Source organism: Electrophorus electricus, chromosome 1 (genome assembly GCF_013358815.1).
Source record: "Electrophorus electricus isolate fEleEle1 chromosome 1, fEleEle1.pri, whole genome shotgun sequence".
NCBI classification, from domain to species: domain Eukaryota; kingdom Metazoa; phylum Chordata; class Actinopteri; order Gymnotiformes; family Gymnotidae; genus Electrophorus; species Electrophorus electricus.
The window spans coordinates 20,102,627-20,246,805 of record NC_049535.1 but is presented as its reverse complement, the minus strand read 5'-3'; the positions used below and the strand labels follow the sequence as shown (position 1 = coordinate 20,246,805).

General features: G+C 41.2%; 1 protein-coding gene, 1 long non-coding RNA gene and 1 pseudogene across 4 annotated transcripts; 1 reads left to right on the top strand and 2 right to left on the bottom strand.

Moving 5' to 3' along the window:
* LOC113571412 overlaps positions 1-3,498 on the bottom strand; it is an 8,796-nt pseudogene extending 5,298 nt beyond the window's left edge.
* A 52,035-nt stretch (positions 3,499-55,533) lies between these two features.
* On the top strand, positions 55,534-121,531 carry LOC113571430 (alpha-1,6-mannosylglycoprotein 6-beta-N-acetylglucosaminyltransferase B-like). Of its 2 annotated transcripts, none has more exons than XM_035528609.1 (17): positions 55,534-55,908; positions 57,400-57,512; positions 83,130-83,274; positions 85,876-85,967; positions 87,291-87,364; positions 87,787-87,954; positions 89,056-89,220; positions 91,461-91,630; positions 105,202-105,333; positions 108,738-108,871; positions 109,401-109,531; positions 117,565-117,720; positions 117,913-118,059; positions 118,319-118,435; positions 120,319-120,393; positions 120,646-120,917; positions 121,183-121,531. In XM_035528609.1, the coding sequence occupies exons 1-17, from the start codon at positions 55,841-55,843 to the stop codon at positions 121,379-121,381; spliced, it is 2,358 nt and encodes a 785-aa protein (XP_035384502.1). In that variant the 5' UTR covers positions 55,534-55,840; the 3' UTR covers positions 121,382-121,531. The 2 variants fall into 2 exon arrangements, with proteins under 2 accessions (XP_035384502.1, XP_035384501.1); XM_035528608.1 differs by having other exon boundaries at positions 87,288-87,364.
* Positions 121,532-135,743: 14,212 nt separating this feature from the next.
* On the bottom strand, positions 135,744-143,154 carry LOC118242407. Of its 2 annotated transcripts, none has more exons than XR_004776841.1 (2): positions 142,884-143,154; positions 135,744-137,069 (listed from the first exon to the last, which is right to left on the bottom strand). It is a non-coding gene; the product is annotated as an uncharacterized LOC118242407 (long non-coding RNA). The 2 variants fall into 2 exon arrangements; XR_004776840.1 differs by having other exon boundaries at positions 135,744-137,066.
* Positions 143,155-144,179: the final 1,025 nt, after the last annotated feature.

Sequence of the window (144,179 nt, the reverse complement as noted above, 5' to 3'; positions counted from 1 at the left end):
GAGAAAGTCTCATTGTAGGCTTCAATATGCAGTGTTCTCTGTTCCAGTGTTTTCTTTTGCATGAAGTACAGATAGTCCACCCCTGCTGCACAAATCCTGGTCACAGCTGGTCACCATATATCCTGCCCTTAGTCTGAGAGCAAGGTACAAATCACTCCATCTCAACAAAAAGAGCTTCATTTAGAATTCCCTATAACTGACATTTTTGCAGAAAATTTCAAAACTGAGTCCTTCAAGCACCTCCTGTTGTACAAATGCATCAAATTGAGTGAACTAGTAAATGTGCACATTGTTCTGTCTGATTTGCAACAGTTTGGGGGGTGCGGGGAGGCTTGTGAAGGTGAATTGACTTTTTCAGTAGGCGAGGAGCATCCGCGTGTATGAAAATCAGGATGAGTGGACAAGTTGGGAAACTCCTCTCATAGGCATCTGAAGTGGAGCATATAAAGTCAAAATCAAAGTCAAATTTATAGTTGCTGTCACAAAGCAGCTTTACGCATGTCAGAGTCCAAGCCCCAAGTGAGCAAGCCAAGGGCGGCAGTGGTAAGGAAAAACTCCATAGAGCATGAGGAAGAAACCTTGAGAAGGGCCCTCAAACAGGGGGCATCCTCCTCTGGCTGACATAACATACACACAAATTGTGTTTAATGTCAGGCTGTTTGGCCTCCATTCAGCAAACTGAACCGTACAAAAATAAACCCATCAAGGTGTCTAAAGCAAAAACAGTCTGTCACCTCAATAAACCACTAGCTGTTTGACCTTGACTTTCTAGCACTGACCTTGCAGCTCATTTGAGCTAGGCAATTACACATACCATCGCTGTCAATATTTACCCAGAGTCCTCTACTAAACAGCAGTGTTTGCGTGGTGCTGGCTGGGTGCTGAAGAGTGTTGTGCATAATGATCAGTGCTTTCTGGCCTCCTAAGAAGCTCCAGTGGTGCAGAAGATTTCCTTTGATGATTGGTGGGCACAGACAGTTACAGGTCTCTGTTAGGGTGATGCAGCTCTGAGTGCCATAACAACGCAGCACCTAATGCTGGGCTATGGTAGCGAAACATATGTGTACCTCAGGATATATTTACAGTGATGTCATATTACAAGTCTGGGCCGTTCAACATTCAGAATTATTGACTCTGAGGAAGGCCAGCCCAGCATCAGTGAGTCAGTTTGGTAATGAGTGATTACAGAGAGATTGGCTTGTGTTTGGCTTAACGTTATTTATGCTGGATGTACATAAATGAATATGTAGGTCAGAAAAGTTGCTGTGTCTGTTTAAAAATGAACATAAGGACCAAGCAGCGATGCACTCCCCATTCACATCTGCTCTGGTCCTGCCTGAACTACTAACAAATGCTAAAATTGGAATGGAAGGACTCATTACTACTTGATGGAGATGCAAATATATGCACATTAGGACAGACTTCGCTCCTAAGCAATTCATTGCACAAGTCTGGGTTTTGCCTTTAGGTGCTGGTTTTATGTAGGTTATTTCTAATATATATCATATATATCTAATATCTATTATATCTTATGTAATTCTAAATATAATATGTATTATCACTGTTCTAATATTATATCTAGTATCTTATGAGGGGAAAGAGCAACCACACTTCACTGCAATCAAAACCCCACAGCTCCCAGACGGTCCACATCTTCATTCCTGCCAGCATGCCTGAAGCAGCTAATGGAGGGCATGTAAGCTACAAGTCTCTGGCTCACTTCTGTTGTGAGCAAGAAAAGAACAAAAACGTGACCTGGACCGAGGCTGCGGGACCTGACATCAGCTCAGACTGATAGTGAGGCAGTGAGGCGGCCAGAGTGATTCAGTCATAGTGACACTGCCATGTGTTGCTGATGGAGCACCTCAACACAGCCCCTCCTTCACCGTTCTAACTAACCCATGATGATAAAGACACTTTCAGAGAATCTGAAAAGCTAGATCACAATTTTCCAGCAGGAAAATCATTAGTGTTCTCCTGCCGAGGGAAATAATGTCATGTGCAGATCGATGAATGTACACTGTCACCTAATAGCGACGGGGATCAATTTAGCTGCAATGATGAGGCACAATGCCTGCTGCAAAGCAAGACAGACACCATCGTGTCAAAACACAGCTCTTCTTCATAAGACACATTATAAATTACAATAAGCAATAAACTTACCATTTGGCCAAGTCTGCTTTGGAGGAATCTAGAGGATTCATTTTAAGGTTAATGTTAAAAATCTTCTTTCAAATGTCAGCCTATAAGAATAATCACATGAACACAAACTAAAAAACAAACAACTCCACTTGAATTTGTGTTTATTAAAGTGCCCACTGCCTCTCAAGCATGAGTAAAGAAAAGAATGAAAAAGATATACTGTGCAAAAACTGATTCCATAACTCCACTAGATTCCAGAAAAACAAATAAGAGCACTGGTAAAAAATTCTAGGTGGTGTCAGTTTTGGTGTTATGAAACAATGTTATGAAACAGGCCTGTTCCATGGAAAAAGTCTGTGTAAAGGAATGGGTCAGTGTCGTGGAACGGGTTGGTGTAGTGAAACAGGCTGGTATTGTGGAACAGGTTGTGTTGCGAAATGGCCTGGTGTCATGGAATGGGCCAGGGTCTTGGAATGGGTTGGTGTCATGGAACAGGCCATTGTTCTGGAATGGGTCGGTGTAAGGGAAAGGGCTCGTGTTGTGGAACGGGTTGGTGTAGAGGAACTGGCCAGTCTCGTAGAAATTGTCTGTGTAGGGGAACGGGCTGATGTTGTGGTTACTGGTACTGTGGGAGCTATACCAAGTGGATGTGTTATTATCAATATTATCAGTATTATTGTTATAATCAGTTCCCACCAGCTGGTGTTCAGAAGAGCAGAATATACCACTCAACTCTGAATCACACCCAAAAGTGTTCTGTTGTTCTGTAAATCACATTTCATTGTGTGGCTCCATTTTCCCTGAAGAAAATTGCTTTATGGATCATGAAGCTGAAATCTGCTCTGCAGAACTGGACGCAGGCATAAATACCCAGTACAAGCTACCTTGGCATTTTATTTCATTTCCCTGTGTCTGTGGGTTAGTAGAACAATCTCACATGAGGGAATTGTGGTACATCATGAACCGGGTAAGAGTTTTGAATGTTGTCAATATGTCTAAACTACCATTCACATAAACATAAAATGCAGACAAGAGTCAAGCCAGACAAACCCTGACAGAATGTGACTTCTCAGATTGTGCAAAAATGCTGTTGATGTCCCTGTCTACAGTTAACCATTCACCATTTGCTGGGTTAAAAAAATGAGATCCATAAACAGGCCACTGGGTTCTCCTGAACACAGAGCAGAGCTAACAAATCCTATATAATAGCTATAAAGCCTAATAGGCATGTTTAGCACAGCCATGCATGACAGACACACACACACACACACACACACACACTTACTGACTTACTGCCATTATGAGTTCAAAGGAATATTTGTAGACCCTCATTGGTGACTGATATTTACGCACCATGGCTGTTGTTTCCACCCTGGTGAGCTCTACCTGGAGGGACAGGAAGAGTCAGAAATAGTTTCACTTCTCAGCTGGTCCCTGGCTTTCTGCTGGTCACCTAAGATGTGTTATGTGACATATCTTACAGGGGTTGAATGTGTCACGCGATATTTCACAGTGGTTGGATGTGTCATGTGCCATATCTCATAGTGGTTGGATGTGTCTTATGACATTTGTCAAAAGGGTTGGATGTGTCTTATGACATATCTCACAGGGGTTGGATTGGGTCTCAAATTCTGCTCAACATTCAATGGTTGCTGCTGGTACTCAGATTTGCACAACAAATATTTTTATTTTATACACTTGTAACTAATGTAGGAGAACCTAAAATCTGCATATTCAGTGAAACTAAATAAATAAATAAACAACAAAACATGAATACATGGTCAGTAAACTCCTACAGTGAAAACGCCTACAACAGATTATTCAAAACATTAATGTTGTGGAAAGCGTTTTAGGTCCCTATTTCTTTAGATCCCAAAACATTGGGACATGTATGCAGCAATCCGAGTATCATATAACAATCTAATATTGATTATCCCTCCTTGGAAAATTTGTGTTGTTAAAGCAGCAGACTTTACAGTAAATAGACAGATAATAAGAGCGAGCATTAGACAAAAAGGTGCAAAAGTGCAAAATATAAAACAAACTTTAAAAAATGCATTATCAAAAAGTAAAAATAGAACAAAATTATACACATTTACAAGTGTTATTGCACAATTTAAATCATTGTGCACATTTTTACTAGATCAAAAAATGAGTCAGCCTACAGTTTGTTACAGCTTGTAACTAAACAGCCTACAGCTTCTGCAAAAAAGTGGGTTGACAACAAAGCAGTCGTTTAAGCAACTGAATGAATTAAAGAAGGGAACCACGAAACAACAACACATTATGGCTTACCTTAATCAATGAGAAATATTGCAGTTTGATATCCTCCGTTCTGTTGGTGTTGCCACTGAAGTAAAAGTTTCCAGATACTCCCGGCTGGTGCTGACTAATCTTTCGCAACTATTCGAGGGTTAGTTATTGGTCTTTAGAGTTATTGGCCTTCAGAGTGCGCTAGCCTTGACATTCACTCTGCCTTGTTTCATGTTCCTTATCGGAAAGGTGCCAAGCAGTATAATTTATTAGAATATAAAAAAGAGCAATTACATTGCATTCAACTATTATTTACCTCTGCATTCATTCATTTCATTATTCAATAATTCATCCATGCATTCTTTCATTACGCTCATTTGCTTCTTCATACAACTATCGTTTCTTCATCCTGATATTTTCTCCGAAACACAAACTGCTGTTCACTGACTTAAAACTTTAAATAATGTCTCCATGTATTTATTTATCTATCGATCTGTCTTTTTGACTAACATCACAACTGCTTAATTCATAGCATTAACTATATTAAGTACGCAGGTTTCAGATAAGAAGAAAGGAAAACCCCGTAAGCTTTACTACAAACTAAAACTCATTCCACAAAATTCATTCTCAATCGACACACTACGATTTTCACTACAGGGATTGGTTAGTAGCCTGCCCTTCTCAGTGTTCAGAACAAGGTGCTACAGGATTATTAGTAAAACGTCACTGTCTACACACATACTACCTACCTTATTAAATAAAATGGTGACTATAAGGGAGACTTTTGGCATACTTAATTGAAAAGACTTTTTAACGCGACCCTTTAATGGATGTCTCGCAATAATTCATCAAGGTCAGCGAGCTCCATCTATAAATCTGAGCCAGAAGGGGGGAGGGAATTAAATATGTTAAAAGAACTATGAGAGCAATGTCTGGGGCAGTGTCAGTTCAGTCGTTAAGGTACTAGACTTTTAATCCCCAACTGCCCAGTTACCACTGTTGGGTCCTTGAGCAAGGCCCTTAACCCCCAATTGCTAAAGTTGTATAGAGTCATAATTGTAAGTCGCTTTGGATAAAAACATCAGCTAAGTGCCACAGATGTCTGGTTAAGGACTAGCCAATACAACACGCTTTTTTTTCAATTGAAACTGAATTTTGATGACTGCATTTTGAGTTTTATTATCCTGGCTATGGAACTAATAATTACTAAAATGGCAAGTATGTATAGGATGAGAATGAAAAGGATACATAGCTCTTCGTCCTGTGAAGTCGCCAGGCCTGATGGTGAAAGCTGAGAACTATTAAAAACACCTCCATTAGCAGACAGTTTAAACACCAGCAGACTACCAGTTCTGAATGGTTTGTGCACTAAACGCTCTCTAATTGCAGTCATGGCTGAAAGAGCAAATAAATATTCATGATCGGGGATAGGAGAAGAGGGCGGAGCAGCCAGTTTGACATGCAAACAGCTGTTGATGGAATCGCAGACTCTGATCCTCAATGCTGGGACTTGCTGGCGCCTGTAACCGCTGTAACAAGTGAGAAAACTGAAGACACGCACGCACGAACAAAGATTTGGAAATTTTTACAATGACGGTGGGACAATTTATAGGGATTATGGTACATACAATAACTTCAAATGACATTCTACAGATGAGACTGTAAGAAAATATGTAACCATTAAGCCACTATAGCTTTAACCTTAATTGGTCGTAGCTTTTTAATTTTTTTTCTTGCACAATTTTTTTTTTCACGTGTTTCTGATTTAACATCATCTTCATCTTCAGATCTCTTCATACTGTAGAAAGTGGCAGAAGTTGTGTAGAGATTTCTAAATGCTGTCATCACGAGCTACTGTCTGTTTCCCTTACTCATCACATTATATATTTATTGTGTCAGTCAGGGTGCATTTTTGCTGTAGCAGGACATCCGGTGGTTCATTCTTCACAGTTGTTCCTGTGTTTGTTCTCTTCATTAGCACCTGCTGTGACTGCAGTGGTGAGCCTTCCTGCATTTCCATTTCAGGTCGGCCAGGTAGGCCTCTGCTAGCAAAGCTGTTGCTTTCATTCTCGTTTCCCCCACTGGCATCCTTTCTGTTGTCCGTTTTGCAGAGTAAACAGGCTCGCATGAGGACAAAGATTTTTCTACTTGTCCTCTAGATGTCACTGCTGCATTTCCATGATTTTAATATTCCTTCAATGTTTAAGCTAAAGCCATCAAGCATGTTAGAGTGATATAGCTGACTGAAAACACATAACTAGGTTTCATTCTGATATCACTCATCTAGCTAACCCTGTATTGGTGTTGGGCAGGGCAAATTAGTGCATTATGTACTGAAAGCACTCATCTGTCCATCATCACTATCCTTTCATTAATCTCTCAAAGACAATAGCAGATCTCTGCCCTCCTTGAAATAGCAAGTTATATGTCATGCATTTTGTACACCTAACAAGAAGCAGGGCAACATGTGTGTTCTGTTACAGTGAAGAACGCCCAGTGCACTGGGTAATGCCTAATGCCCAGTGCATTGAGGAATGCACACACACTGGTACACTGTACACCAGGAACATAAAACAACTCTACTATAAGCATGAATGTCAACAAAAGATTCCTCTGGTCAAGATTTTCAATCTTGACCTCCATCTAATAGACAAAGTGCACTGGTTCAAGGCCAGTGCATGCATCTTATATAGAGAAGACATGAAGAAGATCATATCTACCAAGCTACATCAGACTGTGGGCAAACTGATCCACAGTATCACCTTGGTTTACTAAAAAAATCATCATGTTGGTGCAATTGCTCTGTCATTACCTTGGCTATGGTTTAGAGTTCAACCCGAGCTTAAACCTGAATGAGTCATGTGGGCTCTTATACTCCATTGCTGTGCCTTGAAAGATGCAGTTTTAGGTTCCGTTGTGGTTTAAACTAAATCCAATTGCCATGTCATTTAAAAATCATACATCTGCTTGTGGATGTCACTGTATATCAGGTTTGATGGAGGTTTATCTTAAACCTGCTAAAGATGTGGTATTACTGAGGTTCAGGGCATGATTTTTGTATTTAAAGTACATTTTCAGATCAGATATTTTAATCTTCCATTCCTAGGCCTATAAACTTTCCACCATAATGTTTTGTGGACTTCTTGGCATGTTTTAATTACATGCTATGTTGCTTAATTAAACACACTGAGGTACCATACTCAACTATAGGAAACATTAATCACTGCATTCTCTATTAGACTTTTCAGAATGTATTTTCTCAGACGATGAAGATGACTTGTATCTTAAGGATGACTCGTTGAAGAATCTCATCTCAAACATTTTATTCATCACCCCTTCCCCCAAACTCTCTCTCTCTCTCTCTCTCTCTCTCACACACACACACACACACACACACACACAAAAAGTGAAAGAGAGGAAGAAAAAAAAAGCCACTAGCCAGGCAGAGCAATGATCACTAAATGGAACCCATTGCCTGCAATGTCATCAGTACGGGGCTTGAATTAAAGTCAGCCAGCTGTGCAGCTCCTTTTGGGTGTGGGACATGGGGTTCATCCCAGTCGACTGCCAAATCATGGAGCACTGCACAAGTGACTCGCCCTCTGTGGGTCGGGTAGTGGTCCCGCAGTGAGGCAGGCAAAGTGGCTTTCTTAGACGCAAAAAGCCCCATACGGCACGGGAGCAGGCTTTCTTGCGGCTTCTTTTCGAATCGTAATTCTGTGGGTGAAGAGGGCTCTCGGAGAGACATCAGTGAGCACTGGCATGGAGGGCGACCTTGGTCACTGAGGAGCACTCCACTGTAAGCCCCTTCCTTCGCGCTGTAAGCTGTCAGCTGTCAAATGTGTGTGTGCCATGGGTTGTGTACCACCTCGCCTCCTCGCAGCAAACATTCCTCGCAGCAAACTGCTAAACATTTAAAACCCCCCATGGATACATCTTTGGCTACATGGTTTTGAGTAATGGAAATAAAAGACATTTTTAACATTTTCATCTTTGTATTTAAAAATCTGATTTTTAATTTAATATATGGGGTGAAATTTAAACATATTTTAAAAAGACAACATAATATATCAACTGATGCATTTGAAAGCTTTCATATAGTAAAATATGTCCTTATATGGGCTGATCATGATGTAACTTGACAGAACCTCTGGATTAGTGGAGGTTTAGTGCCAGATTAGGTATATTTATGCATGTTTTGATTTAATTTAATGCAGAATTTCAAAACCCCTCAAATTACCATTTTAGCCATACCCATGTTAGAACTAAACTGCTGCTAAACAATTGTCCCATTTAGTCTGGCAGTGTGCCAATTCACACATCACCTCTGGTTTACTCATAATGTCATCCTAACATGTTTAGTCTGGCAGTTTGCCAATTTACACATCACCTCTTATAGCAAAGGCTGAGGGCAGCAAGCACACCTAGTCTCAAACTTGGCCTTGCAAGCAATAAAGACCTTAAAAGGTTTTGTACTATCATATATGTGAAATGCCCCCATACGATTAAATGCAAGGACATTTTTTCAACACTTAGCTGACCTGATAAGGCCTCTTTCAAGAGTGGTAAAATGTCCTCAACTTGAATCACAACTCTTAGACATCATTCACAATCCAATTATCAAGCACAAGCACAGTTCCTTTATTACCTCAGGGTAGCATAGAGAATCACCCACTGAGAACATAAAAGTAGTTTTGTGTGTGTGTGTGTGTGTGTGTGTGTGTGTGTGTGTGTGTGTGTGTGTGTGTGTGTGTGTGTGTGTGTAAAGTAGTGCTACCAAGGATAAGCGCTACTGACACGAGAAAAGGAAGGAGCCCTGGTGCTTCACTAACTCACCATGTGGGCTTCCTGAACATGGGCAACAGCTCATTAAGACCACACATGCTTCTGCTCTTCTACCCTTGTGGTTATTTTAATGGCCATGGTTTGGCAGATTGACTAAAGAAAGCAAGGACCCAATAGGTGTAGGCACCTCCTCTTTTGATGTGATTAGAATTGGACTGACAACAAAAGGTTTTCTATGAGGTATAGTTTACATTTTGCATATATATATATATATATATATATATATATATATATATATATATATATGCAAAATGTGCATATATAGTGCATGACTTGACTTGACACTTTTTTTTCCTTGAGTGTGGTTGGTGAAGATGTACAGATTTTAAATTTTAACTCCTTACTATAGTACCCAAGAGTGACACACGTTGCTAACAATGAACAATAAGCTTCGTAAATTAGTGCAGATCGCTGCACTTAGTTCTCCCAAAAACATTTTAATGAAATAAATCCATAGAGTGTTGTTTGTGTACTTGCTGCATTTTGGATGACAGTTCATTTAAGTTTCGTTTAGTTCGGTATAATACCCCATTCCTGCAGAGTTGCTCTCTGTATTTGCTGTAATGTATGAAGATTCAGGAGAGGAAACCCCTAGGCTCCTTAGAAAAAAGAAAAAGTTTTAGAAAGTCTGAAAAGTTCTTTGCCTGTGGAGTTATTGTGTGAGTGTATCCCTGCTCTCCCTGTCTGCCCACCTCCACAGAGATGTGCGCTCATGCTACACGATTTCAGACGTGACTCTCATGAAATTTGCATGAAGCTGAGAGTCGGCCGCTTTATTCCTGTTTTTGTGCTCAAGGAAACAGTGGTGCGCTGTTCCAGAGACCCGACGCTGCCTCATGGTAGTCCCTGATAGGAGGCCACAGCATCACCGGGACACGTCAGATGTGTGTTGATGCCATTCATTAATTTGAAGTGAAAAAAAAGGAAGAAGTACAAAGGCGAATTGGGCTTTCTTCTTCACATTACATACAGGAATGCCTCCCTATTCATATATCAAAGAGGATAGCATTTGCTTAGATAAATGGATGAGTTTAGTCTTCCAGCACAACCAGCTGAGGTTAAAGTCATTACTCAAATTATGGTTATTTTGGGCTTTATATTTTTAAAGGTGTAAGTGCAATGTTCTGTTGATAGATATGTTCTATCTTAGTGTGGATAGGAGGTCAGAGCAGTTCTCTTCCACTCTCTGTCCTCTTCTCCACATCAGTGTCACACCAGTTTCAGCCCAGAGTCTGATCACACATGCTCTGCACTGGTCTGGGATCAGGTGTTCATGGAAAAGGCATTTTATTCTAGCATCAGTTTACATGACTCATCCCCTCATATGGAAACTTGCATTTGCAAAATGCTAGTTTGGACTGTTCATTTGAATACACTGCTGCACTTCTGTATAATATCAGATCACCTCATTTATTTTGGTTTGTTGAGCAATTCACTATAGAGCTTTAGTTGATAGTATTTATGAATCTTAAACAGTGGGGGATGTGTAGACTGTTTTGGCGGAACTTGGAGCTCTGGGAGCTTTATTCAACTGTGACAGGCATGGCATGTGGCTGTGAGGAGTGGGCAAGGCAACGTGTTGCCATGGTCAACCACACACTGTCTATCAGAGTTTCTGTCTAATTAGTGAGCATTGGGGCGCGATTCTGGCTGCCACCTTGCTGATCCTCATTAAATAGCCCACCATGGCAATTAGTGCAGACACAATTAGTACAGACACAGTTAGTGGTCACATGACATGCAATCCTCCTATTAGCCACCTGTGCTATATACTACATATATACAGCAAAAGGAACGCATATCTGTAAGATTTTTTAAACACGATCATAGTGAAATCAAGGCTTTGAGGCAGTTGTCTGTTGGTAGATGTCTCCTGTCATTTAAGGCTTAACAGATGGTGGAGATGACGTGCTCTTTATAGTTGCACTTTACTGAAACTGACAAGTTGAGAAGCAGAAAGCAACTTCTTTGGTAGGTGTGGGTTAATAAAAGATAATAATGAGATGCATCCACATTGGGTGCTAAAGCCTTTACATTTTTGTTCAATTGCACATTTGTATGCATTTATACATTTGTGTACATTTTACATTTGGTTTACATTTAATATGCACACATGCTGTCACCACTCCAAAGAAGAAGATACAAAATATATGGGCCCACGTCTACTACTTTAAGGTACCATTGGTGGTGGCCTTACAAGTATTTTCTTTTTTTGAAAAAAAAAAAGAAGAACTCAAACAGTTTTGTAAAGACCACTTCAAAACTTATGGAACTTCATTAACACTGAGTGTCAGAGTTAATTTACCAAGTGCCCTGGAAGAGGGATTTTCCATAACTGGAAAGCACTCGCTCCTAATCCAGGAAACAAGTCCAGCCTTAAAATCCTCCTCCCAGGCTGTAGCTCCAGTGTCACGTAAATGCTCACACTTTCTCAATCTTCACCAGGTGCTGAGAGAAACTGTATTTTCACACTGATTTGGAACCAGTTTTGCTGGCCATAATAATTTGCAATCATGAAATCTCAGTCATTCACCATGCTAAATTTTAATGCACTGATAAAAAGCACTTCACTGGAGTTTTTGTGAAGCTTGTTCCATGAGTTGGCCATGGACTATCAAATACATATTATTACCATCATTTTTATTTATGTATTGCCTTTTCAGAGCTCAAGGACACTATACAATTATAGAGCATATTAACATTATACAACAAGCATGTCATTTAGCAAGAGGAGACATGAGGTAGAAATTGTACTCAAAAACAAGAACAGCAATGATAACACCGTGAAAATAAATCTTTAACAGAGTATTTAAATGAAGACCCAGAGGCCTCTCAAATAGATTTGTGAAGAGAATGTCATAATTTGGGAGCTACTACACTAAATGACTCACCACCCACAGAAGTTCATCAAAATTTTTAGTGGACTGTATTTTATGAGATGGGATGTATGAATAGACAAGCTCAGATAGGTAACCAGTAGCCAGGCCATAAAGAGCCTTATATGTGAAGAAGACCTTATAATGGTGTGTAACAGGTAACAAGTGAAGAGCTTTATATATGGTGATGGCTTTGACAGGGTGTGTGTGTGTGGGGGGGGGGGGGGGGGGGGGGGGGGGGGTTGCAGACAGAAAGACAGAAAATGTTATCTACATTTAAACCATTTCGCAAACACCCTTGTCCAGAGCAATTTACAAAAGTGTTTTGTTGTAACTACTGAAACATATCCTCCTTCAAGCATAGATAGGTTAGTGTCAATGAAGCGATCAGGCACAAGAAGATACAAAAGGATTTTAAGTGAATATTTCATTGTTCAGTCACTCATTAAAGAGGTGAGTCTTCGATCTTCATTGGAAGACAGGATGTTAAAAATGCATGTACACGTTTCTACATCTGCTAGGCTAAGATGCTGGTGTAAAATATCATGGAGATGGATAAATGCTGTAGAAGTGATATGCCTATTAAAACTGATGCGCATTTACAAGTGTAATAATCAGGAATCAGAGATTACTCCAAGGCTGCAAACATTAGCAGAAAGCAATACTATAGTACCATCAATACCAGTACTAAGGCCAGATAAACCAGATTTTACACCTTGGGTGAGAATAAAAAGCTTCTGTTTCCTGTTTTGGAAATTCATACTCTTGCATGATTTTATATCTGTATATGTTCAGATGTGGTGTAGTTTGTGCAAGACTGGCCCTAACATAGATTAGATAAACAGTTGCATAAAAGTGAATCTTTACACTGTGATGATGTAATATTAGATTACCTTTGTGTTTGTTGTATGTGCACATGTTTGAAGCTATATAATGATGTCCAGGTACATCCATATGCTACATAGCATTATCACACTTAAAGCAACAAGTATTGAGTGTGATGGCATTTCCCGCGTGAAGATAAAAAGTGCCTCAGAATAGAAACGTGGGTGTTTTATCCTCAAGCTCAACATTGATTGATGCTAAATAACAGCTACAACAAAGCTGACAGCCTTTTTCACCCATAGAAAATGACTAGAAATAAGCTCACAGTGTCAGAGTCTGCATGTACGTACACATAAACTTCAGTTATGTGGAGATTTGCATAAATAGACACACACACACACACACACACACACACACACACACACACACACACACACACACACACACACACACACACACAAAGAATATGAGCCCATATGTGTGTGCTGTGTTTTGGGATGAGAATAGTTGACTCTGAGTTGATTCAGAGTCATGCAGTCTCCTGCTGTTCTCCATTCTTATCACTCTCGCAGCTCTGCCTGATGTTCTCTACTCTCCTCTTTCTCATCCATGGCCCTACCAAACCATATGAAGTTCATACAACACACATAAAATATAAAACATAAAAACAAAAATTATTTTAGTTAAAGAAACCATGACTTCTTTTCAGAAGTTATGTAAATTAATCAGTTTTTTTTTTTTTTTTTTAGATTTGCATTACATATGGGATGACACTCTCTTGTAGAAGTGCTACTGGTTATGAGAAAATCTTGGAGCATTTTAAAAGGCTCTCATAAGGAGCTAATTAAGCAGTGTGCTTTGACATTTTAACGGGCACAGAGCTTGTTTCCATATAAATGGGTGAGACTGAAGCTAAGAAGCTTTCAGCTGGAAGCTAGCCAAAGATCCCTTTACACTCCTCACAGGCTGGCTGCATTAAGGAGATATGATAACTCCCTATGTTTAAGTATCCTGACCTAGACAAAAATAGAAAGGTTTGGGGATTTGTTTTAAATTCAGATTTCATGTGTAGCTTTTGCCAAGTCTTCTAACATATGTTCAGGTGTATAATAGAGGATCCTTCTCAAAACCAGTCACTGGTTCAGAGGAAAGTGAGCTCAGTGCATACAGAGCCGCAGCCTGTTGCTCTGAGCCTTTGCCCCTTTACATCTTCCTCTTCCGCTTCATTCTTTTCTCATCCCCTCTCACCCGCCACCTTTTTCTGAAATGCTCTTTGCATTTTTCTAAAAAGCTCTCCGCTTCTATCTGAGAAGCTCCACCTCTTTCTGAAATGCTCCGCCTTTTGTCTCTCCATTTGGATTTTGGATTGATTTAGTAGCTGCAAAAAGGCTGTTGTCTTGGAGTGACATTATGTATGTGGTGGGTTTTCTACATGTTCTGTCTTTTCTGTTTTTTTGGTTTTTTTTGCAGCTCCAACTTAGAACTTAGTTTGTGTTTTGGCTTCTTGGGTCCATACAGAGATTGTATCATCATTCTAGATCTTACAGTATAATCCATACTGATGTGTGTTTGTCTTTCGCACAGGTTTGAATTATACCTATCCATTTGTTCAATTCTGTGTCTCTATTCATGTTTACTATTTGATTCATCCCTCAAAAACCATTTCCTATAGCTGTTTACACACACCCATCCATCATGTTCCCCCTTTTTGTCACAGCCTAACTTAGATTGGATCTTAACAGTGAAAATTCAGTCAGAGAGTAAGAATAAATACCGCTTTCCCCTCCCCAATAAACATCTAGCTCAGCTCAATTCAACTGTTAGGGCTGTCCCTCTCAGTTTATTCACACTGTATGAGTGTCTTACCTGTCAGAGAATCCAAAGTACTTGTAATCTTATATATAGTCCATTATGAGAAGATATGCATGTTTTGTTTCTTAGATACAGACTTCACCTTATTTCATTTATTATGGCTTCACTTAATGTATTGAATGTACACATGTGCAGGCATATATATAAACTTTGAGAAATATTAGCTAATTGAATTGATGATTTGATTATTTTTTTTAGTCATCCCCCAGAGGTGGGGGAGGGGTGATGACAAGGCTTCAAGATCCAGAAGTCAGGTGTATGAGACAGTGTGGGAATATATGTTTTAGTAGTATGAGCTATCGATACCTTGGACAACCAGGGAGCATCATATTTAAAACTAACTATGAATATAGTAGAATAAATAAACACCAGCACTGTCTGAAACTTTGTCGAAGTGGAAGGCAACAACACATTAGCATTTCATTCAGAATTCACCAGGCACTGGTTCAGTGTGACTCTACCTCAGCCTGGATTCTGAGTGGCACAATGCAGGGAAAATAATTATCTCATGAAAAATAAAAATTCAGTGGGTGGCAGGTCATTCTGTAGGTGGCAGGTCATTCTGTGGGTGGCAGGTCGTTCAGTGGGTAGCAGGTCATTCTATGGGTGGTAGGTTGTTCAGTGGGTGTCAAGTTACTCAGGTGGCAGGTCATTTAGTGGGAAGTATGTCATTCTGTGGGCGGCAGGTCATTTGCTGAAGGGCAGGTTGTTTGGTCGTTCAGTAGGTGATAGGTCATTCAGTGGGCAGCAGCCAGTAGGCAGCAGGTCATTTGGTAGATGACAGGTCACTCAGTAGGTGGCAGGTCGTTCAATGGAAATCAGATCATTCTGTGGGTGGCAGATCAATCTATGGGCAGCAGGTCATTCTGTAGGCGGCAGATTCTTCAGTGGACAGCAGGTTGCCAGTTTATTAGTGTCTGCTCTACCTTGACTTCCTTTAACAATCTTCATAAAACCTTCCTTCTTCTGCATTGTAAGATGTCACTGGGCTTGTGAAAGGTGCTATAAAAATAGAAATTTGAGTAGACATGCTATAATTTACATGTTGCATATAAAGTCAATAATATATAAATAACAAAAGCTAATTGTTGACTAAGATTCCAGGTGCTTAAATCAGAGCTACACTTTGGAGAGATTTAGAGCCTTTTAGGAATTCCTTTGTAGGGTATTGAAGGCTTTGCTTCTAGCCACTCTCCCTTATTGTGTTTTAGATCCAAAGTAGTAAATTGTGTGAACAATTTAATATCAGTTCACATGGTCAGACCTCATCTTGAGTACCATAGCATGCATAGTAGTATATAACCCATCAGAAAGGCCCCCATATTAAGACCTGCATTTGCCACAAAATTCAGTCATGTACTAGGAACAAGGCAGACTTACAGCAAAGGGCCAAGGCACGTTTTTGGGAAAAAGTAACAAATTTCATCGTCAGGTTTGTAAGTTTATATAAGCTCCTTGGAGAGCACCTGTCTGTAACTGAAATGGGCATCTAGCAAATGGTGGCCATTTTGAAGACAGAGCAACTTTGGAAAGCTTGAAATGTAACCAGCCAATTATTATTTTTATTCCTTACACAATTTCACTTTGCTGAAAGTGGCCTGGTCACCCTTCGCTGAGATAAACCAGTGAAAAGGCAATCTGCCAATTAGAGGACAGAAGCACAAACAGGTCTTCAATCTCTGTGTGTGTGTGTGTGTGTGTGTGTGTGTGTGTGTGTGTGTGTGTGTGTGTGTGTGTGCATGCGTGCACGCCTGTGTACCAATAGCTTTCAGTCAGAGATACTCAGGAACCAATGAAAGCTTGGGCTCGGGGGGAGTTATTTCACTCACTTCTGTATTTTCCAAATCCTGTGTCCTTCTCATGCTGCAGAGAATCTCTGTTAAAGCCTTTCATCTCAACCAGTAAACTGTAATCATTCCACCCAGTGTCACTGCTGTACAGTCATCTGAGCACAGTTGAGGCTGCTGACTGGTAAGGTCTTATACAGAGACATAAAATATCATCCATCTGATTTCACTATGTTTTTCTTTTTTTCTATAACTAAGGAACATGGTAAAGCTCTCCCATTTTTGGCCATTTAATTTTATTTTAATTTCCTTATTTGATGTCTTTTAGTAAGGGAAAACAGTTCAGTTTAATGCAATGAACTGCTACAAACTGCTAATCAGCTAATGCTATGACAGAAATGCACTGTGACACAAACCTGATGCTTTATTCATCTCTGTAATGCCCTGTTCACTCAGAGCTCTTTAGTCATTTACTTCATTACAGGGGAGCTGTGTGTGGTTTACCTCTGAGTGAGATTTCACCTGCAAGTAATGTAGTGGATCTCTGTCCTGGTCATTCTGCATTCTGTCATGAAGGCTTTTGATGTCATGTCTTTTGTGTCAGCTCTGACATCAAAGGCTTTGTAGCAGTCTGAGACTCGCTGACTGAGTTCATACTGTCCTGTGGGCTTTACCCCACAGCCTTTACCCATCTGCTGACACTGCGGTCTTTACCCCGCAGACGTTACCCACCTGCTGACGCTGCAGGCTTTAACCCCCAGCCTTTACCTAACTGCCAACGCTGTGGGCTTTATCCCACAGGCTTTACCCATCTGCCGACGCTGTGGGGTTTACCCTGCAGACTTTATCCACCTGCCAACACTAGAACTCTCATTTCTCACTATGAAAAGTGTACTTACTGGTAGATACATCATTACCTGCCATCAGCCTCAGATTAACTGCAAATACCATATGTTACCTGCACAGGGATAAAAAGATTTTCCCTTCTGAGAGAAGGCTGGGTTCATTATGAAACCCTTAACATGTCACCATTTCTACAATATATGTAGCCATAGAATAAACAGCAGTACAATAGGGAAGCATACTTTTTTGTTTTATTTATCAAATTAAAAACTAGTCAAATTTTAATTATGGCAGATTTCATAATGACACGAATGATAGTCAAGGAAGATCTAAAGGGTCAGTGACATATTGACCTTTACTTTGGCCTGCACTGCTAGTTTTATTCAAACGTACTCTAACAGCACATTTATGACATGAGCTTGTATTTAGATCTAAATATTCACTGACCCGCTGAAACACTACACTGTCCATCACTCTCTGGTGGAATTTTCGTCATCTAGAAGTTTTGTAAAGGGCATAGACATGGCTAGAAGTTATGAATGAAATTAACAAAGTAAAAAAGAATAGGCCTCGTAGGATGGAAGAGTAATCATATCTGCCTCTTGGGCCATTTCAGCTTACAAAAAAAGTGCTTTGAATGGACACCATTATCTAACACGACACAAAAATTAGATTCCTTTCTGCTGTCTTCTGAAAAAACAAATCAGCCTCATTTTGTTGAATCTTAGGCACTTAAACTCTCAAAGGTAATACTTACATAGACATTCATAAGAAATGTCCAAAAGATCCAAAGTGTACTAACAACACACTGACATCTGGGGATTTGTCAGCAAAATCAGTTTTCACACAGAGGACATTAATGAAAAATTCTATCAGAGCTAAAAGATTAAACCCTTCCTTTGGTAATCGTGTTTCCAACTTTAAAACCGTTTTCAGAAGTAATAACAAAATAAAAGTCCATGTTTAAGCCAACTGGGTTCTTATTTAATACAAGGCCATTAGTGTCTTTTTTAAATTTTCCAGACCATACCAGTAATATGTTCTTACATTTTTTCAATATGAAAATAGGGTCCAACAGGATTTTAATTGAACAACGAACCGTCAGCAATTTATGTACTATAAAAGATTATAATGGAAACCCGGAGGCAGCCTCCTATTTCCAAGAACACTCTACCCCACTGGGTAGATGAGCTGTGTACCTCCATGCTGCCCACTAAACCAACCACATTTGTGTCTCTGTAGTGTCTAGATTTCTAGCGGCTCAGTACTCTCCAGGTTACTTCTGGAATTACTATCAGTGACTGAGATGATCTCACTAATTATAACTAAATCCTCACTCTGGACTATGTCCCTAAGGGTTTTAAGCTAGCAGGTGTTAAGCCTTTCCTTTTGAAACCCCATGTTGACCCACAGATCTTTTCAATTATTATCTCATTATTTCCTTAACTGTCCAATTACCAGATTATTCCAACACACCTCTGCTGTCTAGGTTCATGGAGAAGGTCATTGCACTACACCTTTGCTCTTATTTTAGTAGAACTGTGTTAAAGTAGAGTTGTCTAGTAGTAGCAGCATCATAGCCTGCCAGGCACCTCGCTCTGGGGACATGCCCACTGCCACACACACACACACACACACACACACACACACACACACACACACACACACACACACACACACACACACACACACGCACCAACACACCCACACACGCACCCACACACACACCCACACACACTCACACACACTCACACACACACACACACACACACACACACACACACACACACACACACACACACACAGGCTGTGCTTTTCTGTTTCTCTTTTCTTGCCATCATGGAGAATAAAGAAACTCTATATTCACATTCGCATCTCACTCCATTCCAGCATCAGTGTTAATGACATGAGGGTGAACTAGTATGAAAAATTCCTTCTTCATCTGAACTTTGTAGAAGTACTGACATTAGGTACTAAATCTGCTCAAAGAAATGCTGTTGATTACATCCTTAACCTTCATGGTTATTCTGTAACAAGAAATGCTAAGAAACACAGGACAATCATTGAGTCATTATCATCACTAAAACCACATATGATAATTTAAGATACATCATCATTTAAGATTCACACTTTACCAGGACAAGAAAGCCAAAGCAGATCACCCTGATCATATATATATATATATATATATATATATATATATATATATATATATATATATATATATATATATATATATATATATATATATAATTATGTCTGTGATGTATGATCTCTCTCATATATGATGTCTCATATATGTTGTATCTTATGTTGCTCCTAAATTGCAAATCGTGTCCTGGAAAATACTTAGGAGTAGTGCAAGGATGTTTTTTAAAGCACAGACATCCTTGTTTGGCCTGCTCTATGCTGTATATGTAGTCTCTGTTATGTTTAATTTGATTTGATTTTCTATTTCATAATCTGTGGGGGTTGTATATTACATGGTCTGTATGAGTTTGATTTCATTGTTTTCTTTTTCAAGTAAGTTTTCTATTCTTTTCTTTGTAAAACAATATGAAAAAAAGATAAATAATCAAAATAATCAAGCTTATTATAATTATTATCTTCATATTTACTTGGGGAAAACTTAGTGTTACACTTCTCTGATAAAAGCATATCTCTAATACTGGTATCCTTTGCTACCAGCCCCCCACGAAAACAGCAACCCCACACAAACATAACTTTAACATTACAGTATTCGAATCATCTTACTTTTCTCTCTTGAGAAAAAAAAAACATTTGTACAGAAAAACCTACTTTCACTTTATTTCTTGATTTGCATTGATTTTCTTATTCAGTAGAGCCTGCTCACCTACTGTCATGTATTACAGTCTGGTACTGTCCTACTGTCATGTATTACAGTCTATGGTACTGTCCTACTGTCATGTATTACAGTCTATGGTACTGTTCTACTGTCATGTATTACAGTCTATGGTACTGTCCTACTGTCATGTATTACAGTCTATGGTACTGTTCTACTGTCATGTATTACAGTCTATGGTACTGTCCTACTGTCATGTATTACAGTCTATGGTACTGTTCTACTGTCATGTATTACAGTCTATGGTACCTTCCTACTGTCATGTATTACAGTCTGGTACTGTACTACTGTCATGTATTACAGTCTATGGTATGATATCCTCTCTGTAATCCCCAGTAAAAGAGCATCATATCATGTGTCAGTACCTAAACAGAATGACAACAGTGTGGTAAACAGAGCAACAGCAGTATGGTAAACAGAGTGGCAGCAGCATGGGCAAAGAGAGCAGTGGCAGCATGGATAAGCAGTGCATCAGCATGGGGAAACTAAGTGGCAGCAGTGTGGGTTATCAGAGCAGCAACAGCATGAGAAAACATCGTGGCAGCAAAGGTAAACTGAACAGTGGCATGGGTAAACAGATCAGTAGCAGCGTGGGTAAACAAACCGGAAGCAGCATGGGCAAATAGAGTGGCAGCAGTGTGAGTAAACAGAAGATGATAAACCCCCCCCAGCCAGCAACATTACCTTCTATTCACAGATATAGCTTCCTTACACATACAGATGGCTGATAGTGGTCTATAGCAGTTGATATTGGCATATTTACCATATGCTAACTATAAAAATGAAGAAAGAGTGGGAATTTAATAAGTATTCTAAGAGATCCACTTATATACTGGTATAGGAGCAACTGAGTCTCACAAAACAAAACAAAAATTAATCAATAATTGTTTCATTGCTGTTTCTTACAATCACCAAAACATTCAATACACAGTATCAGACTAACCAGAGAGACTGGCAATGAAAATCAATAGAACAGAAAAAAATAGCATGTTTTATTCATTTTCCACAACACTGTACTTGGTATAAACATTGTTTTGTGTATGAAAAATGTATGTTCCTGTAACAACATGACTTAAGGCTTAGTCTATAAATTATTCACATTTCCTTGCATCTCATCATAGACTACCAGATGTAGCAGGAGGCAGCAGGTAGATGTGAATAACTTATTCAGATGAAATGTGCAAGAATTAATTTCTAATTAATGAAATCGTGTGCAATGTATGGTAACTCCTAGGTGTATATGTGGGCTTATATGCATGATAACACCTAGGTGTGCATGGGGGCTGGTTTAGCCTTTTTTGGTTTGACCATGTCTACAACATGAAGCATGCACTGGGAGATACATCAACTTGTTTTCTCTCTCTCTCTCTCTCTCTCTCTCTCTCTCTCTCTCTCTCTCTCTCTCTCTCTCTCTCTCTCTCACACACACACACACACACACACACACACACACACACACAAACTTACACACAGGTTGACCAAAAGCTATATGTATAATTTGCATAAGTAACAGTATTCCTGCCAATCCATCATTGTGAACAGATGTAGTGATTAAATTAATTGGATATGTCACCATTATGATTGAATGTAAGCCTCCAAAGAGATGATAATAAATGGTATCATATAACTCACTAAATTACCTTCAGATAGATTCTGTTTTTTGGCTTTTATGAAATCATTATATTAAAACATTAGGTTACACTGACAGTCACCTACAAATCACATCTTAGGCCAAATATAATTTTATGAGAAATGAAAGGAGTTAAAACTGATTCATATTTAAAACCCCATATTTCTGTGCCCCCTTTCACTGGGGTCTCAATTATATTGATGACTGTCATTAAATGTATTTGGGTCTCCTCTGTCATTATACAGTAACACCCAAATTCTTTCTCTAGCTGCAGGAGAACTTTGGCTTTAAAAATGATTAATGATTCCTTGCATCATTCACTTATTAGTTTATTTCATCTAAATGTAAATGTCTCAGGAACCTCATCAGTTATTCTGCAGTGAAGGCTTGCTGCACCTCTCTTAAGCAAACTCACAGAGAAGTGGCTCTGATCTGGCTAGCTAACTTCTAGCTAGCTAAACTGCAAGACAAATGGAATTTGGACTACACGGTAAATGGGTTGAATCCTTAAATGCCACTTCATTGTCTTTGAGTATAGTTTGGAATACCCCCCCTCCCCCCAGTAATTCCTACTCACATTACTCATAAAATGTGTTATGGTGGGTGGTCTGTGCGGTGTCCCCCCCCCCCCCCAGTTTAAATGAAACCTACACCACTGCCATGGTCTATTGAATTCAACATGGCCTCAGTTCAACTCACTGAAATTCATTAACTTCATAACAAAAGATAATAGGCTGACTTGTGCCTGTTCCTATAAAGACAAACACACCTTTTGATTCTATTTGTAGTACTAAGGAACTACTTTAACCCTTCTGTGGGAGAATATTTTGGACAGTGTTTGTGTTTAGTTCTTTTAGATATAAATAAATGTTTTGTTTGAAGAAGATGAATTATTCACTTATTTCTGATTGTTTTCTGAATATTTCATACTGCTCTTTAAGCAAGTGTTTCACCTAATTTAACATCAAACATTGTATTTAGGATTTAGGATTATATCTTATACTATGCTCTTGGCCTTCCCCTGGGAATGCCAAAAGCCTCTTCTGGTCCTGCTCTCTGTTCTGATAGCAGCACATATAATAGTTTCTCTAAAAAGCACAAATACTTAAATGTCAGAAATGAATCAACCTTTATTCCAATATCACTATGTAATATTTAAAATATGTTGTTTTAAATCAGTTTCCTATATAAACTGTGTACATGCCGAAGACCAAGCTCTTCTGATATCATTCCTGAGATGTGTGGGATTTTCTACTCCAGCTCAGGAGTCAAGCGTCAAAAGTCAAAGCACCGAGTGCCCCTGGCTGATCTTGCAATGACACCTCCTCTGCTTCCATTGGAGCCATCCCCTTCCCCATTTTTCTTGGATAACTTTATGGATGTTTTATGTATCAGCCTAGTCAGTGGATCTTACACTGTGTAGGCCCTCTTTCTCCCTCCTTCTGGCTGATGTACAACCTTTGAATGTTGGATCTTGGGTGAATTGCGTATATATGTATGTGTAGTGTAATGCCAACAATAGAGAAGATGCAGAAGACATTTTCTGCTCTGACAAACAACACTTTTATTTGCAACAGATCTGTCTTTAAAAATGCACACATGGCAAAGAAACAGGCAGGGTATACGTAAATGTCACATAGATGGTAATAAATCTAAAACATGCTACTTCACTACAAAATGACCCAACTAAATAAACCAACAATAACACAATAGAGTTTAACAGTTTAAACATTACATTTAAACCCAAGAACCTCTGTGGGGAGGTGCTCGGCAACCTCAGAAGCCTAGCTGGGCACTCTTCGCCTTCTGTCTCGTTCTATGGCCAGTGGCGAACAACACAATATATACGATTATTCCAGAGAGTAGATAAATATGTATAAGTAGCAAACACATTTCCAGAGAAACTGAATGTTTCATACACAGGTCCTCCATCATCAAGTTACTTTTGAAGCTCTAGCAACAAGTTTATCAGGTTTGCACAGCTGATGAAGCTACTCTTGCCAAAAAGTGTAATACAATACAATTTTTACAACATATTTTGTTTGTGTTTCTTTGTGTTCATGTGTTTGTGCATATGTGTGATACACATAAGTGCATTTTTGAGAGAATAGTAAGCACTGCTCTCTGATTTTCAAAACAGTAGGTGTTACAAGCAAATGCAGAAATGAGGTATGTGTAGAGAACATATAAGTATATTGTTTGCTTTGGATGTAATGACTTTTCAAGTGATTAGTCTCAATGTCAGACATGTTGTCTACTCATATTTCTAATTGTTCCAGTGCCACATTTTAAATGGCAGCATTGTCATAATAAGCAGCTGGTTAATGTGGGTTTTCAGATGGACTAAAATGTCTGCCCATGAATTTCCATTTCATTTCACTCTTGAAGAATTGACGAACACTATAAGGCACTTTGGAATATCTGATAACCTTTTGACAGTTGTGTTTTTGGGAGAAAATAGCACATTAATAACTTACAATGAGGAAAATATTTTGACCTGGAATGAATTATTTGCTGTCTGAAAGCTGATTGCCTATCACATAGCTCCTGGCAAACTAACCACTGTGAAAAACACCACAAACTTCTCATCTTTGCCTCCATGAAAACACCCCAAACTCCTCATCTCTGCTTTATCTCTTTTTTAATGGACAAAATTCTACTGGTAGATTTCTGTAGAAACAGATCAAAGCAAACTCCTTGTTTAATGTTCACATGCGCTCTCTCTCTCTCTCTCTCTCTCTCTCTCTCTCTCTCTCTCTCTCTCTCTCTCTCTCTCTCTCTCTCTGTCATACAGTGACAGGGTTCCTGCTGGCCCAATGATACCTGCTGCCAGCCCAAAACTGGTGTGTACTCAACAAGCCATGATGAGAACTCTGTCTGTCTCAGAGTGTCTCAGCAAGTCTCAGCACATCTCAGCCCATCTCAGAATGGGTAAGAGGCACCATCAGAGCACCATTAGTGCAGAGAGACACAGCAGAATCACTCCATGTTCAATATGATAATTTCTCAAGTGCTCAAACACTCGTCTATCTGACAGTTTATTACCAAAGCTGTCTGAGACTTTAATCATATTCAAAAACAGGAGATGAGATGATGACGGTGCCCTGTTCTAAACATTTACACTGCATAAAAACCATTACACACACACCCACACACACTTCTAATACTATCAATTTATGGGGTTTCCTTGTTCACATGCTTTTTGTTACTACAGTCTACTTCAATTACTCCCATGGATTTTGGATTTGTAATTATATACAGTATAATATATATGTGCCAAACCATTAGTTTCACATAAAGCCCAGCCCACTCACTTCATACCATAAACCACAACATTCTTCACCGAGGTCATAAGGTTGGCACCTCCCCTCATTGGTGCTTCACTGAATTAAGCCCACAACACCCCCTGGAGGCTCAGCAGTGAGGTCTGACCCACCTCCCTCCAAGTTCACCTTTAAACCAACCACATTTATATGTAAATGCAGATTGGCCTCCCTAGTAACTAAGGCCATTCCCAGCCCCACTGTTGTCCTCAGCGTTGCTAGTTCCATATGGGTTTTACACACTAAAGTCCAATATACCAACAACGAACACAGTGTTATTCTCCCTTTATTTACCAACTCTGCTGACCTTGTGCAGCCAGTAACTTCCTAACCCATGAAATCCATATTGGCTTTCTCAGCGACTAAAGCTATACCCTTCTATACTTAGTATCCAATAAATATGCTAATGAGCTAAGCATCTGCTTATGTTTACATATCATCCCTGTGACAAACTAAATTATATGCCAATAGTATATGTTTCAGAATCCCAAACATAATTTACAAACATAATTTACAACTAAGATCTTCACCTGCATAGTCTCTAAGGTTTTGTGGAGTTGGAAAGACATTGTAAGATAAAAATTACGTCCATTGCCAAACTCTCACCAGGTGATTCTTAGCTTCTTCACTTAAGTTTGCCCAATGATGTCATTGGCCTTGTTTTTCTTGGAAAGCTACTGTTGCACGATGGTTCCTCATTCTGGAATATATGAGGATGATTGCTAGGAATAACTTCACATAGATTCAGATAAATATTTGTGTCTATTCCAAATAATTCACTAGTACACACAATAAAGTTAATGACCCCATTGTAATTGCCTGGATATCTGTGAATGGCACCTAAAAGACCAGGAATCATACCAGAAGTACTACAAATGATCCACTATTCACTCCAGCAGCTAAGCAGTTTAAGAAAACCCTGAATCATGACATGCCATACATGAGTATGTTGTATTTGCTGTGCTTTACAGCAAAGGCTCTAGCACTTGCTTAAATTATCTATTGGTCATCCGCCTAGAAATTCACAGCTCACAAATGGTTCACATACCTGGTCTGAGAAAGTTTCTGCACTGAGAAGAAGTGCTACAGTTGTGTGCTGCAGTTTTTCTCAAGTGCTATGCTGCACTGGCCACAAAATCAGTGCATGCTGACAATTCCAAATACATAGGAACAAAACAGCAATCATTTTTGCGCAGCAGTGACCACATTCTAATTGCTTGTACATCGGTCTCCGTTTCTAATGGACTTTGTACAAAATTATGCACACCGTGATCATTTGGTAACACAAAAATCATTACCAATTTCAAAACTCTGCCTCAAATTGGACCAAACCTGCAATTCCATAATTACTGCTTGCAAATCTAACGCTAAATCAGAGAACAGATGCTCACAGAATATAAAAGGGTTTGGTGGTTTTGTGTTCATACTCTAAACACACAATGGAACAAGACAGACAGGACTGAGGCCAGAGAGGACATGTCTGACATGGCCAACATCATGCAGTCATAGAGGACAGTGTTCCATTCCTTCGCACATCTGCAGTGAGGGACTTGTTTAGGGCTCATGCATGCCCAAGGAAAAAAATTAATTGCTTGTGCATGGATGAGCTTTAAATTTCTACCTCCATATTCCCCTATAATTACTTTCTACCCCCATATTCCCTATTACTCAATCCTATTGAGGAATTATTTTCTGCTTGCAAATGGGAAGTATACGATCACCATTCCTATGCCACTTTTAGATACCAAGGAAAATATTCTTTGCAATGTGGATGAACACGTGGCAATATCGGGGATAGGGTAGATCAGGCAAAGTAAAGCACATGGCAAACCTTTGTCTTGTATCTTCCTGTATCATATATTTTTTTGTCATATTGTTTTTGATTACTCAGTACTATATTGTATGAAACCCAATAAAATTACTGTACTTACAGTGAAGATGTGTTTTTGCATTCTTGCATTTCACTTTGTTGGACCATCTGTGTGTGTACTGTTGATTTTATTGTAATTACAGTGAGTCATGGTGGAAGACAGTAGGTGTCCTTTAGCATTTGTACATAGTCAGAAACAGCCATAGCACTTTAGAACTGATCACATTTTGTGATCTGCATCGTTAAAACATGTAGTTAGTGTTTTGTTTAGCCTGTGTATGGTTCATTATTGTGTGTATATGTTTACTGTTGAACTGATTTGCGTTACTGTAAGTTATACTGTCTTGCAGCACGTATTTATTGTTTTGACTAAAGTAGAGAGTTTCATAAAGAGGATGAGAAGTTTTGCAAGATGTGCTGTGTTGGCTGGTTAGAGAAGGTGGTTACTGTTTTAAGCACCTGAGAAAAACTATTTGTAGAATATTGTTTTTGTACATTTATGCGAAGTTGAAATTCAAACCCCCATTTTGTTTAGTTTTTTGAGTAATTACAGGTTGTTGTTTTTTTTTTTACAATTGCTAAGCATTAAGTTCAACATAGCAACACAACTGAATCATAGAATTAGCCAAGTAGTTCATTTTCTGCTCAAAACAACATTTTGTTCATTAAATACTAGCTATTTGTTTCAAAATGCAAACAAAACATTCTGTACATACTCTAGCTCTATCAAAACATGGCAAACCTGCCTCAATATCAATTAATTCTTTCAAAACACTAGCACGTATTTTCTATCCAAGAGGAACATATAATCAGTCAAAGCACACCGACTGTCAAAATCATTGATAGCATTACAGAAACAGCATTACTTTTCATGTGTCAGTTCTACTGGCAAACAATAGACATTATATCATTCATTGTTTTATTATTCACTGTTTTTTTTTACTGGAAACCACTACATTCTTTTTGCTTCAATGTCAAATGAGTGCATTTTGGTAACATACTATCTACAAGTGAATGAATGATATTTACTGTATGTTTACTGTAGATAAAAAAGAGTTCATGACAGACTTGGAGGAGTAAAACTGTTTTTACAGTATGGCCATGAAATTGCTGCCAGTGAGATATATATATATATTAAAAAAAAATTTAATTAATTAATTAATTTTTTTTAATGCAACATCCATGGCCTTTGGTTCCAAAGATGTAAAAATAAAAAACACAAATAAAGTTTAAAAAAGGCACAGAAAGGGGAAAAAACAAAACACAAAAGCACAGTCCTGTTTTACAGTCATCTCTGAAGTCCTGTTCTACAGTCATCTTTTTGTTTTACAATTTCCATCTCCAGGCTGAAAGAAATTCCTCAGTGGGGTTGAGCAAAGGCAGGTGCATGGGGAGAATGAGCTCCAGTCCAGTATGTGATGGCATGTGAATGATGGAATGCTACACCCATGTAATCACAAATGTCCTCCCACCTGTTCCCTTTATATTTTCACTTTTGCTGTTGGAGATGTTATACTGTATTTAAGGTTTTGAACATTAGGCTTTCATTTCAGACATGCTGTGTGCAAGGATTTGTAAATGAGACAAGAAAGATCCATTATTATGGTATTGGGAAAGCTTGCATGTAAAGAATATTGAAGTATTTTTGAAACATGTTAATTGCCTGCATATTCTGCAAAAACAGCATGAATTATATTGTAGTTCAAACAGACAGCTAGTTGTGCGCTAGTTGTGTTTAGAGTTTTGAAATTGTGACTATAGATTGGACAAAAGGAGGTTAGTGACTGTAAAAAAAATTGCAATGTGGAAGATCCAAAGAATCAAACTTTTTCTTGCAACTGTATGTTTATATCTTCCAGTGTACTGTATTTTAGAGTTCTGCTGCATTGGCTGTCTGTGCAAAAACAAAACCTGAATGCAAGAAGAAGAATCAAACATCCAGCCCCATAGCCCATGGGTCTTTAAGCATTCAGCATTTATCTTTTAATAAAATGTGATGACAATGTTGTTTAATAACTCATTTTTCACTGAGCATCTGCAAGTCACATTGATTTCAGTAAATGTTGCTTATGCAGAGCCTAAATAATCAGACATCACCAGTCTATTCTTGGCAAAACATCAACAGTCATTGTAGTAAATCCATTTTTACCTTCTTTCTGCTCAGCATAGGAAAAGTTTCAATTCTCCTGCATTACCATTATCGTACAGCACAATTCTTTCATTCCATCACACAATGGGAACAAACTGCTGGTGTGAAACATGTTGGTCTTTGAGAGGGTGTGCTCCTTTTCACGTCTTAGCCCTGCCTTTTGCTCATGCCCTCCTCATCATCATTTAATCCTAGTTATCATCCTTAGCTGTCTGTACTTACCCTGTCTCCCACCTGTGCATTTACACCCCTTTGTTCCTATTGTCTTTGTAAATCATGGCCTCAACTTTGCTTTAGCCTCTGAGGTTTTTTGGAGCATTACTTCCTCCATGCCCATGTTATGCTTGTAATGTTGGGAGGCAGGATGTTGAGGCTAGCCATCATCCCAAACTAAACTAAACCAAAATATGAGGAACAATAACATCACAAAACACTATGTGAGATAAACAGTTTTTAAAGTAGAGCAACAAGAAGAAGCAAAGCATGACAAATGAAAAACAGTTTTAAAACACAACTGACTAAAGACAAACACAAAACAGGACTCTAAATACATACACTAACAAGAACAATAATGAAGGACAGTTATGACACATAACCGACTAACAAAGGGGAGCATGGCCATGTAGACAGACACACACACACACACACACACACACACACACACACACACACACACACACACACAGATAGACAATGATAATGATACACAATGAGGTGGGGGACCGTGCCATGGCAATGATTTTCCTCACTGTTTGTATTCTACCTCTGGTTTTTGTCTTCTTTTTCCCTATGGATTATCTTTTGGTTGTGTCTGGGCACTGAATAAATTTAGCTGTTATAAACTGCTGAGCCATTTGTGGAATGCAGTCTTCTCCATGCCTTCAAATATCACAGATTGCTCTACCACAAAAGACTACAGTGTACATTAGCTGAACCTTGAGCTTAACTACCAGCTAACCAGACTCTGTTCCACCAGTGAGTGTCAATCAACTCTGGTGGGAAAACTGGAGGCCTATACTGGCACTTTATACTCTCCTTTGGGTTCATTCATGCTCCAGTAGGGGGGTAAAAGAAGGCAACATTTATGTTTTCATTCATTTTTACATTTATAATATTTATACATTTATTCATTTTTGGATGGCCCGACTAGAGTCTGGGCCAATAAATTAGCTGAACAAGGACACCCATTGATGTGGAAAGCAGAATCACTCAAGGCTTTGTTATTTTGTTATTACTATGATAACAAGCAATATGACTCTGTGTCCACCACCATTACCCCAGCTCCCTGATCAGATGTTTCCACAGCATCCAGCAGCCATGTTAATGCAGCTTCATCATCAGCCCACCCGCCTTCCGAGGTTGCCTCTGTGGCATCTTCAGAATCCTCAGCTGTGGTGGTGGCTACTGCCGCACTCGGCCACAAACAATGCCAACATCACAAGAAGGGGCATCAGATTTGCTTTTGGGTTCATACCCAAGGCTGACCCATAAACAGTATCTGAGCCAGTGCCAAGGCTTGAGTGACTGCCTGAGGGTCTGTTTCCATGTGCCAAGGAGAAGACACCCAGTATAGAAGACACTGCCCTGCCTCCTGTCCCTGGTGTGGAAGATGCCACCCTGCCCATAGAAGATGCCACCAGCTACCTCTCCTAGATGCCGACACAGTATCTGTCAAGAAAGGTCCAGAAAGCATGGTGGGGCCACAACCATGCTTCACTCCGACGAGTAGATCCTTCTGCCATGGCTGCTATTCCTCCAAACCAGTCCAATTTGCTCATCCCATCAGAGACAACCAGCACCTCTAGCCTTCTCAACCCTGATGCTAGAGGTGTCAGCCTGCCCTGTTTCATATCCTACTATGTTGATCTGTCCAATTACCCGATTAGCCATGTTAACCTGTTCTTCTGCTACATTCCTGGTCACAAATAGCTACGCTACTCATCCCACCAATCTAATCTGGTCTACCCTCCATGAATCCCATTCCTCAGCCTCCATAGTCCCAGTTCAGTACATAGTTGTGTTATCACTGCAACCCAACCAGCTTTGTGGTCCAATTTCTGTTAAACCTGTGACTCAATCAACCCCTTCATCTACTGATAACATATCCTCCAAAGCACTCACTCCTGTTAATCAGGCTCCCACCTTTGCCATCCCCATCCACATCTAGTCCAAATCCACCTGTTTTTTTCTGCTCTCAGTTAAAGGATGAGGTCTCCATCCAACCAACGCCCCAAAATTTCTGTCCAGCTACCTGTTGGCCCTGGGTTCCTAGCTATGATCACACCTGTCAGTGTACTTATCTGGCTATTTGCCTATGTCCATGGCATTCCCTGTGTGTAACGTTACCTGACCCTCTGCTTCTGCCCATGTCTATCCCTTTGTGTTTGCTTGTTCATTTGTCTATGCCTATAGCCTTTGTGACATCCACTCACCAGCTGACTCTGACGTCCGTGACTTCTCCTTCAAGGTTCACCTCATCTCCTCGTCAGCCTCGCCTGCATCCAACTCTTCACTAAACATGTCTGTTGTCCCCTTGCCTACATGGCCTGTTCACTTCTATTTAATATTTATATCTAACATTTAAATTTATATTTAACATTTTATTACTATTTATATTTGTAGTTTGTCAAATATTAATTTCTAAAACTCTACAGTGAATAGTAATTTTTTTGTGTAAATATATAGTTTGCCAAGCAAAAATCGGTCAGCTCTTTTTTTTTTTAATTGAATGCGATATATAAAACTGACAACATACAAATGTCCAACAGTTAAAGCTTCACGGTAAAGTGCCGCAGTCCTTTATCTCCAGCTGTGAAGCAACATCTCAAACATAATGTTTTCCCTTTCCAGAGCATTACTGCATCAACAGAGTTTAAGAAATGGTAGAGTTTCAATGCAGAAGTGGAAGAGACAGCCTGATTAACTATACACTACATGAAATTGGACTGGAATAAATTCCTTTGAAAAACAACAGAAACAAAGTCAGACTTGCATTTGAAATATTCTCCCATTTCAGTAATTCCTGTTTGTGTTTGTCCAGGTGTCACTTCAAAAGAAAGGCTGCTAACTTTTGAAAAGTTTTTCTTAAATCTTTCTAATGTTATTTTGCGTAATTTGTTTATGTGCTGTCCAAACACACCCAGTGTCTCTGTAGGATAATCAGTTCAATGGCTAAATTTACATTTCAAATTTAATTAGATGAGAGAAAGAAAAGTAAATGGCATTACCAGATAGGTACACAAATGCACTGTTTGCTCACTCATACAATAAAGAAAATTTTGGATATGTAAATTTTGATGTACTTTCCATTGTAGGAGCTGCTGAAGATGTTAGAATCAAATATAGGCATCCTCTGTCCTGCTCCTTCTGTGAAGAAAGGCACAAAATGTGCTGCAACTTACCTGTGCTCATTCATTTCACTCTTAAAAGCTTCTATCATGAGGCATCTATCCTCTTGCTCAACTGATTAACTAACATTTTAAGAAACACATCTTTTGACTTTTTTGGTCAAAACCAAAATCAAAATGTATTTATACAGCATTTCTTTACAACAGATGTTGTCACCAAGCAGCTTTACAAATGTACAAGTCCAAGCCCCCAGTCAGCAAGCCAAGCCAACAGTGGCAAGGAAAAACTCCCTAGAGCATGAGGAGGAAATCTTGAGAGGAACCAAGACTCAAAGGGGGGACCATCCTCCTCTGGTCCCTACCACTTCAGGTAAAGACTACTTTGCCAAATGCCAATGTAAGAATAAGATTTATCTGCGTTCTCTGTATGTTCCCTTGTAAGTGTAGCAACTGATGCTGACTTCTGTCCACACATACTACTACCGTGTATCTTCTTTATTTGAAACCTGTTTGGCCTACCACAGACCACTTTTGCCCTAATTATTCTAAACATCTTTCTGTTGTGGGATAGAAGAGCTATATTCTGTGTGTTTTTTGTCACGCATTAGCACACTTCCTGCTCTCTATGAATTACTCAAGCTGCTCCACTATACACTGACACAAACTAACTTTGTGTCTCCTTGCTGCTGCAGACACCTGAGGTTCACAAATTGGACTCAACCGGACACCACACTGAGAACTGACCAACCAAATATTTAACAGCCAATGTGTTTTTCTTCGATATCTGCTCTAGTGTTTTTCTAGACTAAAAATGAAAGACATAGACAAAGGTACACATTATTGTTTTCCATTTTTAAATATCTGTTGGTTTATTGTGCTAGATTAAATACATTTTTTAGTAAGTTGCTATCTATGCCTTACATGCAACAACTATATTAAGTCTTCACCCTGCTGACATCATATTCTTTGTAGATTATAAACTGCGAGATTGGCACTGTGGTATATTTTTCATTTTTGGCACTGTGGTATATTTTCCATTTTTAAGCACTGAAACGTCAGATGTTGGCACTTAAAATACATTAATAATTTAGTATGAATGTACCATGGAGCTGTTTCACCAGTTCCATGGCAGCATTAAGTGAATTTTTTCCACATAAAGTCTATAACGGCTGAGTAACGGCTGCAGGCACGGAGCAGGACGCACAGACTCCCTCGACAGAAACAGACATTTATTAAAAATACACGCATACAACAATGGCACTGACACATAACATACATGGTGGACATGAATACACATCTAACTAACATGAACAACGTTAACATTAACAACAGCAACATGAACAATGACCAACACTGATGCACACACACAGGGGTTTAGTTGCACACAGACACACAACAACATTAAACCAGGTGCAGGTGTGTGCTGTCATGGAGGGTGTGGTTACAAAGTAAAACAATGTGGCTCCCACTGCACACGGTGGGCCACACCACATGAACCAGTGGCAAGGGGAGCATTCCGTGACAAGTAATATGACAAATGGAAAAACCTCTTCAGTGATCAGTGAGTATACTGCAGTTTAAAAAGATACAATGTGCTCTGGACATATGTTTGTTCACAGGTAAACAGTTCTGCATTAATCATTATTTTGGTCTGTTGATCATCCTCAAGTTTCAAATACCCAGCAAGACCCAAATCCACAAGCTGTTGCATGCGGTATTATAATGCTCACCCCAGAAGTCCCAAAATTGCTGACGCGCTAGCTGTATTTGTTGCCATTATGTTTGTGTTATTAACTCACACATCTTCTTGCATCGTCTGATATTACAGGATGACCATTGTTCTTCCACTCACTAACTCCAGTTTGTATTATACTCGAGAAGTATAATACAAAACCCTGCAAGGAAGGAAGTGGCATGTTTGAAATGTTTAAACATAGACATATTCTCCTAAAAAACGTTGACATCAATAACCAGAACAGCTGGAGTAAGCACTTACAATAAAGTATTGAGTCAGTCTTTTATAACAATCACATATAAAGAAACTATCAAGCAGCTCTGCAAGGGTGCTGGCTACATATATAAGAATAATTTGTGCATTAGCAATGAAATATTTGATGTGTATGTTGTTAATACAAAATGTACAGGTATCCCTAAGCCTGAGAAAGCATATGTGGTTGTAGCCTGTGACAAAGCTAACAATGAATGTGTGCCTATACACTGTGAAATATGCACACAAAAAAATATCACATAGTACATACAAAACAAAGATCTATTCTTCTCTTCAAGTGTCTGAATAAAAACTTTTCTTGCAGAGCAAAATCTTGTGTATTGATTTAGAGTGTAATGACTCTGTGGTGTTTTTATGGTTCTTTGAGGACAGACATGGCAGACAGTATGCTCCCTAACACTAATCATGCTTACCCTTTGGCAGAAACTGCTTTTTCACATGAAGTTCCACCTGTGAATGCTTTGATAATATTCCTGAGTTTGGGTTACAGTTGCATGATAGCAGAGCTGAAATGCTGGTAAGGTTGATCTGTTCAAAGTAGGTTCAAATATGAATAAAAGCCAAAATATATCTAATGTAATTATACACAGGATGAGATGTCGAATATCCTGCACCAAACCATTAGGGTTTCACAAAGGAGTCAGCACACTCACTTCAGACTGTTTTCTAAGAATTCACAACCTCACAGACTCTTCACTGAGAACATCAGGTAAGTACCTCCCTTCATCATTACTAAGCCCATCAGATGATTTCAGTGTGGCATATTAAAAAGTGCTGGACACTATAAAGCACTTTGAAATGTTTTGAAATGCACCTTTTGACAACCTGGAGAGAAAATGACACTTTAATGCCTTACAGTGAGCAAAATATTTTCACATTTTACTGTCCGAAGGCTAATTCCCTGTCACACAGCTCCCGTCAAACTAACTCCTTTTAAAACCTCTCCAAACTCCTCACGTCTGCCTCCTGAAAAACACCTGGTTTAATCTTTCCAAGCTCTTTGTCACTTTGTCACTCTTTATTTCCCTCTCTTTATCTCTTTATCCCTCTCTCTGTCTCTCTCTCTCTCATTCTTTTTCTCTCCCCACTTCATCATACATTGACAAGCTTCCTGCTGGCCCAATGCTAACTGCTGCCAGCGCAAAACTGGTGTGTACCCAACAAGCCATGATGAGAACAAGGTCTCATTGCGTTTCAGTGAGTCTTAATGAGTCTTAGCCTGTCTCAGTATGTCTCACATCCTGCGAATGAGAGCTGCCATCAGAACACTCTGCATCTAGAGCATTGAGAATGCACTCTCACACCATGACTGATATGCATACACAGGCACACATACTTCTAATGCTATTGTCATAGTGGGTTTTAATGTAATTATTATTCAATGTAATGAAATATTGCTTTTGAAAACATTGATTTATTGCCTGTACCTAAGCTTTGCTTTACCTCTAGCTTTTCCAAATAAAACTGTAGGTTTGTATGAACATCTCATTTCTGGTAGTTACTGGTACTAAAATGAGCAAACAAGAAAATGACCAAAGCAAGCTCTGTGTTTAATGTATATATTTTCTGCTATATACCTCTATATTTTAGCTCAATACACTTAAGTGTTACTCACTGAAATCTGAAATATAGAGTATATATGAAGATGAATGCAAGGAGTAACTGTGCAAAGATGCAGAGATCATAAAAATTGCAGCGTGGTACATAAGGTTTCTCGAGAACAAATATTTTCTCACAACTGTATGTTCATCAAGTACTACCAGTGCATTTTAGAGACCCATGCCATTGACTGTGTGTGCAAAAACAAAACCTCAGGGTAAGAAAAATGAAACATCCAGCCCTGTAGCCCATGGGTCTTTAAGGATTCTGCATTTATCTTTTAATAAAATGTGAGGACAACGTTGTTTAATAACTCATTTTTCACTGAGCATCTGCAAGTCACATTGATTTCAGTAAAAATTGCTTATGCAAAGCCTAATTGATCAAACATCATCAGACACTCTTAAAGTGTCTGAATAAACATTTTTTCTTGCATAATAACATTTTCTGTATTGAGCACTGAGTCATTGTGTATTCACTGCTTGTGTATTGACACCATCTATACTGACTCTGAGAACAGACATGGCTGCCATTATGGTCCCTCACTCTTACCCTTTGGCAGACACTGCTTACAAACATGGAGTTGTGCATTTAAATGCTTTGAGAATACTCTGGGATCAGTTACGACTGCAAGAGAGCTGAGTTAAAATACTGCTAAAATCGATCTGTATGCCTGTCACGGCTGAAAAACGTGCAAAAAAAGGAGCAAGCAAACATGAGACTCCAACTGAAGACTAATGAAACAAACGAAAACGAACAAAAATGCACTATCGAGAACAACAAAAGCCAGTGTAGCATTCAATGACCGACAAACAGTCATATAAACACAAACGGCTTCTAAAGTAGACACAATAAGAACAAAACAACCCCCAGGTGGTGTGACGAATGAGGCACAAAACACACCACCTGAGGGAGACGCGGCATCAAATCGAAACAGGGAGAAATGTGCAACAAAAGATGAAAGCATAAACATAGCTACGTGCGAAGCTGCAGTCACATAACAGAGGCTACCGTTACAATGCCAAGACCTAGTGAAATTTTCAGCAATGTTCCAAGTAGGCTCAAATATAAATGAAGTGAAATATTGCCAGATATGACTGGTGTCCTTATGATGTTGCCTTTGTTCTAAGCAGCTTTTAGTCTGATAAAGTGACTCTATGCTGTCTCTGTGCTGACTCTATACTGACTATATGCTGTTTCTGTACTGACTTTTTATGCTGTCTCTATACAGTCTCTATGCTGTCTCAGATTCAGTATAGAGACTGACTCTATGCTTTCTCTATACTGACTATATACTGTCTCTGTACTGACTGCCTCTATGCTGTCTATATACTGACTCTGTGCTGTCTCTATGTTAACTCTATTCTGTCTCTGTAATGACTCTATGCTGCCTCTAGACTGACTCAATGCTGTCTCTATACTGGCTCTACAGAGTCAGTAGATATCCTGACTCTATAGAGTCTCTATGGAGTCAGTATAGATACTGAATCTATGCTGCCTCTTTACTGTCTCTGTGTGGTCTCCATACTGACTATATGCTGTCTCTATGCTGACTTTATAATGTTTCTATGCTGACTCTATGCTGTCTCTATACTAAATGTATGCTGTCTCTGTACTGACTGCTGTTAGCCTTGTTGAATCATATTATATTCTGCTGCTCTCCAGTTTCAGCTCATTTTGACCAGTACCTGCTACTTAAGGAAGAAGGCCCAGCAAGTATCACCACATGAACAGTCAGTGAGGGTGGGAGGGAGAGAGAGAGAGAAAGAGAGTTTCTAACAGTGATCAAGCAATGTAATCAGCCTATTTTTATATTTCTTTGGCCCACATTTAGGCAGACATTAGCTTTCTCCTGATTTTAAAACAAAACAAACACACACATACATACACACACACACACTCACACACACACACACACACACACACACACACACACACACACACACACACACACACACACACACACACAAACACACACTTGCTTTAAATGAAGAGCAGATGTGCTCCTCTCTTCTCATCATGCATCATCTGACATCTGACACACACACACACACAAACACACACACACACACACACACACTAGTAAAAGGATTCTCTAATTGCTTTTAGCTATATTACTTTTTTTTAATTCCACTGCAACTTCAGCATTTAAATCGAATACCAGAGTGTGCGTGAGTATATTTTAAGTTTTATTTTAAGGTACTGTGCACATATGTTTGTGCATCAGACAGTCTTCCTGACAGATTTTTTCAGTCCATTTTGAAGATGTCTGGAGTGCTTCTACCCTGCGTCACAAGGTTACGTACTCTCACCTTGAATACCCATTTCAGTACCATGGAGTTGTCATGGAATCACCCACGTTAGCACCATGGAGAGGTCCTTTGGCCACTGAAGTATTCTGAAGTCTGACTGAAATAAATGGATTCAACTAAATTAAATTGCTTCATTCAGCAGGTTATTCCATGTCTAGATGCTACTCCCAATTTACAGATGCCTCCCTCACACAGTATCGTTAGTGTTAAATAAATGAATCAACATATGCTTGAAGCTTTTATTTTGTCTTGATACATGCATGGCACATGAGCATTCTTTCTCAGTCCTAGAGAAAGCTCTGGGGACATCATTGTTTTTGATGTGAATCTCTCTCATTTAACACAACTGCATGATTGATTTCCATCACTAAGAAATCGGGTCCCTCTGAAAATGTCTTGAAGTCATAGGGTACCTTGTTGTATGGCTCACTCATCATCTCTAAGATTTTCATTGGGGATAACATAGTTATTGATTCCATAAGTGAATGAAGGCACAATATCCTTTAATATCTCTCCAGTATTTGCATTTGTATTGTAAAAAAAATGAATCTGGATAATTGTTACAAAATGTGTGATTTTGGACAAGCAGCTAGAGCTACAACAGTACACAGCAGACATATATCAGGTAATGTTTAAAATGTATTAATGATTATCTCATTAAAGGGAAAATAAGAAAACTGACATGTGTTATTGGTGCTTCTTTTCTCACTCTATAACTGCTTGCCCCTAAATAAACATATGAAAATGGCTGTAGTTTCTGTGTTGGTTCTTGTGATCTTTCTAGATAAAAAGAAAACAGGAAATTGATAGCTAAGATGACCTTCCCAACTCCAACTAATGGAAAAATATGAAATATACAGAAATGGATAACATAAGGAGTCATTTGCAATTATGTTGTTCATTACCAGAGATTCACAGTGCTCATATTTTTTAATGATGTCATGTCTTTAAATTAGCCACTTAAATAATGAAAATGAAAATAATGAAAATAGAAAAACCCTGAATCTTTTTCTCAATAACTCTCATTCTCAGACTGCCTTACTGTCTCATTCCTTCTTCATTTTTCCCTCCCACTCTCTCCCTTTCTCTCTCTCTCTCTGCCCATGCTCTCGCTTTCTCTCTGCACTTTGCCATAGTTTGTGCACTTTTTCTCTAATCTATTTTTCTGATATATTTAGACTAGAGGCTCTCTCTTACATGATAGTTAGGTGAAAGGCTTATGAGCGCTCATGCTGTTCTGATCCTGTGTAGATTGAGCACCATCAGTCCACTGGAAAGTCGTGTTAGCAATCTCTCTGCCTGCCTCTTATTCCTCCTCCCCAACCTCCCTGTTCACCCCCCCCCCCCACTACTCCTCCTTCCCTCGCACCTCTGTAGGGAGAATCCAGGTGTGTGTTCTGCAGCTGCTGGTTCATGCAGGGCTCTTCTTTTGCTCAAGTTCTTTCCTCCATGGGTTCCCATGGAGACTTGCAGCTGTGTCCTCACTCAGCCTCACTTCCAGATCTGCAGGCTGTACAGTAATGCGCTCCACTGGGCCAGAGACAGGGCTGATTCAGAGCTAACAGTGCTCGCTAAGACTGTGGCTTTACGGTGATTTAATGCCCGTCTGTGGGGAGTGGGCGGCATGTTTTTATAGTCTCGGCTTTGTTTATGAGGCGTATGATGGTGGCCAACAACATCCCACACAGCAAATATGTTCCGCATTATATGAAATGTCATTATCTGAAATGTCATTATCTGACATTCACCACAGCACAGTAGGCCTGCAGAGAAGCCAGAGCTCCAAGGCTAGAGGAATCTCTTACTTTGCTGTTGGAATATTTCTGAGTCTCCATTTGTTTCTTAATACATGAATTATGGATCTAACAGAACTGGAGACAAGTTGAATAACTGAAGAGAAAAGAAGAGAAAATATTACTTGGTCAGAGAGAGAGAGAGAAAGAGAACAGGGGGTTAGACAAGGTTGTGTCTCTGGCTCACACACTTAGGGTTTGGATGTTCTGACTGCCTAATAGGGGCCTGAAGTGAGAGAGGAATACAAACATAAATGCACACACACCCACAGATGCGTGCAAACACACCACTATAGCATTCCATTGGGGAGCACCCTTCCCAACCACACTTTCTCTCTCTCGCTCTCTCTCTCTCTCTCTCTCTCTCACACACACACACACACACACACACACACACTGCTGTAACCTTCCATCGGGGATCCCCACCTTCAACCAAGGTCTTTCACACAGCCAGCAGTACCAGAGCAGCAGAGAGCGAGAAAGGAAAAGAGAGAAAGTATGAGGAAAAGAAACAGACTAAATCCACAGTGCCACTGGCACTGATCTTCCTTCTGAGATGGTTTGTTTCCCGAGAGAGTGAGCAATAGAATCATCAAGACTGAGCTCATCTCAGAATGTGGCTTCAGCATTAGGAATTAAGCACATGAAACATGGGATCTAGTATCAGTAACAGGATATGCTAACACAGAACTACTACAATGGGAGAAAATGGGTTAAAACACAAAGTAAAAGGGGTATTTTTACAATATAGAGATAAGACTGCATCTGCTCACATAGTTATGCACAGCTGTTCAACTGCAGAACTGCCACCTGTCTACTAACAGCATGACTGAGCATAAACAAATGACTGTAATCTTGAGCTATGACCAACTTCCGATGTGTATACACATTATCCAACCATGTATATCCATATACACTGCAAAATTAGAGAACAACACACAATATACTAAATGTCAAGGTCACTGTGTAGTCTTATGTGAATTTATTCTAACAGGAGTAAAAGAGCAGTATTTTAAGCTTATTTCATGAGTTGTTTATATTCTAAAGTATTCTAAGTATAAAAACTTAAATGAGATAATTGAAAAAGAACAATGATCAAATTTAGAGACCACTTTCAGATACCTGCAAGTTATTGGTGTTAATCTGGCACCTGGTGCTAATTTCCTTAATTATCTGACAAACCCTATTTAACTGGCAGCATAAATTTCCGGTTTTCACTGACTTTGAAAGATGGTGAGCCGTTCCAAAGTGACTAAAACCCTCCAGCAGCAGGTTGTCCAGATGAAGGCCAAAGGGGTGACTATCAGTCATAGCAAGAGAAGTTGGTCATTCCAAGTCTGTAATTTCTAGAATATTGCATCTTTACACAAACTCATTCAAGTTACCCAAGAAGGCTGGTCACTCATGAAAGACAAATGCAAGAGAGGACAGGATAATGCGGAGAATCTCCATGGGTAATCGGTTCAACACTGCAGCTGGAATTGCTCTCCGGTTTAGCACTGAACAGGGTAAGGATTTGTCTCATCATACAGTGTCTCGATGTTTATGAGCATTTGGACTGAAAGTCCACTCTGCAGTGACAAAACCTCTCATTAGCAGAAAGAATCAAAAGGCTAGAGCGTGTTGTGTGGACAGAGAAGTGGTCCAGAGTTTACTTTAGTGATGAAAGCAAGTTTAATTTATTTGGGTCTGATGGGTAACGTTGTCAACAAATTGGGGAAAGACTGAACCCAAAGTGTGTGAAAGGTGGAGGAGGAAGTGTTATGGTTTAATGAATATTTTCTGCAGCAGAAGTTGGGTTTCTCATACAGCTAATTGTCATGTTTATAAGTCTCGTGTCTTATTGGTAAGTTGTCGGTCTTTGAAACATAGCATGTGTCCTACATCTAGGTGTTCTATGTTAATAAATGTCTGTTTCCATGTAACTCATCCCCGCATCATACTTAAGCCTCTGAGCATCACAGAAACACAGACCGAACAAGGATGCCTGGGAAAGGCAAAAGGAAGGGAAAGAAGGGAATTAAATGCCCTCCCACAGCCCACTCAGGGAACCCTCCTGTGCTCTTGGGCACCCTCCTGACACCCACAAGAGGTGAGCGTGGTCCAGTGGCAGAAGCAGAAGACTGGTATAACGATTTCCAAACCTCAGACTCTGTAGACTTCAACTATCCCGCAGAGAAACCTTTACTCATCCTGGCCTTGCTGGATGAAAGGGGGGACCCTGTATATGGTCCAGGATCAGACTCTGCTGAGTCCTACAGAGACCAGCGAGATTCCAGCCAGTCCTATGGCCCCTACCTGGAAGACTATAGGGGCTATGCTGGTTATGGAGAGAAAGGGGAGTGTAGCAGCTTTAATCTGCTGTCAGACATGGGGTCTAATTGAGAGGGGAACATTCCATTGGAGGTGGAAGAGGACCCTCATAGGGATCTTCCCTCCCACAGTGACGCTAAAGGCTCTGGGAACAATGAGCACTCAGCATCCATGGTGCCCCGTAAGGCTCCACCCAGAGTATGCTGCCCTGCAGCAAGCAAGCAACCCTGTGTGGCTAGCAGGGAGGCATCGTCAGAGGACGACACCCCTCTCCCTAAGACGAAAGGCCCCAGAGTGCCTGCGCCTACGTCTAAGCCTCATGGAGGCAAAAAGGTAGCGACACCAGTGCTTGCACCAGAACCAGGGAACACAGTTGGTGCACTTCCCGACATGCATGCACCAAAATCAGGATAGCAGCCGCTACCCAAGCTGGTGAAGGACAGTCCCCCTCCTGGCTGGTCAGTCTCCGAACTAGCCGATGACTGGTGGACTAGCTGGGGTACCTTCTCCCGTCCCCGGACTATTTAATGTGTGGTGGTGTTCATGTGCCTGTCCCCGTCACCCTACCTGTCCCTGCTGCGCTGAATGTACCAGTTACTTTGTCCCCCTTTGTATCTGTGCCCGTCCCTGTGTCTGTCGTCGTCCTGATCCCTGCCCTTCCCTCCGCTGTCCTGCTCATGCTGGCCCGTGGTGGGTTATCCGGCCCTTTTACATCACTGCTTGGTGTTGGTTTCGGGACTGCAGTCTGACAGGCTGGCATGCCAGGAGTCACGTCATGGTACAGCCCCTCCCCCCCGCAAACATTTCCGTGTGTAGATGTGTTTGTCACGCTCTCTCGTGTCGTTCACCTGATGCTTGTTGTGTGTTATTGTCATGCATATAAGTCTCATGTCTTATTGGTGAGTTCAGTGTTTGAAACATAGCATGTGTCCTACGTCTAGGTGTTCTATGTTAATAAACGTCTGTTTCAATGTGCCTCATCTCCGCATCCTGCTTATGCCTCTGAGCATCACACAGCAAAATGGGTAAAGCAGTTCCTTGAAACTGAAAACAATGAAATGGCCAGCCCAGAGTCCTTATCTAAACCCAATAGAAAACCTCTGGAAAATCCTTGGTGACAGTTATGGCAAAGAAACCCACAACAGTCACTAAACTGTGGAAGAGGCTGCAAGAAGAGTGGACCAAAATCACACCAGCAATGTGAGAGACTAGTGATGTCCTGTGGCTGCAGATGTGCTGAAGTCATTCAAAGTAACACTTCCTACTGATTAGTTGTAATCTTTCTCTGTACTACAGTTATTGCTGTTCTCTAATTGATCATTGTGTTTTCTGCAAACTAAAGGTTTTATGTTGAAATATCTTGGTTATTTTGTAAAACACTGTTCTATTGGCATGGTATACCCCTAACAAAATCCTTCAAATGTTGAGCAATGAAGATTATTTCTAAAAAAAAATCAAGTATTCATGAATTGTTCTCTAATTTTGATCTCCAGTGTATATATATCCAATGCCAACAATGAGTATAACTACCAACAAACTCATATATGCCACTGCAGTAGTCATGCTTGAGATCCTAAGCTACAAAACACAGGCCACTCCCACTGCCCCCCTTGGCAACAGAGGCTGGAAACCAAGATAAAGACAATACGGATGGAAGTCAGCAAATTGATAGAGCTCCAGAAAGGCAAAAAGATTAAAGATGGGGTCTGGCTGCTTAGGAAAAATAATGGGCAGCCCATAACTGAGGCTCTAGAGCCTGCTAAACAAAGATTAACAGCACTGACATCCAGACTGGAGAGGTGCACAAAAAAGCCAAAAGGGTAAATGCCTGCTCAGGAACTCAGACACAGTCCTCAATGTTTAAGGCTAGGCTGAAAACATGTTTCGTTGGGCATTTTCTTAAACACCTCTCATCTTGGATATAGATCTGTGCGGTTGTGGGCATTGAGAGTTATGGTAAACCGGGATGTTGTCACTTCGTTTTGTCACTCAAGTAGTGACAAAGTTCCGGGCTCCTTTTAGCTGTTCCGCCATAGCTCGAGCTGCTGGAGTTCACCCCTGCACATTATATAACCCTATTTTACCCACATTAGTATTTGACCATGCCTAATATTCTATTGTCCTGTCTGCTAAGGTACATCTACTGCTGGTGTCATGCTGGTGCTGGCCTTTGACCCCATCTCAGCCTTCACCCTCTCAGCATGTTCCACCCCCTGACTCCCACTGACCCTTGCTGTTTGTATTGCTTATTTTGTTCTTTTTCTGCCATTGTCATCTAGAGGATGATGGACTCGCCCTCCGAGTCATGCTTCCTTTCTTCCTAATGCTCTTAGGGAATTCTTTTTGTTGCTCTCACCTTTGGCTTTGTCACTGGGAAGGTTTGGATCTGGACATCTGCTGCTTTGTGACAACGGCTGTTCTGTAAAGCAGTGTATGAATATGAATATATTTGATTCCTCACCAGTGAACCAACCACAGTCCACTCTCAGTTACAGTACAACCCAACCGGAACTGTGAATCAACCCATAGCTGAAACAACAGTCATCCAAGAGCATATGGGAGAATTAATCATCACATAACACCAGTGCTCAGTGGCTAAAAGATATCAAAACAAAACCAAAACAAAAATCTCCCAGAGCAGGAGCCATTCAATTGTTATAACAGCAAATATCCAAGAGGAGCTCAGAAACATTAAGAACTGGGCAGCACTTGGCCCTCACATGATCCACACCTACACAAACCTTTATACTTTAATGCCTAGTCCTGTATAAAGACCACAAGGAGCACTGAACTCAATGGAGCACTGGAGGACAATAGTAGAAGCCTACTCGCTGTGCTACATTACTACATTTCAGTTTAGTTACTAGTTAGTTCACCTACTCGCTGTGCTACATTACTACATTTCAGTTTAGTTACTAGTTAGTTCACCTACTCACTGTGCTACATTACTTCATTTCAGTGTAGTTACTGGTTAGTTCACCTGCTCGCTGTGCTACATTAATACATTTCAGTGTAGTTACTGGTTAGTTCACCTGCTCGCTGTGCTACATTAATACATTTCAGTGTAGTTACTGGTTAGTTCACCTGCTCGCTGTGCTACATTAATACATTTCAGTGTAGTTACTGGTTAGTTCACCTGCTCGCTGTGCTACATTAATACATTTCAGTGTAGTTACTGGTTAGTTCACCTGCTCGCTGTGCTACATTAATACATTTCAGTGTAGTTACTGGTTAGTTCACCTGCTCGCTGTGCTACATTACTTCATTTCAGTGTAGTTACTGGTTAGTTCACCTGCTCGCTGTGCTACATTAATACATTTCAGTGTAGTTACTGGTTAGTTCACCTGCTCGCTGTGCTACATTAATACATTTCAGTGTAGTTACTGGTTAGTTCACCTGCTCGCTGTGCTACATTAATACATTTCAGTGTAGTTACTGGTTAGTTCACCTGCTCGCTGTGCTACATTAATACATTTCAGTGTAGTTACTGGTTAGTTCACCTGCTCGCTGTGCTACATTACTTCATTTCAGTGTAGTTACTGGTTAGTTCACCTGCTCGCTGTGCTACATTAATACATTTCAGTGTAGTTACTGGTTAGTTCACCTGCTCGCTGTGCTACATTAATACATTTCAGTTTAGTTACTGATTAGTTCATCTAGACAATGTGTTCACTGCTCAGGCCGCTTTTGTCACTTTGTGTAACTGCTATATAGTGGGGGTGGAGATGAATCTGAAATAAGTATTCGGCAAAGCACAAATAATTTTTACAAAGATTTGTTTTGAACAAACATTTTAAAAATTATATGTTGTCAGGAAGAAAAATAATGTGAAATAGCTGGTGATTTTCATAACTGGGAGCACGGTGGGTATTGGTGCTTCACCGGCTTGAGCTGATGTGACAGGAATTTAATTGGACAGTGAAGCAGAGATAGTACAGCCTGATTAAACTACAGGCAAAATATACATTGTTACATCACTTTTTTGTTTTGATTACAATTTTTTTTTGTATTTTATCTGGTTTGCTGAGGTAGTTTCACATCATTACTTTTGTTTTTCTGTTGGACCTGCAGTCTGTGAAGCAGAGTTTGTTTAGCCAGGAGGAGGAGATTAGTCTTCATTATTACATTTTAGTGTAGTTACTAGCTCATTCACCTACACGCTGTGCTCACTGCTTGGTCTGTCTTCGTGTCACTTTGGTGCAAATATCACACTGGAGAAACAGAGCACTATTTATAGCCATTTCAGCAAAGTTGCTGTGCTTCTATTGCAACTTTGAAGACACAATGGAGCTTGTTTGAGAGGGAGGTTATTAGGCTAACATACACCTGCTAGCCATGTAATTATATTGTTGGCAGTGTAGAAATATCTTTCGTGTGAGTGCTTCAAATTGTACCTAAACTAGAAAAAGATTGAGAGATTTGCATAGCCTGTTCAACTACTCTTCTTTTTGGAGACAGCAAGATTTGTAGCTTGTTAGCTCCAATGTTAGCTCTGTTGTCTATTGGTTAAGTTAACTTCATAGTTGGCAGATTTGACTGCTCATTTGTTGTCCCACCAACCCCTACCCAATTTTTTTTTTACCCCATTGTCCGTTTCTTGAAATACAGATGCAAATAATTTTGCTGCAAATATAGATACAAATGCTGATCTCTCTGCACATCCCTAAAATATATCAAGAAGATGTATTGTCATTACTGCTGTTCTGCATAGGCTTGAAGCCAGATCATCAATAAGAGTAGGTACAAGTACAGATTCAATGGAATGTCACTGGGGCTGGAGAAGTGTAGTCTGCTTCAGGAAAAAGGAAATTCCACAAGTCCAAATAAGAGACCTGGAAGACAGCTACAAATACTTGCCAGAGGAGGATTGGCCCCCCTTTGAGTCTGGGTTCTTTTCAAAGTTTCTTCTTCTTGCTCTAGGGAGTTTTCCTTGCCACTGTCACCCTTGGCTTGCTCACTGGGGGCTTGGGATCAAACATTCATAGACATTGTGATAAGGCTGTTGTAAAAACACTATACAAATACATTTTAATTTGATTTGGGGGTTCTCCAATCACATGGGATCCATGAGGTAGAAACAAGAAGGTTAGCAACATCCAAATACCTCCACAGGGTATGGCAGGTCCTCTAGATTCAGTGAACAAAAAGATCAAAGTTATGTGCCCCATCTATCATCAGAATACCAGCATGCCCAATAAGATGGCCAAAAGAAAAACTTGAACCTGCTGACTTCAAGACCAGGAAACTCCTCACAATCCATGGGGCAGACGAAAGAAGATCTCCTTCTATACAGCAGGTAGAAGGAGAGGGAAGGGGGCCTAAAAAGTGTTAGAACCTCTGTCCAGTGAGAGACATGAAACATTCATGAATACATCCAAGCAATGGCCCCCAAGGCATTTCATGTGGTCTAGATTGTAAGTGTTTTTTTTATATATATATATATATATATAAAATGTGTGTGTGTGTGTGTACGGTGGTACTTGAAAGTTTGCCCTTCAGAAGTTTAAATATTTCTGCATAAATTTGACTTAAAATGTCATGAGATGGAGGAAATTCAAGGCCATTATTATCCTCCCCAGGAGTGGTCAACCAACAAGGATCATGGCAAAAGTGTCTAATAGTCCACGAGGTCACAAAGTAACCCAGGTACTTTCTAAGCAACTAAAGGCTTTTCTCACATTGGATAAGGTTAATTTTCATGAGTCCACCATCAGGGGAACACTGAACAACAATCGTGTGCATGGCAGGGTTGGAAGGAGAAAGCTGCTGTTTTCCAAAAAGAACATAGCTGCCCATCTGCAGTTTGCCAAAGATCACATGGGCAAGCTATAAATCTATTGGAACAATGTTTTGTGGACAGGTGAGACCAAAATAGATATTTTTAAATAAGAAGCATTAAGTTTTAAAAAAGGAGAACACTGCATTCCAGCATAAATACTCCATCCCTTGTGTGAAACATGGTGGTAGCATCGTGCTTTGAGCCTGATTTGTTGCATCTGGGCAAGGATGGCTTGATATCATTGATGGAATAATGAATTCTGAATTATATCAGTAAGCTCTAAAAGAAAATCTCAGGCCATCTGTCTGTGAGCTGAATCTCAAGAGAACGTTGTTCATGCAGCACGACAATGACCGGAAGCACACACGTTGTTCTACCAAAGAATGGTTAAAGAAGAATAAAGTTAAAATTTTGGAATGGCCAAGTCAATGTGCTGACATTACTCCAATAGAAATGTTGTGGAAGGACCTGAAACAAGCACTTCATGGGAGGAAACCCACCAATATAACTGAGCTGAAGCTGTTTTGTATGGAGGAATGGGCTAAATTCCTCCAATATAATGTGCAGGACCAATTAATAATTACTGAAAATGTTGCAGTTATTACTGCACAAAGCAGTCACACCAGATACTGAAAACAAAGGTTCACATAATTTTGCCACTCACAGATATGTAATTTTGGATTGGTTACCTCAATAAATAAATTATATTTATAATATTGTAAACAATATTTTTGTCTAGTTTCTTTGATTTGGTTCTCTTTATCCAAGTTCAGGACTCGTGACAATCCGATGAAGGTTTAAGTCAAAAAATATAAACTTCTAAAGGGTTAACAGACTTTCGGGCACCACTATACACACAAAAGCATTAGTTATATGTGGATTACATTTTTGTGTCCCATTGTAAAAACAAATGCTGGGATGTGGAAGAGTGCAGCATCTTTTAAAAGAGCCCTGACCCGAGCCTGACTCTAATCCTGACTCTGACCCCAAACCTGACCCTAATCCTAACTCTAACCTTAGCAGAGACCCACACAGAATTTATAATCTAATTTAAAAGCTTTCTATAGCTTTAAACAGCCCACGTGAATTTATAATAGTTTAAATAGCCAACATGCATAATCAGCATATTAGGACCATACATACATAAGTACATACAAATATCATGTATTTCTGCAGACAGTTTAGAAGCTATGTGAAATTCATCTTATTGAAATAAGTGCCTTCTGTGAATATTCAATAGATATGCACTGGCTGGTGAGCAGTGGGACACCCTGCTACTGTGGAGCTCTGACAGAGAGTTTAGCTCAGGGGGATAGATTCACCACAGAAACAAAACTCAATGGTAAAATGAACTGAACCATATTCAATATAAATCCTTTAGAGACACAGAAAGCTTAGTCTGGTTAAGAAGGACTGTGGGTGTGTGTGTTTGTGAGGGAGACTCAGATTGAGCCCATGACACTTTAGGCTCTGCAGTTTTGCTCTGTAGTTTTATTCTGAAGTTTTGCTCTATAGTACTGCTCTGTAGTTCCTCTTCTTATGTTGTAATAGAAGAAAACACCTGTATTTTTGCTGGTTGCAAATTTGCAGCCAGATTTGGATGAAAGCCAGTTGATTACTGGATCCATTTGGTCTCTGATAGCCTTTGAAATCTCAGTATAAGCACAATTACTGCGAATGCTGGCTACCATAAAACCAAATCAGAGAAATGCTTCATCTGTTGGAACAAGCTGATCATTCCACACTCTGGCCACGTATTTCATGAATTAATCAGGAGTCTGAAGGCAACTGATCCACACTCCTGTGCTCTCTCTCTTACAGGCACAGGGAGTTTCTTCTCAAGCATATGAAGGAACATTTCTTCCAGATGAAGATGAAACTGAAAGGGAAAGTGTACAGATTTAAGACTTGAAACTTCATGCCACGGACAGAATGCTGTTGCCAAAAAAAGTGCATCTATGCATCCTGTGCCTCTGTGCTTCCACTCTTCTGTCTGGAAATATTACATGGAGCTCTGAGTGCGTGGCTCAGCTACACTTTAGGCTCTAGTGCTCCCAAGGAAGAGCATCCTTCTCTGAGTAGTCTGTTATTCAATCAGCTTCACTTCCTGCCTCACTACCACTGCTGATGGGGTAGATGAACATTTATTGGTGTGTACGGGATAATACAGCATTTTAAGCACACTTCCAAAATGTAGGCAGTGAAGACATGCAAGAGTTCGGTTACTGAATCTAACAGGATGGAAATACAGTTCAAAAAGTGGACTTTCTGACACCAAAACAGGTGAAATAGCTAGCTGCTGTCAATGAACTATCAATAGCTACCCAATAATAGCTGTAATTACTGAATAATTATTGTTGAATGGAAAACTTTCCCAAAGTTGGGGCAAAACTCCCACCCAAAACATTGTGATGAATAGAACCTCTGGTTTGTTGTTTTAATACTGTTTCATCATTTATTGTTTTCAAACTGAATCTATCTGAAAAGTGTTTATCATTCAGAACTACCTATCAGAGAGACCATATTGACAGAGCTGTGCAGTTTATAGTATCATTTTGCATTTGTGTATCTCTCTTTCTCTCTCTTTGGCTGAGAGTCGTGGGTGGTCTCTACCAGGCCAGAATGAGAGATCAGGAGTCGTTATAGCAACAGCTCAGTGTTGGCTTACATATTCACTTCAGTACCACCTGAACTAGCTCAGTGTTGGCTTACATATTCACTCCAGTAGCACCTGAACTAGCTTAGTGTTGACCTACATATTTACTCCAGTAGCACCTGAACTAGCTTAGTGTTGGCTTACTTATTCACTCCAATACCACCTGAACCAGCTCTGCGATAGCTTACGTATTTACTCCGCTACCATCTGAACCAGCTCAGAAATAAGAAAAGAATTCAGTCTTTCTATGCACAGAACTAGAGAAGAATCCATCTCTCTAGAGAGAGAGTAAGAGAGCGAGAGAGAGAGAGAGAGAGAGAGAACTCTTCTAAATTTAGTGTGTGTGTGTGTGTGTGTGTGTGTGTGCGCGTGCGTGTGTATGTGAAGCAGTGGAAAATCCTTCTACTGTTAGATTATCCATGATTACAAGCGAGATGACTATCCAGTCTTCTTTAAAGCCGGCATGGGATGTTTTTTAGCACGTAACTGTAAAGTAACTGTTTTAACTGTGATGTAACTATAATGTTGTAAATAATAATAATGCTGTTGGAACTATACTGTGGTAAATGTACTGTTATAACTGTGCTATTGGAACTGTATTGCTGTAGCTGTGCTTTGTAATGGTATTGTTTTAACTGTGTAGTTTTGACTCATACTTAAAACATCCATAAACAATTTAGTGTCATTTTATCAGATTATCTGATAGAATTTTTAAAAATCCTTCTTTATTTTTCCAATACACTATTTAGTATAAGCTGTGGGCCTGTATGTATTTGCTTTTGTCCAAGGAGTAACTTCCATAGGGCTCTGTGTAAGAAGGATGACATAAAAGAGTTTATTTCAAACCATACACATAATGGAATATGTCAAAACAAAACGTTGCTCACAAGAGAAAATCTATAGCTAAATTGTTCCTAATATGACAAAAGATGGTAAGAAAACCGTGTGGCTCCAAGGCCAAAAGGTCCCCACTAACTCTAAAGTGAGACTAGATCCCTGTCTAAGCACAAAGCCGATTTGTCTTAAAGTGACAGTATTCAAAAAATATTACAAACAGAAATCCATTTGTAAAGAAAGGCATCACTTGTATATTAACAATACCTTTTACCTTTGTCATCTATATGACTATTAAATATTCAACAGTAACTCATTGTTTATGTTACTGTACCCTATAAACTTTATAAATAATGTAAACAACAACACATACAATTATCACACACATGTCTAAAATTATTTGGCTTCCACATAGGCATTTGTAGTATTGGAAGAGGTTATTGTACTAAAGAGACAGTATATGTTCAATTAACTTTTAGAATTCAAAACTGCTTTGGATTGCATATGAACCAATGTAATGCATCCGTATGCCATCTCTGACCGTGGGGCCTAAAGATTGCACTGAAGGAAACACAGTTCAATGACCAATTAATTGTGACTTCAGAATCCTTTTCACTGAATCTCCCCTCCAAGACACTGTGGAGCACCAGTGCCTTTGTGATTAGAGCAGTGTAATCAGGAAATCCAAGCAATATGCTACTGATGATATTTGTGTCTCATAGCTCACACCAAGTCAGTCTTATGAATAATGCACTTTCTGGTGTCTCAGTTAGAAGCCAATTTTTCACATAATGGGACTGTACAATAAATCATGAAGCTTGAATATATTTCAGTCTTTCAATGTAGGAAGAAAAGAGGCTGATAAATCCATTTAGAGCATAGATCTTTAACTACAGAGAACGTCAGTTTCTGTTGTGACTTACAAATGATGAAAATGTATTGTACTCTTGAATGCCAAGGAAAGTCAACACTCACACACATGCAAGCACAAATACACACACACACACACACACACACTTTGATGGAAATTAATTGATATACATTCCTTTGCACACATAAGTCTTTACAGAAAAACATCTTTGAGCTCTATTTGTTAAGATAATTTGATGGATGTCTTCACACTTAGCATTTGATCAGCTGCACACTACAATAAAAATGAGATTATGTTTAGTTTAATGAGTTTAGTCAGCCTGAAGTGTTTACTGAGACTCATACACACACAATATAGTACATGTGACAGATCCACAAAATTTGATTCAGGAAAGAACAACTCTCTCTCTCTCAAACATCATATGATATGGGGAAGATGGTTGAATAAGCTAACTACAGTCAGCTACTTTTATAGGGTCCCCTGACTTAGTGTCAAGCCATCATCAGACAGTATGCTAGCAGATATGAAAGCAGAAATAAGCCCAATACCAACAACCACTTTAACTGAAATCAAAATACTGGTATACTCCACTGCAGTAGTCATGCTTGAATCCCTAGGCTGTAAAATGCAAGCCACATGCCACTCCTACAATCTCTCTTGGAAACACAGGCTGGAAACCAAGATAAACTCGGATGGAAGTGAACAAACTGACAGAGCTCCAGAAGTGCATAAATATCAAAGATGGTGTCTAGCCAAAGAAAAAATACAACAGACAGCCCATATTTGAGGCCGTTCTTAACAAAGGTTAACAGCACTGGCATCCAGACTGCAGAGACACACAAAATAAGTAGCAGCCAAAAAGTAAAAGCCCTTTTCTTCAAAGAACCAACCAAGTGTACATCCAAGTGTACTCTCAGTTACAGTGCAACATATCCAAAGGTGTGGATCCACCCAGAGCTGAAACAGTACAGAAGTGTACTAGAGGTCAGCGGTTAAGAGATCTCAAAGCAGAGCACGACAATCTTCCAGAGCAAGAACCATTCAGCATATGTCCAACAGCATATGTCCAAGAGTGGGTTACAAACATGAAGAACTTGGCAACACCTTGATCTATGCCTACTGGCTAAAAAAACTATCAGCTCTACAGGGCTGACTAGCAGATCAAATTAACAAGCTGCTAAATACTGGCTCCCATCAACACTGGCTAACAGAAGGCAGGACAGAAGTCATGAATGACCCCAACAAGGGCCAAACACCATCTTGCTACAGGCCAATAACCTGCCTGTCCACAACATGGAAGCTCCTGCTAGCCACCAAGCTGAAAGAGCATATATGCAAGTACATGAGCACCAGAGGCTCATAACACCACCTACCAACAGACAGAGCTGTCCACCAGGATTCCAAGGCCAGACAGAACAAACTAAGAGTTTTGTGGACAGAATACAAGCATGCATATGATACAATGTTACACACCTGGATATCTGAATGCATTACTCTGTATAAAGTCAATAAGACCTTAAGGGCCTTCATCCAGAACACATTGGAGCACTTGAAGACAGCACTAGAAGCTAAGTCATGACAATTGCTCATTGTAAAGTGTAGTATATATCAAAAAGATGCACTGTTCGCTCTGCTGTTCTGCATAAGCCTGAATCCTCTCAGCCAGATCATTAATAAGAATGGATTTGGGTACGGATTCAGGAGAAAAACTGCCATCAGCTTCCTCCTGTATATGGTGACATGTAGCTGTATGCCACTGACTCACTGATGCACATGACCAGGATCTACAGCAAGAATACTGGAATATCATTTGCATGGAGAATTGTAGTCTGCTAATATAATTAAGGAAATTAAACATCTACAAGGCCAAATAAGAGAGTTACAAAAACCTATTGATTCTCCAATCAAATGGGAACCGTTAGGCAAAAACAAAAACATTCAACTACCTCCACAGGGTAATGCAGGTTCTCAAGAGTCAGTTGAATCGGAATAATAAGATCAAAGCTATAAAAACCTATGTCCTGCCAGTCATCAGATATCCAGTAGACACAATAACATGGCCAAAGTAAGCTGCTGAAATCAAGACCAGAAAACTCCTCACAATGAATGGGGCACTGCAAAGGCTGTAGACCAGCCATAAGAGGATGGGCATACAAAGTGGAATATCCATTGTCCAAAGTGAGGCACTAAACATCCACCAAGGATGAGCTGATGAGAGTGCCTCAGTCAGATGGGAGACAGGTTCACATAATAATGTGTTAAGAGATTGTGTATTTTGGCTGTCAGAGTGAAGGTGAGGTCTTGACATTGGTTGGCCGTGAGAGTGAATAATAGAATAATAATAGAATACTGACCTGCATTTCCCTACACACACACACACACACACACACACACACACACACACACACACACACACACAACTGATTGTATTTGAATTAATATGTCTTCTTCTATGAAATCCTAACGTCCAATAGCTCGCCTTTTATTTCCTCATGCAACCCAGCGAAACGTGGAGCTGACCATGGTCCTGAAAAAGCGGGAAGCTTCTTTACACAGGCGCCTTTCACACCGCGCTGATAAAAATGTAGGCTACACGATGTTGATTGAATCCAAACGAACGATGGCGCTGTACAACTGACATTTTATTTGAACCACCCGATCTATGCGCAGTGGGCACACGAGAGATGCTTTTCTTTAAAGGGGAATCGCGGTTCGTTTGCTGTCGTCATGTGCGCGCCACAGCGATGGAACTTACTGTTTGTATTTTGGCTCTCCGAGAATTTCAACCGAATTTTGTGAAGAATTAATTTTACCGAAGAAATGACACCCAGCACACTTTTTGTGTCTCTCTATGGACTAGCAGCAGAATTTTCATTTTAACCGCCTGCCATTATTTACAGGTTCTCGAGAATTTATTTGCGCATCAGTGAACTCTTTCGAGAGCCAAACTTAGATATTCAACAATACGGCACCACACCAGACCCAGATAAAATCTTTAAATGAAATCATGCAATTCAAACACCGTTTAATGGGGTATTATCTGCTTGAAAATGCTTGCTTTTAACACCGACCGCATAACTATGGTGAGAAGATGTCTTCTGACGTTCAAGCCCTTCAGGTAAACAGAACTGATTTGTGTGTGTGTATCTATATCTATCTATCTATCTATCTATCTATCTATCTATCTATCTATCTATCTATCTATCTATCTATCTATCTATCTATATATATATATATATATATATATATATATATATATATATATATATATATATATATATATATATATCCCCCTAAGCCTTTTGAAAGCATTTTCTGAAGTTATAAAGTAAGTACTAAATGTGCTTAGTATTGTTTTCTAGCTCAGTAATCTACTTTTTCCGATGCTGCATGTCGCTATTTCTAAGCATGCCGTCATAAAAAGACAAACAGTCTATGGAACAAGGTGCGCGCAGAACACGAAAACATCCGCGACGCGGAGTTTTTATTTTTCTTCCTTCATGACCGATTGAGTGTTCTCAAAAACGTATGTTTACTAAAGGTTTCATAAGTCGTTTCACCTCGGCTAAAGCAACTTTTTAGGAAAAGCCTTAACCAAACTCCCTGAAAATGTTTTAACTACAGAGAACATATAAATTATGCCTTAGACGTAAGATTTGGACGTTTCCACGCAGGGACAGATAAAAAGAAAATGTAATGCCCAGGTTTAATGTGTTGCCTAAGTTCTGGCTAGAGCAGTAGAGTTGTGGTTTGCGGAACGTCACCGTACGCGCTTCTGCGCTCGATGAGAGAATGCTGGCGAGAGCGAGTCCGGTTTTATCGATATCACTTCGCTCACGCTCTGCCAGCAGCCGAAGGCGGTCCTCTAGCGGAGAGTGAATCTGAAGTAGCACGGCTAACGGGTACAGGGACAAAAACACCGGTAGCGTCGAAGTAACCGATGTCTTGGCACCTGTTCCTTATTTAGATGAGCTTAGCCCACCCATTTATGTTAAACCGTTTGCAGAGTGATACAAATATACGAATGTCACTTTACAGCACACCGTTATTGTTAGCTAAGCAGCATTTACAGATTCATGGCAAATACATTTAAAATGGCTATTTTAGAAATTAATACATAACCTCAGCTTGTTTTCGCCCGTAAATAGAGTTAATATTATTTCAGTCCCTCTGCATTCTTTGTTACGGAGTATTAATCAGTTTTACAATAATAGTAGGGAGTCCTTCGTTGAATGACCAGAAAACCAAAGAAAAATGGATTACGTTGAACAGATCGCAAGTTCACTTGAATTTTTGAAGCTTTAATAGTTGCTAGTTTTGTTAGCTATAGAAACCAGTCGACTTCAAACATCCTGCGGCAGTGCTGACAGTGGAATGTCGTATGTATCTGGACTGAGACAAAGTGCAGGAAATTTTTTGGACGGTGAATTGAAAGGAGGAATGTGTAACATTCTATGGGTTAATTTACTAGATCTGAAATGCATGAAATAACTATTAATTAATTATTATAATTATTATATTATTTAATATTTGGGCTGCCTTTTCTTACTTTTTGCATGTGCGCCACAAACATATTCACACTATTGTTTCTCTCTTTCCTTATGTGCAGGATTTTTGTGGCGGGGATTGGCTTTTTTAGCGTCTGCTTCTTGGTGACCTCTCTGGGGGGGCAGTTATCCCCGAAGCGACTCAGGGACTCTCCGTTCACCATCCACACAGAAGGTAGGCCAGGCTCTTACACAGCTAATATAACCAAAGGTGTCTTTCTATTTGGGCTCCAGCTGTGTTCAAATTCAGCATCAGGCTGATTATATAGAACAGAGTGGGTGGAGCAGGTTTGTGAAAGTGTGTGTGTGGTGTGGGGGTGTGGTCGGCTGTAGGGTGGTTCATGTTTGTGGCTGTGGGAGGGATTAATGTTTGTATCTGTGGGGAGGGGATCAGGTTTGTGGTAGTGTAGGGTTCATGTTTGTGATTGTGGAAGGGTTCAGGTTTTTGGTTGTGTTGAGATCAGTTTTGTGACTGTGGTGGGGATCATGTTTGTGGCTGTGGGCAGTTCAGGTTTGTGGCTGTGGGGGGTTCATGTTTGTGACTGTGGGCAGTTCAGGTTTGTGACTGAGGGGATCATGTTTATGTCTGTGGAAAATCATGTTTGTGGCTATGGGAAGGTTCTTGTTTGTGACTGTGGGTGGGGGATCAGGTTTGTTACTGTGGAGGGTTCAATGAGTTGCTACATTTTGTGTTGTTTAAATGGGGTCAGAACAATGTGAAATAAATCTATAACTGTAGAACATAAAATGCTCACACACACACACACACACACACACGCGCGTGCGCACACACGCACGCACATATACACATACAGACACACACATTCTTTAGCAGTGTGGTTTATACTGGGAAGACCGTTGTGCATGGTTAGTTTGTGAGCTCATGTCACTTTTATCACTGCTCTCTAAAGCACACTTCCTGCAAGAATAAATGATATCTTGTAGATATCTTGTAATAGTCTAGGGTGATATCTCGCAGCCTACAGTAATAGACTACAGGGATATCTTTAGATATATACATAATATTTCACAGACTATATAGATATCTTATATCTCGGAGTCTACATTAATGTCCTATAGACTACAGTAATATTGATTATAGTAATAGCTTGTAAACTACATTATTATCTCATAGATATCAATGATATATTGCAGCTGTGATGAGGAGGTTGAGCAGGATGCAGAGACGAGTTTGTAGGACAAACACATACGTTTATTTAGACATGTCAGCACAAGCATAGCATGCAGGCTATTGGGTTCAAACAACGACCCACACAGACTCAAACACAAGACTTAAACACGCACGCTAACGCAACACAATGAGGAGCAGGTGTGAAACAAGGAGGTCATAGCAATACAGACGAATGCACACACACACACACACACACACACACACACACACACACACACACACACACACACACACACACACAGGGAGATGTTTGGGAGCCCATCCCCAACAGGTGCGTCAGCCTATCAGGCCACGGCCCCTGAAAGCCCACCGAATGGTGAGGCTGGGGAACCAAGTGGCCTGACATGGGCCAGTGCGAGCAGGACAGACGGGAGGGAGACAGGGACCAGGACGAGAACAGACACAGGGACGGACACACTGACGGGCATGGTCACAGACATAAAGGGGGACAAAACAACCGGTGCAGTGACCGAGACAGGGATAAGTATGGTGATCGGGATGGGTACAAGAACATGACTACATAAAGCACTACTAAACAGTCCAGGGAAGGTAGCCGGAGTCCCAGCCAGTCTTCCACGTGATGGCTGGGTTGGAGTCCGCCCGGCTGGCTTGTTTGGCGACAGCTGCTCTGTCTTTGGCACGCATGCATCTGGAGGCGCTCCAGCTGATTGGGCCGTGTCAGGGGTGGGCACAGGTGACGCCACCTTCTTGTCCTTACGAGGCTTCGGAGTCGGTGCCTGAGTTCTGGGGCTGTGAGCCTTCATGGGGGGAGTGTCCTCATCGGAAGAAGACGCCTCCCTGCAAGCCCATTGGGCAGCCTACTTATTCTGGGTCGGCACCTCCTGGCCTAGCCTTAGGTGGTACCTTAGGCACCAGAGGCTCTTCGCTCTCAGAATTTGCCAATATGGTGTCCCTCTCCGAGAGAGAATCCCTATGGATGGCCTCCTCCACCTCCACCACTAGATTCTCCACCTGATGGATAGTGGAGTCTAATCGGAAGCTGACATTGGTACATTCCGATCAGAGTCTGATGTCCGTATAGCCCCCACTTTGTCAAACTCCCCATAGCTCTCCCGGTAGTCCTAGTAGAGACCTCATGGAGTCTGGACCTGGATACTGGTCCCCCTTTTCTACTTTTCCACTCTCACCTGTGGTCGCGGTATCGAGAGTGTCCAGGTATATGGAGGGTTTCCCCATAAGGGCTGGGGAGGAACGGTTTTGGGCCTTCTTCCCCTTCTTGCTTTTCTTGCTTCTCTTTCCTGGCATCCTTTGACAGTTGATGTTTCTGTGATGAGGAGGCTGAGCAGGATGCGGGGACGAGTTTATAGTACAAACACATACGTTTATTTAGACACATCAGCACAAGCTTAGCACGCAGGCTATTGGTTTCAAACATTGACCCACACAGACTCAAACACAAGACTTATATACATGCATGCTAACACAACACAATGAGGAGCAGGTGTGAAACAAGGAGGGTGTAGCCATACAGACGAACGCACACACATGTACACACACACACAGGGAGACGTTTGGGGGGAAGGGCTGTATCGTGACAGCAGCCTACACTGATATTCTATATCCTACAGGAATTAAAGGTTTTCTGGGCAGAAAGCTGACTCTAGGCCTGTGAGATAATGACATAAAATCTTGCAGCTTTTGCTTTCTTTGTGGCTTAGAGACCACAGCCAGCAGCAGTAAACGGTGACCTCATATGTAGGATACACACATCAGCTCTGTAGAATGGTAAAAATCCACAGCAAGCAGGATCCATCTGTGTATACTCCTGAGCCTGGCTTAGATCACTAAGTGATAAATAATCTTGGTTTAATATCACCAAATGCTGCAGACAAGGAGAAAGAGAGAGAGTAGCGAGAAAGAAAGGGAAGGAGAGAAAGGGGTGAGAGAGAGAAAGAAGCTGGCTAATTAAAGACTTGATCCCACCCCTCTTGGGAAAGCAGCTGGTTCTCGCTCATTAAATGCTGCCCAGCTGCCAGACACAGGAGTCTTCCTCCCCCTACTGCTCTACTACTCAGTGCCTCTATCCCTCCACCCCTCCATCATCCCTTCCCCCTATCCCTCTACCCTCACCACTCCATTTCTCCATTCCTCCACCCCTCTGTCTGTGCATCCCTCCACCCATCCATTTTATCCCTCCACCATCTCCATCTCTATATTTCTCTACCCTTCCATGCCTCTATCCATTCATTCCTCCACAGCTCCACTATGCAATCCCTCTAGCCCTCCACTCCAACCCTCCACCATTCCACCACTCCAACTCTCTATTCTTCTACCACTCTGTCCGTCCATCTCTCCACCACTCTGTCCCTCTATCCTCAACCCCTCCACCACTCCATCTCTTTCCCTCCACCCCTCCATCTCTCTATCCCTCAATTAATCCATAGCCCCACCACTCCATCCCTCTATCCCTCCACCCCTCCACCACTCCATTTCTCCATCCCTCCATCTCTCCACCCCACCCTCCATCCATCCTGCCCTCCAATCCACTACCCCTCCCTCCATCCCTGCATCTCTCCATCCCTCCCTCCAACTCTCCCCTCCATTCCTCCATCTCTCCAGCCCTCCAGCCCTCTTCCCCTCTTACTTCTCTTTTTCTTTGCTATACTGAACTGTGCAAATTCTTCCATTTCTCTCTCTAACTCTGTGCATTGAGAAGGAAGTAAGCAGTGATGTGTGTGTGTGTGTGTGTGTGTGTGTGTGTGTGTGTGTGTGTGTGTGTGTGTGTGTGTGTGTGTGTGGTAGTAGAGTATTAACCATCAGTAGTCTGACCTACATCTCTGAATGTGCAGTCTTCTGCCTCACTGCTGTGCTGACCTGGTAAGAACTTACCTTAGCTTTTACCCACCACTCTCAGGAGCTCCCAATTTCCCCTCATTTAAAACACCTTCACTAATAACAAACCTCTATCACAAGCTGGAGGTCAAAATCAAGGTTTTATATCTTCTGCTAGTGGCCAGTCAGGAAGGCTGTTAGTGGTGAGGTTAATTGATTCTGATGTGAAAGCAGTGAATGAGGTCCTCTGCTTCCCAGCTTTTAGATGACATGTTTGTGCATGTGAACATTTAAAGTCACAGCCAGACTCACAAGATGTTCCTCCAGCACAATGGCTTGGCCTGCCTTAATGGCGTCTCATTGATGTGTGATGTCTGGAAAGACAACGCTGTAGCAGTGTGAAAATGGATTTGTGGGACATCTGCATTTTCCAATCTGATGAGTAAGATTAGCAAGCAAATATTTCTCCTCAGGTCCTGCCAGAAATGCATGCTGATCTCCAAGCGGTAGACCTTCAGAGTGACATTTAGCTTGGATTCATGGCAATTACAGTTTTAGTTCTTGCAGCACATCATCATAATTACTTTCAAACATTAGTGATTGTCAGGTTTTGCCCATATGACAGTCTAATTGACGTTTTTGCAGTCCCAGATTTGTTGTCCACATGTCCGTATTCTCAGGCAACAGCATTTTAGATGTGCCTTAAATCTGATATGTTGGTAGCTGGATTAGTTCAGAAGGTTTGTGTTGCTCCAGCATATATGTAATAGCCACAGAAATCTTAATCAGACCCTAAAAGACTGTTATTCAGACCTCTCAGCTCTTGAGGGTAGTGTATCAACCCCCAAACTATGACCTTAATCAGATCAAGAAATTAATGGGATAGAGTAAAAATGAAACTGACCGTTGGAGATTACAGAGCATGTCACAGATTCTCTGCCCCTGTCTAATCCAGTCCTACCTGGAGCCTTCTGGCTCTGCCCTGGCTATGCCCCCGATCGACGCTTCCATTTGCACCTTGTATTATGTCCTTCCTGTTTGCCCTTGCTGTGTTATTGTTAGCAGTCTTCCCTGTTTCCTTGTGTTTCCTGTATCTTCTGAGTTCCTTATTAGTGTGGTTGTGTTGTTAACTGTTTGTGATCTTGACCTTAGGGTGGGCTTGACCTGTGATTAAGTGTGGGCCTCGAGCTCTGCTATGGGTTATGACCATATGTGCTGGAAATGCCACAAGTAATTGCACAACAGCCTAACAGTTTTGTGTCTGAAGCACTGAGAGATATTTATATTTCATAATATTGCCTCCAATATTCCACAATATTCCCTGCACAATATTCCCTCCAAACAAATGTTCTGCTTGCCCAGTTGCTCATCTACTTTCTTTACCAGTGAATCCAGTAAAGGCCAAGTGACTGAGCTGTGGGTGAACTGTTCAGACTGAGCTTAAATTTACATTTATGCATTTGGCAAACAGTCTTATCCAGAGCGACTTACAATTTCAGTCTTGTAATGGAGGTGGGCAAATGTAGCATGGTGCACTATACCAGCAAGAACTGCATTGGGCAAGACAGCTGTTGTAGCTGGGACTGAGCTGTGGGTGATTGTTGTTTTGGCACTGAGCTGTGGGTGACTGCTGCTGTTGGCACTGAGCTGTGGGTGACTGCTGCTGTTGGCACTGAGCTGTGGGCGACTGTTGCTGTTGGCACTGAGCTGTGGCTGACTGCTGCTGCTGTTGGCATTGAGCTGTGGCTGACTGCTGCTGTTGGCACTGAGTTGTGGTTGACTGCTGCTGTTGGCACTGAGCTGTATGGGACTGTTGCTTTTGAGACTGAGCTGTGGGTGACTTGTTGGCACTGAGCTGTGGGTGACTGTTGCTGTTGAGACTGAGCTGTGTGGGACTGTTGCTGTTAAGACGGAGCTGTGTGGGACTGTTGCTGTTGAGACTGAGCTGTGGGTGACTTGCTGGCACTGAGCTGTGGGTGACTTCTGCTTCATTTCATTAAAGTTGCATTAGTCTTTCTCCTGAGACTCCACTGGAGTTTCTTGGTGGTGACATTTCAGAATCAGGTTTCCTCAGGCTGAAACACAATTCAGCACTGGCATGGCCGTGTGGCAGATGAGCCACATGCTCATCAAAGGTGGATGTGCCATTATGACATTATACAGGCTCAAAATCTAATACGTGGGGACCTGGAGATACATTATCACCTGCACTGTGCAGTGGGCTATGACATAGTGCCTCATTCTTTAATGAGCAGGTGACAGCCCCAGCAGAGGTCTTTGTGTGTGTGTGTGTTGTGTGTGTGTGTGTGTGTGTGTGTGTGTGTGTGTGTGTGTGTGTGTGAGACAGAGCTTATTGGGGCAAATCATCAAAGCATCATCAGAACAAACATCATGCTCTGAGAAGCTGTGATATAAATGACAAAGTATCCCCTAAAAATGCCAGGATTCTCTTTTTGTACTGTGCATATCACATTTGTGCATGTTTGTACTGATTAGAGTTGTGCTGATTAGAGTGCAGCCTGAATGTGACTGAGCAGCAAAGAGCCTTGCTGAGCTGAACACCTGATGCTGGCCTTGGGGTGTTTGTGGATCTACAGGTCTGGTGGTTTCAATCTGTTTCATAACACTTTGTACTGATGCCTTAAAACCAAGAGATCTAAAAATTTTCATAGATCAAACAACATGATCTACAGGGCCAAACTCTCCTGTGACAGCACAGGGCAATAGTGAGGCTCTACAGGGAAAGCAGTGGTTACTATTGGTGGATGCTTTAAGGGTAAGGTCCCCTTCAGCATTATTTCAGCAACAGAACAGATTTTGCATAGAAAGCTGACCATGTAGATGTGTGTATATATATGTGCTGATGGTAAACTGCGCTAAACAAGAGGCAACATGTGGGTATTCAGCAGATCAGAGATACCGAGTGAGGCCCTCAAGCCTTAAATAGCTGCAGATTCACGGCTGAATGCCAGTGGAGTTTTGTACTGGGGTTCTTGTGTGTCTGTAGTCTGTGTTTCACTGCTTTTGGGAAACAGAGCAGTGATATTGTTGAATTGGAAACCAGGCGAGCAGACACAGCCTAGACACTCTGTGGTGCCAAAGTGATTTCCCCATTTTGTGAAAGCATTACTTTATCCTAGCCATTCACATAGGCATGACTCAAAAACAATGGACAATCATTAGAAAGCATAGGACTGGGTCAGCCATTTTCTGGAGAGACAGTTCCCCACAATCTGAATCCAATCCACTCAATTCGATTCCATGTGGCACCTACGATGTCCCATCTGTCTTTATGGAAAACATATTACCTGAAATATTCCATACACAACGGCTGTATTTTACTGCCTGTGTTGTGTGTGATTACAGCAACAGAAATGGCCTGGGCAGCTTGAAAATTAGCCATATAGAAACATTCACAGTGACGAGCTCCTCGCTGGTCTATAGTGGTGCACTGATTTCAGGGGATTTTCAGGGGTAGGGGCTCGCAGTCTTACATGGTTAAGATCATTTGTAAAATCTGGAGCACATCAAATGTTGGGATCAGACACCATCGATGCCGAGCAGATCAGTAACCGGTCCCCTCTATACCAGAAAACACCTCATCCTCAAATCACCTGAGGGAAACAGCAGAGGAATCTTCCATTCATCATCCATTCAATATGCACAGTAAGCCTCACATGGATGTAGATGATCTGGAGTTGATGTGGAGTTGGTTTGCAGCTATAGATGCTGGAGGACAATTAAAATGCCCATGACAGGACATTGAGTGGCACTGTGTGGGAGTTGTACCACACTGGTCTCTTAGGCCCGTGTAATATCTGTGTTGCGCTGGGGCACATTTAATTTGGTTTCATACTCCAAAGAGGGATTTGTTAAATACATATTTATGGATCAAACCATGGAGATTTCAGCAAACAGAGAGCAGAGGCACACAAATACACACTCTTCCTTTTGCCCCCACCCTCTCTCTCCTTCTTGCACCCTTCCTTCTCTCTCTCTCACATATACACACAATATTGATTGTTATTGTGCATTGTACTACTTTATATGTGTGTGCATGTGAGAGTGTGACAGTTTGAGTCATCTTCATCCATCCAGCCATCCATCCATTCATCCATCCATCTATCCATCCATCCATTCATCCATTCATCCATTCATCCATCCATCCATCCATCCATACATCCATCCATCCATACATCCATCCATCTGTCTATCCATCTATGCATCTCTCGATGAGATTGTACAGCTGTTGGAGGAGTGATGAAACATCTTTCGTTCACTCCTACCTCTCCCCAGCTCTGCTTCCCTTTGTCTTTACCATCATAGTGTACTCCATTGTCTCCCCCTGCGCTCCACTGCCTGTTTATTATTCATTCCGGTGTGGCTGAATTCCCTGTCCCCACATCCCTATCTGCGTTTTGTCCTCTGTGCTTGTGCACGCTAATCGTGGCAGGCTAGAAGCAGTCGCTCCGTTGCTCCGCTCTCTTCCCTGAGCCTCGGGAGCCGTGAGATGCAGAGGAGGCACAGAGGAGATGTGACGGACTTGCTGTGAGTGCAGAGGGGCAGCTTTGCCGCATGGCCCTGTATAACTCTGTGTTAATAGGTACCGGATAAGCCCAGAGAGCTGCCCAGGGGGCAGAGGTTGTGGTTAGGAGACAGTCACTACTGAACTATCAAAGTCAGCAGGGAGAGGCTCCCTGGAGTGGCTAAGGGCAGAAGTACTCATAAACAAAGTGGATGTGCTGTTTAATTTTACAGTAGCAAGAGGGAGAATGGAGGTTTAAGGTGCACTGAGGAGGTAGAAGAGAGATTTAAGGTGTACTGAGCAGGTAGAACAGAGATTTAAAGTGCATTAAGGAGATAGAAAGGAGACTAAACATGCGCTGATGAGGTAAGAGGGTGATTAAATGTGTACTAGTGAATGTGAATTAGTGAAGGTTTGGACTTCCTTTTACTTGTCTTCCCCATCTCACACTTACATCATCCTGTTCTCCACCATTACACACATTACATACTGCAACTATAACTTTACAGATTCATATTTATTCAATGCCCTTGTGCAGAGAAAGGAAATTGAACCTTTTTTTTATATACACACAGGAATTTTCTTTTAACAAAAGAAATGCTGAATTTGTGATGGTGTGTTCAGTATGCAACGCCCTTGCATAATCTGTTCAGCTTTATAGCATGTCAACATGTGCCACCTCAAACCATGTCGAGTACATCATTGGATACCTCTAAATGCTATTGTCACATGTAGCATTTAACATTTGAATGTTATAGACAATCACAATACAGCACTGTGGTGATTTGCTTGCCAGACCCCAAAAGACTAAATAGTGCACCATTACAAACCAGCTACTCAACTGCACCTCCCAGTTCCATAGAGGACTGTTATTGAACAATGATTTTGTTATGTGTTGGAATAGTGCCTGCACTGTTGACTGAAATGCAGAATACTGGATGCTATTTGAAAATATATAGTAAGGCATGGAACATTTCGTTTTATCACTTGTAAAGCAGAGTGGAATGCGGTACAGCTGAATGGATTACATTTCAAAGTGAAATGTATAGACTTTTGGTGTGTACACTTTCAGCATTTCATTCTTTAAAAGTACATTCACAAACGGTGCTTGTCAGCAACAAGATCAAGTGACATGAAACAAAATTATGAAGTTTATGTCACATGTGCATTGCATTTCTCACATTCTATCATAAAGACTGTATTTAAATGTGCCACAAATTTCCCTGCATTGCTAATCGCAGAATGCAGTCTCGCATATATTATTATAATTCTCATCATGCACTTCTCTGTTCATTTTATGCTAGTTGGGGCAGTGTTTCCTTATTTACACTACAGTAAAAACATGCCCAGTGCTCCTTTTTTTCCTGAGGTATAAATGAATATGAATGAATGACTCAGTACATGTTAATAAATATGAATGAATATGTATGAACATATTTCGGGCATACTTTTTGCACATGTCCCTGTATGTTTTCACTTTCTCACTGTCAGGTACCATCTTAGCAAAGCAAAGTTGTGGTGTGATTCTCATACTCAGCAACACAGTGTTTCAGATCAATCGTCTCCCTCAAGCATGCAAACACACACACACACACACACACACACACACACACACACACAAACAAACAAACAAACAAACAAACAAACAAACGCATACGCAAATACACAGCAGCCTTCTCAGCACTGCATACACTGAATAGAGTTGACTGGATCAAAGTGAAAACCCTTTGGGCAATGAATCATTGGATCTAAGCCAACCCAACACTGTTTGTCAGAGAGGTTCAACCAGTGTGACATTTCTGAAGAAAATGTTGGATTTTCTATTTATTACTTTTTTGCCGTTGGAAATGTCATACATTTTTGTGATGTCACATATGCTATATAACTGTGAACAGTTTTAGATTTTGAAAAAAAAAGGTGTACTTCAATTTCAAAATTTCCAGTTTCCAAGTTTGAGCAAATTTCTTTTTTACCTGTTAGGTGTACCTACCCAATAGAGTGATGTTTGTTAGGTGCACATATTCAGTAGTGTGTTGTGTTTAGGTGCACCTATTCAGTAGCATGATGTCATTTAGGTGCACCTATCCAGTAGTGTGTTGTCTTTTAGATGCACATATCCAATAGTGTGTTGTCTATGGCCTTCAGTAGAGCATGGCTACACCTGGGCCTGCACTCTACACACTCATCTATGCTGGATTAGTTGTGCAGTACTGGGGTACCATTCACTGACACGACATGCATTATCATGCTGCAAGCATCCAATGAATTGTGGACAAACTGCAGCTAAGGGGTGAACTTTGTCAGTAACAGTGTTCTAGCCAGCTTCTGTGCACAGAATGGTCGGTGTTTACCTTTTGTTCTGCTCTCAGTAAACCACAGGAACAGTTGTGAAGAGTGCAAGACGAGAGCCATGTGAGAGACACTTGAACTGATTGAACACATGCTGCAGTTATGTGACACATGATCTCTGTAACTTGCTTGAAGTTGGAGGGTATAGTAATAAATTGGCAAATCAGTGTAAATGGAATATAAGTGCCCTGCCTATGCAGAGGGCAGCAGTTATCTTTCATTCAGAACCTTTCTACTAAAGTAAATAAGACACAAAAACAAAACAGTCTTACATGTTTGCTGAATGAAATCAATGGCTAACACACACACACATGTACACACCCAGTTATAGTCAAACACTGTTGAAATGCATATCTGCATATTTCTTATTGACATTTGAATATGCATATTTAAGTGTCTTTCTGCATATTTATATAAAACTGCCTGGGCATTTTATCATTGACACACACACACACACACACACACACACACACACACACACACAAAATCACGTTCTCTGCCACATTTTCTATCAAATTTTCTACTCTACCCAGAAGCCGTACAGCTCTGAAAAGACATTTGAGTATGCACAGTCTATTATTAATGTGCCAGTCCACGTGTGTCAATCAGCAACAGAATTCTCTCTTACCATTCAGTAGCTTTCAGTCAGATGTGAAGTGTTTATCTCTCCAAGCTCACACCTTCTAGGACACAGTAAGCACAGAGCAGACCATTTGTTCTTGATGGACGAACGCAATTTGCATGAAGAGCTCAACTTTTTTAGCCCTCTTGGTTTTATTCCCGAGACCAAGATGGAGACAGGTACCAAGACAGTGGCTTTGTGCTCCTCTTACCAGGGTTTTTTTTTGTTATTAATACTGACTTTTATCATTACCAGTCAAGAAAACAGCGGGGGGATTTTCACTACAGCGGCCAAAAACTTTTACATATCGGTATGGACTGCACACAACACTATTTCAGTTCAAAAAGCAATCCTGCAGAAAATTAGACCACCGGGACTAACATGGATGTTGATTCCTGGTGGCGGGTGACACAGACGGCACAGTGTGAGGAAACGGAAATGGGGTAAGGGAGCTGGTAGGCAAGCCCAGCTAAGAGCTGCACCATACAAAAGCACTCTCTCTAGTGTTTCCTCAAGAATGCAAGATCACTCAACGACAAAATGGACGAGCTCAGACTGAGAATCGCCTCACAGAGAACTACAAAGGACTGCTGCCTTCTGATGTTGATGGAGACGTAGTTGTATCACAGCAAACAGGATGCAGCATCTGAGCTGGCAGGCCGCTCACTCCATTGTGTTGACAGAATATCAAACTCCAGTAGGAAATCAGGATTTTTTGTTTACATAAATGAAATGGTGCACGCTCGATACATTCTGCTCTCCAGACCTGGAATATGTAAGTCTTGAGTACAGACATTTTCATTAGTCCATGGAATATACTGTTTTTGTTGGCTGGGCAGCATACCTACGACCACAGATTAATGCTAAATTGGTGCTTGGACACATATATGACAACACTGCTAAACAACAGAACATAATGGATGCATACAAGGCCATACTCTGCACCCTGCTTTGGACAGTCAGATGACCTCTCTCTGTTTCTTGTTCCAACACAGAAATGCCTCTGTGGTTTCTATTCAGGAGTCCCTCAAATTCCTGGGCATTGCCATTTCTAGATTACTGAAGCAGGAAGGAAACACAGTCTCCATCTAGTCAAGTCAAACTGCAGTTCATAATCAGGGCAGTGGATAGGATCATTGGATGTAGTTTGCCAATACTTTGGGACATCTACAATAACAGGGTGATAAAGTGCACTTGCAAAATAACAGCTGACCCCTCTCATCCTGGAAATCACCTCTTCTAGCCACTCCCCTCTGGTGGAAGATTCAGGTCTATCAAAAAATAAACTACACATGTATCACTCTGTAAATGTTTTTTTTTTTTTTTTTTTTTTTTATAATAGCTTTTTTTAATACATATTCTTTGGCATGTATATGTATAGATATCCATATATGCAGATGCACATATATTCATACATCTCTTAACTCCCCAACTGTGGCTCTTTACTATTCTTATTATTTGACCTTTATTTGTTGCATTTTATATTCCCTGAGTTAAATACTTGTTATCTGTCTGTGTGCTTGTCAGGCCTGTTCAGTATGTTACATATATGTGTGCATTCACCAAGACATATTCCTTGTACAGGTAACATACTTGGCAAAATAAAAGTATGATTCTGATTCTGAAAGCTCTTGCTAACAGTGTTAAGCCAAGCAGCAGGACAGTTTAGTCAAAGGAGTCATCTCTCAACTCTGGGGCTCAACCAAGCAGAATGGAATATATTTGCCCAACAGACAGACCTGGAGGTGTGCACTTCATTTGTAGTCTCATACATTCAATGTTACTGTTGGCAAAAGGAGCCGAGCGTCCCCAAATGAGAAACCATGGATGAACCGTAAAGTCAAACAGCTGCTCAGGGCAACAGCTACAGCGTTTAAATCAAGAGTATTGTCTGTAGTGTCTGTAGCATCACCAGAGTGAACCTTAAGAGAGGTATCAGGTCTGCAAAAGACAACTATAAACTACTGATAGAGTGGGATTTCAACAATAACTCAAACTGATCACATGGAAAGCAGCTGGGCCTAATGTTGTACTGGGCATGTACTTCAGGCCTGTGCTGGGCCCGATCAAGATCAACACCAGTTGTCCTACCAGGCAAATAGATCAACTTAGGACACCAACTGTGTGGCTCTCAATACAACCCAAGATGTTGTCTACATCTTGCCATTTAATGCTGCCATACCAAACAAGCTGGCCAACAAACTACACACAAGGACTTCTTCCACACACAACTAGAGCCTGGTCTTCGGTATTCATGACTTAGAGACTGTCAAACTGGGCAAGCACACATCCTTCATCTCCGCCTTGATCACCGGTGTCCCGCAGGGCTTTGTATTGAGTCCCCTCTTTTATGCAATGTTCACACAATTGCCAACCCATCCACAACGCAAACAGTACTGTTAAGACTGTGGATGATACGACAGTCATCGGACTCATATAAGAACCACAACAAAGTCACATACAGGGAGTAGGTTCAGATCCCGCCAACATGGACCAACAATAACCTGGTCTTAAATACCAAAAACACCAAGATTATTGTGGACACACTTACACCCAGACTAGGATTTTTAAGGACACAGAATAGATTTCATTCCGTGCATGCACAAAGAGATTTGAAAACAGCCCTGTTGCCGCGTGTCATGCAACACTTCAGCAGCTAAGCTACTTCTCCCACTGACATGCAGCTCTTTCTGTCTATTTTTCTGTATGTTTCACACATTGTTTATCACAAATGAACAAGCCAAACACTGTCTATGACTGACAAACTTTAGTGGACATTGAAAAATTATGAAGGACTTAATATTCAGTCTATCATTCCCTCATCTCATACTGCCAGTGGTTACCACAGAGTGCTGAAATTGACCAAGGTCTCACCCCAGACAAGAAGATGCTGACAGGCATGATAACGTAGCAGAGATGGAGTAAGCAAGTGGTTGTTCAGGTTAGGCTAGCAAAGTTAATCAGGATTCCACTCCACAGCTTATTATTTACTAATGTCTGATCACTCAGCTTGGCGAACGGAGACTCAGCATCACAACAGGTCACCAAACCAGGAATAGTTGTATTTTTATTTTTTACTGAAAACTGACTTCATAGCAGCCTATCAGATTTGCTATTATGCTACAGGGGCTAACACTGCACCTCTTGGACCACATAGCTTCATAGCTCAAAACAAAAGGAGGTGTGTGTTGATGAACAACCAATGGTACCAACTTTGTTGTTGACCAGTTCAACTTTCCTGATTTGGATTTCATGATTGTAAGATGCCAGTCCTATTACCTTCCTCTGGAATTTACTGCGGTTATTGTCATGGCTATGTATATCCCTCCACAAAGCAATGCTAAGCTAGCACTAACAGTGCTAGCTAATACTATTAGCAAGCAACATCTTATCATGTGTAAGCAGCTTTCATCAACGTGGGGGAATTCAATCAATTTCTCAGATCAAGGTCCACCATCACATCTCCTGTCCGATAGGGGTCACATCTACAGAAATATCAAGGAGGCTATCGCCATTTGGTAAGAGTGACCATATAACTCTATTGATAAAGCCCACATACCAACATCTGCTGAAACATATTAAAGCCACAGTGAGAACTGTGAGTGTGTGACAACAGTGCTGCAAAAAAACTAAGAAACAAACACAGTACACAAATTGCAACCTACTTCAGCGCCAACTCGGATCCCTGAGTCATGTGGCAAGGATTCAAGCAATCACCGTCTACAAGAACAAAGTCAGTAACTTAACAACCATAGATTCCTCCCTACCTGCTGAACTGAACAGTTTCTACATTCACTTTGAGACCACTTCTCAGGCTTAGCTAAGCACTTTGCCCCCTCCACAGAGGATCCTGCACTAATACAGCCTACAAATGACATAAGGAGAGCACTGATGAGAGTCTCAATTCAGAAAGCAGTGAGTCCACATCGGGTCCCAAAAGCATGTCTCAAACAGCTGGCTGCCCCCTTTTTGGACATCTTCAACCTTTCATTGGCGCAGTCCACCATTACTGCCTGCTTGAACACACCAACCATCATCCCAGTCCCAAAGAAATCCATCTCACACATGAATGATTACCACTCCACTTCTCTTACACCCATAATGATGAATTGCTTCATGAGGATGATTTTATTTCATATTAAAAGCAATCTTCCTAGCACCTTGGATCCCTATCAGTTTGCCTACTATGCAAATAGGTATACCTATTTGCAAACTGCAAACTGCCACAACCACCTTGGTGAACAGCTGTGTTGTAATGTTGTTTGTTGACTTTAGTGGTTCCTTCAATACCATCATCCCCTCCAGATTGGTCTCCAAACTAAGCCTCTTGGAATAAGTGACACATTATGGAACTGGATTATATATTTTTGCACCAGCAGACCACAGTTTGTTAGGATGACTGATCACACTTCCCTCTCCCTCACACTCAGTACAGGATGCCCAGAAATACACACAAAAAAACCCAGCTCCAACACTATCATCAAGTCTGCCGACAACACAATAATAACTGGCAACATCAACAATGGTGATGAGGGACTGTATACGGAGGAAGTGAATCTCTTTACAGAGTGCTGCACCCCCAACAACCTCTCCCTCAATGTTAGTAAATCCAAGGTTTTCCTCAGCTGAGAATCACACATGACCACTCAACACTTTGTATATTGCCAGATGGCCAAACAACATCTCTGCTTCCTCTGAAGGCTGAGGAGAGTCATCCTGCCACAACAGCTCCTCTGCAACTTCTACAGATCCACTGTGGAGAAACTCCCAGCAGGTTGCATCACTGTCTGGTATGGCAGCACAACTGCTCCTGAATGCAAGGCCCTGCAGAAGTTGGTGAAAACTGCCCACGACATCACCTAAAAAGCTCTTCGACCAATACAGGAGAGTTACAACAAGAGATATCTGAGGAAAGCCAGCAACATCTCCTCTGACTCCACACACCCCAGCTACTTCCTGTTTCAACTTCTGCCATCCAGGAAGAGGTACCAGAACCACAACCACCAGATTCAAGAACAGTTTATATGAGCTGTTAATTGATCAGACCAGTAACATCAACAAGAACATGAATGTACTCACTATGACCATCACAGATCTAAACCCTTACCTTTACGCTCCCAGTTTACCCAGCACATCCAGCTCATTAGCTAATGGACCTCTATGCACCTTGCACTTTAACTCTCTATATGCGAATTTTCAAGCTTATCTGCACTGTGCACTGGTAAATATAACATCTGTGATGCCATTTACAACAGTACAATAATTAGCACCCTGACCTGGCTACCTCAACATACTGTACACCCAACTTAAATACACTGAACTGTAAACACTCAAGGTCTGAATATCTATTGCCAGTCATGGTCTGCCCTTTTATTGACATAGTCCATCTCTACATTCTACACATATTCTGCATATTTTAGCTACACACCTACTGTCTTTGTGTTTTTGTCTGTTGTCTTTGTTCTACTGTTTTTCTTATCTGCTTCGTATAACTGCACTAGAGAAATAGCCCAACAGTGTTTTGTTATACTGTACAACCCTGTATTGGTATAATGACAATAAAGTTGAATTGAATTATCTTATCCTTGTCTTTTTTATTTATTATTAACAGAACATATCCTTATTCACAATTCATTACATTTTATATACGCAGGTCAGGACTGCAGTTCAGGATAATTTATAAAGCTGCATCTCAGTCCATTTGCAGTGCATTTGTTGTGTAATTGCCAGCAGACTAACAGCATGTACCAATCACACCCTGGTGGACCTGTAAAACATGACAGCAATAGCAAGTCTGCTGTATTTCTTGTCATTTCCTCGATTTAGCTCTATTTAACAGTCTAGAAACAAACACACCCACTCACACACACACACACACACACACACACACAGCTGTTTGTGTTGGCATCCCCCCCCCCCCCCCCCCCATACATCCATGCCCAGTTGGCAGATATCGATTGTGTTGCATGGGTAGGTAATGAATTCACTTTATCAGTCAAAACACAACCCGCTGCTTAACAAATGAGATGTTTTCAGCTAATAAATACATCAGGATCCTCTGGCAGTACCCGCTAGCAGGATTAGCATAACCTCATTGCAGTGTTACAGTGGTGTGTCTTAGGTTCAAACCAACATTCAGCTGTTCTCTTGTGGCAAGAGTTGTATTAGACCTGTGACAGCCATCAAACTGCACAGAGGTGGACCTTTAGAGCCTGATGCTGGATATAAGGGGAACTGAAAGGGTACACCGGTTCATCCCTATAGAACAGACTATACTGGGTCATCTCTATGAAATAGATTACACTGGTTTATTCCTATGGAATATACTACACTGGTTCATCCCTGTGGAATAGCATTTAAAGGGTGATGAAACTCATCCGGACTGAGTTGGTCATTTTCTTTCAATAGTCCTACTGTAGCCAAGCATTTCAGTATGATTTTATGGTACAAGTGCTTAGCCAGGTAGAGTAACTGTGTATATCTAAATCCCATTACAAGAGAATGCAAATGTGCTACTTTATACACTTTATCTCACCACATTGTAGTGTGGTAAACACTGATGCACTGCTGCATTCATGAAACACTGAAAGTGAATTCAAGTGTAATCTATTGACATGATGTGTTCAAATGCAATATGCATTGATTGGCACTGAAGTGCCACACAAATCTTCCAAAAGAAGGTCTTTATTTTCTGTCATTTTCTAAACTGCCCCTCCTGCTTGTGGTCAAGGTGTAAAACGGGGGTGGAAAGTGGTGCAAGAATTAAAATGGCACATCTGCTCCCAGCGGGCAGTGGAGAGATATCAGCATGTATAGACATCAGTTGCTCCCCCACAGGGTACAATACAAAGAGCTGTTTAAAAGGAATGTGTTCATAAAATCGACTTTGTAGCAGTCCACATAAAAGTAAGTAGTTAAAGAAGATTAGCTATAGTACATTAAATGGCCTTTTCATTAAAGCTGTAGGAATGGTTATTTTACACAGAGATGCATGGTATACAAAAGAGACTGAATTATAATGGAAATGTCCTTTCTGATTAATATCTCACGTGAATCAGCAAGCCATGTAGAGGGGCATGTTTACTTGCATTGCCTGCTCTCCTCTTCCGTGGGATTGATTAGATAATGAATGAGGGAAAACCAGGAGCCTTGTTCCAGCACTAAAACACCATAGAGCTGCAATCTGGTCACTGACAAACATGCTGTTAATACAAAGAACATGCAAATGACTATGCCAAACCATGCTTATTGATTAGCTGGTGTTTCTTCACTCAGATTTGTTTCAGTTCATTTACAATGAGTTTACAACAGTACTTTTGTATGGATGCTTCAAGTAATCTTGACAGGTAAAATTTTGTATATGTTAATTTATAACAGGACTAGTCCTAAAACTGTAACGTGTGGCGGCCCGAGTGCCGTAGGGCGAGGGGCAGGACGCACAGACTCCACCGACGGGGATGAACATTTATTAACATAAACGACACAACGGCACTCACACTTATCACAAACAAGGAACATGAAATGGTTAACATTAAACAAACATGATACACAAGAATACATCTAACAAACACATTACATTCAGACATTACGCCAACAATAACCAACACTCTTTACACTTTGACACCGGTTTATATACATTTAAACAAACGAGGTGCAGGTGTGGTTACAGACAAAACAGCCCTCCCACTGCACATGGTGGGCCAAACCACGTGACTCAGGGGAGGTGAGCGTTCCATGACAAAAACACACAATAGGTTATGCCTTGGTGTAATTTCAAGTTCCCAAAACTTTGCTGATTAAAAATCATCATTAGTTCCCCTTTTCCCTCAATCTAAATAAGAAGAATATATAAAAGGACATATATATATATATATATATATATATATATATATATATATATATATATATATATATATATATATATATATATAATTTTATTACTGCCTGTGGTGTTCAGGGACCCTTGATGGCCTATATGCTGAGGCTGGTGTTGTTTAATTGGCCCCAAGAAACACCTTCTCCAGCCAGCTTCAACCTGCCTTTCCTTAGCCCACAACAAATTGGAGCCAAGAGAGTGTTTTGAAAAACTGAGACTGCCACCTAATTTGTGTCACTTCTGGTTTTATGCGCTTTATATCCTGATCACCTTATGAATATTTTTAATTGGTTTCAAATGTTTAAGAATAATTGAGCATCACTGTACTAATGGTACATCAGCTGGCCTAAATATATGGTTAGAAAGAGCAACAGTAGGACTCCAGATAGAACTGTACTGTATGAGCTCTTTAGTGACATGAATTTTGATGCAGATATTTGTGACTTGTACAACAATGATTTTGTTACATGTCACATGTTAAATAATTAACTTAGGTAACTGATAAGAAACATTCACTCAAAAGTCCATTTGTGAGATCACATATAAATATTGGACGTGAAATGCCTGGCTTTAAATTGATGTTTCGTTTGATCCCAAAAGTGTTCAGTTGGGTGGAGGTCAGGGTTCTATGCAGGCCACTGGAGATCCTCCATACCAGACTTATCTATCCAGCTCATCATGGACCTCACTTTCTACACAGGGGCACAATAATGCTAGAACAGGAAAGAACCTTCCCCAAATTGTTACCACCAAATTGGAAGCATATAAGTGTCTAAAATGTCTTTGTATGCTGTAGCATTTTTATTACCCTTCACTGGAACCTAGGTCAAACACTGAAAAACCTTATTACTCCCAAAACCTATTATTCCAAATTCATCCATTAGACTGACAGATAGGGATGCAGGATTCATCATTCCAGAAAACATCTTTCATTGCATCTGATAATTAGAATTGCACATAATGATCTTAGGCTTATGCAATGTTGCTCAGCCATAGATATCCTTTTTAATTAAGCTCCCCAAGAACAGTTATGCTGATATTGCTTCCAAAAGCTTTACTGAAACTCTGTATTGTCTGATGCAACAGACAATATGTAGTTTTAACATGCCACTGAGTTTGTGTGATCCAGCGCTTCATGCCTGAGCTGTTGTTTCTCCTAAATATCCCATTTCACAATAAACGCACTTGCAGTTCACCAGGGCAGAAATTTCAGACTGAACAGAATTGAACATTTCAGGATGCTTTTATGGTACAAGTGGTTAGCCAGGTAGAGTAACTGTGGATTTCTAAATCGCATTACAGGAGAATGTAAATGTGCCACTTTAAACACTTTATCTCACCACATTGTAGTGTTGTAAACACTGATGCACTGCTGCCTTCATGAAACACTGAAATTGAATTCAAAAGTAATATCTATTCACATGTATTCAAATGCATATTCAAATAAAATGTACATTGATTGGGAGCTTGAAGTGGCACACAAATCTTCAAAAAGAAGGTCTTTATTTTCTGATGTCCTCCTGCTTGTGGTCAGGGTGTAAAATGGGGGTGCTGAGTGGTGCGAGAATTAAAATGAATTAACATCCCTTCATGGCTGGGCTGTTGTTTCTCCTAAATATACCATTTTACAATAAAAGCACTTACAGTTGCCCAGGGCAGAAATTTCATAGACTGACTTGCAGCAAACCAGACACCATATGACAGTGCCACATTTAAATTCACAGTGGTCTTGATTATGACCCATTCTATTGCCAGAGTGTGTGGTGTCATTGAAGATTGCATGGCTATGTATCTAATTTTGTTATGCAATGGGTGTTAGTGTGACACATAAACCTCAATAATTAGGAGCGGTGTGCACCTACTTTATGCCAAGGCATTGGCAACACCTTACTTCCCTACTATGAAATTAAACAAATTGCACATGCAATGTGATGAGAAAGGTGACATAACTATAAGGATAGTTTATATGAAGCAGGGAATTTTGCACAGCTACCCAAAAATAAGTCACAGGATAATTATAAGGATTGCCTCAATCTCTATGAGGATGGTCCTAAACACTTCTTCTGAGATGGCCGTAGGTGCTCTTGAGCTCAGCATCCCCTATGTGGAAATTAGTTTCTTTGTGGCAGCGCAGCTCTGCTGGTTTCCTGTGGCACTATGAATCTTCTGAGCACCATGAGCAATGCATCACTGTCAATTGCAGTTAGCACTTCTATGTGGACTGCTCTTATGGCTAAAACATTTGAACAGGAGACCCCATCTCTTCTCATTCTGTTATCTGATATTGACTAGGAACAGTCCAAAACAGTCCACTCTGGTTGAGTATAAGGTAGGCTTAAATAGCCTGAGGCAAGGGGGAGGAAGGTCAGCCATTTTCTAATAGGCTGGCTTGGACTTCCATCTATGGCACTCTAGGCATGTTTGTTGATGCTTCTCACAGTGGCATCTCTCAAAGTAGTTCTTAGCCTCTGAGAACCCACAATTTGTGGCAGAGTTCCGCAAAAACTCTTTCGGGGTTGCAAATGTGCTCATCGTGGTCTCAGCGGAGCAATTGTGTCATCAGGTGGCTGGGATCCAGTACAAGTGCTTGATGCCAAGTCCACCTACTTATTTGAGCTTGATGATTCTGTCAAACTCTGGGGATAGGCTAAGTAGTTGGCTGTTGGATGACACTTGTTTGCCAGCTTTGAGAAGTCTGTAGTCAATTTCAAAGCTCATGATATGAGTCAGCTGTAGGGTTCCCTTGTCGGCCCACTGCTCCATGACACTCCTGTGCAACTATCTTTATTAACCCCTCCCCCAACTGCATGGCTTGCTTCCCTCTGTCTCCAATAACGACAATGTTGCCGTACCACAAAAGGCAGCTAACCTTAGCTCAGCAATATCTTCAGGCTCCAAAGTATTCCCAGGGACGTGAAGAGGCCATTCCAATGGTGAGTGAAGGAGGAATTCTGGACCTTGACTCCATCAATTAGGCATAGTTAGGTCCATGGGGCATTTGCTGCATGTGGTCGGTGTCAATATACTGCCATGCTCTATGGTCTGTCAATACTCGAATCTCTGCTACTCTAGTTCCCATGAACAATTTCTGACAGGATTGCAACCATTTAAGACTAGTGAAATCAGTTCACAAAGTGACTCCATGAATAGGTAAGGTGAGCTCTTTAGCCAGAAGCTTCACTTGCTGTGCACCAGTTAGGACAGCACAGAGTTCTATTGTTGGAATGGAGTGTTGCCTTTATGGAGCTGCATGTGACCTGATCAGTTGGAAAGTGAGGTGTATTTTCCCTCTCTTATCTTCTGAATGCAAGTACACATCCCTTCAATATCATCACTTATCACAACAGTGTGTGCTCTGAAGTGAAGGAGAACTCCTAAGAGTTTTCCTTGCTGTAGAGGTGTAGTTCTCCTTAGGAGTTCTTCCATGGGCAACACAGACTTCTTAGTGGTGTGAAAGAGGCGTGAGTCCTTCTTTTGTAACAGCAGAGTGGAGTTTCAAAGCACTCCATTCACACCTCTGGTAGTTTCTGCTTTAAGATGCTTCATCACTTCCTGCCCTGCCCAAGAACAGGTAGCTTGCTTCTTGCTGAGGTAAGGTAGGACATCAAGCTTCCAGAAACTCTCAACATCTCTCTTCAGTTCCATAAAGGGTGTCTAGGAGTCTGACTGGTCCTTCTAACACCCATCCTAGCTTGGTCTTTTTGGTAGCTAGACCTCCTGAGGACCCATACAGACTGGACATATTGGCTTGATAAGGTAAGTGTTATTGGCACTGATGCATAGTAAGGGGTGTATGTTCTCAAAGGCTTGAAGAAGTAGGCCTTTCAAGTTCTTGTACTGTACTGTACTTCTTCAGGAGGTCTGCAGGGTAAAAGTAGTTTATGAGGGCAAGGCATTTTGCTGTGAGGGCTACAGTGATCGGGTGGATCTTATCCTGGTCTCTAGGAGGCTCTGCTAGGTCACCTACAGTCTTATTTAGGTCAGATTCGACCTGATGACTGCTCTGACTTCAGCACTTGGCTGCCGATAGGTTGAGGTTGACCTGAGGAAGATCAGACATCACTATGGAGGTGTAGATCCACTGCTGTTGCTCACTACCTATAGCTCTGGCCAGTGGAAGGGTGCAGACTATGGGGTAGGAGTCACTGGTGTGACCTGGTGAGGAGTATTGTGAACTGAACTCTCGTGCAGTTCGTTAATGTGTATACTCTAACCTGATTGCATTCTCTCTGATGCAACTGGCCATTGATCCACAGTTTCCAGTGGGCCTTGGCTTATTGGGCTGAAACTCCATATAGTGGGGGGTCTTTACAGCAGCTTCTGGAGTGACTGAGCTTTCCTCTTCGAGCCCATATGTGTGTTGTGCTGTGTGTGGAGAAGTAGACTGGAAGCCTGTTATTAGGCTATGAGAGGTCATAATCATCGAGATATGTATAGAACATACATTCCAATAATCAATGCATTATTAACAATGCTAGGCATTCGTATACAGTCATACATCCACAGTGAATCTAGTATGCAATAGGAACATACAATAATTATATAGGTTGACCAACAGTGCCCTCTAGAAATGGGGAATGTGGTAGTTCACCTGTATTCTTAATCAACTTACATTAGGCAAGGATGCATACTTCACACACAGTGAATAAATAGTGAAAGGCTAAATGCTCTCTTCTGTCTCTTCTATCGTTGCTGCTCACTGATGTAGCATGTGCTGTCACTCCTTGATGAGGTATGCCTTAAGGAATGGTCTTTCCCACAATATGTGAATCAAGGGTGAATTTCCATTATAAATCTTAACAGGAATTACTTTCACCATCACTCTTCCTGAATGGCTGACTGTGTCCATACACAGTAGGCTGGACTGCCTAAGGAGGATAAGTTCCCTCTTCATCCTTGGTCCTCATAAGGTTTCTTACTTAAATTCCACCCAGGAAGATTCTGCTTGCCAATTTGTGATAACACGTGTTGTAAAAGCACTATATAAATAAATTTGACTTGACTTCAATAGGCAGTAACAATCAGGGTTTTCTGAAGCAGCAACCTCATGTAACAGAAGCAAATTCAGACTCTACAAATATGGCATGGTGTCTTAAGTATACAGCTGTAAGGCTTGTGACTGTGTCCACACTTAAAGTACTGTTTCTATTCTTCTACCCAGTTTTCCCTGTCGTTGTGGTGCAGCATACATAAAACTGCAAGCGCACGGAAATAATGTTCTTTATCATTACAGTAGGGACAACACAGCTTAAAGCATTCTGCCTTTTGCTGGTGAATGGAAATTTAAGGTGTGATGAAGTAATGGGTCTATTATGGGTTTATCATGAAGTTTCTATATCTTGGGATTTTCTGTGAAGCCATTGAGCCAAAATGGTTAGAGAGTAGGTTCTACCACTCATAATGATGCGGAAAACTGAAGAGTACATGACAAACGAGTCATGTAGTGTACCCATTACAACGCAAATGTGATGTTCTTGAGTATAGTATTGAGAATGCTCATGTGACATGAAAGACTCAGACATCTTGGAAGGATCCATGCGCAGGTTTACTGAGATGATAACAAAAACACAGCAGGGGTCAAACCTTAAAAAGCCAGCTCACAGCAAACAGAAAAGCAAGGGGGTTATACAGAAATCACAAGAAACCGGAAGACAGGCAAAGAGTCAAAAACCAGAAAAGCAGTAGCATTCAAACAGACTTGGCATGATGGTTCTAGGATCTGGCAATACTTTGCAACTACTTAGGGAGAAAATAGGAAGATGTATAGGGAGGTTCATGGGAATAGCAGCGAACAGGTGAGTGAGATTAGTAACCATGGAGACCATCAGTCCTCCAGGGACAAGAAACTCTGATGGCTAGAATGGCAAACAATCGGAGCATCCCTTACAGCCCACTAAAGTGTTATCGGCAGCAGCAAAGATGTCAGAGGCTTGGGAATCACCTGGTCTTACAGCAGGGGAATAGAGAACACATTTGAGTTCACTCTGAATTAACAGTGCAAGGAAATCTCTCTCCTTACTCAAAGAGAATGTGGCCAACTTTTGTTTCTGTATACCAAATGAAGAGGTGATGGCCGTTTCTAGCAAACGAGACTTGACAGGCCAGCTAGATTGTACCCTCGTGGAGGAGGCTGAATTGGGCACAAATAATGGGGAAAAGCTGTTGCCTAGTGCGGTCTATTAAAACACCACCTCCAGCTTCAAAAGTGAACCTTCCAAGGAACACAAACACATAGATCAAGGCAGTGATTGGGCCAAGCAATTATACATATAAATAATATACTTAGAAATATATAATTAAGTATACTTACCATTGTTTTGTTTTTGCTCTCATTCTCTTTTGATTCCTGTTTGTTTGTGTGTGTGTGTGTGTGTGTGTGTGTGTGTGTGTGTGTGTGTGTGTGTGTGTGTGTGTGTGTGTGTTTGTATGAGATAGTACAGGGAGGTCTGGAGTCCCGTGGAGTACTAAGAAAGATCAGTGACATGTTGGAAATCATTCTGAAGAGGATCGATACTCTTGCCAAACTCAGCAACACCAGTGAAAGCCACAGACTTGAGGAATTAAGCTCTGCTCTTGACAGGTATGACGTGTGTGTGTGGTTTTTTTTTCTTTTTTGGGGGGGTGGCGGGAGTCTGTGTGTATGGGGCAGAGAGTTACTTATGGTCTAGTGGACATTTAATGATATATCCCTTCTACTAGGGTTTGATAGGCTTCATGGTGACATCCCATCACTGTGTCATGCCATCACTGCACCTGTTAAGTGCCATCACATCCTTGCATGAGATAAACATCATAACAGCAAGATCTCCTGAGAGGTTTGAACTTTGTGCATAAAATCCCCTCAATTCAGACATAACTTGGTCACAATAGACACTTTTGTGTGTGCGTGTGTGTATGTGTGTGTGTGTGTGTGTGTGTGTGTGTGTGTGTGTGTGTGTGTTTACAATACGCACTTCTGCAGGTATCTCAAAGCAGAAGGCAATAAATAAGTCAAAATACACCAAGGCAAATAATTTTAATCATTCAGTTATTACTTTCAATTAATTATAGCATTTATTGCATAGTGATTCATTTCTCTATGTCTGGTGCCCTATTGATGATTAGATTATTTTTAATTATTTAATTTCAGAGCATTTAGTAGACACTACACTACATTTTTCAGTGTGCTACTCATTCCTTTTTCACTGACTTATATCACTTTATCTAAAACTTTACTTCAAAAGTTAAAAACTTAAAACAGATTATTTTTGCAAAAACACTTTTGCTCTCAATGCAATTAAAGAGGGAGTACTAAAATATGTGAGGATGTTGAGAATGTAGTGACAGAAACTCTAGAGAAGGGGGGGGGACGACTAATAAATTAATTGACATTTCTCCCCCATGAAAGTATTCTCTGTGGTTCTGAATGCAGCAAGAGAAGGTCAGTGTGTGTTGTGTGTGTGTGTGTGTGTGTGTGTGTGTGTGTGTGTGTGTGTGTGTGTTTGTTTGTTTGTTGTTTGGAGCTGATCTGGATTGGTAGAAACACTCTGGCCCCAGGAACAGAACAGAGCAGCTTACTGGAGCTGAGCACTGCATGTTGCTGATTGGCCTGTGTCTTCTATAGCCTGTTCATCTGAGCCACTTTTATGTCTGTTATTCCTTTCAACACTTTTAAACCTCTACAGGCACCTTTGGTTCCCAGAGGAGCTTACAAGCCAAACTGAATCTCACATGTATACTGCAGACGTGACCTATAGACCCTGAGAATTCTATAAAATTTACAGAGGTTTGTCTAAAGCTGGGTTGCTCAAGCATCTGGATGTAATGCCTCATTTCTTTGCCAACAATATAACCACATTTGGTTTTCCAAAAAATTCATCTGTATAGAGAGCTGTGTGTGTTAATATTTAGTTTAACTATAAAATTAGGGATATTAAGATATTAAAGCTTATATATTCAGTTTGGAAATATAATGTTGACAGGGTGAGATAAATATACTTCATAGTCAATATGCACAGATGCAAGTGGTCAGAAACACTTGCACCTCTGCTATTGTGGTGGTAGTGCCAAAAATAAATCACAAGTTCTGCTTTCCTAATAACTCTGTATTAGTGGTATACATCAGGAATATCTGCAAGTTAGCATCAAATGAGTTGAAAAGGGAACCAAATGTCTCCAAGATGAATTACTAATATTCAATCATTATTTTTAAACATTTTGTTTCAAAATGATGTAAACTAGAATCTCATATTCACTTTCCAGTTGGCTGTGTGAGAAAAGCTTTTGCAAATTAAAATGTTCTTGTTAATCCTGCATTTAACATTGTTTAGTCTGGAATTATTTACCACTGAATTATGTACAGAGCGATTTTAAAAACTACCCCAATTTGGTACTCTAGGCAGATTAATCTTTTAAGTTCCAGTACATTGTGACCATGAAAGCATGATTTTAGGATTTCAAGTCAACCTCACAAAGTGCACATTCACCAGACTCTTTGTAAGTGTATAGTTATAAAGTCTTTAGACCATCTTCGCTATACAAAGTCTATGTTAGCCATTGTCAAACTCGTCCTTGGTTAGTTTCTCATCATGTGATTACTGTTGGTTGGATATTTTTGGGTAGTATACCATTATTGACCTAGAAGTAACAGTAACAGATGTAAATACTACAGCAAAACTGGTGTACTTGGTACTCCATCCAGAACATTGCCACTATATATCCTATTAATTATATCTAATCAGAAATGGTTTATGGTCAGAAACTGATTAGTGATTAACTATATCCACACACACACACACACACACACACACACACACACACACTCACAGGTCGAGAGTGAATATTACAATCTTTAATTATACACTTAAAATACACCTATAATATAGGGTTAAAAGATAAGATTTGTGTGCCAAATAAAGTATCTAGGTTTTAATAAATGTTTCTTTCCCATCTTCTTTTCAGTGTTTTATTGCCATTAACCTCACATTTATATCTATGTAATCAACTCTAAGTAGTTTTCAGTTTTCAGTTAATACACTGTATGAAGGGGGAGGATTTTAGGAAATGTTTATACAAATATTTGGTAGGCTGATTGTGTGTGTGTGTGTGTGTGTGTGTGTGTGTGTGTGTGTGTGTGTGTGTGTGTGTGTGTGTGTGTGTGTGTGTGTGTGTGTGTGTGTGTGTGTGTGCGTTGTATTCTCAGATTCCAGCCAGTGGGACTCATGGAGCGAATTCAGGCTATTGCTCAGAATGTGTCTGATATAGCCGTGCGCATGGATCAGATCCTGCAGAAGAGTAAGAGCACAGGCAAATTATGCTAAGATAACTCACTCAACAGAGCACTGGCAAATTATGCTAAGATAACTCACTCAACAGAGCACAGGCAAAGGTGTGTACAGTAAGCTCACTCACTGATCATGGCACAGGTGATGGTGTCTACGCTAAGCTAACTCACTCACTGGAACAAAGGCAGATCTGTCTATTCAAAAATAACTAACAAAGAGGTGTCTGTGTTAAAATAATTTGCCTCACTCAACAGAGAGGTGTGCTGAGTACTCTGTGCTTACTTGAATTGTCTGTTTACTCTCACATCACTTAGCAAATCCCAATTTACAATTAATTTGATACCACTAAAATAATATATGAAAACCTTCTATACAGTTTCATTGTATAGAAAAGTAACTCAGTGACACATATTTCTATGTTTCATTAGCTAAATTAAGACATTTGCTTTGGCTCAATATCTGGTTTCAATTTGAAATTATTACAGGAATTACAAACTTCTTTATACATCTATTGGTAGCTCCTGAATACTGAGCAGTTTTGGTGACCAGATTGGATTAGTAGTTGTTTACTAGTACTGATCCTTCTTGGCGTAGTCAACTAAACCTTACCAAAGATTTCCATTAAAAAAATGTTTTAATGAAAATAAATACATTTTAAAAAGCTTGGCTAGGAAAAGATTTGCTATTTTTTCATTAATGTTTTGTTGGCATACCCTGCTTTATGATTATAGGTTTATCTACCAATATCTACCAATAAACATATCCTACTATGGTCCTACTATGATACTATGATCCTAAAAATGATGAAAGGTAGTCTGGTTTTGAATTGACTTAAAGTTAGTTTACTTGAATCTGTTGGCCAGTGACATCACTGCCGCCATCATTGCTGTGATCAATCCATAATCCCTTTGGGTGATCCCACTTTGAAGACTTTGGTAGTTTTCTGAAAGAAGCCTCACTGGCTCCTTTAATTGGGCTAACAGGAACACACTGCTATGTCAAGCAGAGAATTTTATTAAACGAGGTGAAAGAATTATGGCGATTTCCTGCTTATCCCCACTGCCTCAGAGGATAGTGGGGAGAATCCCATTCATCAGATGTGCATTTCCAGTCCACAGACATTTCAGTTCAGAGCATTGTCACCAAAAGGGCAAGAATGTGCCTTTTACAATCCAAGTAAAAGAATCCGTGGAGACAGAGAAGCATGAGGTTTGCCCTCCCACAGATTCATTAAAGCTGTCAGAATTTTGACCCTTCTGGCCTTCCATATTCAGACTTTTCTCTCATGCAGGCGTGCTGTCATGTTCTGAATGTCTGTTCTTGTCATCAGCAGGGAAAGATGGAATCGTGGGTCAGTGTGAAGTCCCAAAAGATCCTCGGTACCCAGACTGTGCCAGTAAAGTTGATGTGAGTTGTCATGTTGCATCCCAGGACCTTTTATAGGTCTCTCTCATTGCTCTGCAGTGCTGTTGATACAGTTAAGTAGCAGCAGGGGAGCTGAACAGCACAGAGGCAACAAATAACAATTCATAACTCTCAACACATCATGCTGTCATTTCTCTTAGGACTCCGTTTGTTTTAGACTGCTTCAGCGAAAAAGTTTATAAACAACACAAAAGAACAAAGTTAACTTTGATTCATATAAATAATTTTAACTGGCTTCAAGGCAATGTGAGTTTATTTATATATTTCATAGGTGCTTTAAATGAAATAAAAATATAATCATCATCATTTAAATCATGATTAGCATCAATAACAGGACATTAGCTTCAGCGCTTTAGCGCAACACGTTGAGAAGATGAAGCTGAGTCTCCCTCTCTCTGTGGTAGTGGATGAGAGCCAGATGGACATCAGACCCCTGTTATGCCTTCTACGGAGTGGATGGCTCTGACTGCTCCTTCCTTATCTACCTGAGTGAGGTAGAATGGTTCTGCCCCCCGTTGCCATGGAGGAACCATAGCAGCCAATCCACAGTCAGTAGTGCCCCAGAGAGACAGGTGAGAGACGATTGTCCCTATCTGATAGTCCCAAGTCATATGTTAGGAAGTGCTTGAGCATTTTTCAGATATGTTGGTTGCTTGTTTTGTTTTTTCACATGTAATCAGCTGACAATTTTTAAAAATATTTTCCTTTGTGAAATTTCAACACAGACTTGACCTTTAGAGAAATTAACCGATTAGATTCAGTAAATAGTAAATAGTCTGGCATGTTTTACCCTTGAATATGCAATACATGCATATGCTGTTTCTCTCTCATTGCTCTACACATAAAGCCCTTGGTGTAGATTTAAATTATATGAATATATACTTTCAGAGTGATACAGTCCGTAAGGAATAAGAAGTCATAATTTTCAGAAGTCATACTTTAAACAGCAAGTTATCTCCAATTTTAATAGGGCATTTGAATGAAGTCCATCAGAACATTACAGAAGTGAAGAGCTGCAGTTGCAGTGTTGGGGAGATCTGAGCCCTGTACGGGAGTCCATTCTGCTCTGCTTGACATTGGACAATAGGAACAAAATAAGCAATAAAATATGTAATAAGCAACAAACTACATAATACAAACAAATAAGTGATAAGAACAAATTGCACTACAGTGTAGTTATTATTGCACTCTACTGTATTCACACTGAATGGCAGTTCAGTTGGCTTCCACTGTATTTACATTGAACTACAATCCACTGTAGTTACAATCCATTGCAGGTACACTCCTCTGTAGCTACTAAACTGCACTGTAGTTGAACTTCATGCCTCTGTTATACTTCACACTCCACTGTAGATACACTCCATTGTAGTTTACCCTGCACTGCAGTTACACAAACACAGGGCTGGCTTCAACAAAGTGAATTTCTTATTTATGAGTATAATCAGTAACTGAGTATTGCATTGCACTGTTCTTGATGTTGGTGAATGGGGACCTTTCAGCATTTATGGGACATAAAATTACTTTTCCACCAACCATGTGAAACTTTAAATCCAAACCACCTGGAAAGCTGCATATTTCTAAGCCTAGACCCAAAACCCATTATTCACATCTCATTAGGTGGTGTTCTCTCTCTCCCTCTGTCTATCTCTCTCTCTCTCTCTCTCTCTCTCTAGGCCATGGTGCGTTCTGATCTGGGTCCCCTGCTGGAGCAGCTGGGCTCAGGGAAGGAGTCTCTGAGCTTCATGAGGAGGAGAATGCGCAGGCTGACTACACAGTGGGCTGTGGCTGCACGCCGACTGCATGAGCATCTGCTCACCTTCCAGAGGCCACAGAAGAGGGTGAGTTTGCATCCGCTCTCACACCACCAAGAGTCTGGTGCGACAGCAGCCTTGGTCTTGATCCACTCTCTTCCTTAGATCCTAAACAGGAAGAGCAGTCTAATTATATCTTCCTGTGTATGACATTTTGTTCTGTTCAACTATGATGCAAATGTTCTATGATTGATTACTTGAGCTGATTAATAACTCAGATTCCCAGATCAAAAAGCCAAACGTTTCCAGTGTGGTTTCCATGTCCATGCACTGCTGTTCAAGCACTATGTCAGACCCAGTGGATCCACTGAAACCACCACTCCACTCTTAGTGAGGTTCCAGTGTGCGAGACAGACAGCCCATTCCTCACTCTTTGCTCCACACACTCCATATGCTGGGTGGTGCATTCAGGAGTCTGAGCATTGCACTCCAGCTCATTACAACAAATTAAATTTTGCTCCCTCTGTTTGCTGTAGACCAAAGAGAGACTCAGAATGCCGTGATTCCGAGGACAAATGATGCATTTACCTTACGCATTTCAAAGGAGGCATTTCTGTCTTTTTGTGTCTCTCTCATATTTCTCTCTTTGTTTTTTGTCTCACAGACATACATTTGTGCAAGGGTGTGAATGAATATGCATTTATTTCTCAAATGTAATTCTCACACAAGGAGCCAAAATCCCTGAGCTGAATTGACACTTACAAAGTAGTCCACACAGTGCATGCCAGCATTATCCATACCCCCCCCCCCCCCCAGCTCCAGTGCATACTACCCCCTTTGCAATCTTCACATGCCATTCACTCTCAGTCTAGACCCAAATCAAAAGGTTTAATCTCTACAACCAGATAGAACTATGGAAGCACAGCGTTTAAGTTTCTGATTTCAACCAACCCAGGGAGCATGAGAGTGATGAAATTCCAGACTTTTGCGGCTCGGCCTTTGTGCCTTTTGAATCGAGTGCCTGCTGTTTTGCTCTATCTGTCACAGGGAGCCACGGCATGGGCTATTGTTGCTCACTAAAGCCTGACTCCAGATCAGGGAGATGCAGCCTGCTCCTACCGCCACGTGTGATCCAGCCTCTGCCTGCTTTAGCAGAGTCTGACAATAATAACTGCAAATGTCTATTAGAGAGCCTTAGGGGCCAGACCCCAGCAGAGATCAGTGATTGAGGATCGTGATAAAGGAGTAATGAGAGAGAGATGGACAAACCATAGGGAATGAGGGGGACACACTGAAACTGCTATTTCGTGTCACGGTAAATGATGATCTAACCACAAAGTGTAATCATCTCTACCAGTCTGTTCTTACTGTACACTTTAACAATTTGCTTCCATTTTAACCTCATTCAAATACTTTGATTTCTGGTATCTGTATTGAGTGAACCACATATGAATGACAAACGTTTTATACATGATTTGTGAGTTTTATGAGATAGACAAGTTTAAATGCTTGGATCTCACATTGTCACGTTTGTCTTCCTAGTCCTTTTCTACAAATGCCTCTTCAGAATTTCTAGTGTTATTTCCATGCAGATATTCAGTAAATATAAATGAATCAGTTCCACTGTCATTCAGTGCTGCCATTGTTTAGAGATGGCTTGTTTTGGTTCATCAAATTTTCTTCTACAATCACCTCATTCCATTATTTTAATACAGTTTATTCTTAATCTGGCCTTTTCATAGGACCTGGATACAGGTGAGTCTTTGTCTGGTCTTTCAGTAAGACTTGGATAGAGGTGAATCTTTAACCTGGACACTGGTTTGACCTTTTCTGGTTCATGCTGGGGAGCAGCATGCAAATGTCACTTCTAGAATCTATTCTAGAATCAACTTTAGACCTTTTGTTAGCTCTTTTGCATAATAATGATGATATAATGATGCAAGACACAACTTAGCATCCATCTAGCCAATTATCACATGAAATAGAATACTGTGTATAGAAATGCATGTGAATCCTATGTGACTCATCTAAACAATATAAACACTGCAGACAATGTAAACACTGCTAATTAAAGCAAGTATTTTTGAATAATTTGAATAATCTCATTTTAAATCTGGCAGGTAGCAGAGGCAAAGTAACTTATAAACTGCAAGTAACTTATGGACTATACTGTTTAAATTATAAAATCATTGCTGCATAAGACTGGACTTTAGCACAAACGGTTCCTGAATGTTCTTTCAGAAGGTTCTCTCTCTCTCTCTCTCTCTCTCTCTCTCTCTCTCTCTCTCTCTCTCTCTCTCTCTCTCTCTCTCTCCCCCCTGTTGCAGGTACTGGTGCATGTGGGTTTTCTGACAGAAGAGTCTGGTGATGTGTTCAGTCCTAAAGTGCTAAAGGGAGGACCCCTGGGGGAGATGGTGCAGTGGGCTGACATCCTAGCTGCCCTTCATGTGCTGGGGCACAACCTCAAGATCTCAGTATCGGTTAAGGAGCTGCAGGGGTGAGTCCTTTCAATGGGTTGTTTTTGTATTACTGTATATTTCAGTACCATGGATAGTGCCAGTGCTAAAGTGGAGAACTCCATTTCAAGAAAAGCATTATGACTTGGATTTGAGTCAGAGATATCAACTGTGTCTAGTTTTTAGTTTACAAATGCCTCCCTCACATATTGTTATTGTAGTACTGCATATGCATCTTACAAAAGAGTAATCTCTAAATACATATGGGACATCAAGATATCAACTCCACATCAAACCCAATGCTTTTATTAGATATTTTGGTCAAAATGTGCATAAGAGAACTCTGGGTCCCTTTCTCTGTGATGCCTATATTTTAGACATCTCTCTTATCTGTCCTGACCACAAAGAATGCAATCCTGAAAATGGCTTTCTTCTCTATAAAACCCAGGAATGGTAAGGCACAGTTTGTCATTACAACACCTTTACTGAGAGAACCTTAAATTTCTAGCACTCTACCCCTAGTGAGCTTTGGTGAGATGAGATATTGCTGTGTAGATGGATAAAATGAAGAATGGTTCTCAGTGTTCTTTTTCATTATGAGAAAAATGATATGTTTGTCTTTTTTATGAGCTCATCTTTTTGAATTGGGCTGGAAAATAGACACCGGATACCCATTAATCCCTTTGTAAAGGCTGTTAAAGGAGAAAAGATTTTCACAAGCCCTCTGCTGCCTCCCCCCTCCCCTTCCTCCACTTCCCAACCTCCACCCGCACCCAAACCCACATCTCTTAACATCTGCAGCTCAGCATGTGATGAGTGTGTAGGTTATTCCTCCACACACTAGGGACACGATCTGAACCTACCATTTCTCTCAGCTCCAAATGAGCAAAGAATGTCCTGATTGCTCCTGCCTGTCCCTACAGGTTCCTCCATACAAGCTCTCATTTCTCCCAGAGCTGCGCACTCTGTTGGCCCTCTGGAGAGTCGTGTCAGTAATCTCCCGCTCTCTGCCTACCTCTGACTCCTCCCTGGTCCCCCCCCCCCACACACACACACACACTTCTCTTTCCCCTGCTCCTCCGTAGGGAGAATCCAGGTGTGTGTTCTGCAGCTGCTGGTTCATGCAGGGCTGTTCTGTTGCTCAAGTTCTCTCCTTCATTGGCTCCCATGGAGATTTGCAGCTGTGTCCTCACTCAGCCTCACTTCCAGATCAACACTGTCACTTTACATGCAGGGCCCGGAGAGATCTGAGAGCTCAAACAGCTCTGAAAAACAGCTTGAACATACTGATGTCATGCCTCCAATCTAAATGCCTTCAAATTATTAAATGGTCACCTGCTGGGAGTGGTTGGTGTGGGTATTTTTAGGATGTTTTTTGTTTGTTTGTTTAGGGTTTTTTACAGTTTCTTATGCAGTCAGCATAATAACAGTGAACATAACAATCATGCAAAGGAAAGTGATAATTTTATATACATCTTTATGTATAAAATCTTTAACTTTTTATTTTCCTTAACCCTGCACTGCAAGGAATTGAATACTGAAACGTAGCCTTTAAGTCAGCCAGTTATAAGGCTCACTTATTCTGTAACAGCTATTAAAACAGACAGTCTCAAACTAGCACTGCCTTAGAGCTAAAAATAAAAACAGCTTAGGTTTAGAGCTCAACATTATTAAAGAAAGGGCAAATGATTATTTGTAACACTGGGATTATGATACTAAAGCTCAAAATGAATTGGAGTGTGAATAAGCCCTAAAAAGAGGCTACGGATTGAAAGAGCCTAATGTGATAGCAAACCTGCTTAAAGCTCCCTGACCCCAGTGGACAGGAACATGTAAAATGAAAGAACTCAAAAAACAAAACTAAGGAAGCTGTAACCTTGAGCGGTAAGGAGGTGGACACGTGCGGAGAAGACCGAGATTTATTCAGGGCAAATCCAGAATCAGAGACGTTAAGGCAGTCCAGGGTCAAAGAGCCAACACGTAGAGCAAAGGGATACATGAGTAAACAAAATAAACACACTCAAAGGCAAACGGGGAAGCAGGCTATAACTAAGGCTAGGGAAAACTCAGGGCTAGGAAACACAGAATACAAACCAACGCAACCATACAAAAGAAACATGCAACCATTCAATGAACTAAACACATTCCAACACATTCAACCATCAATGACGAGGGTTAAGCAGGATGCGGGGACGAGGCACGTCAAACATAAACATACATTTTATTTACACATGAAACATACACGTATTAACTCTACTTGGATCAAACACCGACAACTTTGACGATATGAAACGAGACTTATATACACTCATGACGATTACACACAAGGATAAGGTGCACAACACAAGAGGGCGTGGCAATACGAACACAGACACGCACACACGCAGACTTGAGGGGGGAGGGGCCGTACCGTGACAGAAATTGCCTAATGAATACTTAAATAGGGGCGCACCCCACTCATTTTTGTGTAAGATGGTGGCAGGAATGGGAGCGTGAAAGGCAAAAAGCTACTAGTGACAGAGGCTGAACATAAAAAAGTTGTCTGGTGGCCTCAGCAGTGGCATCGCCAATAAACACAAGTTTGCTTGGCAGAATGTGGCTGCAGCAGTTGATGGTGTTCATTCCACAAGCACACTATTGCAGAGGTGGAAAAGACATGCTCAGATGTAAAGAAGCAACTTGCTTTGTAAAGACAGAGTGTAACTGTGACAAGTTGGGAAAAGCCTCCATGCCTGTTGGCTAGTGCATACAGACAATTCAATCTGCCTTTTACAACCCAGTGGTTTGCTCCACAAAAGAACATTCCAGAGCATTATTGTATCATTCCTCCCCTGTGCTATCTGGCTTATGGGATAAGAGCCAGCATTTAAGGGGGTAGCCATGGTCACCCGCAGGTGTTACCGCAATACGGATGCTGTTGATTGCTCCGATTACATTAGGAAATCCAGGCATTGCTGCAAATTGTACTTTGATGTTGGCCTGTTCACTCACCATGTAAAATTGGATGTAATGATGCCCACCGGCTGGCATGATGGCATGTTAGGATACCTAGGATATCCCTGACTATCAGATAATTCCTTCTGGATGCAATCAGTTGCCAGGAATCTGAGGGTCATTAAGATTGTAAATTGATAGGCATTGCCCAGTTTCACAAGGTTGATCTCTAAAACTGGGCCTAACTCAGTACAAAGTTCCAACAGAATGGCTTTTCTAAATCGAAAATCGACTCATTAACCAGTTATTGTGGGAAAGAAAATCTTTGTTGCCTCTATAAACAATGTGCTTTGTCAGAGGTTCATTTTCAGCTAGCCTATTTACGAATTTACATTTCATAATGCTGACTTTAAGGTAACACAGGGTTTGTTAACATAATACAAGCCAATTACATGCACAGCACATTTGATGAACTATTATAAATAACAGGAATGCCGCATAGAAAATATTAATTGAATGTTATCTAATAGATGGATAGAGAGAGGGAGTGAGAGAGATAGTGAGGGAGAGCAGGAAAGGGAAACAGAGAAAGTGAGAGAGAAGTAGAGTTTAGTAGTAAAAAGACACAAAAGCCCCTTGGCAGCTGCAAGATAAAGAAAGGCAGTGTGGTGGGACAGACATTCTCTCATTTACTCTACCTTTACTAAGTGGCTTCATGCTCTTTATTTATTCATCTTCTAAACCACTTAATCCAGTTCAGGGTCATGGGGGGGCTGAGTCCTAAACCCAACCATGGACAAGGCAGCAAACCATGAAGCTGTATTACCGCAAGCTGTGTTCCACATTTCAATAAAATAACAGTATGAAAAACTGTGAATCATATCTACAGAGGAACATACAGTAACCCTTGTTGCAAAGTATGTCATTATATTAATATCGTACCTCCAGAGAGATGCAAACTGGTGCAGAATTTTACCCTCTTCACCCCTCCCCCAGCACACACAGACATGAGACAGCTTTGAAAATCACTGAAAAAATTATTAGTCACTAGTGAGTTTTACTTCTGTAGCTAATGTGACGACATCTTTATCTTCAGTATGACATGCTTACCGAGCATGTATCTAATGTGCTAATGCCATTAAAGAAGTCTGGAACTGAAATCAGAGAGGAAGTAGAGGAAGAGATAGAGAAAGAAAGAGAAAGAGGTAGAGAGAGAATGGAGGGTTAATCCAGGTTGTTTCTCTGCCTGTGACAATTGATGTATCAGGTTCAGGTGTTCTGATGTACTAAAAGAGGCCTGAAGTAAAAGAAGACACACACACACACACACACACACAAACACACTCACACACACACACACACTCACACACACACACACACACACACACACACACACACACACACACACACACACACACACACATTCACTGTGGTAAAGTTCCATCAGGGAGCTCTCTGCTTGAGCACACACAGATGCACACACACACACACACACACACACACACGTTTACATTTACATTTATGGAATTTAGCAGACGCTCTTATCCAGAGCGACTTACAAAAGTGCTTTGTCATTTACTCATAGAATATCCTACTACACAGTACAGTAGTAGGTATCAAACATAACAATGAACTAGAATACTGTAGAATACAGGGATGAATGCTGATACCTAGAAGTACAAAATACATAAGGTCTATCTTACACAATGATAAGCGCTATAAGCAATAAGTGCTAGAGTTTGTTAATCAACATAAACAATACCCTACAAAAAGTATTAAATTAGTCAGTCAATATGGGAGCAGTGTCGGTTGTCCTTTAAATATTTTCCAAATAGATGGGTCTTCAGTCTTGCGTTTGAAAACTGCAAGGGATTCTGCTGTCCAGACAGCAAGTGGGAGTTCATTCCACCATCTTTGAGCCAGGACAGAAAATAGTCTCGCTGCTTGTCGTCCATGATTCCTGAAGCAAGGCATTTCAAGCCGAGCCATACCTGAGGTTTGAAGTACTGGAGGTACGGATCAGACTTTAAGCATTGACCTCATCTATGAAGGGGCTGGTCCATTTTTAGCTTTGTAGGCAAGCATTAAGAGCTAATGAAGGGAGCGCAGCAGTGGAGTAACGTGTAAACTTTGGAAGACTGAAGACCAGTTGTGCTGCTGCATTCTGGACAAGTTGTAGAGGTTTGATGGCTCTTAGAGGAAGTCCAGCAAGTAGCGAGTTGCAGTAGTCTAGCTTTGAGATCACAAGAGACTGCACAAGCACCTGGGTAGCTTCCTGCGAGAGAAAGGGCCGAATCCCTCATATGTTACAAAGGAGAAATCTGCAAGACCGGGTTAGATTAGAAACATGAGTTGAGAACGACAACTGGTTGTCCAAAGCTATGCCCAGGCTATGGGTAGCTTCAGATGGTGATACCAGGGAGTTCTCAAAGGAAACTGTGAGGTCATGGTAAGGGTTGGGAGTACCTGGGATGAACAGAAGCTCTGTTTTACTGGGGTTGAGCTTCAAGTGGTGGGCTGTCATCCATTACGTGATGTCTCTCTCACACACACACACACACACACACACACACACATACATGCACGCACACACGCATGCACACACACACACATGCACACACACACACACACACACACACACACACACACACACACACACACACACACACTACTGTAACCTTCTAAAAGGGAGCTCCCTCCATGACTACACACACACATGCATAATGAACACACTGCTGCAACCTACTAAAAGGAAGCTCCTTTTATGGCCACACACACACCGCTGTAACCTTCCATCAGGGATCTCCCACCACATACCCACACACACTCACACACACAGCTACGTTCCATCAGGGAGTCCCCTCCCAGACTAAGCTCTCCCATGCTAATGATTAAACAGCAGCCACAAAGTGTCAGCTGCCACTCCAGGCTCTTTGAGAGAGAGTGCCCATATGCCAGCTGTCTGTCTATCTAGTCTGTCTGTCTGTCGGATTGTTTATCTGCCAGCTGTCTGTCTGTCTGACTCCTTTCTTCATTGTGCTCTCATCATCCTCCTGCACCTATGAAACAGAGACTAAGGCAAGGAGAGATGATCACCCCTAAAACTTCTGCTGTCAAGGTTGTTCCCACTAGTGTCGGTCAAAGTTTGTGCCTCTGGACTTCATTCTCAGTGCATTCATACTCCGACCTTCCTTACAAAACTTTTCATGCTGATACAGAATACTGTATACAGAAGTTGAAAGTTGAAAACAAAACAACATATATTACTGTTTAACAATTAACAAAAATTAATACAAATTGTAAGCTATGTTTAGATCCAAGATATTAGTTTATAAGGGCAGTAAGTATATGTAAAAACGCTCTAAAGCAAGTTGATATACAATATTAGAATACAAAATAAATCCAAATATAAAATAATTTAAGTAACAATCTTCTTTCATTTTACAAAGGTATTAATACCTTTAATCTGATATATATTCACATCTTCTCTCCTTCCTGCCTGCATGACCCTGCCGTTGAATACGAACTTTCTGCTATTTCCACTCTTATTGTGCATCTCTTTAATTCAGCACTTCTCTTCAAGCTCTGCCCTTTCTTCCTTTGCCGTAGCTAAAGTGATGGGAAGAGTTGTAGCCTCACATCTTATATTAGTGTATTACTACTAATCTATATGTGCCATTCTATCTGAGTCTGCTGCCCTGAGAGGTGCCAGTGATTCTGCCTTCTAGTGATAAAGGTTTTCATTACATCTTCATCATCCCGGACCTCACTGCGACTTTTAACATTTTAAATCATGATATACTTATTACAAGCCTCTCATCTGTAGGTATTAGTGGCTTAGCACTTACGGGCCAATCTTACTAACAGGCATCTGTTTATTTGTCGGGATAAGTTATTGTCCCGGTTGCTCATGGATTATCACTGGGTTCTGTTTTTAGACCACTGATCTCATGTAATACATCTAATCCCTAGGCCAGATCATTCCTATTCATTGGTTTAAGGTTTCACTGTTATGTCAATGATATTCAGATCTACTGTAATCCCGTTTCTCCCACAGTTTCATTGGCATCACAGTTTTATAACACTGATTATATAATAACCTCCACCCTCTGCTCAGCAATACTGATGCCAGACTGTTGGTAAACACCTTCATTTTATTAAATATTGATCATTGCAGTTTCCTAATGGTATTCCTGCTGAATTGCTTAACTGGCTTCACACAGACAAAAATCTCTGCTTGTATTATTCTGGTCTATATCAGTTCCTCAGCTTACACTGAGCTTTATTAACTTAAACTTTATCAGTTTGAGTTGGGCACTAACTTCTGTCTTGCATTTCATGCAAATCAAGCAATGTAAACTAAATTTCGTTGGAGGGGAGACAGGTCTCTAAGTCAGCTTGCCAACCCTTAAAATGACTCAGCATGTTAAAATGTGCTGGTCCACAAGTCATCTTAAGCATGTCGTGCCATCCAGAATCACTCCAAGCACGGTTCTCCATGGCCAGGCACACTGCAGGATTACCTCCCCAAGTTACTGCAGCTTGGTTCCGCACACTGCTGAGGAACTGTGGGGAACAGGTGAGTGTAACTAGTGCTGACCTTCATGTAGTTCAGGACAAGTAAAACCAGATCTCTTCCATATGACACTGGAATCACTAGTCAGGACAAATGCCTCGTGGAGTATATCGTGAAGTATTTTAAACCACATGCATTTTTGCTGATTCACAATTTTCTATAGTATTTTTATCTTTCCTGAAGTTAGATGAAAGATCCACACTTTCTTAACATTGAGGTAGTTAAGGTTGCTGATGGGGTTACATTGTGTGATATGGTGAGAGGTTGAGAGGTTTTGGTTGTGGTTTTGGTAACAACGGGTAACTTAAATGCATCTCAGACCACCTCCTCACATGCTTTGTGTAATCAAATTCAAATCTGCTTTAAATCTATTTTGGTGAATTTACATTTGTATTTTATGTAGATATATTCTGTATGGATTTAATCACGATACTCAAGATGCATGAAACAACCAAGCATATACATGTGGTGTGTGTGTGTGTGTGTGTGTGTGTGTGTGTGTGTGTGTGTGTGTGTGTGTGTGTGTGTGTGTGTGAGAGAGAGAGTAAATGCTGTATGTGCTTTTCTATATCAAGCTTGGCCAATTCTCGCAGCACGAGGTCCAGCCAATATTATCTAATAATAGCAAGAGGGTTTGGCATTGAACCCTGCATCACCCACTAACAGCTACTCCCAGAGTCTGAGTACCAAGTGCTAGCAACCTCACACACACATGCACATGTGCACGCACATACACGTTTGCTCATATTGCTTCCTTTACACTCAAAGCCTCAGATGTTTTTCTATAGTCCATGACTTTCCAAATGTTCAACCATGTGCTGCTAATACATGTGTGTACATTTGTGTGAGACAGGGCTTGTGCTAGGGCAATGCAGCCACCTAGCACTACATTTTACTAATTTTGCAGAGCACACACTCACTAATTACCATTTGTTAATTTGGTGCAAATAAATATCCCTGTGACAAGGTTAGTTGAGTGGTGCAACAGAGGGTGTTGCATTTAAAGTTTCTCTCAATGGGATTTTTACCACGAACATTACCCCACTAAAAAAAATCCCCCCAATTACTGACGAAATATAACGGATTTAACCATTTTTATAAGGAAAAACAATTGCATTATGATTATTAAATGTGAATCACACAGTGGTGTTATTATATGTGAAAAATTATATCGTTTAACTAAGGTAAATATTCATATCACAGTTATATAAATATTAATTTTATTCTCATCACAGTGGACAACAAAAATGATTATGATAATAATAATATGTATTATCATAAATTTGTTGGCTTTAGTGCCCCAGTGCAGTCATCTCTTTTCAGGCCAGTTTAGTCTCAGTAGACCTGAGAAGTCTGCTTCAAGTACCATATCAGCTTCAAGTTCCACATCTGCTTCAAGTTTTATATTTACTTCAAGTGCCATATATTGTGGCCTAGCAACTCTGTACCTCCCGGACAAGTATGTCTGTTTCCTTATCTGTGAATGTTTTTGGCACTGCTATTCCAGCAAGCTTGCTGCCATGACCACATTGTCACTACACTGTCAACTGCTCTGGCTCGTCTTTAAAAAGGAATGAGAGGAGTTAATTAGAGATTGTGGCACTGCACCTAATCCCACCTTCTGATCATGTGATCAGTCTAATCCCACCTTCTGATCAAGTGATCAGTCTAATCGCACCTGTTTATCATGTGATCAGTCTAATCCCACCTTCTGATCATGTGATCAGTCTAATCCCACCTTCTGATCATGTGATCAATCTAACCACACCTGCTGATCATGTGATCAGTCTAATCCCACCTTCTGATCATGTGATCAATCTAACCACACCTGCTGATCATGTGATCAGTCTAAGACCACCTTCTGATCATGTGATCAGTCTAAGCCCACCTTCTGATCATGTGATCAGTCTATCCACACCTGCTGATCATGTGATCAGTCTAACCACACCTCAGATTAGTGCCTCTGCACTAATAGCAAGCAAAATGTCTACCATGCCAGTACGTGTCTGTGCATGAGCTGTGTGTGTGTGTGTGTGTGTTCAGTTTCATTATTGTTCTTGTTTTCAATAGCATCTCACTCTGTGCAAATTAATTTTTTCCCAAATGAACCCTGGGATTAGTATACATCTAATTAAAGCCTCCTACCAGACACAGCAGTTTTCCTGAATGTGTAAACGGCTGTGTAGTGTGCTTCTCATTATGACACATTCACTCTCTCTGGGTGTCATGGCACTGTTACAATCATAACTCCACTTGTCACAAATGACTCGTAGTCTCCATTCAGTCTCATGCAACCTATTATACAGCATATCATAAATTTATCTGCATATGAGAGAGCATGCAGAATGCGAAGCTTCGCAGGAAGAACTTACACACTCATGCACCTAACCACACAAACACAGTAGGTGTGCTAAATCAATCGAAGTTAAATAAAATATGCATCTAATATATCTTCAACTGCCAAAATATTAAGATTTTCAAAATATTTTTCACGTTTTAATCCATTTGAATAATAAGAAAAGTAAAGTTTCATTTGAGTGCATGTGACTACAGTACATCTTCCTTTAGGTGCATGTTGCGATTTTATGTTTCACTCCATTCTTATATGTCTCTGCCCCAGTTACTATTAAAGGCACATTTTATTGCACCTTTCATGCACTGAGGTCATTCAAAGCATGCAGGAGTGCTGTCCAGTCTTCCCACACCAGCTTCATGACCTGGTTTATGGTGAGAGTGTGTGCTGGTTCCTGTAAGGTGTTTTTTTTTTTTTTTTCAAGGACTACATTATTCAAGAGAGTCTTTCCAACTGAGTTCAGTGAGTACCAACCTGCAGTTTTAGTGCAGTCCTGTTGGAAATTAATGAACAGTTCCAGATCCAGTTTTGACCCAGTTTTGATTTAGCATGTGTCTGTACAACCTGTGTTTCTAGCTTTATCAAGGACAGAAAGGAAAGCAGAGATTTAGACACTGTCTTAGCAACTGTAGGATTCACCATGGGCTCACACTGTGTGAAATAAAATCTTCAGTCTTTACTGAGGCATGTGTTCCAGCCACTTCAGGGTACAATGTCTTGTTAGTGGTACAACTAAGCTTGCTAGTGTAGTAATTTCTGTTACATATGCTAAAGTTTTCTTCAGGGTAATTTTGTATGGAGGAAAGATAAAGAGCTAAAATGTGTCACATTTAATCTTACGCAGGTAATATTATGTATGTATTTCCTTTCCTCTGCAATTTTCTTCAGGATCAAGAATGTGTTATCTTTTTTTCTCTTATGTATATTTGTATGGAAAAGTAATTAAAGCAGGACACATGCAAACCCGATACTTTTTTGGGTGCTTCTGAAGCCTCTCTACCCCCTCCACCCCTGCATCCTCCTCCACCCCTGCATCCTCCTCCACCCCTGCATCCTCCTCCACCCCTGCACCCTCCTCCACCCCTGCATCCTCCTCCACCCCTGCATCCTCCTCCACCCCTGCACCCTCTCCTCCCCCTCCACCCTCCACCCTCTCCTCCCTCATCCACCCCTCCACCCCTCACACAATAAAGATCCACATAGTATTGGATTTATTTCTTTGTTTCTTTTGAAATAAAGAAACTATAAGAAAGGGAGATAAAAATGACTCCCCACCCCAAAATACAGTATATATTGGGAGTTTATAGACACTTTCAAGTTTTCCCTATTTTGGTATGTTTGCTAGATTCATTAAAAAAATGGATTCAGCTCCTTTTGTCCAAACACAATACTCCGCGATGACAAGCAAAAGCTGTTTATTGAAATGTCTTGTAAATATAATAAAAACAATATTATAGCATTTCCATAAATTTTCTAATATTTTGTTACGATACTCACTACTGAGCTCTGGTGCATCTTATTTACAGAAACACAACAATCAGTGCAGATCTCTATCAATCAGACCTTTATGGTAAAGTGCCCAGGGGAAAGCCATTTATGGTAAAAAGACCCAGTAGAGTCTGGGCCAAAAGACCCGGTAGAGCCTTCTTGGAGTTTCCCAAAAGGCAATTGAACAATTCTCATACCATGAGAAGCAAGATCCTCTGGGAAGCTAAATCCAGTAGTATGTATGGAGGAATCCAGTCACTGAGTATCATCTGATTAATACTGTCCCTACAGTCAAGTGGTAGCAGCAGCATGCAGTGCTTTTCTCAACAGGGACTGGGAGACAGGACAGAGGGAAAGACAGATGCAGACAAATATAGAGCACTCCTGATGAAATTGTTTTCCAGAGTGCCCAAGAACTGAGACTCCAGTGAAGGTTTACATTTCAACAAGACAGTGACCCAAAGCACACTGTCAAGACGACACAGGAGTGGCTTCATGAAGACTGTGAATGTTCTTGGAGTGGCCCAGCCAGATTTCGAATATGAAAACCTGGAGAAATCGGGAAATGGCTGTACTCCTCATATAAAGCATGCATGTATGTGCATACATACTTGCTTTATGTGTGTGTGTGTGTGTGTCTGTGTGTGTGTGTGTGTGTGTGTGTGTGTGTGTGTGTGTGTGTGTGTGTGTGTGTGTGTGTGTGTGTGTGTGTGTGCATGACCATGTGTGTGTGAAGATAAAAGGATTCTTATCACACACAATCAGGTTGCTTCCTAGTAGATTTAGTATCTGGAAGAGGATATGTCCTTTTTCCTGTGAGTGGTGTGCTCTTTATGTGTGAGTGTGTGCCTGGGTTCTGCAACAGGACAAACTTGTTTTGTCACTCTGCATAAAGTCCTGTAGATGGTGTATTTCAGTGATTTTAGTAGTCCATGTGTGAGTTTTAGCTCGTTCATAATCCACATGTGCATTTCAGTGCATCCATTGAGTCCATACATGCATTTCAGTGTTTTCATTAGTCAAACACATGCATTTCAGTATTTTCAGTAGTCCATATGTGTATTTGTGTGTTCAGTACTCACATGTACATTTCTATATGTTCAGCAGTATACATTTGTATTGAAATACATTCAGTAGTCTACACATCCCTAGCTGTGTTTCAAACGTGCAGTAACTCATTCCCTCTCTGAGGCTGGAAAGTGTCCTGTGCCGAGCACCTTGGTAGAGATTGATTAATGCGGGATGCTAGAGAAGTGATCCAGGAGAGCACAGGGTTCAGTGTGAATTATCTTGTTTTTGATTATAAGGTACACAGTACTTTAGCAGCTATACAAGAAAACTAGCCATTTACAGATGGTCCACCAAACTTGACTAGCTTTATAGATGGGTGAAGTAGTCTGATTTGCCAAAGGGCTATTGGCAAGTCCCATTTTGTAAGTGAGTGAGTGAAATTTCTGCCTTCATGACACCAGCAGAATTATATTCTATAAAGTTATGAGCTTCATTATGTAATGCTATGGCTACATTTCAGCGGTTAGTGAATAGAGTTGTGGCAGCCTAGAAGGATATGTGGCATATTCAGAGGATGATTTAACAACATACGGGAGCAATATCTCCAGCGTATCCGTGATTTGTTTAATCATTTAGCTCCCTCCCCTCATATGATCAACATCAGACTGTGACTTATCTGGTGATGGACTAAGGCTGATTGTGGCCTGTGCAAGGTCCGAGCTATTAACCAGTACCCCACCAGCTCAGTAGTGGCGAGCTTGCTCTTTCATTTTACCTCGCTTGTTGTCTCTCTCTGTTTCTTTTACAGGGCTTGGATGGACCCTCTAATGTTGGCTGGGATGCTGTCTATAGGGCTTTCAGGGTTGCTTTTATAGAATTTGATATGAAGTTAAAAAAAGAAAAAGAAATCAAAGAATGATAGAGAATTTCTGCTACACTTTCTGCCTGTTCCTTAGCTTGTTATGAACAGGCTAAAAGCTGCTCCGTAACTCCTTGCTCCGGACCCGCTTTTAGCCGTTTCCTTAGCTTGCTATGAAAGGGATAAAAGCTGCTCCATAACACTTCGCTCCTCAAAGAGCATTGCGGCTTTGCACTCTGCTAATAGAGGCCATTCCTCCCACCACACACAGGACGATGCATCTTGGCTGTTTCTCTGTGCTACTGAACTTGGTTGGCTCACTAGCTTCTGTACACACACGATTAACTAAGGCTTGTTTTTTCCATTTAGATGAGTGGTTTGTTTTTGTCAGGTTCCTCGGCGTGCCCCCAGGAAGAGGAAGCTGCCCACTGCGTGGTCCTTTGCCCTTTGATCTAATCTACACTGACTACCATGGACTGCAGCAGATGAAACAGCATATGGGCCTCTCCCTCAAAAAGCACAAGTTAGTGTGTCTGTGTGTGCATGGGTGTATGTGTGTTTGCATGCATTGTGTCTGTGTGTATGTATAGGATCTGTCAATAAGAGATTGGTCTTGCACTCTGTTAGTATACTGTTTCTGTGTGCTCTACATCCTGCACTCAGTGTTGTGCATGCACTGGTGATTGCTTTGGCCTGTGCTGTAAGACTTCTGATCAGACCATCACTGTTCATACATCTGAAACAAAATCAGCACTGATAAGTGGAACCTAAGATGGAAAGACATCAAACACTGCAATGACTATAATTATTGGGAGCGCAATTAGGCAATGTGTGTTAGATTATAAACATTTTAATAAGACTTATGGAGTGAAATAGGACTGATTCATCTGCTATAATAAATCCATTTAGTTCTTTCGATTTCACTGTGTTTCACCTTGTATAATGAATCAATTTATTTCTTTAGCTTTAACTGTGTTTTGTCTGATGTAATAAAATCCATTTAGTCTTTTAGATTTCACTGAATTTGGAGAATTAATCCATTTAGTCCTTTAGATTTCACTGAGATTTGTCTGGTGTAATGAATCAGTTCAGTCCTTTAGATTTGAGTGGGATTCGTCTGCTGCAATGAATCAGTTCAGTCCTTTAGATTTGAGTGAGATTTGTCTGGTGTAATAAATCAATTCGGTCCATTAGATTTGAGTGCATTTCGTCTGGTGTAATTAATCTATTCAGTCCTTTAGATTTCTCTGCCTTTTGCCTTAATACTGGTCTGTTTTCTCTTGAGCTGCATTTTTAATTTAGTCCTGAATGTGCTGGAGCAGGAGCCTGAGTGGGACTTTGTCTTAATTAGGATTAGGATTAGGATCATACACACACACACACACACAAAGACACACATAAAACATACACGCACAAACAAACAAACCCAGAGCTGTACTTAGACCTATACAAACACACACACACACACACACACACACACACAAATGCACACATGCATACACAAACTCATATAAACAAAATCCACCCAGACACACTTACACCCACAGGCATGCGCGCGTGCGCGCGCACACACACACACACACACACACACACACACACACACACACACACACACACACACACACAGAGTTCAGGTCATGGATTTGAAGTTTGAAGTTTGTCCCTGGCGAGAGAGCGCTGAACAGCTTGTGTAATGCTGTCACTTGTGTCTCTTGTTTTATATTATTTAATATCATATCATTGGCAATGCTGATTGTGTGTGTGTGTGTGTCTGTGTGTGTGATTTTCATTTCCTGGATGCTGGCCTCAAATGGTTTCTTGATGTTCTTTTCTGATAGATTAGATGTGCTCTACTATTGATTTGTTCAGACTGAGGATTGATGTTTTTTTTAATCAGACAGACTCCTGTAGACACACACTACTACAACAGTTACAAACAGACTCCTGTAGATGACACACTACTACAACAGTTACAAACAGACTCCTGTAAACACACACTACAGCAATTACAGACTTCTGTAGATTACACACTACAGCAGTTACAGACTTCTATAGATTACACACTACAGCAGTTACGGACGTCTGTTAGATGATACTGCAAAAGTTACAGAAAAATAAAGTGAAAAAAAGTTTCATAATTGTATTCACGTCAGTTGCATAAATTCCACCCAGAATGATGATTTTTCTTTATCATGTTTTCTCTAAATATCAGTGGAATGTATGAACTTATGATTTGATGTGGATACAATGATGGAAAATTCTTAATTTTCTTAATTTTTTATTTGATTCTTTTTTTTTCCTTAGACTCTGTATACATGTATCTCAGCTTTTACTATACTGTAGTTATCAGTTTGTTATATGAATGCTGACATCAAACACCTGCGACATTTTGATGACCTGTCCAAGGGACTGAACCTTTTCTTTCTGTATGTAAGTGGCTTGAGGTTTCAAATTTTCCAAACATGCGGACGAAGACCTAATGTTTGTGTCTTGTTAATCGTGTCCTGAGTCGAATAAACTTTACGTCCAAGTGCTTCCCAGCTACCTCGACTTATTATTTCTTCCACGGATCCAGCTCATCAAAAGTACACACTTTAAAGAGAAAGAAAAGTAACCTTTTTTATTTAATTTTTCTAATTGATTGCACTAACCTGAGCCATATGGTGCTATTGATGTAACCAGCCCTGATGCAGCTCCTTTCAAACTCATTCAAAACACCACATACCAAGAATATACACATTTCCAACTAATTTTCTTTTTATTTATACCTGCTATCTTTCTTCCAGATGACACAGAGCTCCACAGCTGTCACAGTCTCTCTTTTGGCAGTTTTCTTTTCAACACTTTTTTGAGACATGATGCTGTAACAGACAGTATTCAGACAGGGCTATATCTCAGAGTGAACAAGAGAGAGAAACAAAGATATGAGACCAGTGTAGCCCGTAGTCTGATTACTTTAAGCATATAGCACTAAACAGGTCTGATCCTCCAGTGTGGGATGTTGTCTGATCTCATTACAGCCTACAACTCTAAACATGTTTGATCCTCCAGTGTGGGATGTAGTCTGATTTCTTTAAAGTTTACAGCTCTAAAGAGGTCTGATCCTCCAGTGTGGGATGCAATCTAATTTCCTTTAGAGCCTACTGCTCTAAACAGGACTGATACTACTGTAGATACACTGCTGATCTCGGAAAATAAGAGAAAAAGAGAGAGAGGCAAACTGACAGACTATGCCTGCAGGCCTGATATTCCTGCAGAGCTGCTGCTGGTCTTGTCTCGGTTGGCCATTTCACTCATTTCACTTATGGACTGATGTGAGCAAGCACATGGCTCAGTGACATCTGTCTTGTTAGAAAAAGAGAACAAGGAGCAAACTATCTCTCTCATGTTGCGCTTTTGTGGCCCTGTGAGAAAGGATGGCACACCCCCTTCCCCCAACCCCTCACGCCTTTTATGTCAGGTGTGAAATTTAGGTTTGATCTTTTTTGATCTTTGTCATGCAAAACCAGGCAATTCAGGGCACTCTTATAGAGCTGCTGGTGCTAAATGAAAGATCAGATGGCTTTAGTGTTTAAAGCCAGCAGCCTTGGACACTCAGTTCTAATGGAGTACTGGTGTCTTAGTCAGCATCAGAGCAAAGCAAAACCATAAAACCAAACTGCTCCTGCTGTCTGCACTTAGACCCTGGAAGAGCTGTAAGTCATCACTTGTTTGTGCAAACACACTGTGGCTCTCATTAGGACTAGCTGCTTTGTCAACAAATATGGATCATTTGTTTTAACTGTCACTAAAATGAAAAGCTGTTTACAGAAAAGCAATGTAAAATTTGGTGCAGTTTGATTACAGCTTTGTGTCGGTGACACAGAGGACAATGGTGTTGTCTGAGCTTCATTTCCATGACAGTGTGGCTGCTTTGCTCTCTGACAGGTGTCACATCCGAGTGATCGACACATTTGGCACAGAGCCAGCATATAACCATGAGGAGTATGCCACTTTACACGGATACAGGACCAACTGGGGTTACTGGAACCTCAACGGACGCCAGTACATGACTATGTTCCGTAAGCAGGACCTTAATTTTCACTCAGTGCTGTAATTTCAAATAAACAAGCAGAACTGAGATAAGTCTGAAGCCACTTTCTCTCTGTGTTTGTGTGTGATGCCACTGTGTGTGTGTGTGTGTGTGTGTGTGTGTGTGTGTGTTTTCACACCTAGCCAGGTCACAGCTGCTACTTGGTCATGCCCACTGTGTGTTATGAGTTGAGCAGAACTTGTTTATGTGAGAAATATAGCAGATATTAATAGTCACCTCATCACAATATTACATATGTTAATAGTCACAACTGTTTTCTGTGTTTATATTTCCGTCTGGGTCACACCATAACTGAAGGTGAAAATGCTCACTCTAGAATTCCACTGATTTGAATACTGCATGGAGATTAAAAGGGGATAGACCTCTAGATTTAACATGAAAAAGTGAGCAGTGAGTAGCTGGGAAAGCTGTGACTGATCTGTGCACTGAAATGTGGCAACAAAGGAGTAGATCACAGTTGTGTGAGTGACCATGCTCTGATTGGTTCCCTCACACAGCACACACTCCTGACAACTCCTTCATGGGGTTTGTGGCTGAGGAACTCAACCAGACAGAGAGGATCAGCATTCAAAATGACAAAGTCAACAACATGGCTGTGGTCTATGGTAAAGAGACCAGCATGTGGAAGGTAGGCCTGAACACACATTTATACACGTGCATGCAAACACACACAAATGTATGTGTACATAAATGCACACATAGAAACACGTACATCCACACACGCATATGCCCATGCACACATGCACACATTTATGTTACATCAGGCATCCGTCATGAATGTTATCAGCGTCTTCATTTCTCACGGACGCTCACCGCAGCACAACTGTATGATGGGGTTTACACTGCAGAGAGCCTCAGTGTACTAGTCAAGTCTTGTAAAGCTTCATGGCTCGCGAGAACATAATGAGCTCTTTTTACACTGACTAATGGCGCTCCAGAGAGGCAGGCATCCTCGTGAGTCCCATCTGTTTATGAGCATTATAAATCTGAAGTCTGCAGCCACTGTGGTAATAACTCTCTGATGAATTGTCAAATGCCTTGAACTAGTACATTGTGGAGGGTTTGCCTTGTAATGCAAGAAGGCTTTGGTCCCTGTAGAGTGATTGAAAGAGTCAGAGCTTTCAGGCAGCAGTGGGAGTGAAATGTTCAGAGACAAATCGTGTTGTTCTTTATCATTGGTTTTTGTCCATATTAATAGCCATGCACAGTGTTGCATGGGAACAACAGTACCATGAGAACAGTTGTGGAATGGGAACAGGTGGTGTTAAGAAGAGTGGTATTTGGGATAGCTTGAATTTAGGAAGAATGTGGTGTTTGGGACAATGTAGAGTTAGGAAGAGTGTGGAGATTGGGACAGTATGGCGTTAGGAAGAGTGCAGTGTTTGGAAGAGTGTGGCGTTATGAAGAGTGTGGTATTTGGGACAGCTTGGAGTTAGGAAACGTTTTCTATTAAGGACAACATGGAGTAAGAAAGAGTGTAATGTTTGAGACAATGTGGAGTTTGGAACAGTGTGGCCTTACGAAGAGTGTGGTGTTTGAGACAGTATGGAGTTAGGAAGAGTGTGGTGTATGGGACAAAGTGGAGTTAGGGACGGTATGGTGTTTGGTACAGTGTGTTGTTTGGGACAGCACTGCTTATCAACAGCTAGTGGAGAGAGTAGAACATGAAGATATTGGAGGAAAGAGATAGAGAACAGCATGTAAACATTGCCTAAGGAAGCAGCCTTCTTCTGTTTCTATCAAAAGCTGACAAGCAGCAGACTCCAGTGAAAAAAGTGCCCCAACCATCAGGCATCTGCAGGGAGCCTCTTCTGGTGCCTCTATTTACCGCAACGCTGTTGACCAGCAGCTGGTGTAGCTGCCTCAGGCGTGGAACAGAGGAGCTGCTTCTCTCCAGGCTCCCTGGGTCATGTCCTTGCCCCATGCCCCCCTCATGCACACGCCGTCACACACAGTGCAGGTGCTACTTAGCTGCATACTGTGTCATGCTCGGAGGCTAAAAAAGCCCTAAATCTCCTTTTTCCCTTTCACTCTCTTTTCTGCACATTTGCATCTGCTCTCACACTGTCCGCGGCTCCACATGAGTGACTCATTATATAAAAGAAAGCCTGCAGAATATGGCTGTGCATGGAGAATTTCTGCTTCTCCCCTATAGGTACCAAGTGTACCCGCAGGAGATGGAGGCTAGGTTGTAATATTAGGGTGCCGAGTGTACCCGCAGGAGGTGGAGGCTAGGTTGTAATATTAGGGTGCCGAGTGTACCCGCAGGAGGTGGAGGCTAGGTTGTAATATCAGGGTGCCAGAGGCTTTGGCCTTTAATCTCAGAGTAATTTTATTGGGTTTGATCCAAGAACCTCGCAGCATTATTACACGCAAATCCATAATCATGGTGCTGAAAGCAGAAGGCAAGGCCATGAGTTGAGAACACCAGATCACATTACATGGAGAAGTACCACAAGAGGCTAGAAATAAAAATGAAAAAGTAAGCAGTGCTAAGCAATGCAGTTATCACCTGCACGACTTCACAAAGACACAGTATCTACATGCACAGGCACTGCTGAGACAGTTAATAAAGGTGACAGTGGTGAGTTAAAACTTTCCTAGAGCATGAGGAACATTGAAAGGAACCAAGACTCAAAGAGCCCATCCTCTTCTGGTCAATAACAGACACCACAACAGGAACAATGTAAATGATAAGGAGCAAAATAGGTAATACGGACAAGCAATGTAAGTTTGTTCTGGGCTCCTAGAAATCCTAGACTGGATTTGATGATCTTAAGTGTGTCTGAAATCCATCTGATTCAGGAATGAACAGCTGTGCAGTCAACATGGGGCCTTCTAATTGTAGGCTCTAGCAACCACAGTAGGGGAAGTGGTGGGAGGAGCAACAGCAGCTGAGACTGGTTGAGGATCAGCAACATCATGGCACCAGGAGTAGGTGTACCTTAGTAGAAAGAGCGGACAGATTAGGCATAGTGAAGTACTAAAGTGTGTAAAATAGGAGCATATTCTGTGTAAGGGTGGACTCCCACAGGTCTAGCTATGACAGCACAGCTAAGTGGATAGAGCCAGAAGGTAACACAAGCATGAGGGAACATTAGAAGTCCACTGATCCTAGGCAACAAACGTGAGTAACAAAAAGAGGTGAAGTAACAGCATCACAACATCCCAGGTTACCATAACTTTAAATGAGTCTTGACCCTTGACAGGAAGCTTATTTCATAGCTTGGATGTTTTATGTTGAAAAGCTCTGCCCTTGTGGTAGATTTACTTATTCTACATAATTCTTATTCTACATAATTTTATAATATTATAATAAACAACCTGCACCTATTGATCTAAGCAGATGTGGCAGACCATAATGCAATAAGAGTTCACTAACGTACTGAGGGGCAAGTGCTTTGTAGATCATTAGAAGTATTTTATAATAAATCTAAAAAATTTTCACATTTCCACATTGCTCAATAATATTACGCTGATATTTGTCATCTGGTTTGGTATATAACTGAGTGTCATTAGTGTCATTTGGCATATAATTGAGTGTCATCAGTTGTAGCAGTAGAAACTAGAACAGTGTACATGAATAATTTCAACCAGAGGTAGCATAAATAAAGAACAAGGGCCGTAGAACAGATCCTTGTGGGACACCAAAACTAACCTTGGCATATGCTGAAAAGTCACCATTTATATTTACAAATTTTCATGATCAGCTAGGTTGATCAGCTAAGTTCAAAACCAGGAAAAGGCTATTTCCCTAATCTGAATAATATTTTTGAATCTATCAAGTAAAATGTGATCTATCGTATGAAATGCTTCACTGACATGAAGCAATATAAGCAGAGAGAGACAACCTGGGTCGGAAGCCATCAACAGGTCATTACCTACTTTAATCACACTGTCTTGGCACTATCATGAGGCCTAAACTCTGACTGAAAGATTTCATGTATTTGGTTCTGATTCAAGTATGAGCTTAGCTGCTGAGCTACAGCTTTTTTTAGGGTCTTAGAAGTAAAGGGAAGATTTGAAATCAGCCTGTAGTTTTACAACTGACAAGTTGACAAGAGTCAAGTTTGGATTCCTTGGTCACTGGTTTGATAACTGCTAATTTGAATGATATAGGTGCTTAGCCACTGTTCAGAGGAAGCTTATTATATTTTATAGAGGTTTAATTAGTTCAGGTAGTATTTCTTTTAGAAAGTATATGGATAGTAACTCTATTATCAGTTTATTAAGTAGAAAAACGTAATTGAGAGTGCAGTTAAATGCTGACTCTAAGTGTTAAGTCCTTTGGTCATGTTCAGCACTGTTTGAGGGTATCCCAGTCAGAATTGCTGAATTGCAGTAGCTGACATGCTCATGTGTTTGGTGTGGTAGCAAGTCGGGGTGACTATATTGTGACTGATGAATGAAATGAATGAAATGAAATGGTCTGAGATGACGACAAACTGGGGGACAGCTATATTTTCTATTTATTTCTGTTTTGGCAGCATGTGTCCAACAGATGTGTGTTCTTTTATACACTGAGTGAAACTAACTCATTCTAATTTCCAACAATGATAGCGCTTTCTAGCAAAATAACTAGATTAGAAAGGAACTCTGTAAACTCTAAGAAATTCAAAATTATTCAGTGGTAAATACTAGCAAAACACAGTACACTTATTTTTGCTGGCTATATCATTTATGTTAATAAAAGGAATTTCAAGATGTGAAATCATAATCAGATTACTTGTTTACATCTAATGTGTCATTATAAATGAATAACTGCACTATCAACTCCTCAGACAGATGGACTTGCTCTATACTAATTTGGCCTGATCTAAATTTCTGTTAGATAGAGCAAATTAAATTCAGTATCACTGATTCTTTTTCATAAGAATTATTCATCTCAGCTAGCAGTGTGCAAGCAGCATTCTGTTCATCATTTACTGCAATATTACTCTTAGTAATCTCCAACAAGCAAAGGCATATATCAGAGATGTTCATGGGTCACTTTATACAAGGTAGAGTCCATTCTCGAGTCTTTGGGGTGCTAGGCTGCATCTTTATGGTCCATTATGCATCCATGAGTCCGAGTGAGATCCCAAGCTTCTGGATATAAATCTGAGTTGAATCTCAAGTGCCCCTCAGAAAATTTTTGTTTAGTCCAAACTACTAGCTAGGTAGTGTGGTTGCTGTCCATACAAACCTTTCAGTGTCTGTTTTAAGATGTCTTATAAAATTCAACATAGTTTTACCAGTGGCCTTCATTTTAATGCCGCCTGTATTGCATGTAGCACTTTGTCCATGTGACTCAACAGTTTTTGTACCCGAAGGTGATGACTAAAGGCTTGTTATGTGCAGCCATGCTGGACCAGTGTGAATCAGCCATCAGTGTGAGCCACACAAGTAGGAATGAAAATACTGTGCCATCTGAACTGACAGGATGCTTGAGATTAGATAGAAAAGTTTTTATTCAAATGATTCTTGTTTTTTTCCCCACGCAAATGTCAAAATGTCACAGGTCGAGCTGTGAGTCAATTGAGCAAAAGTCCAAATCAAGTCGCAAGTCTTGCAAAATTTGTCAGATGTGAGACTTTATTTTGAGTTGTATCTCTGGCATACATCATCAGATCATGCATGAATGACTAACTTATGCTTGCCTAAGCCCTTAATATTACTAAGTAAGATTTCAAACTAAGGTTTTGCAAATAATATTTTTTAATTGTGTGCAAGCTCTTTTGTGTATCAAACTCAGTTTAATTTTCTTTAGTCTAAGCGCCTACTAAATTAACTGTTTGGAGAGTTTTTGCTTAGCTTCTGTGGGTTTACTCTATGGTGTAAGAGTACAGAAGCAAAAAACATTACATTTTACCTGTTTATAATCCACATGGATAGTCTATTTATCTAGATAATCCATCCATCCCCTTAATAATGTCAACACACTCATATTCTGTCAGCCAAGTACTGTTCTAAGATGTTTCCAGCATACCAGAGCACATTTCTGTACCCGAAAATTACCATCAAATAAAGTGATTCTGAATATGATCAACACATAGGCAGTGTGTGTGTGTGTGTGTGTGTGTGTGTGTGTGTGTGTGTGTGTGTGTGTGTGTTTGTGTGTGTGTGTGTGTGTGTGTGTGTGCGTGCGTGCGAGTGTGCATGTATGTGTGTGCGTGCATGCGTGTGTGCGTGTGTGTGTGTGTGAGGGAGAATGCGTGAGTGAGAGAGAAGCATTCAAAGCTGTAATGCTATTAGGTTCAGTTTGAACTGATTCTCTCTCTCTCTCCAACAGAAAGTCTCAACCATAAAACATTCTGATGGGGTAAATGAGGTGCAGCACTCACTTTATCTTTTCTGTGACGTTTATGCTGTTTTGGCTGCATGTATAATATTCCTCAGGGTCATTATGATTCTTCACAGCATACTGAGCCTCAGTACCACCCACACTATACCTCACAATTACACCATCAAGACCACCACACACCTCACCTCACTTCACAGTTATGCCATCACGACTATGACTTCAGCAACAGCACAATGTAAGGGTTATAAATAATGGTGCGTTTCCCTGTCACAGGCTTCTGAATGTTATGAAATAAAGGGCAATTATTGTAGATATGGGTCCTATTATAACAGAATTACTGTAATACTAAGTGCCATCATCATGTTTAATAATGCAACAAAACATTTACCCCAAAGCAAATATTTCAGAAGTGGGCTCCATACTCACGATCTATAGCTGTGAAACAATCTTGGCCTTGGTCGTTCTAATGAATTTAGAATTCAGTGCGTTTGTTTATATTAGCTGGGTCATGTTAGCTGTTTAATCTCTTTAATCAAAGGGTAATGGCTGTTCACACACAAGGTGAACTTCAGAAACCCGATACACACTGGCACACTGCACAGGAGTGGACATTAATCACCAGAGTCCACGTTAAAAGGTCAATAGCGGATGTTTCATTCCTACGAGTTCCTATTATGGGAGCACTCTCTTCTTTACTTTAGTACGGCGACTGGGAAGACCCATCGTGCTGCAACTCATCACACAACAAATTCACAAACCATACTCATCAAAATGACAACACATGTGTTACATTTTACAAATCATGTTATGTTAAATGGGACTTTTGTCAGCGTTCTTTAAAGGCTATGTTCTGTATGACCAAGCAACATTACACATGCAAGAAAGCGGAGCACGGACAGGTCAATTGTTCACACTGTACCATACAGCCTACCAATGATAAAACCATGGTAATTGCAAATATAACTTTCACTAGCTCGGTTGACACTGGTGTCATGAGAGTCTGTCCATGTGTTGTGAATGGTTTTGCAGAGTTTGTCAAATATATTACACGTCATTTTGATGAATATGATTTGTGTATTTGTAGCACGATGACTAACTTGCATCATAATGGGTCTTCTCAGGCACCTCAGCTGCACTTGAAGACATGAAGATAAAACATGAAGACACAACAATAAAAATGAAATTTTCTCAATACACAAAGGGGAAAAAGATACAAAAACATGACCATCTTTTTCACTTATTTAGTCTATTTCTGAGTCTGATCTCAGTTGTATTTTCCTAAAGAAAGACTTGATGCTGAAAAATTGTTGTTTCCGTTCTTTTGCTAACCAACTCATTATCAATATTGCTCTTTATGCTGGTTTCCTAAAGTTTATAGATAGATTACAGCTGGTACCCAACATCACAAATAAAGTCCTGACCTGAAACAAAACAACACAGCTCACATAATAAAAGCACCCATTAAATTAAATTGGCTGCCTATTACTTTTAGAAATGTTTTTTAAAGATTATCTTACTAGTTTCTAAAGCTTTTCAAAAATTAGTGCCAGATTGCTGTACAGACATGTATAGTATTTAAAGTATCTCAAACTGTACTCTCAGATAATTACAGTGTGTTCCAAGGATTAAACTTGGAGAGTATCTTATGTGATTTATTTTTTATATTTAATATTTTACTAACTTATTTTTATACATATGTTCTTGAGCTTTGTTACTATGATTAATTATTTGGGATGTGTAGGAAGTCAAGGCAGGATGTAAGCGGAGTGGCTATTAGATAACATCCAGTTATCATAATCAAAATACATATCAGTGGTGATATATCAGTAAGGTACACCCATGCAGTGAAATGCAATCCATATTAACAAAAAGCAAAGTGACTAATGAGTCATAAAGCAATACAGAGCAAACAAGAACAGACTCAAACTTCACACACAAACAAAAGACACAAGGCTTTGAAAAATAAACTGGCATACAAAAGGTAGAGGGACACAAACACACACACACACACACACACACACACACACACACACACACACACACACTATACACCAAAGCAACCCCACAAGTTATATTAATTAATGACTTTTCAGATAGGAACCTAATCTTACAGGTTATTTCTGGGATTTTATTATAAGGATACATTTTTTTAATTCATTGCTAGTCATCTTGTATGAGAACACTGTGGCTACCATGCAAGTTATCTTGCTTTAACACATCATAAGTTTTCATACTTTTATTAGTTTCATTTGCAACTTAGATATCCAATTCCATACAGAGATTTGTTTTCAATTTTCACACTTGGCAGCTTTGTACAATAACGTTTCCCACCAAAGGCTTTTGAAGCCTATTACATAAGCCTGTCTTCCTTCCTGCAGGGTAAAGACAAGTTCCTAACCATCTTACACCGTTACATGGACATCCATGGAACAGTCTACTATGAAACCCAACGCCCTCCGGAAGTTCCTGCCTTTGTCAGGAACCACGGCTTGTTGCCCCAGCATGAGTTCCAGCAGCTCCTGCGGAAAGCCAAGGTACTGCTAGCTCACACAGGATTTCAGTTTTGTGCTTCAACACTGATCTAGGCACTGGTATGACAGTGCACTCCTGTAGTTCTCTATACAGAGAACTGATCTAGGGACTGGTCTTACAGTGCACCTCTTATAGCACACCTTATAGCAGTTTATGCCTTCTTGGCTTTTTTTCATTCTGAAATGTGTTCTCAGCTTTTTGTAGGCTTTGGTTTTCCTTACGAAGGCCCTGCCCCTTTGGAGGCCATAGCCAATGGTTGCATTTTCCTGCAGCCCAGGTTTCAACCCCCACGCAGCTCGTTCAACAATGAGTTCTTCAGAGGGAAGCCCACATCCAGAGAGGTGAGGGCTGACTGTAACACTCTCTGTATAATCCAGCAACCAAGGGTGCTAAAATTATCAGACACTTGCAAGGATAAGAATGCAATCTGCTGAGACTGGCAGAACATTCGGATCTGTTTGTTATGCTAAGTGGGAGGGAGGAGTCATGGGAAACAGTGTTCTGGTCAAGGAGAGACAGCGACAGCTTGTGGCAAAGACGCCTACTCTATGTTCCTGAGCAAGGCGGATAATACCAATCTCCATTCCTCTCATTGATCAGGTATCGTCTCAACATCCCTATGCGGAGCAGTACATTGGCAAGCCTCACGTCATCACTGTGGACTACAACAGCTCGGAGGAGGTCGAGGCAGCCATTTGGGAAATCCTGAAAGCCAAGGTGTCCTTGAATTCACTGCCCTCTCAATAATGCGAGTCATACAGTTGGTGGAAATCTCACCTCAGCTCTGCCTCTGCCTACCCCCAGTGAGATGCTGCACACTGCGGTCCATAGGTGGTGACACTGCAAGCCCCTGGGGCTCTGCCACCTGCACGGTTAGCACGGTCTGGCTCCGGCCCACCCAGAACCGAGGCTCACTCTGTCTCCTGCACTCCACACATTTTCCTGCCTGCGGGAGGCCGGTGACATTAATCGCTCACAGAGTGCTCATTCTGTCTCTTCTGCAACCAGCAGGCCTGATCAATCAATCTGTCCCTCTGAGGACTGATGGATGCTGCAGCTCCCAGGTTTATGAGCTCTAGGCACACAAACAGTGGCCTGCTGGGACTGAGCAGAGAATGAGGGGCATGGCAGAAAGAAACAGGCTGAGCTGGCTTCTAACGTGTGAGCAAGTGCTGCCTGGTAAACAGTACATGCTGCAGTACTAATGAGAGAGTCATTACTCTAAATCTGAATATGACTGAAATGATTTGCATCATTATAGCATTTATGGTTTGTTACATTGCTTAACACATGGCTGGGTGTTTTATTCAAAGCATATCCTTAGCTAATTATTCAAATTGTATCCTTCAGTGAGCTGAGATTAACACTTGTGTTACTTGAAGAGCAACAAATTATTCAGTTGCTTTAATGTAATTATGCTGGACCATACAAAACTTGAAATAAAAATACATTTATCATAGCTTTTTAGACATGTCATATTAACCAAAGAATTTGATCAAATACTTATGTACATTTTAATATGGAAACAATACTTCAGCATAAGTTACTGACACGTTCTATATTCTGAAATCCTTTTAAAAGTGCATGATTTTAGTGCAGAAATTCTCATTATATTTCAGGGCCATAGATTGATTGGTAACCGGGTGACTCATGGAAAACAGGCAATACAGTGTAATTCTCTCTGGAGTAATCAGTGCAGCCATAATTGCACATAAAAACTCAATGCTGTTTCACAGAACTGGTCAATATGTTCAGAACAGGCCCAGCATGAAACATGAGAAAGGACACACTGCATCACCGTCAAGGTAATTTTTTACACACGTGTTTTTTTGGGGTTTTTTTGTGAGGAGGGACAAAACCATTCGCTATCTCTCCATGAGATTTGGTTGCAAATGTGCCTGAAACCAGTTGTGGGAATTGGGGCCATGTGGTGGTGTCCATCAGCCACCCTGTGGCCACTGCCACCAGCTGCCAGAAAATCACCCAAGCTGCCACCCTGCTGATTCACCCCTTCAATTCACTGATAAGGCACCTGATACATGTCATTACACTTGTGAAAATAAGAAGCATTTGCAAGAGTCAGTCCCAGAATGCTTTTCTTAGTGGACAGTATTTTACAGCGTGGAAATCATATGAGCTGAAGAAAACATCCAAGTCAGTGCTTACCAGTCAGTATATGCCAGTACAGAGCACTAAAAATATGGACTTGTGGGACTTTGCCCTGGACCCACTTTCTTTTCTTTTAATTTAACGTATAATTACACTCAGTGCTACTTCTCAGCCTAATCCATTGCTGGCCATATCGATTTCAATCAAAGCCTGAACGAGTGCAATTACTGTGAAAGTAATTTAGAGAGATACTTTATATTGGGCTATCAGTCATCATCTGAGGCCAAGCAGTCTGTTTACTGGTGCTCCATTACAGTGAAAAGTGATGATTCACAATTACATCAGAGGTTTTACTTCATTAATGACATCCAAAATTGCCATTTTGTTCGTGATTATGACTGTGTGTGTATGTGTGTGTGTGTGTGTGTGTGTGTGTGTGTGTGTGTGTGTGTGTATGTGTGTGTGTGTGTGTGGTGCATGTGTGTGTACAGGTAGAACCTTTCTTGCCCTATGAGTACACCTGCGAAGGAATGCTAGAGAGAGTCAATGGTTACATCCAGCATCAGGTACTCCTATATTCAAACATTATGAAGTCATGCCTATCCAATATAAATATTGATTAGGTTGGCGTTTCTGAGGGAAGTAGTCCTTTAGTTTCTGTCATGCTGTCACGGTGTGCCAGGCACCCAACCCAAGGGACATGCCTGCTGCTACACACACACACGCACACACCCCTATATACTATCCATGAGTTTCAGCTTCTTGATTTCACCATGATGGAAGTGCCCCTCCTCACTGGGTTTGCCCTACACCCCCAGGACTTCTGCCACCTGGACAGGCCCTTTCCCTCAACCAACGAGTCCAGGTTGTGGCTGGGGAATCCACCCAGCCCTTTCATGCCATTGCCAAACTCCACGGTGCTGGCCTGGGCTTCTAATGCCACGTCTGTGCCCTGCTGGCCCCCAGTCAGTGCCCTGCGGCTGTTGCTGGCTCCAAAGGTTTGCTCCTGTGTGAAGGCATGCCAGGATGTGGGCCTCGTCTGTGAGCCTGTGTTCTTCCCTTTCATCAACATCATGGAGACCTTCAGTGGGTGAGCACTTTAAACCACACATGACCCACAATACATCAGAGCACAGTCCACCCATCTATTATATTTTCGCTAGAGTATGTTGAGCTGTTTGCTAATAACCACTAATAAGATTTATTAAACTGCTTTGGACATAATCAAATTGCCAGTCTCTGTTTAGATTTGGATTAAACAATTACAAAAGCTCAGCTCTTGTTGTTTTAGAAAGATAAAGATGCTAGTGTGTGTATGTGTGTGTGTGTGTGTGTGTGTGTGTGTGTGTGTGTAGGTTGGGTGTGCAGTGTCAGGCTCTCGAAGTGGAGATGAAGCATGTGTTCCCCGCTGTGGCTGTGGAAAGGAGTGAGTGCTTCCTGCAAAAGGAGCCGCTCCTTTTCAGCTGTGCCGGGGAGAGTTCCAAGCACCGGCGTGTCTGTCCCTGCAGGGACTACCTCCGCGGTCAGGTGGCACTGTGCAGAGACTGCCTCTGACCTTGCTGTGCATGCCTGTGGATATCCATGGTATACCAAGGCCAGGCCTGAGGCGGGGCAGGAGACAGCCCGCCCAGTGTGAGACTGGGTGCACGAGGATGGACAGGCTAATTAATGGACTGAGGCCGGCTGCATCAGAGGCGCTTTGAAGGCCGTGGACCCAGACCCCCCCCCCCCCTCCCCATTTTGTGGATCTCTGCATTACAGACAGAGGAAGCACGGCAGACCTGAGATCAGATGGCAGCCTATTACTGATCTATACACTACAGACAGAGGAAGCACGGCAGACCTGAGATCAGATGGCAGCCTATTACTGATCTATACACTACAGACAGAGGAAGCACGGCAGACCTGAGATCAGAGGGCAGCCTATCACTGATCTATACACTACAGACAGAGGAAGCACGGCAGACCTGAGATCAGATGGCAGCCTATCACTGATCTATACACTACAGACAGAGGAAGCACGGCAGACCTGAGATCAGATGGCAGCCTATCACTGATCTATACACTACAGACAGGAAGCAAAGCAGACTGGAGATCAGATGGCAGCCTACAAATGCTGGGCTCCAGGAACCTCAGTATGGACCAGCCTCTGGAGGTGAACTGCTATAGAGAGTTTGAAAGTTCTCTAATGCTTTAATGTAGAGGGCAAAAATGGCTATTTTTCACAACTGTTCTTTGACTATTGTTATATCAAAATGTTATGAATGCTTTCATTTTGAAATGAAAATAAATCATCAAACAATAATCAACATTAATGGATGTTTTAGTGGTCTACTGTTACATTGTTCTCTGTTTTAGTCTATCATTAATTAAAGCTGTTTTCTCAACTGTGAAAACCTAATTATAAATGTCATCTCGATTCCAAGCCTGTTTGAGTAAATCAGACATGTCAAAATGTCTCCATAATGATCTTAAGGTTACAAAGTGGCTCATAGAAAAATCAAACATCAAATACCAATAAGTAGCATTGTGTGGAGTCTCTGCAATTAACTTTTGGAGTGTAAATGTAGTCGGTTGACTCTTTTTTCCACTGTGTACACTGTGATACACAGCAGGAGTTGAATATACATGGAAGCATCTTTACAGCTCTGTCATCAACCATTAAGTGTACAGTCAGCATGTGAGTGACAGTCTGAGACAGGAGTGTTTTGTTTTGCCCACGACAATCTGAGACAGGAGTGTTCAGTCTTACCAGTGACAGGTGCTGCTTCTGTTTGACAAAAACACAAATATGCAGCCACACTGAGCCTTCTCCCACCTGGAGTCACACCTTAGAGTCATACCTTAGTGCACACAACAGTTAATATCTGTCAGGATCACATGAAATCCATGCAAATCCAATATAAATAGCAATACTGAGATTTTGATAGAAGGCTACACTCGCAATTATGTTTTATTTTCAGAATAATCTCTTATAATGATTAGAAAGCTTGGCTTGTCTGAAGGAAGTAATCCTTTAGTTTCTGTGCCTACATGCACACACACGCACACACACACACACCCCCACACACACACACACACACACACACACACATACACACCCACACCCACACAAACTGTGCCTTCCTTGTTCACAGTCGCCTGATTACTGATTACTTTCACTTCTCCCTTGTATGGCATTTTGTTTTCCACCTTATTTAAGCCCACAGGAATGCTCGTCCAGTGCTGCGCCTTGTTCCTCACCGCTGCATTCAAGGAAGATGCCCCGAGTGTGTAATCGCTGCTCTGCTGCATCTCTAATGCCATGAGTTATACTGCCAGCACTTTTTCTGTTCTTTTCTATTTTTGGCCAGCTCACTGCTGTGTTCTTTTGTTTCGTTTGGCTAATGGAGATTAAAGACACTCCAGATTTGCACCTGCAACTTGCTCCCTCCCTGAACCTGTCACACATGCTATTGCATCTATCCTACATTTGTTTATATGAATATTCATACATACATGCACAAGAACAGCATGTACCAAGTAGTTTTATAAAAAGTTATTAAAATATGCAGATTTTGAATTCAGCCTTGCCTTTCCTATCAATTTACACAGTGACAGCATATTATCTTCTGTAATGGATACCTCCAGTATGCAGGAAAAAAAAAGAACTTGCCTTCTGTTATCTTCCTTGCATGACTTACCTAATGTATGTTACAGGCAAGAAAAACCAGGCATAAGAAAAGCACGAGGCCCTGACTGTACTCTTTGTAAGAATAAACATGCAATGGTGAAATAAAGGTGCGTGAGGAGAAGAGAGGAAAGGAGAGGAGAAGAGAGAAAGAGTCTGGTGGGAGTTTGTGCCAAAACAGTACCTTGACATATTAAGTAAGTATGGGATTCCTTTCAGTTCTGCAAGGGACTGAGTTTGCTCAGGGGCTTCTCTCCCACTCAGTCACTGAATCACTCAATGAATCACTCACTGAATCACTCTCCCAATCATTCACTGAATCATCCACTGGCATCCTAATGACACTGTATAAACCTAATATTCTCCAAGGAGAATTCTTTTTGGTGTTTTATTTTTGTTGGATTACTTAAATTACTTATTTTGTTTGATTACCTAAAGCTTGGAAACAAATGGATAGTAGGATATGCACATTGAAGTGTGCACCAAGGAATTCAGTGCGTCACGATTCGCTGCAGCTTTCCTGCTTCACTGTGGAGCATCTGAGCAGTTTGTTCAGAGGTGCACCATCAACTGGCAGGCAGCTCCCACATTTCTCAATGGGAAGGACTTTGCTGTAAAAGAGGAATGAAACTGCATTCACCTCATCATTCCCAGCCCTTCATTTACTGCATTGCCACAAAGCCACAAATATATAATCCCTGGTGCTGTTTGGATTACATCTGAAGTAGGTAAGGAGCAAGTACGAGAGGAACAGGCTGCATGTGTTCCTCCAACTGAAGCCCACTTCTGTATGAAACCCTCTCCCTAGAGAACAGAACTCAGGTTACAGGCCCTCAGTCTCTGAGAAACAAGACGCCAGCGCTATATTCACTTCCTTTCATCTTAAGGGTGCACTCTGCACTCTGGGGGCTGGTGTTCTGTCACGCCGAACACCAGTATAGGCAGGTGGATGAAGCCCTGGCAGCATCCCCGACATGAAGGAGAGGTTCTGTCCCCAGCAAGGACACAGCCGCGTCTCGGACTGCCACTGAGCCTTTGGTGTCAGAGCTGATTCCAGAACCGTGACACCATGAGTGTCTCCCAAATGCTTCAGGCTGATGGAGGCAAAGACATTAAACGCTCACCAGAGTGAGGGGTCACTCTTAACTTCCCTTGGTGAAACAAATGCATGAAATGTTTGTCATTCACTTAAAGTAAACTTAAATCTCACATTACCATAATGCATATTATAGAATGAAGATAAAATGTGTAATCTTCAGTGAACACTCAGTCATTTTGAAAGGTCACTTTTCCAAATCCATCTTTTTGCCATATAACTATGTTAAATTTGACTTATATTATATAATATATTAAAAATAAATATATTATAATAGTTTTTGAGCGGTGAGGTGAAAAGCTTTTCTGTTGACCTTACTGAAACAGTCCAGGAAAACATGTTGGTAGCACAGACTGCAAAGTCACACTGATTTTCTTTCATTGCTTACTGTTTAATGGTTAAGATGTGGGCAGGAGAGATCCTATATTTAGTCTGAAGGACAAAACGAAAAATGTGGGCTTTGTCCTCAATTCAGTCAGTCAATTAGTTTTAAAAAACTCTAAAGGCTAAATTTCCTATTTAGGAAATGTGACATTTAGGAAATATATTTAATTTTCCTTCTTTAAAAGTCAATAGACTTGTCAGCGTGTATCTAATGTACAATAAAGAAGTGAAACAGATAAACAGAATTTGCACTCCAAGTCCTTTAAACCTTCCAGGGTTATCTGTAAAGAGGATTAACTGAGGTAGCTGAAGGGTTGTGTTTCCACATGCTCCTCTGACCACAATATTTATCCAACTATCCCTGGAGTTTTTCTGGCTAAGTGGCAAAACCTTGCCAGTAAACACCAAGGAAGCTAAAACCTGGCTAAGACAACTCTGACAAAAAAGAGGCTTACATGCATGTGTTATGGACTGAAGCTTAGCTTGTGAAACACGGATCTTCTCCTTCCAGGAGTACATCCCTCTCTTTGAGTATGAAAGTGCACAGCGCATGTGTTTCCCTAATTGGAGAGCCTGGCTCGTTCTCCAGCTTCTTCCAGCAGACGGTGACCAAGCAGGTTTCAGATGAGTAAAAACTGTATATGTGGGGGGCCTGTTATGGTTAGGATGGTCTCGGTCCTTTCTGCCTGTTAAACAGGATGTGGAGAACCGTCCGTGACTAAAACATCATTTCAAATTAGTTCAGCTGTCCCATGGGTATAAATAACCACTGCACTGAGAGACGTGTTGTGCTTCTTATGGTCTCAAGCTGCCACAAAATCTTACAGATTGAATTTCGTTCTGCAAAGATGAAAACTCCTAGTGCTGTATGTTTTTTTATTTTCCAACCAACAGATCTCGCTGTTATAGGTATTGCAGAAATTAATTTGGGCAGCTTTGTTTGACACACCAGGAGATTAGACTCTGTGAATTGATTTAAAAGAGATGCTGACAGCTTTCACATCACTGAGAAAATCAGATCTGGCTCTGCAATTGCCTGTTGAATTGTTTCAGAAACATTCTACTGTCATGGAACACTCATCTCCCACGAGTCACGTGGTTTGGCCCGCCACGTGCAATGGGAGGATTCTCGTTTGTGGCCACGCCTGCACACACCTGTATCTCATCTTGTCTGTGTATTTAAACCCACGTCAGTGTGTGAGGTATCCTTGGTCATTGTTGATGTAACGTATTAATGTCAAGGTTATGGCCTTTTCGTCATCGTTAAACGTATGCATGTTTATTGTGTTTGTTTAATGTTAACCGTTACATGTTCATGTTCTTCGTGTGTAATGCTTGTGAGTGCCATTATCGTTCTGTGTAAATAAATGTCACTGGAGTCTGTGCGTCCTGCCCCTCGCCCTTCGGCACTTGGGACACCACACATTACATCTACAAATTCAAGATACTACTGTAATGAACAGTCTAACTGAGGTTCGATTTAATTCAGCTGGCCACCAGTAAATATCCGATATATATATATAATATTTTTAATATGTTTTATATATGGGACTGGGGTCTTTACACTCATAATTCACATTGAGCAGCACTTTTACATGAAATACATAATTATTTAAAAAAACAGACACTGAATAATTTGATGGCTGTGCATTAATTAAAAGCGAAATGAGGGCAGTGATATGTTTGGTGGGCTTCTGCAGGATTAGAGTTGCTGAAAGGAGTCCTGCCATCCTTGGAGCATTATTTCAAAAAAATTCTCCAGTTTCTCCAGCTGATAGAGACAAAGAGCTTCCATTCATGCATGACACACCCTCGCCTGTGGGCCTGCCTGGGTGCTGAGTAACAGCTGTCCCTCCTAATGGGGCTCAGCTGCAGCTTATCTGCCTATAGGGAACAGTGTACACACCAGGCCATACAAGCAGAGGGTGTCACTGTCCACAGTGCTGATCCCAGACCCTTCATATAGCCCTGCTGCATGTATTTATGTTCTAAAAATGCTGATCTCCAGCCTCATATGTCTATCACCAGTCTGCATGTGTAGGGTGACCTGGACACTGAGTTTTTTATTGGAACATTGAATTATGTGTGAAAATTCTTAACCTTTAATGAGACTGTGAATGCAGTACTGTCTAGTGGAGATCTCTTCAGAGGAGGGAAAGTATTATTATGCATTTGTTACACAGAACATATTGGCCTTGAAGGGTAAACTGTGCTGGCAGTGGGTTTATTATTAATGATTAATGGGAGGAGGGGGCATCTCTATGGCCTGCTTCATTAATGCACCTCCTGCTGTCTGTCAACATGCTTTGTTAATTGGGTTAAAGATGAACTAGCCTGTTTTATACTGTTTTTGTTTGAATAAAAGTGAAAGTTCATTTACAAAAGACTGCTTTCTGCCTTTATTTGCATTTCATTGACCATCTCAACTTTTTAGAATCGAGATTTTAGAAACTAAACATAACATGAGGACACACAGAATTCAAACAAATCTAACTACAACAAGTTCTGCTACCCCCATTCATTACTAAATTACAATAATGTGGACTTCACCTAGGCTAAGCTATCACATAGGCTAAGTGGCATGTGTCTGTCCTTGATACTAAGGACAGCACTGCTGACGGTATGGAAAAAAAACTGACCACTGTCCATGGTGCTGAACTCATGCTAAGCGCCTGTGGGCACTGGGCATTGCTGCAGGTGCATTAGATAAAGTGACCTGCCCAGGGCATCAGATAAGGATCAGTAAGATGGCCAGAGGCTTCAGACTTGCACATATTTTTGAGGGCAAACTAGTCCTTGGGATTTCCCCAATTTTAATCTGTCTTTCTGATATTGAGTAATTCTGGAAATGTCAACAGATGCAAAATCAAAAATAGGAAGAAGCTGTGCCTATAGAACTATAAAAGTTTTGAGGGGATGCTATAGCATCCAAGAAATTCTCCCACTCAGCTTGTATATGCAAGTCTGGCACAGGCTCTGTAAGAAAGATATCAAATCTAAAAATGGCTGACACAACTGGCCAATCAGATTAAACCACACATTTGACAGGCTTCCAACTGGTCAATCCACAGGAAATTTGTATGGTACTTTCAGGCACATATTCTCTAATACATGTTCAAGTTTCATAGGAATTGGCCACAGAGGGTGCTTCTCATATTTACAAACACATATACTGGACTTTGTCATTCTATAACAAATGTACCCACAAGATCTTGAAATCAAATAAATCTATGTAAGACAGACAATTGTCTCTTGTAGTTCTTTTCAAAGCTTTATGAGTTTCATTATCTAAAAATAACTCTTTTCAAACTAGTCGTAGATGTTTCACTGGATTGACACAAAATTGGTCTCAATGTAATGATTTGAGTCTCAAACCAAATAATTAAATGTTGAACATTTAGTAGTGTTAATGCTACATGCCAATCAATAATTGTGAGTGGAGCGCATCCACACTGAAATATTCAAAACTGTAGTAGCAATAATCAGAGTTTGACCAAATTTGGAAGATGATAGTACCATAACATTCTCAATAGGACTGCCAAGTTTGATGTGAATTAGCCCCTGGGAGGAAATATCCTAGAAGACAAAACCTATTTTAAATTTTATTTAAAATTTTATTTAAAATGGGGTAAAACAAATGGTGTCACATTGCAAAACTCTTTATGATTGATGACTTCTCATTAAACATTTGTTTCACAATTGCATGTGTAATGTTACTTTACTCTATTATTCTATTTCTATTTTCTCCAAACCAGAATTAAATTGACAATGTTTATTTATCTCTACACCAAACACAGTTGTTCAAAATAACTTTTTGATGGACTCTACTAAGTCTGGTTCAATTTTATTTGACGTAACAGTTACTAGATATTTTTTTTATATTACCATAAACTTTTCACTATTTGCCAGACCCTATATTTAGTGCTTCTGGCCGCATTTATTGTTATTTTTAATCTTTAAATGTGCTCCTTAATATTCCTTTCCACCTTTATTTTTAATGTACACATGATTATTATATTGTATCCTTCTAATTATTGTTTGCTTTTGTTATTAATTAAATTTAGTCATATTGTTCTAAGTCAACTATGCATACACTATTTTAGAATTGTTTAACTTTATTGTTTAATTTATTTACATTAAGTAATAAGAAATAAAATGAAAGGCAGACACAAACACAAAAACAACACAAAAAACAAAGAAACAAAAAAAGGCTGGGAAAAGATACTGCTGCTTCAAACGGAAAGATATTAGTTTTGGAACCTTTTTACACCCTTGCTATGCAGGTGTCCTGTCCAAACATAACATTTAATTAACAGCAGATGTTTTTCCATAGGCCTTCTCCAACACAGAAGAACTCTTCTCAACCCAGTATCTCTTATAAAACACTACAGTAATGGCGTCCCTATTTGCAGAGAGAGCAAAGTTAGTGTGGCCTCTGTGGACATCTCCGAAAATCATACATATTTCATACAGAACCCGTGGTTGGTGTTGCCTTGTAGTGAAAGTATGAGAGGGATCAAAGTTGGTCTTGAAGATTTCACAGTCAACCATCTTGCTCTCATGAGTTATTTAAGTGGCTTTGGAAGGTGTAATGGGTGGTGTTCAAAAGGGATGTAAAGAGGGAGAGAGAGGGAGAGAGTAAAAGGAGAGAGAGGAATGTAAACAAATAGCACATCTGTTGATCCATGCACAGAAGTTGGATTTGGCCATTCTGTAGAGCTGCCATGCACCTGTGAATGAAGGAAGAAGAAGAAGACATGTTTCAGAGGAGCTGAGGAACACAAAAATCTGCTGCCCAAAGCCTATCAAAACTTTCAAAGCCTATTTGTCATTAAACGATAATACTGGGAAAGCCTCAATCCACTAATCGTGCCCCCTTCCATGAACATGAAGATTTAATGTAAGCAGGGATGTCCTACAATTCACTGCATGTATGGGTGTGGGTGTGTGTGTGTGTGTGTGTGTGTGTGTGTGTGTGTGTGTGTGTGTGTGTACATGTGCTTGTGCATGTGTTTGTGTATGAATAGATGACAAAGCACTTTTGTGCTTTAAATAGTGTCTGAGCAAATGAAAATGCACTTTTGCAAGTCAATCTGGATAAGAGCTTCTGCTAAATGTCAAAAATGTAAATGTAAAATGTAAAAAAAAAAAGCAAAGAAATTTTACAAAGCAATGATTACAAATTGTGGTCTAAACTGAAAAGTGCAAATGTAAAATACTAAGGGTAGAATGATGTATGAACTCAAGAGTGGACAAGTGACACTGGATGTCTCTGGAGTAAAAATGACCTACGCATTATGCGTTATGTTCCTTGAAAAGTGAAGGAAAGAAACCATTCCTTAAGTGTCTGGCTTAAGTACCACCAGGAAGATGGTTTAGTAAGTGGTGTACTGAGTTAGAATGCTCAGAGATGAGTTTTGAAGCTTCATTTTTGATGTACTTGATAATATAAAGGAATGTCACTAAGAGAAGGCGATATCAAAAAACATTTGATGTATACAAGTTATTCCAGATACCTTGTTGTGAGAGACTCTGGGCTGGCATAGAAGGTAGTAATAGATGATGTCTGAATGCTTTGGAAAATTGCAATATAAACTTTACCTGTAAAAGCAGAAGCTGCAACACTAGAATAAAATAAAACAATTTAACTACATATTCAGCCTCTGGAAGAAAGAGTCTCTGCTGGGTCTTCTCAGTGATGTTACTGGTGCCAAGATGCCATTTAAATAAACTGCTGATACATGTACCAAGATTCTACACGAACCCCTACTAATTAACAACTAGTTACTGATTCATTACATACTTGTAATGGAATCTGTCATTTATAAAAAAAAAATGTAAAAAAAAAAATTAAAAGCTTATTATAGTTTACAGTCCTCCAAAACATTATGCAAAATTCATAGATGACTCACTGAATTACTCTGTTACCTTCATCAATTAAATGAGTTTTATACTCTTCTGTTACAGCTGGACATTCTGCTCTAGCCAATAATAGAACAGTGGACATCACAATAGCAACAATATAAACAATAAAGTCAAAAATAAGTAATGAGAGAGAAAAAAAATTAATGAATGTCTACTTCAGTTTTCTAGAAGTATAACCCATCTGGCACGAGAACATCTGACCAGGGTAACAGATGTGGTTGGCTAGGGTGGAGGTGTGGTGGGCTATAGCATGGGACATCAGGGGTGGTGGGAGGAGCCATGGGAGCTGAGATGGGTTGAGGCTCAGTAACATGACATCAGGGGTAAGTCTACCTCAACAGAAAGTGAGAATGGATTATTAGTCATGTCCAAGTATGAAGTTGTGTAAATTAGGGAACTATAATATGCAAAGATGGACTCCAGCAATCTAGCTATGGTAGCATAGCTAAATGGGCACCCTGGAACATCAGCACTCCACTGCTCTCAGTCAACAAATTTGAGTGACAAAAGAGAGGTGAAGTGACATCATAACATCACAGTTTACTATAACTCTCAATGCCTATGCAATCCCAGATCTACATCTTTACCTAAGAAGGGAAGAATTCAATAAAATAGGTTTTCAGCCTAGCCTTAAATATTGAGAGTGGTATGGGAGATAATCGGAAAAGGCTCTGGCACCTGAGGTAGATTTTCTTATTTCTGACACTAGTAAAGAGCCTGCAACCTTTGATCTAAGCAGACATGGCAGGTTATAATACACTAGGAGTTCACTAAGCTACTGTGGGTCCAGACCATTCAGTGCTTTTTCGGTGATTAGAAGTATTTTATAATCAATACAAAATTTTACTGGGAGTGTAATGTTGTAACGGTGAGCGGTAAGAAGGCAGACGCACGTGCGGAGAAGAGCGAGATTTATTGTGGGCAAATCCAAAGTCAGAGTTGTTTTAGTAGTCCAGGGTCATATTACCAACACAGTGAGCACGGAGATACATGATCAAACAAACAAAACACAAAAGCAAACAGGGGAAATAACTCAGAGGCTAACAAACAGAAAGCCATTTGTTTTCCTAGCCTTTGTAACATCCAAACATTCAATACAACCACATAAATACAACCATTAAAATAAACAATGAACAGCCAAGACCAAGGCAACAAGGCAGGGAAGACATGGAGCAGGGACAGGACCCAGATGAGACACAGGAGCTGACAGGCCAGAAACAGGAATCAAACACAGGACATGACAAGGAGCAGGCACAGCAGCAGACACAGAAACCAGGGCAATAGGAAAAGACCGAACAGGACAAGAACCAGGAGCAGAAGCAGGAATAGACACAGGAACCGAAAGAACAGGAGCGACAGGAAAAGAAGCAACAGGAACAGGAGCAGAAACAGCAGCAGCAGGAATGGATGTAGAAGCAGAACCAACACCAGAAACTGACCGAGGATGAAAAAAGTGCCAGGAGGGAGGCCGAGGAGAAACAACAAAAGACAAGATACGACCGGAGGCACAAAAGCACGAAGAAAACAAAGACACAAAACAGACCAGGGACAAAACAGGAACAAAAACGGACACAGGCACCTGAAAGGACACACGGCTGGGCATAGGGACAAAAACAAAGGGAGACACAGGAATCAGAACGGGCACAGAAACAAGCACAGGGACAGACAACACAACAGGAGCAAAAATGGAGGCAACAGAGAAGGCAAAAACAACAGAGGCACAGGAGGCCCACAGGGAGCAGGAGACACAGGCCGGTGCAAGATGGGTAGGAACCCAGTGGCAGAGGCAGCAGGAGACACAGGCTGGGAACATGAAGCCTGTGAATCAGGAGGCAGGTCTGCAAACACAGAAGAGACTGGAGAAATAGCAGTGGCAATCTTTTGAGGTACAGGAGTTTTTCAAGGAGCAACCACTGGGACAAGTCTAGCACGAGGCACGGGGGCTTGTGGAGTGGCTTCTTCCACTCCAGGAACAGGAACTGGCAGGTTCAGGGGCGTTGCTGCGGCATTCAGCAGCTGCGGGTCCAGAGGGTCTGGAGGCGTGGCTACAGGAACAGAACGGGTGGTGTCTCCCACACCGAGAACAGGAATTGGATCAGGACAGGTGGCGTCCTCCACGCCGGGAACAGGAACTGGAATAGGATGGGCAGCGTCCTCCGTGTCTGGAACAGGAACTGGATCAGGCTGGGTGACTTGCAGGATAGCCACAGGCACTGGTGGGGTGACACTGGAAGAACACACAGATACAGAACCTTCTTGGCAGTTCTCAAGGCGCATACAAACCATGGAGAGCTCACATTTGTGCTTGAGTGCCCACCGAGTAATGTTAGACAGGTTATCTGTGCATTCACTCTGCCTACTCACGTCTTTCGCTGCAGACCGGTTCCCCATGCAGCGTTGGTCAAGACGGGCATACTCTTGACACTTACCTGGGATCTCGTCGTCATCAAAATAAATGTGATCCTGCTTTTTCCAGGAATGACGAGATGCCCGTGTACCCACAGCGCCAGGGGATTTGCTGTTTCTGGTTTGGTGGTTCTGAGACGTAACGAACTCGGACTGTGTAGAAACAGCCAGCGTTGCATCCCAGCAGAACACCCACCTCCCAGAGTCTCGCTCTCTTGCTGCGTCCTTGTTGGGCTGTAACGGTGAGTGGTAAGGAGGCAGACGCATGTGTGGAGAAGAACAAGATTTATTATGAGCAAATCCAAAATCAGATTCATTTTAGTAGTCCAGGGTCATATTACCAACACGGAGAGCACAGGGATACATGATCAAACAAAGAAAACTCGAAAGCAAACAGGGGAAACAGGCTATAACATATAAGAGGAAGAACTCAGAAACTAATAAACATGGATAGGAAAAACATCCTAACATCCAATCCAAACATTCAAAACAACCACATAAAGACAACCATTCAAATAAACAATGAACAGCCAAGACGAAGGTAACAAAGCAGGGTTTAAATACATGAATTAAATGAGGGCCAGGTGTGGAAAATCAAACGAGGGTGGCAGAGAAAACAAAACTATGGTATGGAACTAAAATACACAAGACAGGGAAAACATGGAACATGGAAGCTGGGAGGGACTAATTGTGACAAATGTAGCTAAGACAGGAGAAATGTGATCAACCTTTCTAGGTGTAGTAAAAATTGGCTGCTATGCTTTGAAATATCTGGAGCTTGTTTAAGCAGTACAGCCAAATAGTAAGGCATTACAGTAGTAGTAGAGTAGTCCTGAGACATATAATTGAGTATCATCCACATAGCAGTGGAAACTAGCACAGTGTTTACATATAATGCCACCTAGAGGGGCCCTAGATCAGATCCTTGTGGGACACCAAAACTAATCTTGGTGTATGCTGAAAAGTCTCCAGTTATGTTGATAAACTGGTAATGATCATCTAAAACATCTGGTAAACTGGGATGTTATGATGCTGTCACTTCACCTCTCTTTTGTCATTCAAATTTGTGACTGAGAACGGCAGAGTGCTGATGTTCCAAGGTGCCCTCATCTTCTAGCTCTATCCTTTTCTTTGCCACTGTCGCCCTTGGGTTGCTCACTGGGGGCTTGGCCTTGGACATTTGTAAAGCTGCTTTGTGACAACATCTAAAAATAAATTTGATTTGATTAAATAAGATTTATAGCAGGAAAGGGTTATTCCTCAAATCAATATTTTTGAATTTATCTAGTAAAATGTGATTTATGGTGTCACTTGCAGCACATCTCAGTGCTGCAAGTGACACCATAAATCACAAAATTTTAGCAATATAAGCAAACACACATAACCCTGGTTAGAAGCCAACAACAGTTCATTAACTACTTTAATCAGCACTGTGTCTGCACTATGATGAGGCATAAACTGTGAAAGACTAAATGTATCTGGTTCTGATGCAGGTATGAGCTTAGCTGCTGAGCTATCGCTTTTTCTAGGATCTTGGATATAAAGTGAGGTTTGAAATTAGCCTGTAATTGGACATCTGACATATTTTTGAGGTTCATGTTAGATTTTTGATAAGTGGTCTGGTTAGTGCTAATCTTGGTGATTTAGGTATGTAGCCAATGTTCAGGGAGGAGTTTGTTAAATTTTGTAAAGGTTCACTTACTTCAGGTAGAATTTCTTTAAGAAAGTGTGTGGGCAGTGAATCTAGTAAGCAGGCAGAAGCTTTTAAGTATGAGATCAAAGATGTTAGTTCAGGCTTTTGGATAGTAGTAGTAATGGATTCTAGATGGCTTGGCTGTTCTGATCTTTGTGTAACTGCCCGATGTCATATTAATACGCTGAATGTTATCTCTAATGTGCTTAATTTTCTCATTTAAAAAAATTGAATGAAGTTATTACTACTATGTGATGTAATCTGAGCTTTGGTGTCATCTTTATTCTTAGTTATATGTGCAATTGTACTAAATAAGAATCTTATTATTTTTGTTGTTTTCTGTTAGAGGCGAGAGATAGCTATTCAAGTAGTAATAAGTGCCTTTCTATACTATACTTTCTATACTTGAGAAGACTCTCCCTCCATGCAAGCTGGAAGACTTTAGTATGATGCCATAGACATTCTATCTTTCTTTTTAAATTGTGAATGTTATCATTGTATCATGGTACTAATATTTTGTCCCTTTTTTTGTTCTTAAGTGGAATGACATTATTGGGTGTGAGGCGAAATACTGATTGTATTTGTTGAGTATCCCAGTCAGAAATTATAAATCTGGGAGATTTGCAATAAATCTAGGTGCAGTGACTGAACTAATTGTGCATCTGGTGAGGTCGTGAGGCCAGGTCACTATATTGGGGCTTGTCATGTGTGGTGGAAATTCAATAAAACGGGGAGTCAGATGTGGATAATAAGTAAAAGGTTTAATAAAAAAAAGATTCCACAGAGTGTGGGGCTCACTGCCGAGAGGAGCCCCGAGCATACAAAGCGTTGCTTAATATACGATTCTGGCTGTATGCTTTGACCAGCTGGAAACGGTCTGCTTGGGTGTCGTTTCTTCTTTGTACGCAGTGTAGTAAAACAAGACAGACAGTTCCTGTTTATCTAATCTACAGTCACACTCCCTTAACATTTCTTGCTTGCATAATCATTTTTTCCCTGGAGAACATGGTACTACTGACTGTGTGTGAATCACCGAAGCATGCAGTATTTCCTTTACATTTCCCCTCTTTGATTCTCATACAATCATTGACTAAAACCTTCAATTATTATGGTGAAAACATGGAAGTTAGCTGGAAGTTATCCTCGTCCGAGTTAGCGTGAAGCAATATCTGTCGGGGGCCACTTGACGTAGTCTGTGCCTTTAAGGCCATTGTTTTGTTCAGTGTCACTGCTTTGCGGGGGTAAAGTAGAGGTCACCGGACTAGCCGTGCTTTCCGGGACTGGGTTAGGCTTACGTCGGAAATTAATTTTTATCAGTCCCATGGGGTCCCTACCATACACATCCACCCCCAGGATGAGCCAAAGGGGAGTGGTGCCAGTACTGCCGCCTCCCTCTTTCTCCATTAAGGAGCGCTCCCATTTGGTGGAGAGTGTAAGGGGATTTTGGGTTCCACTAAAGTCACGCTGGAACGACAACTTGCCCCATTCATCAATGTGCTTTCCTGCTTCATAACCGGACATCGTTGGTGTCCACGTTCCTGTAAATTTAATTACATTTCCCCATCCTCTACCACACCATGGATTACTAGCCACTATGTTTTTATGACAATTGTGAGATGCCATTACGTCCCAACATAAGTATGTGTCATATCCGCGATATGACGAATTCTTTCCTGCACAATTAATTACGTCACATAAGTCAAAAGTCCATGCAGTAGAACTGCCCAGCATGTAGTCCAATTCTACTCCTCCATACTTTTGTATGCACCAATCTTTAGATGTAATGACACTGATGCGTGATAGTATCAGGCTGATCCACAGGAGGTGCTGCATCTTGCTAGTCCTGCGGTGGCGTTTCTGGTGCCTTTTTACAATGCGTGTGATGCACCCACGTCGCTCTCCCGTCGGTCTTGACGGCGGCGTTAGTCGTCAGTAGCACTTGGAACGGTCCTCTCCACCTGAGCTGGCTCCACCGCTTCCTTCTGAAGTCCTTGATCAGCACCCAATCACCTGGTTGATAGGTGTGGAGTGGAGTATTCGTCACCTCGGGAAGGACTGCCTTCACCTGCTTAGACACATGGGAGAGAGATTTGTGCAGAGACACACAATACTGCAAAAGTGATTCATTGATCAGGTTAGTATCCCAATCGGGCAGACCTATCCCCGTGTTGGGAGGCCGCCCAAACACTATCTCAAAAGCTGATAGCCCTGTTCGCGCCTGTGGCCTGGTTCGACATTGCCACAGGACGAGGGGAAGGCATTTTACCCAATTCATGCCTGTTTCCTGCATTAATTTAGCTAGACCCCCTTTAATGGTGCCGTTTGCCCGTTCTACTGCCCCTGCACTAGCAGGGTGATAGCTGCAGTGTTTTTTAATATCCACCCCTGGGTATTTAGTCAGAGCCTTTAGTCCTTCATGTACGAAGGGTGTTCCATTGTCACTAGATACTCGTTGCGGCAACCCCCACCGGGGAATAATCTCTCTCAGTAGCGCTTTTGCTACTGCATCACTATCTTGTTTCCCTGTTGGGAAGGCCTCTACCCACTTACTAAACATGCACACACACACAAGCATGTATCTCTTCCCTTCAGCTGGTGTTAGTTCTACAAAATCTATTTGCCAATGTTGAAATGGCTCACTGGGCGGCGGGTGTCCGGCGGGTGCGTGTTTGGTATGATTGTCTCCGTGTGGTGTGTTTTGTGCACATACCAAGCTTCGGGAACAAAAATTTTGGGTGTGTGTGTTTATTCCCGGTGCATACCAATGTCTCGTTATACTCTCCACTATCCCCCCTTTGCTCATGTGACTCCTCCCATGAGCAATCTCAATTAGTCCTTTCATATAAGCTGTGGGGAGACATGGTTTGTTCATATCTGGGTGTACCCATATCCCGCTTATTTGTTTACACCCCCCTTTTTTCCACTTCACATAATCCTGTGGAGTGGCTTGTTTTTGGATATCTTTGGTAGATATTCTGATTTCAGTATCTGCTTGTGCCATTTGTGTATGGAGTGGTTGTAACGCTGAGTTGAGCTACTTTGTCCGCATAAGCATTCCCCTTTGACACAGTGTCATCTGCTTTTGTGTGTGCGGCGCACTTTATGATTGCTACTTCCTTTGGTAGTTGGATTGCTTCCAACAGCTCTGCTACTAGGCGGTGGTTCTTTATCTTTGCTCCTGAGCTGGTCAAAAAGTTGCGATGTCTCCAAATGGCCCCAAAGTCATGTGCTACTCCCCACGCATACCGGGAATCGGTCCAGACATTCACGGTCTTATCTTGTGCTAGTTTACACGCCTGTATGAGTGCAGCAAGTTCAGCTGCCTGCGCTGAGTAGTTAGATGGGAGTGGTTCTGCTTTCACCACTTCTGTGTGCGACACAACAGCATATGCTGCTCAATTAGTGCCTTGAGAGCCACGTTTGGCTGAGCCGTCCACAAACAGCTCCAGATCCGCATTAAGTATTGGTTCCTCCTTTAAATCTATTCTGGGAGATGTTGCAATTTCTAACACTTGTTGGCAGTCATGGGGCTCTCCCTCCTCCTCTGTAGGCAATAGAGTGGAGGGGTTTAAAGTTGTGCATCGTTTCACAGTAACATTTGGCATGTCTAATAAGGCAGTGTGGTACCTAAGCCATCGCTGAGTGGACAAGTGTGCCACCTTTTGGTCTTGCAGTATTCTTGACACTGCATGGGGCACATGTAGGGTAAGCTTGGCGTAGCCTACTATGTCTCTGGAAGCCACCAGTGCCTTCTCGGCGGCTGCCACAGCTCTTACACATAGGGGTAGACCTGCTGCGACTGTGTCTGATTTTCCTGAGAAGTAGGCCACCGGCCTTTGTTTGTCCCCATGTTTTTGTGTCAATACACTTGTCATATATTGCCCTTTAACATCCACTGTCTGTTCGAATGGTTTGTTTGGGTCTGGAATGTCTAACGCTGGCATGACTTGTAACAGCTGTTTCAGTGTTGTGAAGGCCGCCTCAGCTTCCGTCGTCCATTCCGGCTGTGAGGAATTTGACCCTTTGGTCGGTATTATATCTCTGAGTGGTCCCTCATGTTCTGCATAGGATGGTATGAATGTCCTACAATAAGAACACATTCCTAAAAAGGACAACAGTTCTTTTTTCGTCGTGGACTTTGGTATAGTCAAAATGACATTCACTCGATCTTTAGTCAGCATGCGCATTTGTTCAGTGATGTCATGTCCTAAAAAATGCACTTGCTGCTTACAAAACTGTAATTTGGATTTGGATGCCTTATGGCATCCCCTGCTAGATGATGTAGCAGTGCCACCTTGGCTTGTTTACACGCTTCTCGTGTTCTCCCACAAATCAAAAGATCAACGTATTGCAGCAAGGCTATTCCCTCAGGGAGTTCTAAAGCCTCTAGGCTTCGATGTAAGGCAGCATTGTAAATGGTTGGTGATTCACAATACCCCTGACACAATCTCGTGAATGTGTACAGCTTTCCTTCAAAAGTGAAAGCAAACCAAAATTGGCTATCCTTGTGTACAGGTACACTAAAGAAAGCACTGGCCAAATCAACTACACTGAATCACTTACTGTCTGGTGGGATCTGAGAGAGAATGGTGTGCGGGTTTGGAACTTCTGGGGCTCTAGGGTGTACTGCCGCGTTGACAGCCTGCAAATCCTGCACAAATCTCCATTCATTTCTCCCTGGCTTCTTAACTGGGAAAATTGGAGTATGTACCGGTGAATCTGGGCGTGGTATGATAACTCCTGCTTGTTTTAATGATTGGAACACAGGCCTGATACCCTCCGCTGCCTCTGGTTTCAGAGGGTATTGGTGCTGGTGTGGTCTATAATCAGATTTTGGGGTGATGTGGACGGGCTCACATCCTTTTATTAAGCCCACATCATTTTTTCCCTGTGCCCATAACCCTGCAGGAACTGTTTTCAGTTCCTCTTCCTCTTCCTCTGAGAGGGTAACAGAGGCTGCCATAATTACCATATTTGGACTTACAAGCTCGACCCCCCTTTTGCAATTTAGCCTATACGGGGCTGGCATTTTCCACACTTCTATGCTCGGGCTGTACATAATTTCACACTGGTTCTTTTATCCAATCAGTTGCGCTCAACACGCGTTTTGTCCACAACCCTACTCTCTGCCAGTCTGGGTCAGCATGTGCGCTAGCCAGCGACACATGAGGTGCTGCATGTGAGATCGAATATAAAGGTGTCTGTTTATCTGAGAGCTGCACCACTCCCGCAGCCCACTCGCTGTCCCATGCTATGGCTGTGATAATCAAACTGTCACTGCCCCCTAAGTCAAATTTCTGCTCAAAATCAACGTCACATCCCTCATGGACCTTCATTGTGCAGTGAACAGAGTCACTTTGTTTAACTGTCAGCTCACCAGGTAGCATGTTAGTAACTTCAGTCATAAAATGTGTTAGTACTTCCCCAGCAGTGCACTGCAATTCATACACGTACAAAGGGACTTCTGCCTCTAGCTGGACTCCCTGTGTAGGTGTTTCCCACATAACAAATAACCCCTCTGGGTTGCTGCTAATTGTGCACCCAAGTTTACACATTAGATCTCTAGCTAACAAATTAATTGGACAGGTTTCTGACACCAAAAAGCTGTGTTTGAATTGGCTGTTTCCTAAACTACATTGGAGAGGCTCGGATATCCTTTCATCAATGGGATGACCTCCCACTCCAATTACTGTTATCCCATATCCTGGTCTCATTCTACATTCTATTAAACCTTCTTTTAACACTGAGTGGGTGGCACCGCTGTCAACCAGAAACTTAACAATTTTTTCCCTCTACGTTCACAATCATCTCGGGGAGGCCCCTTGACCCTTTACTAATCTGTTGCAATAGTTGATAATTTAAATTTGTCACTTCTCTTTTGCCGTCTTCACTCAGTGGTCCGCTGCTGTCCTGCCTCTCCACCGCCCGTCACTCGTGGATAGTGGGATCCTGGTCTGTGCCCCCGTCGTATGAGTTATCCTCCTCCGGGCAGTTTCTGGCAAAGTGTCCAAACTTTCCACAGTTGTAGCACTCCTGTCCTTCCTTTTGTCCATCAGGTTTCCCTCCTTTTCCTCTTCTTCTGCCTCTGCCTCTTCCGCGACCGCGTCCCCTGCCACGACTATTTCCTCATCCGCGGCCTTCCCCTTGATCTCCCACCGTGTGGAGCATCGTCAGCATCGCTTGGTGTGTGGTATCTGCTCGTTGACGCTCTCGTCTGGCGTCTTTCTTCCCCAGGATTGTGTCATGATGCTTGGCATGCTCCTCAATAGTAGATAGGGGAGCTCTGCTGTAGCCTATGCAGTTTTTTCTAATGAGATCACTGATGTCTTTTCTCATGTTCATCAGGAAGCTGTTTCTCAGATGAGCTTCCCATGCCCCTACTTCTCCAGGTTCTGCTGCTCGTTGTGCTGGTGTGTCAATACCACAATGGTCAGTGTGGACACACGTCAGACGGAGGGAAAAGTCAGCGACGGGTTCGTCATCTCTCTGTTTGCATGCTGCTATCATGTCGGTGTTGATGGTGGTTGGATAGGCTGTTTCCACCCTTTCGATCAGTCCTCTAATCATTTCTCTATATGGGCCATTCAGGTCCTGTTGGCCCTGGGGTGGTGCATTCCACTCAGACAGGTGGAGACGGACATCTCCATCCACCCAGCCTCTGTCAATGCGATTATATTGTGGCCCAAGTCGAATCATCAACAACCGTCTCAGTTCAACCTGAGTTGGTCTGCAGGACTGCACGAATGCCATCAGTTCTTGTCCGAAGCATCGTCTGCCGATGTCACCTGGCTTGCTCAGGCCGTCGGCTGCTTTCATGATGTCGTCTGCAGTCCAGTGACGGTGGACCATAATAACTCCCTCAGGTCCCGACACTTCCACCATCGTGAACTGTGGGGCATAGCCTGCCTCAGGCTCTGCAGATGGCTTTATAGTGGCGTGACTTCGAGTGTGATGAGCCACTGGTGAGGTTATCCAGTTGTCGTCTTGGTTTGTCATATGGAGACGGCTTTGATGTTAGCGATGAAGTCCCTGGTTCGGGATAAGGAGGTGTGTTTCCTGACGCTTGTGTTTGTTGAATCAGCTGGGGGGCTCTTGGTGGGGCGGCATCGAGGTCAGGATCAGCTAAGGAAACACACTGAGACACTTCATTATTACCTTTTCTATGCCCTACCTGTTGCTTCTGCCTTTTCTCAGCTTCTTCTAACCACATTTTTCCCTTTTCAAACATATCTTCACTGTTCTTGTCAAAATATTTCCGCACTTTCTTATCAGCTTCCCTAGGTTTGACCTTAACTCTTTCAACTAGTTTTAACAGATATACAACACTTAGAGTCCCTGAGGTATTAAAACCGTAATATTTAATCCAAAATGGGACGTGTTTGTTTACATGTTCCCCGTAGTCCTTACTCATTTGAAAGAATAGGCTACCGGAGAACTTGTCTTTACTGAACTCGTACTCCTTACTGTTGCCCGCACTCATAATATTTTTTTTTATTTTTATTTTTTATGAGCCCAGGCAACAAAAGAACAAAGAAAACTTACCTACTCTTTACAATTTTTCCTATCCTTATCTTATTAAACACACCACCGACCCCCGATATGGATTAGTTCGACTCCAGCAAATCGTGCTAGTATACTGAGTCCACTCCTTTCCCTGCGGGGTGTTCTGTCGGCCTGGGCCTATTTCTTACACTAGTACATCTACTCAGTGTGCCTATTCTCTTAGGCTGGCGGAGTCCCTGACTCCGGAGTCCTCTGACCCTATTTTTAAGCCCTAGTATCCCATATACTATGCTATATTACAGACCCACCCCAGGGTAGACTCAGGCGGATCACTATGTCACTTTCTTCTAGGATTGGATTACTGAACCTCATCACTTACTTTCTGTTCGTTGGATCAGGCAGAGTACACCAGCAGAGTCTAGCGGGACATCACTCCCTGGTTAGATACTTTCCCGTATTCTTGTGGGTTTCCCTCTTTGTCCAGCTCAGTTTTCTCTCTGAGGAGCGTCCTCGAAGTTTAGTCACCGCTGCTCCACGTGGTGCCTCTCGCTGATCCTGCCGACTACGCCAATTTCTGTGGGTCATACACCAATCAGCTTTAAGCGTTGTTTATCTCTTCAGGCCAGCTGGAAACGGTCTGCTTGGGTGTTGTTTCTTCTTGCACGCAGTGTAGTAAAAACAAGACAGTTCCTGTTTATCTAATCTACAGTCACACTCCCTTAACGTTTCTTGCTTGCATAATCATTTTTTCCCTGGAGTACATGGTATTACTGACTGTATGTGAATCACCGAAGCATGCAGTATTTCCTTTGCACATGGCACGGCCCCCTCTCCTAGACTCCTCCCCATCTCTGTGTGTGTCTGTCCATTGTCACGCCCCTGCTGTGTTGATTGACCATGTCACACCTGTTCATAGTTATGTTCCTTGTTAACACATGTACTTAAATCCCTTTTGTTCTGTTATCTGTGTTTAACCCAGTGTGTATCTTGTATAGTATGTTAACACACATATTGCTTAATGTATACGGTCATTGTGATGTTAATGTTTGGGGAGTCTTACGTTATTCATCGTGTTGATTACTTTCGGTTTTTGTGTTTATTGCATTAATTAAAGACCAGTTTAGCTGTGGAGACTTGTCTTAGCATCCCACTCTCACAACACAATCATTACAGAAACGCCAACTCACCAAGGGATGCAACAAGAATCCTATTCTACCCGAAGTCTGCTAGCAGTGTGACATTTGGAGGTTTCAAGCATGATGTGGGGGTGAGGCACGTTGACGCAGACGTACCATGATAGAGCTTCCCCCAAAGGGTGCGACTCCCGGCGCACCAGCTTATCGAGCTGTGTCCCCGAGACCAAAGCCAAACGACGAGGCAAAAGGACCGGATAACCCCCCACAGGCCAGCATGAGCAGAACAGTGGGGGGAAGGACAGGGGCCAGGACAATGACAGACACAGGGACCCCCCACAGGGACCCCCCACAGGGACCCCCCACAGGCCAGCGTGAGCAGGACAGTGGGGGGAAGGACAGGGGCCAGGACAATGACAGACACAGGCACACACACACTAACAGGGACAGGCACAGGCACAAAGGGGAACAAAATGATCGGTACATTCAGTGTAATAGGGACAGGCACGGTGACGGAGTCAGGCACATGAACAACACCACAC

What these genes read in the sequence shown, in the direction of transcription:
- LOC113571430 (XM_035528608.1), top strand. Translation starts at nt 55,841, where the DNA reads ATGCTTGCTTTTAACACCGACCGCATAACTATGGTGAGAAGATGTCTT. An exon ending in TCCAGAGGCCACAGAAGAGG is followed by an intron (nt 89,221 to 91,460) that starts GTGAGTTTGCAT and finishes CCCCTGTTGCAG; the next exon opens with GTACTGGTGCATGTGGGTTT. An exon ending in ATCATGGAGACCTTCAGTGG is followed by an intron (nt 120,918 to 121,182) that starts GTGAGCACTTTA and finishes GTGTGTGTGTAG; the next exon opens with GTTGGGTGTGCAGTGTCAGG.